The 122,019-nt window shown below is 30.5% G+C and overlaps 9 protein-coding genes and 1 non-coding gene across 20 annotated transcripts; 3 read left to right on the top strand and 7 right to left on the bottom strand.

The window, feature by feature from the left end:
- Positions 1 to 3,966: 3,966 nt before the first annotated feature.
- TRNAL-UAA (transfer RNA leucine (anticodon UAA)) lies at positions 3,967 to 4,049 on the top strand. The gene has a single exon. It is a non-coding gene; the product is annotated as a tRNA-Leu (tRNA).
- Positions 4,050 to 5,267: 1,218 nt separating this feature from the next.
- LOC111297136 (protein POLYCHOME-like) lies at positions 5,268 to 7,673 on the bottom strand. 3 transcript variants are annotated; one of them, XR_016326291.1, is made up of 4 exons: positions 7,478 to 7,673; positions 6,914 to 7,320; positions 5,658 to 6,173; positions 5,268 to 5,582 (listed from the first exon to the last, which is right to left on the bottom strand). XR_016326291.1 is itself a non-coding variant. In XM_022891762.2 (3 exons), exons 2-3 carry the CDS (start codon positions 7,316 to 7,318, stop codon positions 5,796 to 5,798), a joined length of 783 nt encoding a protein of 260 aa, XP_022747497.2. In that variant the 5' UTR covers positions 7,319 to 7,320; positions 7,478 to 7,673; the 3' UTR covers positions 5,268 to 5,795. The 3 variants fall into 3 exon arrangements, 2 of the variants coding, with proteins under 2 accessions (XP_022747497.2, XP_089597816.1); XM_022891762.2 differs by having other exon boundaries at positions 5,268 to 6,173; XM_089741690.1 differs by having other exon boundaries at positions 5,268 to 6,173; positions 6,914 to 7,673.
- Positions 7,674 to 9,604: 1,931 nt separating this feature from the next.
- LOC111297081 (ras-related protein RABA4d-like) lies at positions 9,605 to 14,554 on the bottom strand. Its single transcript, XM_022891676.2, has 2 exons — positions 14,013 to 14,554; positions 9,605 to 10,268 (listed from the first exon to the last, which is right to left on the bottom strand). The coding sequence occupies exons 1-2, from the start codon at positions 14,237 to 14,239 to the stop codon at positions 9,827 to 9,829; spliced, it is 669 nt and encodes a 222-aa protein (XP_022747411.1). The 5' UTR covers positions 14,240 to 14,554; the 3' UTR covers positions 9,605 to 9,826.
- A 2,860-nt stretch (positions 14,555 to 17,414) lies between these two features.
- Positions 17,415 to 22,008, bottom strand: LOC111296741 (transcription factor bHLH130-like). Its single transcript, XM_022891186.2, has 6 exons — positions 21,048 to 22,008; positions 18,685 to 19,022; positions 18,427 to 18,597; positions 17,964 to 18,029; positions 17,820 to 17,888; positions 17,415 to 17,727 (listed from the first exon to the last, which is right to left on the bottom strand). The coding sequence occupies exons 1-6, from the start codon at positions 21,496 to 21,498 to the stop codon at positions 17,656 to 17,658; spliced, it is 1,167 nt and encodes a 388-aa protein (XP_022746921.2). The 5' UTR covers positions 21,499 to 22,008; the 3' UTR covers positions 17,415 to 17,655.
- Positions 22,009 to 38,627: 16,619 nt separating this feature from the next.
- On the top strand, positions 38,628 to 45,012 carry LOC111297325 (uncharacterized). 2 transcript variants are annotated; one of them, XM_022892042.2, is made up of 9 exons: positions 38,628 to 38,847; positions 40,717 to 41,969; positions 42,066 to 42,192; positions 42,259 to 42,357; positions 42,500 to 42,709; positions 42,821 to 42,994; positions 43,704 to 43,904; positions 44,022 to 44,135; positions 44,544 to 45,012. In XM_022892042.2, exons 2-9 carry the CDS (start codon positions 40,888 to 40,890, stop codon positions 44,883 to 44,885), a joined length of 2,349 nt encoding a protein of 782 aa, XP_022747777.2. In that variant the 5' UTR covers positions 38,628 to 38,847; positions 40,717 to 40,887; the 3' UTR covers positions 44,886 to 45,012. The 2 variants fall into 2 exon arrangements, with proteins under 2 accessions (XP_022747777.2, XP_022747776.2); XM_022892041.2 differs by having other exon boundaries at positions 42,066 to 42,357.
- Positions 45,013 to 51,419: 6,407 nt separating this feature from the next.
- LOC111297774 (uncharacterized) lies at positions 51,420 to 52,916 on the bottom strand. Its single transcript, XM_089741689.1, has one exon. It carries the CDS (start codon positions 52,570 to 52,572, stop codon positions 51,694 to 51,696), a length of 879 nt encoding a protein of 292 aa, XP_089597815.1. The 5' UTR covers positions 52,573 to 52,916; the 3' UTR covers positions 51,420 to 51,693.
- Positions 52,917 to 66,680: 13,764 nt separating this feature from the next.
- LOC111296986 (zinc finger A20 and AN1 domain-containing stress-associated protein 8-like) lies at positions 66,681 to 69,284 on the bottom strand. 2 transcript variants are annotated; one of them, XM_089741232.1, is made up of 4 exons: positions 69,064 to 69,264; positions 68,882 to 68,932; positions 68,101 to 68,451; positions 66,681 to 67,558 (listed from the first exon to the last, which is right to left on the bottom strand). In XM_089741232.1, exons 3-4 carry the CDS (start codon positions 68,139 to 68,141, stop codon positions 67,027 to 67,029), a joined length of 573 nt encoding a protein of 190 aa, XP_089597358.1. In that variant the 5' UTR covers positions 68,142 to 68,451; positions 68,882 to 68,932; positions 69,064 to 69,264; the 3' UTR covers positions 66,681 to 67,026. The 2 variants fall into 2 exon arrangements, with proteins under 2 accessions (XP_089597358.1, XP_022747239.2); XM_022891504.2 differs by lacking the exon at positions 68,101 to 68,451 and having other exon boundaries at positions 69,064 to 69,284.
- Positions 69,285 to 78,407: 9,123 nt separating this feature from the next.
- Positions 78,408 to 84,192, top strand: LOC111296193 (serine/threonine-protein kinase Nek6-like). Of its 4 annotated transcripts, none has more exons than XM_022890331.2 (14): positions 78,408 to 78,559; positions 79,033 to 79,157; positions 79,508 to 79,574; positions 80,649 to 80,714; positions 80,839 to 80,885; positions 81,383 to 81,428; positions 81,516 to 81,596; positions 81,672 to 81,714; positions 81,823 to 81,872; positions 82,140 to 82,221; positions 82,298 to 82,347; positions 82,451 to 82,524; positions 82,693 to 82,744; positions 82,828 to 84,192. In XM_022890331.2, the coding sequence occupies exons 2-14, from the start codon at positions 79,039 to 79,041 to the stop codon at positions 84,004 to 84,006; spliced, it is 1,956 nt and encodes a 651-aa protein (XP_022746066.2). In that variant the 5' UTR covers positions 78,408 to 78,559; positions 79,033 to 79,038; the 3' UTR covers positions 84,007 to 84,192. The 4 variants fall into 4 exon arrangements, with proteins under 4 accessions (XP_022746066.2, XP_022746064.2, XP_022746065.2 ...); XM_022890329.2 differs by lacking the exon at positions 78,408 to 78,559 and adding an exon at positions 78,574 to 78,804; XM_022890330.2 differs by lacking the exon at positions 78,408 to 78,559 and adding an exon at positions 78,685 to 78,804 and having other exon boundaries at positions 79,003 to 79,157.
- Positions 84,193 to 84,811: 619 nt separating this feature from the next.
- LOC111296195 (arabinogalactan protein 23-like) lies at positions 84,812 to 85,311 on the bottom strand. The gene has a single exon (XM_022890332.2). The coding sequence runs from the start codon at positions 85,177 to 85,179 to the stop codon at positions 84,991 to 84,993; it is 189 nt and encodes a 62-aa protein (XP_022746067.1). The 5' UTR covers positions 85,180 to 85,311; the 3' UTR covers positions 84,812 to 84,990.
- Positions 85,312 to 100,583: 15,272 nt separating this feature from the next.
- On the bottom strand, positions 100,584 to 108,108 carry LOC111297046 (carboxyl-terminal-processing peptidase 3, chloroplastic-like). Of its 4 annotated transcripts, none has more exons than XM_089741229.1 (12): positions 107,673 to 108,108; positions 107,518 to 107,599; positions 106,786 to 106,973; positions 106,454 to 106,540; positions 105,876 to 105,954; positions 105,538 to 105,653; positions 104,928 to 104,963; positions 104,370 to 104,489; positions 104,194 to 104,280; positions 103,958 to 104,107; positions 103,652 to 103,759; positions 100,584 to 101,110 (listed from the first exon to the last, which is right to left on the bottom strand). In XM_089741229.1, the coding sequence occupies exons 1-12, from the start codon at positions 108,009 to 108,011 to the stop codon at positions 100,862 to 100,864; spliced, it is 1,641 nt and encodes a 546-aa protein (XP_089597355.1). In that variant the 5' UTR covers positions 108,012 to 108,108; the 3' UTR covers positions 100,584 to 100,861. The 4 variants fall into 4 exon arrangements, with proteins under 4 accessions (XP_089597355.1, XP_089597356.1, XP_022747365.2 ...); XM_089741230.1 differs by having other exon boundaries at positions 105,538 to 105,626; positions 107,673 to 108,106; XM_022891630.2 differs by having other exon boundaries at positions 106,786 to 106,916; positions 107,673 to 108,106.
- Positions 108,109 to 122,019: the final 13,911 nt, after the last annotated feature.

Here is a 122,019-nt window from a genome sequence, read left to right as displayed (position 1 = left end):
ATTTGCATTGCTCATTTCCCTGAATTTCCAAAATTGTGAACATGATTCATTGTAGTAATAATAAACACTTAAACAGTGCTATTTGATATTTGCAGAATAGAAATGAATGCTATTCGATATAATAAAAGCAGGATGTCTCTCCATTGTGACATATTTTGACAAATGTTTGAAGCAGGATTGAATTTGAAGGCCAGGTTTTTTCATTTGTTTTCTGGAAATTGCATATGACTTAAAATCTGTCTAGTGGGTGTTCGTCATTGCCAGCTTATGGAAGTTTCCACTGTCTAGTTGATAGCCATTGCTTGTTTAGATGGAAACCAGATAAAAGACTTTGGAAACTTTCTTTTTGGTATAGAGGATCAGGAACACAATTAGACATATCTGTTGACTGTTTGGTGTGTTTATTTTATATAAAATACTTGTTAGCATAATGAAGGCCTTTATGTTTTCTCTGGTTAGTTTACCTCTGAGCTCTCATCTTCATATTTATCAAGTAACATATCAAGCACAGACTTCATGGCTGCATCACCTTGCACAGCCATTTCCTTCCTCTTTTTCCTAGCATTTTAATGCTCCTTTATGATCGTCTCCATTATAATGTCATGCCTGTCACGGTCATCCTTAAGCCTTTTTCCGAAACCCTGCAAACTCTGTGTTTAATTCCCAAAATTAATAGGACAAATTAAACTTTGCTCCTGGCTCATTCAGTTCCTTCACCAATTTGTTATTAGATTTAATAATTGGATAATAAATCTATAAGATTTGAGAAGATAGAAACATTATCTTTCTGATGCATGCATATAGCAATTGAGACTCAAGTTCAGTCAGATTTGTCTAATTTCCTACCATACTTGTCATTGACACTGAATATATATTTTATCTAATAGGCATGGTGTCCTGTATCACACTGGAGAACATCACACGAAATAAAACTTTGATCAACTTGATATTTATTTAGTATTTGCAAGGTATCTTATTCACGACGAAGATGTTTGATCAGCAGTTACGATTAGTTTGTTTATTTGTGGTCTCGCCGGGAAAGTCAAAAACGGTTTAGCAGAATTTATAAATTAAAATTTTCAAATTAGTAACTTTTTCTGTCAAAATACATCTATGGCAATTCAAACCTGCTGCTCTCAATAGTGTTCAATAGTGTTCATTATGAGTTTACAGCTTGTAGTATCTAATTAACCTAAGGAACCAAAACTGTAATGTTTACAGCAATGACAGCTTACAACATTCATGTTTACTAATACATGAAAAAGCTTCACTTTGTACACAGCTGAGCAATAATGTATTTCTAAAATTCTGTATCTTTAGATTTTTGGGAAGACAGTCTTTAATCGAGCGGAATGGATAAAATGGATTGACATTGCTGATTAAGTTGGAATCAATGTGTGGTTAGGTTCAACTTTCCAATTCATCTCCTTACTGATCTGACTCAGGTTGCTCTAAATCAATACAATTATTGTAAGTGACCATAATATACATTATATATGGACTACATTATTTGCAAGTGACAATGATGTATATATATTTTTTTCTTGGATTATGATGAGACATGTTGGATTATACTGCAATATTTTTAAAATTGTTTTATGAAAGGGGGACCAAAATTGATGTGTACTTAGGACTTATGTTACTTATTTTTGTTGTATGATGCAAGTGGACTAATTTGGAGAATAATTAAGCCTTCCGGTCTCAATAATGGAAAATCTTGATGATGCATATATATAATTCCTGTTGAGGTCATTTTCTTCCTGCGTATCAGATACAGATGTTTGAAGGGAAGCAGTGGTCCATGAGTGGTCCATGAGATTGAAAACTACATATGAAAGAAGCTCCAATGTATGCTACAACTGTATTTTCCTGGATATTCATATCAGTTGTTTCATTTGAGTTGGTGTTTTTTGTTGATTTTATTCCATTCCCACATCATTTTCCAGGATTTATTTGCAATATTTGATTCATCTTGGAAAGTATTGAAGGGTTTATAATTTAATTTATTTTGCCTTATCTTCCTTTACTTACAGGTCATGGAATATGTCTATAGGTTGTTTTCTCATCTCCCTCGAAAATTTGTGCACATTGACTGAGAATTAAGAGACGGGTCAACTAATGGAGGCCAACTACTGTTTTTTTTTTTACTTGATGCGCCAGTATTTGAACCTTGATCATTGGAGCTAAGATTATAGCACTATACCAACAAGCCACACAGCCGTTGGCAGAGGCCAACTACTTCAGTTCTTGCATATGAACATGCTTGAATAACGATACATTGATAAAAAATTGTTATTATCTCGCCTTGTGAATGCCATGCAAGTGAACTGATATATTGAGAAATACTGCAATAGAAGGGACAAAGTGCACTTATGAAATCACGACACATGGTAAGGTAGTTGATTCTTTCAAGGGAAATATAATATTGACAGTATAGACTATAGTGATTGCTACATTTCCTAATAGGATCTCAATCAAATTGGATTCTCACATGGGAAAAAAAAAAAAAAGAAAAAAACCCTTTGAGATGTTGCAGCCTGCATGGTAGAATAGAAGAGGAAAATATGAGAGGTTGAAAAGCTCTTTTGTAATTGAAGACAACCTTGGTTACTCGAAGTTTACTAACAATTAGTGAAAGCTTCATGTCCGGATGTCCCTATGGTTATTTACTCTGAAATAGGTGAAGCATCAGAAGCAGAAAAAGCTACTCGTTTGAAAAAGGAAAAACAAATTCCTGCTTCTGTTGCAGGAGAAAAATATATATAAACAAACAAATATAAATTGAATCGATTGATGATCGAAATTTCAGGTTTAAGGACTTGCAGTGTAGTAAGTTAGAGCCAATATACCCCAATGACGACACAAAACATTAGAGACTGTATCCCATTAAATCTAATTGATTGGTGCTTTGACAACTCAAGGAGCAGGGCTATGCTCATGCTCCCTGGCAACAAAGCCGGCTGCCAAGGATGCAAACAAATTAAAAGCATCTGCTAGGAGAAAAAGAATGATCCATTTTGTCATTGAAAAGTTAAAAACAGAAGAGATAATACTACAAGCCAAGTCAAGCCTGAGCTCCATAAGATACGAGACAATGCTTCCACTCAAAAAGCACTGTTTCATAGAACCAGTGACAGTTGAGACAATGCTTAGGGCTAGTGAAGTTCCCGACAGCTTCTTCTTCCACCCCTAAATGGCAAAACATTAAAACCCATCCACTGGCTCTTCTCTTCCGTTGCCACTCTTCATTGCTAAGAAACCCCTCTGGCCACAACTCATGGATAAAGCCTAAGCAGAAAGGGGTATCTGCTGGGATTTCATAAATTCTGCAAGGTTCAAAGCATACAAATCAATAATAGTCTCCGGCTTATCATTTCACATGTATGGATTTTTTTTTTTTAATCCATATTTCTATATACGATGAAATTTCTTAAATGCACTTGCTTATGAGTTAATTAAGTCAGATTTTATGGCCTACGTGTTTTTTTTTTTTAATTTTTATTTCACTATTTCCTAAAGTTTCAGAAGCACATAAATTAGTTAAAACAATTATCACTACATAGTTAATTGGAGGTCTTAATAACGGTACAATTCTTTTAAAATTAATTTTCTTTTAAGTTAAAAAAAAAACTGAATTTGCCATTTATTTTGGACGAAAGAAAATAGAATTAGGCATTTGAAGGTGAAATGGAACAGCTTTGCACACAAAAATTAAAAAAATAAATAAATAAAGGTTTTTGCATTTTATACCTAAAAAGTATTCATACTTTGAATTTTATAACTAATATTAATTCACTGAATCTTCGTTTTATTTGGGGCATAATTTTCCTTAAAAAAAAATGATTTAAAGAATTTTTTATATCAAAATCTTGACAGTTTAAGACATCTTGATATTTAAGAGCATAAATCAGAATTTTATTTTATTTTATTATTATAAATAATTTTTGTATTTTTTTACACATAACAGCAAGTTTGCCCGAGTGGTTAAGGGGGAAGACTTAAGATCTTCTGTACAAAAGTACGCGTGGGTTCGAACCCCACAGCTTGCATAAAAATAAAACTTGTTTTTTCGGGCTTTTGAGTTTTCACCACAACCAATAAACCGAAGTCCATTAGCGACGATAACTTTGGTTAGCGGAAAGAAACTAACTTTGCTTACCATGTTAGCATGCACCAATATCATAATAAATTAATAATGCCTGATTCTTTACTTGTTTTAAATGTCCTTTTTTAGCTTTAACCTGATTTTAATATTTAGATATGAAAATTGGTAAATTGAGCTGGCTTTCTTTTAAATACATATATGATATTGAATTACACCCAAAAAAAAAATCTCATAAGTATGACTTCTTCAATCTTATCTCATAAAAATATTCAACAATTTAACATTCTATATATGTATCTGTTCATTTTCTATACAATAAGAGCTAAGACTTTATCACATACAAAATCCAAACGTTCGTAATACAGGCTTTACCTAAGGGACAGTATTGTTTGCACACTCCCCCTGTACTTATAGTTCATGCTCACCCCAAACACTGTAAGAGATGAATGTGTCCTAATCTCTCTCATATCATGCTTAGAATGGGCATGAAATGTACATTTGACTTAAGGGATCTCTAAATTAAAATTAAATAATCAATCAAATCTTTATCATTTTATTATAATTAATTGAACTTTTAAATATTTAATTTTATTTAATTAATTTTTTATTGAAGAATATTGATAACTGTCAGTATTCATTTTCATTCAATCAAAAGTTCAATTGAATACATATATATTTTAAAATTCAATTGATTGAATAATTATCATTTTTAATCAAAAAATTTGGATAATTATTTAATTTTCATTCTAATTCTAATTCAAGGGCTTGTCATATTTAAGCCTTAAAAAAAAAAAAAAAAAAATCGTATTTGAACGGTTGCATGTACGATACCACATCAATGCGTAAGAAACTGATGTCAAAATTTTAGAAAGGCTGCTTACCAGGGAAAACGGGAAATATGAAGAGATACAAAAAGATGATGAACTTTGAAATACAGCATCACTAAACAATGTTAAGATCATATTAGGCAAGGCAATAGCAGCTTGAATCGAGTGGTTTCGGACACAACAAAGTATCACCCATAGAACTATATATCCATAGCAGTAGACAATCTGCTAAGGCAAAAAAGAAATTCCATCTTAATGTGAAAAAAGTGTTAGGGGACAGGGCAAAAAAAAAAATCCATAACATTGCACCAATTAAAACCATAAAGCATGTTGAACAAAAATTGATTGAATCCATTCGAATTATACTTGAATAGTGAAGCAGTTCGAATGACAACATGAATAATGAAGCACCAATTCGAATTTGAATAGTGAAGCACCAATTCGAATGATACTTGAATGGTAACATGAATATAGAGCCCAAAAAAATGTGAAGCAAGTCCAAACAAGAAGTATTATCTGCATGGGTTGAAGCAAAATCCTCCTATTCCTATACTGGTCCCTTCAAAGAATGAAGGAGAGAAGAACGTGATTGCCTACCAATCTTATAGCAGGACCTTCAGTGAGGATTGAAGGAAAATTGCCTCCTGATCCTATAGGAAGACGTTTAGTAATATGTCGAAATGTTTTTAAAAAAAATAAAAAAAGATAGAAAGTATCTATGCAACCTGGTAATGTATCTAAAACATATCATCAGAGGATGATTAGCCAGCTTCCACTGCGGGGTGATTTGCAATCTCTAGCCTTCCAATTGCTCTCACTGATGCGGTCTTCCCAATCCTTGTGGTTGCATAATGCACTAGAGATCAACGCATTGACATCAGAGTACGGACTTTCTTTTGTCTTTCTGCTTTCTTGGCGCTGGGAGTCCTCGTCATTTTCTGTAATTCCTCCATGACAGCTTTCTCTACAATGTCAATTGAATTCAAGAGTTTCTTTTGGGGTGTAAGAAGCTCTGATTCCTCAGCATTCTGATTAGTGACATTAAGCAAAATCTTTGACACATTACGGACTGATGGAGGACAAGGCTTCAATCTGGAAGTTGAAGCTGGAGTAGAGAAATTGTGCTCGAGTTGAGTACCTGAAGATACATTTGAATTAAGAACCCTTTCATCCTGGGATATTGGGCTCTCAACTATAAGGCCTTCACCATCTCCTAAACGAGCTCTCCTCCTTTCAATGGCCTGGTTAAATCCTCATCAAATTTAATTAACTCAATAAACAAGTCAAAGAAAACATCCCAGTGAAAGAACAAAAGAAAAATATAGCATCAACTCTATTTCAGCTCAGATCCCATGACTCCAATGAACTTGAAGCTATTCAGGGCTCCACTCAAAATTGACAACCAAAAGAAATATGAGAAAATTTCCGATTTTGACAGACTCAGAAAGCAACGATTCTATCTGGTGCTCGAGTTGAGCACCCAATGTAATTTGCTATACAAAGCGCTCAATTGCGGTTGAAAGGATAGGACACCAGTGTGGCTACTTCATAGGATGACACTGTAGAAGGGCAGTTTAATGAATGGCCATTTCATTAACACAGATGAAGAAAGTCATTTAGAAAAAATTAGAACAAAATTAGAAAAAAGAAATTAAAACAATTGAGGCTAATATATCAGACTGAATTAAATAGCAAAAAGATCGACAGGCAGTATGAATCCATGAACATCAGGCAAATGGACTACGGGTGAATTAGAAATACTAAAGGAACCTAAAGACAAATAAAACACACTTGACAAAAATGAAAGAAAATTCGATGAACATCAACGGTTTAGGACTCCAATGAGGATTTTCACAAATGTAAATCAATGAATCAAAATCCGGACATGAGAAAGTTAAATCGAGTTCACTCTAGCCAGAGAAAGCAACTTGTATGGTAATACTAGATAAATAAATAAATGACGAAAAGAAGCGAACATTACCCTGGCAACAGCAGTAATATCCCGGAGAGGAGTTCTTGGGTACCAAGAAGGTAACACACTGTCGGTAGCTCGACCTCTTCCACGGCCCGTACTCTCTGTTACCGGAGCATTCTCTCTTCCCGGAGCATTTTCTCTTCCCGGAGCCGTCGATCGGTAAAGATTCCGTCCACGTCTAGTACCGGATCTTGGGGTCCGAAAAATGCTACCCCTGCGGATCCCTCCACCATGCGCCGTAGAAGTAGTAACACTAACGGCCATTGGCCTACGCATAACTGCTTGTTGACCAGGGGAGCCTAACAATTCCTGTGCTTCATCTGAGAGGATTCCCAAAGGCCCAGACCGTCTTCGAGCGAAGACTTCTGCTATATCAATGGCTCTCGTGATTCTATCTCTTGACTCTGCCATTGCTTATGAATTTCAACCGGGGAAAAAAGCAAAATAATAATAATAATAAAACAGAAGAAGAAAATGGGTATCAGAAACTTCCAAGAAAATGGGAAAGAAAGCAAGAAAGAAAGAAAGAAGAAAAAGATTGGGAAAATGGGATGGGTTAGTTTTACTTACCATGGATGAAATGGGGGTTTGCTTAATGGTGTTTGACGGTGATGAAGGGTCTGTTAGCAGAGGATAAAAGGGGAAAGAAAGAGAAAGCTTGGGTGTTTGGGAGAGGGCGAATTTGGCAAATTTTTCAAAATGAAAAATGGGCGGCATAGGTAGAGAAAGGTGTTCGAGGCCGGTGGTTTCGGAAAAATTTTCTGGCACGTGCAAGAGATATTCCATGGGAATTGTAATTTTCAAATTTTTGGCGTTAGCTGGGGCTAGTACAACGAAAGATATCAAAATATAAAAAATATATTTACTATAATATTTAAATTTTAAAAAAATTTTAATATGATATTTAAATTATAAATTTATTAATTAAAATGATATTTAATAATAATATGATTAATTTTAAGCGATAATATATTAAAAAATAAATATTTTTTTAAATATTATATTAATTAATATATTTGTAATTTGTTTGTGTTGGATGATCTGTGATGAATGGAGTACTAACTTTTGGCATGATAAATGGTTAGGAGGGGCTATCATCCGATCATTAATCCATGGACTGCTCAATAGGAATGAAGAAGTAGCCAAAGTTCTAGAAAGCCTTGAAGCTCTTCAATCGTAGAGTAATGGACTTCATCTCCTTTCCAGCTGCCAAACTCTATTACCAACTCCATTCGAGCCATCCCTATGCCGCTGTTTGAGCAGAGCAAAGATAAACCTTATTGGACTGTTTCTAAAAGTGGAAACTTCTCCACACAATCGGCCTACGATCTAATTAAAGGAAGAGATGGCAGGACGAGAGTTAAAGACTGGAGCTGGATTTGGAAACTAAAAACCCTACATAAACTGCAGTTCTTTGTGTGACAATGCACCTATGGTATACTGCCAACAGAGATGCTTCTTCTTCATAGATGTTTGAACGTCCAAAGGAGATGTACCTTTTGCGACCAAGAGTGCGAGGATATTCAGCATTTGTTTAAAGATTGTCAATGGACGCGCAGAATCTGATGGGGCCAACATGATGTTATTAACGTTAATCCCAGTAGTTATGTTAAGGACTGGATTCGTATCAATGCCATAGATAACAAACGATCCCAGTACCATGGTATTACTTGGGGTATGTTGTTTATCCATATTATTTTTTTCAAATAATATTAATATAACTATTAAAATATTAAAATTATTAATATAAAAAAATAATTTTATTTTAATAATAATTTTTAATATTAAAATATTATGTTAATATAAAAAAATACTTAAAATAAAACTATTTATTATTTTTATACTGTTTATTAATATATTATAATATTATTTATTAATAAATGATTTATTAACATAATACAATATTTTTTGTTAAGATAATATTATTTATTAATATAAATATATTATTATAATATTTATTAATTAATATAATAATATTTTAATATATTATTTATTAATATATTATATTAACAGTATATTATTTATTCATATAATATTATTTATTAATATATTTATTTATTATTTATTTATTAATATAATATTATTTATCAGTAAAATTATGCTCAAAAGCATTGATGAATAATTTTACTTATAAACAATTATTTTCTTAAAAATGTCTTCCAATTTTTAAATAATTTTCAAAAAAATAATCTTATTTTTCATTGACCATTAAATTATTTTTTGTTGATCAATTAATTTTCTGTTAAATATCTTTTGTTGATCAACTAATTTTCTGTTAAACAAATACCTTAAATATGAAAATTATTTTTTGAATGTTATTTTTCGTGAAATAAAAATTATAGGTAAAATATTCCCTTACTAACAAAATAGTCCAAATAATGACGTGACAAATACTGACAAATAAAAATGTGCCACATGTTATGATATTATTGGTTATTTTTTGCTTATGTCAACTTACCGTTAACAAAATTATTGTGCGGCACAAAATGCTTGATGAAAATATAATTAAAGTACCTAATCATTAATTTTTTTTTATAAATACCAAATCGTAAATAATGATATAGTTGAAGGACTAATTCCGACATTAACCTTTTTGATAAATATATTGATAAAATAGACAAAATTTCCATCTCATGCAAAGCCAATATGAAAGTAATAGTACTGTTAGTGTAGGCCTCATTTCATAATATTATATCATTCATCTCAATATCAATTTCACTAAAATTAAAGCAAAATATGCACACCAATCCATCATTACCTCATTCTGTCAACCAAGAATATGAATAAACTTTTCCTACAAAAATATGCCTTTCTTATGAACTAACAAAATTTACCTAAATCAAAAAGTTTGGCAAAATTAAATATTATCATAACCATGTTTGGCAAAAACAAAAGACGGACAAAGGTGGGCTGCTAGGATTATCCACAGCAGCCACCTTTCCTTCCTGTTTGCAGCTCCTGATTGGGAACAATAATCCGGGTTCCCATAAGAAGACCTGAATTGCCATTAGGATCTAACTCATCATTAGCAGCAAGGGTTTTCTTGCTGATTATTCGATATATCTCTGTTAGAACTGTAAAAAATGCAGTTTCAACATTGGTAGATTCTAGAGCCGATGTCTCCATGAAGAACAGGTTCTCTCTTTGAGCAAACTCTTGTGCATCTTCTGTTGGCACTGCTCTCAGACTTCTCAAGTCACACTTGTTACCAATGAGCATCATAACAATATTCTTATCAGCATGCCCCTTCAATTCCTCTAGCCACTTTGCCATGTTGTCAAATGATTGACGCTTGGTCATGTCATAAACTAACATCGCTCCTACTGCCCCTCGATAGTATGCACTTGTGACGGCCCTATACCTGATAGGTGAAAGCAAGATGGATACTTCAGCACACCATACAATATGAAGGAAACAAAATGCAATAGTTTGATGAAACAAAACACCTTCTCAAGTCATCAGCCATTGCCATGTTACTTTGGGGACCTAATCTATAAGTTAAAATGAATAAGGACCAAACGCAAAGTAATTAGACATAGGTCAGAGAAGATGGTTCGATTTTATATAGTTTCATAAAATAAGCTAGTACTAAGATTACCATGTCAGAAAGAAATAGCAACCTCTGCTCGGTGCTGCAGCAAGATGACCAGTTTTTTAAAGCAAAGTAATTGTCATCATCAATGTATAAGAAGAACAGGCAAAACAAACTGGTCAATCAAATTTCTTCCTTTCAGCTACGTGAATGCACTAATAAGTTGCATTTCATTATTAGATTGGATGAAACCATTTAGCCAGTATGCATACTGCATAGAGTAATGAATATGGGTTTATGTTATAGACTCAATCTAATTCCTGCAGAACTTGTGGACCTTTTGAGATAAAAACTCACTGTCTTTCACTTTATATAGTCATTAATCTATCATACAAACTCATTGATCTGCTTGAACTGCTCTGGGAATCTCAAAAAATGAACTAAATATGTTTGTCAATATAGCATGAATCTGCTTCAGTCTCGATAAGATTCATGAAAATTCGCTGAACACTAATTCTCTCATTCAGGCTACAACACCAAATTCAGTTTTCTATTACCTGACTTTTTTGTGCATTAGTGTTTGTTTGTCATTGCTATTCTCTTGTTTAATGACAGAATCTAGTGTAGTGTATATAAGAGCGAATAATTTGACATTGCTTACAGTATAATCTGTGGCATGCATACCTACTGATCGGACTTTGTGGTTTGCTCAGGCGAACTAAGAAGAAATTTTCACACGTGTCAAAACTATGGTAATGTAGGACACAATACTAAAACGCGTGATTGCAACATGACCAAGTGGAATCTTTTCTGCTAGAAACTGCTGAGAGGATTACTATAATCGGATCAGTTATCCTAAGGATAAAATGATGAGCAAATGTATTCTGGAGGGAAATAAGCTATATATCAAAACTACAAATGAGTTTACATCTGAAACGCAATACCATTTGGAGAAGATGGTACGCTCATGACCATGATAAAGAAGGAAAAGGGAGGAACTGAAAGCAGAATAAGGGTTGTCATAGACGAACAAGATGATATTCTAGTTAGAAACTTGACAATGCAAATGAACGAAAAGAACAATTTGTATCAATGAAATTCAGACAGTAAACCAGAGTCCCATAAAGGATTAAGGTAAAGAATAGATAGATGCAAGAAACAGAAATCATTATGCAATGGGTTCAAGATTGAGTAAAATGATACAGCGATAAGCCAAGAACCCAGGATAGTAAGATACAATGAGACAATCGACTTTTCTGTGCTTGCTTGATGAACAAATCCAGCCCAAGAATAAACCAAAAAGTTCCAAATAAGCAACCCATCAAGTCTGAAAATACTGAAGCCTAACTTTGATGTGCTCTTGAGAAAACTATAATACAGCTCCATCATAAATGAAAGAGAAGCAGTCTATTAAAAGCACAAATTACATGAAAAATGTTTTACTAGTACGTATGATGCTGGCATTGCAACATGTAAGAGTTCAAAACAATACTCTAAGGGGTGTTTGGTTTGCAAAATTTTGGATTACTAGGAAAAGTGTGTTACCCGAGAAAGTTTGATACCCAAGGTTTTGTTTGATTTTCAAGATATCTCATAATCGGATCCACTTGTTTGGTCCGGAGAATTTTGGTTTATTAATTCATGTGTAATTATCATAATCTTTTTGACAAGCTATAGGCAACTTTTCATTTTTTTTTAATAAAAAAAATTCAAACAACAAATAATACCTTGAGTAGTAAAAGAAAAAAAAAACATTTAATTTTTTAAAATTAAATATGTCCATTTAGGGCGTTTAATTAGACATCAAGCTGTAATTGTTGTATTAAAATATAAAAAAAAATTAATTGACGTTTGAAAGAGTTAAACACTTTATTTGCTTTTGTAAATATGTTGAAAAAAAATATCAAATAAAGTGTTTGTTCAAAAGAAATGTCTTATTTAAATTTATATCGTTTATCAAATAAGGTATTTGTAAAAAAGAAACACCTTATTTGATACTTTTGTAAAAATTATAAAAAAAATATCAAATAAGGCATTTGTTCAAAAGAAACACCTTAATTGATATTTGAAATGCCTTAATTGAGAAACGATGAAACACTTTAATTGATATCAATTAAGACATTTGTTTAAAAAATCGCCTTACTTGATGTTTTTGTTAAGATTTTGAAAAAAAATATCAAATAAAACGTTTGTTCAAAGAAAATGTCTTAATTGATAATTAATTAAGACGTTTATTCCTTGAAACATCTTAATAGCTACAAATTAAAACTAAATTAAAAATAAGGTAAATTAAAAAAAAAAAAACTAAAACTAAAACTAAAATTGAGTTCCAAACTTGCTTTTTAAAAATGCAACGGATATGTGACGTTTTTTTATTTATAAATTTGAAAATAAGACAAATTTTCTTTCGGAATCTTAAAATATTATAAGGAGCTTTTTAAACTATCGAGAGGTGAGTTTTTTATTTCGGGACTTTGGCATTGTTGAGAATATGACATTTTCTCCGGTAATTGGATTACCCTAAACCAAATATGAAAAACAAATACTCACCATCAAAATTCTGGAAGAAAATTTGTAGATTCTTCCAAACCAAACACATGCTAACAAGTTTATGAAAGGTCTTAACTCTCATTGTTTCTTGATGTTTTAACCGGTGGAAATGGAATAGTTCTCTGCTTCTTTCTTTTTCTTTTCTAATTTTATTTCTTTCCAGGAGGAAGAGAATCTTATGTCATAGAAGAGGCTAACAAACAAAAGCATAAGCGATGGGCTATCACATTTCATTATCTCTTCTCATTTGAAAAATTTTGGGATCCATAACCAGCATACCATGGCTCTCTATATTCAACAACAATGACACCAAAAATTTAAAGTCTTTATTGGAGGACTAAGAATTTTCCGCTGAATACCATCAATAACCATTTCTAGAAGACCCAGACAATAACAAAACCTGGGAAGTGATAATTGGCATAGCAGCTCAGATGCTATGACATTGCCATTTACCATTTCAAACCAGCATCACAATAGAGGCACTGATAGAATTTGTAAGACTTAAGACTTAAGTTCCACATTAAACAACCTTACCAGTGACATCACTCACTGAATTGAAAAAGAAGCAACTTAAAGATCTACATCACATTAACCAAATCAGAAACTCTCAAGCTACCCAATCCCTTGGCTTCAACTAAGTAGTCTGTCTTCGACCAACTAATATATCGCCATCTCTAGAATTCTGCCGTAAGCCTGAGCATCCCTTATACCTCCATATTATCATTATAGAACGTATAAAGGCATTATTTTCCTATCCGATTCTTGTTCAATCGCATGAAACATTGATGCAGTTCCACCTCAATTCTAATGTATATTATTTTCCTAATTTTCTTGGCTTGAAAAAATGTAACCAGTTCTCCCTATGGCAATTGTTCCTTGGATAGGTAAAAAGATATTACATAATTGTTCCTTTGACATTTTCTACTTTTTTTTCCCTCAAATCTAACAATTATTCAAATCCACTACAAATATTATGCAAATAAACTAATTGAAAAATTCAGGCATATAGAGGAAAAATCTTACCTTTCTTGACCAGCAGTATCCCAAATCTGCGCTTTAACAGTCTTGTGATCAATGGCAAGAGTTTTAGTCTGGAATTCAACACCAATTGTGGCTTTTGAATCCACATTGAATTGGTTCCTAGCGAAACGAGCCAGGAGCTGAGATTTCCCAACTGCTGAATCCCCAATCAAAACCACTTTGAATACATAATCAATCTTTTGATTGTAATCCCCATACAAGTTTGACATGGTCACCACCCAATTAAAAATTCCCCCTCAGATTGATCCACCGCTCAAAACCAAGAAATAATTTCGATCATAAAACACAGTAATTAAATCATATAAAACCGGTAGTTAAGATTAATCACGTGGATCGGGGGAATAAAAAAGAAATGAAGCTTTGCATGGCATAAATTATAGATCAAAATGAGAAATGTGGAGAGGGGCAAAATAGGAATGATGGTGAGTGGCCAGTGGTCGAGATGAGAATTGGCAATTAGGGTTAGGGTTAGGGTTGGGGGAAGAGGAAGAAGAAGAAGAAGATCGGAGAATCTTGGATTTATCGAAAAGCTTTTTTGTTGAGAGGTGAAGGAGGAAGCCAAACGCCAACGGTCAGTGCGGGACCCATTAACGGTTTTTTTTATTGCTACTTTAGAAGAAATCTTCTGGTGTGTTACATGGGCACCGAACTTTAGTGTGACTCATCATATATATATATATATATATTACAAAATACATAATTAATAGATAAAATTTATTGATATAAATGTTTACGTAAATAATTTTTTTTATATATAAACAATTTTTTAAAAGTACTCTATATAATGACCCATAAGATATTTATTAATTTTAAATTATTTATCAAAAATATATATTTAAAAATGATTGAATTATTTAAAATTTTTAAATTTTAAATAAAAAATCAATTAAAGAATATGAAAAGATAAATATTTTAAATTTAAAAAAAGTGAAGAATCAAATTCAAGATCAAATCATGTAATAAAAATTTCAAACTTTAAAATCTCAAAAAATATTTTTATCCTAATAATTTTCTTTATAATCTTTTTATTTTTAAAATTCTTTACAATTTGAAATCATAATATCACTTATTATTTTTTAAATTTGGAATATATTTATCAATTTAAAAAATATTTATACACTTTAATTTAAAAATTATTTATACATTCTAATTATCATTTAATAAGCCTATAAATATTGATTCATTTATTAGCAACCAAAATTTTTCATTCAAATTTTCAATCAAAGTTTTTTTGAACTATAATAGCAACTTTTTTATCCTTCCTTTAGCCTATCTTTTCTTTTATATTATATTATGTATTTTCAAGCGGAGTAATCGCGCCGAGTCGAGTCGATATAGCTCGAGCTCGACTCACAACTTACGATTCGATACTCGGTTCGAACTAGATCAAGTTTTATTTTTTAAGCTCGAATTCGATTCGTGATCGAATTCGACCTATTCAAGTTCGCTCGATTAAGTTTGATTAATATGTAAAAATAAGCTCGATTCGTAACTCGACAAGAGTTCGATTATTTATGCTCGAGCTCAAACTCGAATTCGAAATATTTTATTAATTAAAATAATAAAAATATATTTAAATATAAAAGCTCGATTAAGCTCGCGAGCTATTCAAATCGGATATAAAAATACTCAAATTCAACTCAATCGATAAGTTGAGTTACTCGAGTTCGAACTCGACTCGATAATAATCGAATCGAATTCGAATTTTCTTCAAATCGAACTCGAGTAACTTGTAAATACTAATATATCATTTACACCTCTAATCATCATTACGTATAATATCTTTTGTTAATTGGTAATATTTTTTTAATTAATTAAGTTTGTGTATTGAATGTTGAATTATTCTCATGACAAATAAAATTAGGCACATCTTTTAATATTTTAAAATTAATATTTAACCACATTATAACTTTTTTATCATTAGCTTTAAATTTTATTCAATCAAATAATCATTTTGTTTGCTCTCTTCCAAATCAACTTTAAAAAAAAAAAAAAATTCATTACAAATCTATTAAGAACTCATTTAAGGCTGCTCACAATTAATTTTATTCACATATATTTAAAATAGTTTTACTTGATAAGTACATGGACCAATTATTATTTCGATAATAATACATTTTTTAAACATCTAGATATCCATTTATATCTATTTATTAAATTTTCATTTTTTGCATTATTTAAAATTTGTTACCTTTTTAAATATCCATCTAAATCCAATATTTAAACTAATAAGAGCATGTTGAAAATCAAGAGTTTTTTAAATAACTTTATAAATATCTCTACTTGGTGACAAAAGTATATTGAAGATCATGAGTTTTTTAAACATCACATGTTTATAAAAATAATTACATAAGATGAAAATAATGCAAATTCAAAAAAAAAATTAGTGTTTATTTTAATATTTTATTGATGTACTTAATAATATTATTTACAATATCTTTTGAATTTTTTCCTCAAATATTATTTATAGTATGTTTTGAATTTTGTCAAATTTTTAATTAAAGATTTTAATTTTATTATGATTTGATAATTTTAATTATATTATATGTATTTTACATATAACTTAAATATGATTAAATAATTTTAATTTATATTTTTATATATTTAAATCAGTAAAAATAATTTGTGCATCGCACAGATAATAAATTAATTTTTATTAATATTTATGGAGTAAATACTAAAAAATAGTCTTTAAATTATTTCACTTTTCTTAAATAAATTCTTTTTTTTATTTTACCTAAATAAATCATTATTCTTTCATTTATATCAAAATAAGTATTTATTTTAAATAAAAAATTGATTTATATTAAGAGTTTATTTAAATACAAATTAAAATTTAAAAATTTATTTAAATATAAATTATTGTTTGAGAGTTTATTTAAATAAAATGATAAAATTCAAAAGTTTTTTTTTTTTTTTTGTTATTTGAGCCAATATTCTCTTTTACATATGAACAAATTTTACTTTTTTATGCATAGGGTTAGATTTAATTTTTGAAATTAATGATAAAATGAGAAGATGAAGAAAATATATATACATATATATATATATATATACTATGTGTCCATGTAATTAGATCAATATTAGTATAATTGTTATAAAAATTTCCGTTATAATTATTTTATAAAAAAAAACTGCAACCTAAAAATTAAAAACAAAATAAAATTTAGACCAAATGAAATTAGTCAGATGAGGCAGCTGACTTTTTTTTTCATCAAATTAGTCAGAAAGTGGATGAGGTTGGTTCAAGGGCTAAATAATGCCCTGATGAACAAATAGAAGCTAGCCAGCCACACTTGAAATAAAAATCAAAACTTATAAAAGCTAACCCAAAAAGGACATTTTAAAGTGAGAAACGATAATGAAGAATGCAACACAAGAACATGTCCTCTACAATTTTCTCTTTATTTCTTCAAATGGGAAGCTTTATTAGCTTACAGTATTGGAATCTTGTAATGGGAATGCAGCCAAACCTTCTACATCACAAAAGAAAAAAGAAGAAAAATCTAAAAGCTGCTTTATACTTGGTTCACCACATCAAAAAGAGCAACAATTCATTCAGATCAAAATACTGTTCCCTTCTCTCACATTACTTTCTTTATCTTTTGTACGGTAGCAAAGTGAATCATACGATCTGATTAGGGACTGGTTTCTGAATATTTAAGCACTTGCAGTTTGCACGCTTGTAGCTAAGAGTCTGCAAAACAATATGATTGCGAATGTAAGATGAAAAAACAAAAGTATCAGAAAAAGAAGGTTCCATTTGAAGTTTGGACTGTCATCCAGTACCTTGTACTGTTTTTGGAGGTCCTTGATGTACTCCACAGCCAAATCTAACATGTCTGCTGTGGTTGTTTGCTGCCGCGAAATGAAACCCCAAAACAGTTAGTTTCCAAATATAGAAATTTTGTGTCATGGAAAAGAAAATCATACCTTGTCCATGTTTGGGACAAGCTCTTGTAGCTTTCTTATCCGTTCACTGATCCGGGTTCTTCTCACCTGAAGGTAATTTAGCCGTCATAGTCTTCTTTATGAAATTGCCAAACATGAACAAACAACTTATGCTACAAAAATCTCCAAGTTGTATGTGCGGTAAGCATACTTCTATTGTTTTTTTTATTTTACAAATGAAGCTGCAGGACAAAGAAGTTCCAGGTGTTGGGATTTGATTCCCAGACTTGCAAAATGTCATTAAGAGTGGTTGCATAAACCGAGTTGTTTCTGGATTCATACTTCTGTATTTGTTTGCTTGTGTATGTATATATTAGAATAATTTGATAATTTTTAATTTGGTTTCTTTTCAAATAAATATGGTGAATTTGAAATTATGCTAGATATTTGATCAGTAGGTAGTAAGAGCAGGACTATAACAGCTTTGCGATGTAGGAATTTTTACCCTTTCTGCAATGCTTCGAGGATGAGTGGCACAACCACGCTTAGCTCTAATCTTACAAGGGACTGAATCTTGAAAATGTAGAAACTTCTCCACAGCAATCATCTCATTCGAAGTCTTTGGCAGACTCAAGTGGTGAGATAATACATGAACACGACTTCCATGATCTTCATTCTATTAACAAAGAATCACTAAAAATTTAAAACTGATGCAGCGACAAAGAATTAATAAGAAAGCTATTGTTGATATGCAAATTTATACCTGCTTAGTGGGAAAGAACTTCCGGTCATCATCTTGTGTCCCTTTCAAACCAGAAAAATTCTCTGTGAAGTGTGCAGAATCATTCCAAGAACCATATTGGTATCCAGTGCCATAGAATCCAGCATCATTATTGCTATTTCCAAGCTTGCCATCATCAGCGCCATTAGCCCCAATACTTTGATTGCCAATTTCAGAATTCTGCGACAACATACTCAAGGAAGAAGGTAGTCTTGACGAGAAGCTAATCTGATTCTTCAATCTGTTTGAAGCTGGACTTAATTCTACATTTGTACCCTTCACCCCGTAGTAGTTTCCCAAACCTTTCATGCTGGCATAGCCTGCAATTTACTGAAGACATTTTAAGTAGTTCATACCAGCCTGTAACTTCCTCAGTTCTAAGTTTGTTGGCTTCACATTACAATCAATGGATTCACCATAAAACCTCGAATGTCCAGGTTCCATACTTAGTTGCTGAGAAAATTTAGAAGAAATTTTAAAATTTCAGCACGTATTTAGCATTAATGGAATCTATGTCACCAATTCCATCCATGGTGGAACTAGAAATTTTAGTTAATGAGGCTTAGTTGAAATATACTAAATTAAAAAAAAAAAAACAATGATAACAACATAATATTACTAAAAATACTAAAAACTTCCATGGCTTCATACTTTGAAATGGTTGTAAAATATATTTTTTTCAATACTTTTAAATACATCTTTTTTAATGTACACAATTAAACTATTATTCAACTATTGATTTTTCATACAATTAAGCTATTATTCAACTATTGACTTTTCACTTGATTACGCAATCGGATCTTCACAATATTTATTATTAAAAATTATGAAAATCCATATCCAACTTATAAGGTATTATTCGTTTTGATTCGACAATCTAATAATTTTATCCTACATCACAGATTTGAGTTTAAGTTTCTACATTTATATCATATTATATTCACACCTTCTTCTAATGTAGGATTAGGAGCGTCACAATTTTTGAGTTTAAATCTATATATATATATATATATATATATTATATCATATTCATACATTATTTCAATATGAGATTGAGAGCGTCACAATCTTCCCCTTGAGTCTAACCACAATAGCAAGATTACACAAGAAGTTGAGATTCTAGAGCACTTAAAGCTTGATATCTTCATCAAGCCAAGTTCAACCACAATACCAAGATCATACCAGACGTTGAGATTCTAGAAGTGACTCCCCACCATATAGCACTTAGTGACTCTCAATATGGGATTGAGGCGTCACAATCTCCCCTCTTAAAGTTTGAGGTCTTCGATCTTATGATTTTATCTCATAAAAGAAAACTTACAAATTTGAGTTTAAATCTCTCTCTCTTTTATTTATATATATATATATATAATATCATATTCACATATTTTTTCAATATAAGATTAGAAACATTACAATTTCTCCCTTAATTTAATAACATGATCAAAATCACACCATACATTGAGATTTTAGAGGTGGGATTCCCCTTAAGGCTTAACGTCCTCATCAAGTCAAATTCAACCACAAAACCAAAATCACACTAGGCATTGGGATTTCATAGGTAGCTTTCTAACGTGTAGACTCTACCTTAAAGTTTGACGTCCTCGTTAAGCCAAGCCCAACTTCAAGATCAAAATCACACCAGGCATTAGAATTCTAAAGGTGACTCCCCACCATATAGCACTTAGTGACTCTCATGATATAATATTTAATTTCTGTCGAGTAGTGATCACTCTGATACCATTTGTGAAAATTCATATCTAATTTACAAGGTATTGTTTGCTTTAATCTCAAAATTTTTACGATTTTATTTTACAAAAAATGTCCCATAACTTTAAATTTAAATATATACATATATGTATATGTATATATATCATATTATATTTCTACATTTTTTTCAATAGGAGACCGGAGACTTGACAAAAATATTTTCGCAACGAGGATAACAACTAGTAAATAAATGCTAACCTCATCGATAAAGATATCGAATCAATAAAAGTTTTTTTAATTTTATCTAAACAATCATAATTCAGATTTTGTTTTTTTTTTTTTTGGTCTTAGCAGGGGCTTGAGCCCCATAAGCCCCATATAGCTCCACTCTAATCCCACCTACTCTAGTCTACATGACGTGTAAAATTTTAAATCAATTTTCTAGCAAGATTGAATTATAATTTCTTCTCTTTTGCCTCTGCTTCCTCCATACCAACTAGAAATTCAAAAACAATTTTTAAAGAGAAAAAAAAAAACTCTAAACTTCTAAAATACTAACCAAAAATGTTCCCGACAAAGCATTAAAAACATCAATAACATAAGCTGATAATAAAAAAGGAGAACAAGAAGCATACCATTTAGAATAGATAAGTTGGTAATAAGCCCTGGAGGCGAGCTACTTTGCCTCATTAGGCTAGAAGTGACTGGTTTCCCTGGACTGCGGTGATCCATTCCCAGCAACTCATACGAGCTATCCATAGCAGAGGAACTCGAAGCAGAGCTCTGCCTCGGATAATGAGGCGGTAATCCAGAACAACCCTGCCGCGAATTCCCATAGTTAACAGCCCCCTCTGTCCGGCTCCCAGATTTATCCTCGATTTTGCTGTCGCCGCCGCCGCTTGAATTCATGAATTTGGATATCAAGCTGCCTGAGTCGAAGCCTCCTTTGTTAACCATGCAATCAAGGCCATTGGTGAAATTGGTGAAATTAGTAAGAAGAGAGCTTGGAGCTGAACGAAAACATAACAACCCTGAATTGGGTTGATTGTTTTGGTTTTGATAGTTTTGATGGGTACTTGAATACATTGAGCCTTCCTCTATTCTTCCCTGTTTTACTCTGTTTCTTCTGCTGTGTTGCGCTGACTGCTGAGACCTTAAGCTAGAGAACCATTCTATGTAGCTCAAGTTATCGTCCTTTAAAACGAAAAGGAAATCCCTTAAGAGAATTTTAGCATCAATTTCCTGGAAGAAAATTCTCAGCTTAATTTCTAAGCGGAGTGAGATAAGATCTCGAAGAAGAAGCAACTAAAAGAAACACCTTTGTTTTAAATCCTTTAAAACCCAAGCTCCCAAAATAATAAGTCGTCAATGGAGGGAAGAAAAAGAACCCAATATAGAGAAAACGAAAGCGTAAATAATGGAACTTAAAGGTTTTTGAGGATTTCAATCAGATAAAAAAAAGACGGATTTTTCTTAAAGAAGAGAAAGCGTGAAGAGAAACGAGAGCCTGAGATTTGCTTTTCGCAGCACCAAAAGCGAGAAAGATCTAGTGGGAGAAAAAGAGCCGTGTTGATACTTGATCAGAAGTAGAAAAGCGAAAGAGAGAAAAGACAGGCGGCGATATTTATCTTCTTTGCTTTTGGGACCATCTGGGGTTAATGCAGACAACACAGGGAGAGCCATCACCTAAGTTTAGTTTTGTGTCTTTGCTTGTTGTACGATTGCCCTTTTCATTTTGCAAATTAATCTTTTTTTTTAAACATTTTTATGAGAAACCATCTTCGTAAAGTTATTAGACTTCACAAAATTAAAAAGATGATGCATAAAGTTTAAAATATATTAAAATAATTTTTAAAAGTAAATTGCCTGATAATCTTCTAATTTTATTAAAAATTTATATTGTTAAATATGTTTATAAATTATTCATAAAACATTTTATTTATTTACATCATCAAATATAAATGACTAAATTATAAAAAAAAAATAATCTACTACATTTATAATTTAAACTTAACAATCAAATACAAAAAGCGAAGTATTCACAAATTCCTCCCAAATTTTGTTCGATTACACGTGTAAGTGTTGGAGTGGTGGAACTGAATCCACGGGAATGAGGCGGAAATCAGACGAGAATGGAAAACAAACGGTCCACGATGACGCCTTGACGTCACCCTTGACTGGACCAGATTTGTGCAGTATCTGATTCCCCCGCCGCCCATGACATCCTCTAAACAAGCGCCGTCTTTCCAAAATTTCATCTTCCATCATCACCACCCATTTTCTCTTCAATTTACTAACTTGCCATTTTTATATAAATATTTTTGTTCTTGTTGCATTTTCCACTTTTTATTTTTCTTTCCATTTTTTAATTATGAGACGGAACCTATCCCTTTCAGCTACATGAAAAGTGTAATAAATAAATTATGCAAAAAGAAAAAAAAAAAAAAAGGAAGAAAAGGTTTAATTTAGAAATCCAAAGCAAGAGATAACATTGACAAAGATAGTGGAAAAATTAGATAAAAAAAGTAAAGTGAAAAATAGATTTAATTAAAAAAATAGATAGTGGAGATTAAATAAATTTTTTATTTTATTATTTAAAAAAAAAAACCAAAAGTTAATTTTTCCTGATTTGGCGAAACCAATTGGATGATTGTTGATATTGGTATAAATAGTTCAGGCAATGACATCTAAAAGTGTAAATTTAAAAATTTTTATTTCATCCACAATTATAAATGAATGGACAAAATTATATTTGTTTGCATAGTAAAAAAATTATTAATAAAATAAGACAAAATCAAGCATTTTTATACTAAAAATATTAATGACAGCCATTTCGAATATTATAAAGAAAGATTGTTAACCTCGTTTCAATACCCACCATATTTCAATTATGTCAAAATATGACATATTTAAAAAAAAAAAATTGTCAAATTAAATATTAAATAATATTGATTGTTTTTATTGATTTTGATTTATTTTGATAAATTTTGATGAGTTAATTATTTTTATTCAATACGTAAATATAAAACATATTTTAAATTTTTTTATTTTTTTTTTACTATTAAGATATAGAAACTTGGGTCGTATCTTTTTATTTTTTAGAGTAACTCTTATTTTCTTTCTTATCTATTGGATAAAGAATGATAGAGTTTAAACTCTCACATTATATGTCTTTCTAAGCTTTCTTAACCATTAAGCCTAGAAGCTAAAGACAATAGCTCTTTTCTTTTAGTACTTTATTTTTTTCAAACTTAAGATTCATATCTATTTCAGTCCCCTTCAAAAGAGCAACCATACTCCTCTAAGCAAAGGTTAATATTTTTTTATGTCTTTGTTTTTATTTTAAAATATGTTTTCATAAAAATATTCATTTAAAAATATTATGACAAATTAATGATATTATTTCTTATAATTTTAAACTTATTTATTTGATATTTAAAGGTATTACATATTAATTTTGTATATTATTAGTAATATTATTATATAAAAGTTCATACATATTTATAAATATTTTTATACTAAATCAAAAAATTTGAAATAATATGTCTAAATAACTAATACTAACATATATCATTTTTTTCAAAAAATTGAAACGTTGCCTGTTATTATATTTATAACCTTGGTATAGAGAGTAGATAGGTCTTAATCTTCTTTTATAGTTGCCTTATTGTTTTTGGCTAAAATTTGAGGGTCAAAGATACCAATGTTGCAAATTTTCTCTTAAAGAAATACAAATATTTCCCATAGGGGAAAAAAATCTAAAAGATAATTACTTGTGAAATTAAAAAAAAAAATTTATAAAGTGTTTGGGCTAAGTTGTCTTAGAAGGCTAAAACCTTGCAAATACAGGAGGGAGAAAAGATAGTGGTTAACAACAAAAACTAAGGATTATTTTAACATTTATGCTCTGACGTTCAAGTTAAAAATTGATTTAAGTGAAAAACATTAAAATAAATTTCCATGCAAAGAATTATTAAATCACCTCATTTTGCAGGTTTTGTGGGTATATGTGTATTTACGTGATTACATTATTTAATTGTATATCCCTTGAATTTTTTTTAATTTTTTAAAAGGTAAAGTTATAAAGGAAATTGCAACATAAGTTCTTTCACTTTTATTTCAAATTTAGTATGATTATACAAACGAAAAAATAACAAATTAACACACACACACACACATATATATATATATATAATCAAAGATAGGAACAATAAAAAAGTAAAAGTCTAAAAAAGGTGACAATTCATTTGTTGAAAATATGATTAAGTAAATAACTTAATCGAAGAAAAATAATGTTAAGTTATTAAAATAACTTAAGGTTTTGTTCTTAAGATCAATAATATGATTCTAAACTTGAAAGAATCATATTGAGAAAGCTTTATATGAAAGTAGTCTACTGATATCCTCAGAAGAGTCAACTGCTTTTTAGGAATCTAGGGAGAGTAGTCGACTATCAAGGCAGTGGCAGATTTTAACATATAGACTTGAGAGGGCCAATTAATAATATATTATATTTTTTTATTAGAATTATATATATATATATATATGCATACACATATAATACACAAATAATATATTAATAATAAGTAATCAATTTATAAAATTATAACATAAAAATATTAGTATGATAGCATTAAACTTTTAAGGATAAATTAATAGTAGAATTACTAATTACACTTATCTTTCAATGAATTATTAGAATTTTGTATTTTATATAAATTTAAAATTGAAATAAAAGAATATAAATAAATCAATCATTAAACAATATATTTTTTTTATCAAAACAAAAAAATAAACATAATTTTAGAAGAACAAAGTTAAAACTTTGAGACTAGAAGTTATGATTTTTTTTAACCTTCTATAAAGTGGTTCCAATCTTTTTTTTTTTTGAAAAAATATTTTAAGATAGCATGAGATAAAGATCTAGAGTGAAATTAAAAATAAAAATTAAATGTAAAGAGATGTTGTAATAAGCTAGAAAGAGATGTTCAAACCTTAATGGAATCGATTGCTATTGATTAATCGTCTTCTAATAATTGATCTATGTTATAGCAATCAGCTGTTATAGAAGATGAATCGACTGCTCTATAGGAAACCGAATATGGAACATGTTTGAAAATTGAAATGAGTGGACTACTATACGAAGTAGTCAGCTGCTCAAGTGTTGAATGTATTATGCAAGATGAAAATGAGTCGACTACTTTATAGAAAAGCTAACTGACCTGTTAAAGAAAGTATTCTAAAAATTAGAATTCAAAGAGGCAATCGATGACCTTCTTGGAGCAGTTGGCCATTTTGCATAAAAAGTTAAAATTTCTAGATACATGAAAAATTATTTTTCTTTGTACAAAAGTTTGACTATTCAAATAAATAAATATGTATATAATCTTTCAAAGAGATATTTATAATAAAAAAAAGTAATCTTTGATTAAAATAATATAATTAAAAAGTTACAATTTAAGATTTAATCTATAAATAGAGACTGTGAATGGTAATCTAATAGTTTAAGAAGTTGAATGGAATTGATATTTTAGAAACTCTATTTCTTCTCTCTTATTCTTGCCAATAAGTGGTTAGTTATTTTAATATAATTTCTGCAGAAATTAATGTTCAAACTTAGATGTTATTGTTTTCGTTTAGAGATGTTTAATAGTTTGATATTACAAGTGACAATTGACATCAAATAAGGTTTTATTGTATCTTTAAGACATTTTGATTATATTTCTTTTGCATGCCATAATTGGTTGAGATGAAATAAGATTTAAGGAAAGTCGCATTTGTAGTACGTCTTGAAATCATTTTTTTGTTGTTTGATGGTGCGTGAATTTCAAAATTTTGAAGAATTTCGGAACCATTTTGAAACACATTAATTAAAAATAATAGAATTTGTAATTGCATTGTTTGAATAATTACTTTTTAGAAATAAATTTAAATATTGAAATTTGATAAGATAAAAAATAATTATAATAGATAAATAATGATATTAGATATAGAAAAGGCAAAATATTAAAAAAAATATGTAACATGGGTGTCATTAGATTTGTAAAAATTTGTAGATGTTACTAATAATATAAAGAATTAAAAAAATAAAATTTATGATGAGTTATGTAGTTAAAATTGAAGAAAATAAAAGTTGTGTAAAGAAAGGAAACATAGTAAATGTTGACTTCTTACCCTCAAACAAGGAATTTCATAATTTCCACTTTCGTAGGTAAAATTTGAAAAGAAAAATTGAATCCTTTAAAATTTTTCATTCAAATTTAAAAAATTTTGACAATTCCTATTTTTATTTTGCTAAACTAAGAAATTCCACTTTAGAATTTTAAGTCTTTCTAAAAATGAAATCTATTTTCCAAATTCACCTTGAAAGTTTCATCTTAGATCCAACCAAAACTTAAAAGAAAAGATTACAACTAAAGATACAAGTGAACAAGTCTTGAATCTAATATCAACTGTTACATTTTTATAATAAATATCTTCAAGTTTTGTTTAAATTTAACATTTTAAATAATTTTAAAAACAAAGTTTTATATAGAATAATTTTAAAGACATATGTTTGCATGTAAATATGTACATTTAAAATTTTATTTTAAAAAAATTCTTCACGTATTACCCTTTTAAAAAAGGTAGAATCGATGTGCTAAATCTAAATTACTAAAAAATAGTAATTTTAAAAATTAATACTAAGTCATCATCCTAATCAATTAATTAATTATATCACTTGACTTTTCTTAGAATTTATGCATAAAAAATCTCTCTCATCACTTATGATTAGTTTTATGACCGAATCAAATCTTAAAATAAATTTATAAAAATGTTAGTAGCAAGTTTATTATAGTAAAAGAAATAACCATTTGTATCGAATCAGATTTGTTTTGATTTTTTTTATAATATATAATATTATAAAATTTTAAAATTTAATTAAAAATTGAATATTTTTTTTAAATTAATTCAAATTAAATTTTATTGATTTAATTCATTGATTTTTTAAATTTAAATTTATTTTTATATATTATTTTTATATAATTTTTAATATATTTAAATAAATTTAGATATAAAACAATTATTTTGTTTTATAAAATTTAAAATATTTAAAAATTAATAAAAATATATAATTTGATACAATCCTTTTAAAATTTTGATTTAAAATTCAATCTAAATTTAATATACAATTTATATTCAAATTTAATTTGAATCAAATAAAAAAATTAATATGAATAAAATCAAATATTATAATTTCAAATTTATTTTTGATTTCTTCATTTTTTTTCTCACCTTGAATTGTGGTATCAAATAAAAATTACTATTGTGATTTTTTTTATTAAAAAAAATAAACTTTTTAAAAGTCAATAAAAATGATGGTGAGAGAAACAAGACAAGGAATATTTAGTTAACCGTAGTGTGTGTTGTGTGGAGGGAAACCAAGACACGTGAGACGGCACTTGCTTCAATGGCTTTTCTGCTCACACTTCATTTTCATGGCGTTTTGGTTTTTTTTTTTTATTTTTTTTATTAATACTTCTTCTATTTTATTTTAACATTTTTTTAATATTCTAAATTTATATATTTTTTTAACATCAAATACTCTTTTTTTTTATTTTAAGATTATATTTATAAATTTTTATTTTTTAATATTAAAAATTATGAAATTTTAATTTTACAAAAAATTTTAAAATTTAATATTAAATGCATTAAAATTAAAATTTTTTTTAAAAATTTATAAATATCAATTCATCACAAATATTTTTACTCGTAGAGAATATTAGTTATTTCTAGTTATGGGATCAAATCTCCGAAAAGGACTGTAAAAAGTGCTTCGAAGTTACGCAAAGATCTCTTGGTTTCGTGGTGTTTGTTTCCACTTTCATTTTCATTTTCATTTAGAAAGGGTATGAGAAAAAGAGAGACATGGGGCCCAACTGAACAACAAACCAATGGCAAGTAACTCTTTTGATTCTCTTGTTTTTTTTTTTTTTATATCATTTAACATATTTAGTATTGTAGTAATTTTATTTTGATTAAAATATGTCATAAGATTTTGTAATTTTTGAATTTAGAAAATTTAGTATTTCTACTATAATTCAAAAAAAATTAATCTTTTTACTTTTTAGATTTAATAATTTTAATTTAATTATTAATTTTGTTAAATTTTATCTATTAAATTGATTGATGTGATTATTAATTCACTTCCGTGTTAATTGACATTGCTAATATGATATTTTTATTAGTTGATATTAAATTTTGATGATGATGTAAATTAAAATATTGGCTACATGATTTATATAAATTCGTGTTAGCTCATTAAAATTTATTTTATTTTTAAATATTATTTATGCTTAATATTTTTCTTATATCATTAACAAAATATTAAGCATAAATAATTATATTAGTTACTTGAATTTTAAAGTGTTTTTTTGGTTAATGATATTAGAAAAAAATTAAATATAAATAATATTTATAAATAAAATAAAATTTAATGAGCTGACATAGATTTATGTAAGCCATGTGACTAAGATTTTAATCCATATCATCATTAAAATTTAACATCGATCAATCAAAATGCCACATTAGTAATGTCAACTAACACACTAGCAAAGTAATAATCATGTCAGTTAATTTAATGGATAAAATTTAACATTGTTAATAATTAGATTGAAATTATTAAATCTAAAAAGTATAAGGACTAATTTCCTTTGAATAACAATAGAATGACTAAATTTTCAAAATTAAAAAAATACAAGGATCTAAGACAAATTTTGACCTTTTATTTTTCTCTTAGGAAATTTTTGGTATTATTTTTAATTATCATGATAATAAGATTATCGAGCTAATTAGATCATCAATGATCCTAAATTATTATATTTAGTACAATAGTATAAATTACTAGTAATTTAAATCGTTGTATTTGGTATTATATAAAAAAATCATATAGAACAAAATATTCAAAACAAATTTACAAAATAGCAAAATATTTAATAATTGAATCAACAATTTATAAAATAATTAAATGTTATTTTATAAAAAAAATACAAAATATAAATCAATTTTAACAAAAATAATTTTTTTAAAAAAATTATTAAATAAATTTATTATTTTTTCTAGCCAATATAAATTTATAACATAAAACTTTCTTAGAATTAATGATTAAAAAAATTAGTTTTTAAAAATTTTTAGTGGTCATTTTCTAGGCGTAATATTAACTATAATTTTCATGAGGGTAAATTAATCAAAAAATAATATTATAAATTATTTTTTCATGGTGATAAAATTTGTTCATCTTTTAGATTAAGAATCAAATCCCCTATTAAGGTATAATCTTATCATGATGATGATTTAAGATTACTGTCATATAAAATTTTTAAATTACTATCAAATAAAATGATATAATTACTAATGCAAATCATCGTAATTTTTAGACAAATTTCCTTATATTAAATACTTTCTTAAAAAAAAATTTCATTTCAAACTTTAAATATTGTTTTAATTAAACTTTTATTTTGCATGAACATTAATACAATTTGTTATTTTTGTCATGTTAGCTTTTACATTATCTTTATTTTTATCAAATCAGCATACATGGTCGACACTTTTTGCTCTCTGTGGGGTTTGCAGTTAACGCATGCCAGTTATTACGTCTTCTCTTTTCAAGAACTAACTCATCCCTCGTAAGAGAAGTGCTTATCGAACATTCCCAGACGTCCTATAAAGGCATCACTAAAGAATTAAACACTTGACTTTCAACTTATCTAAGATCATTAAATGCGAATTACATTTGCCTATGATTATTAAATGCAACTCTTTGTCATCCACGTGAACCTTTCTCGAGCTTCATTATACTTACTATTAACTGTCAACTGTCTCAGTAAATCACTGCCTTTCATCTCATATGTAATGTAAAAATGAAGACAAGGTACATAAAAAGACCGTAAGACCTGAACATCTAAACTTTCCTTCCGTTGAAGCTTCTTACACACACCTCACTTTCTTTTTCATTCTTAAACCTTAAATATTTCACTAAATTGAGCGTCAGAACACGTCTTGGAAAATCAACTCCAACACCCCTTAACTTTGCTTTCTGGTTGTAAGCTCAAGCCACTTCACCTTTAACCTCTCATTAGCTCCTTCCACCTACGACACCTAAGAAAAACCATCAACAATTGATGTCAATTGTGGGAAACGACAACCATGTCTCACCATCCCTAATCTTTTAAAACAATAATACCTATCATAAATGCAATAATCCAACTTGTAACTATCTCTGATGTGACAACCATACTACCAACCCACAATGTATAAAGGGATTAAAGTTCTTTTAAGGGTTCAAAGTTCAAAGGAGAGGAAGACTCAAAGGCGAGAAGGAAAGAGGAAGTACTTGAGGCAGCCACCACTAATGGTAGTAGAGATGGCGACTCACGTCGGTAAGTGGATTTTAGGAATTTTGAAATTGAGGAAGTGGATCACAAGAGGTGTTTCAGGCCTTTTAGGCCATGGGTTGTATTTACAGATCTAACCTGTTGTAGGGATCTTCGTAGGAAAATAATCTAAAAATAGTGAAGAGGACGTCAAGAGGAGAACGACGGTAAAATTTTGGGTATAAAAGGACTCCGGCTGGTGACAGCGACGATAATGGTTGGTCACTTGTTTCTGGGGAGAGCTTGAAGGCTATCCTATTTGCAGAGAAAGAAGTTAAAGAATTTTATTTTTCAGAGAGGGAAGAAAGAAGTGAAGGAAAGGAAAGGAAAATAATCGGGACGCTTATACAAGATCAAAACTACACCATTTTGAGAACAAAAAGTTGGGTCATATGACCTGCTAAAATTCACGACTCGACCCTAGTCCAACCCAGATTTGCAGACCCACTTCACATTTGTGTAATTCATCCTTTCCTTTGTGGGTTAAAATTCAAGGCCCAAGGTACACCTCTTCTATATTTTTGTTTAGCCTATTACATGCATGCTTATATTTCTTTAAATTAGATATATGTTGAGCTATTCTTAACTAGTTTTGTCAAAAAAGTCCATTAAATTAAAATGTAAATTTAATTATCTTTGTATTACTTAGAAAATTCAAAATTTGTAGCAAGTAAATGGAAATTATTTCAATGATGAAAGTCCAAAAATCAAGAATAGTTAATTTTTAAGAAATTTTTAGTTGAGAAATTTATTTCTAAATTTTATTAGAATGGTGGCAAAATTAGGTTAAATTTGATAATGATAATTAACACTTATATTCAAAGCATAGTAAAAATAAGAATACAGATAAAAATTTTAGAAATAATAAAATAAAAAAATAAAAAAATAAATCTAATTTTGGAATTGTAAGAAATCAAGAAAGGTTGATTTTTTAAAAAATTTATAGGTGAAAATTTTATTTCTAAATTTTGCCAGAATAATGGTAAAATTAGGTAAAATTTTAATAACTATATCAATGATGAAAGAAAAGATAGAGAAATGAGTTTGTTTTGATGGTATGATTTCTTAAATGTATTTCTATTGCCTGTTTGTTATCAGGCAGAAGAAAATTTGAGACTGATTCCATCATCCTTGCCTGAGGCTGTTGAAGCCTGCATTGATGCTGCTGGTCATGAATTTGATGTTTCACGTCAAAGAACGCTATTAAGAGCTGCAAGCTAAGGACAAGCCTTTTGCAGGTTAGTTGTAATTCCTGTTAGAGTGATATATGATGCTAGAACAAGCTGCTTGTTTTGAAAATGAAAGCATCTTGAAATTTGATTTCAGTTTCTTTGCTTGCACGTTTGGCACTAAACTAGACAGTTGTCACCCTTTTACAACTAATAAATTCTAGATGTAAGTTTCAGTGAATTATAAAAAAGGAAAAAAGAGGTTCAGATAAGATGAATCTGGAAGCAGATTTAAATGAAATCCAGTTACTTAACTTTTGTAGTTGCATAGAGTTCTGATCAAGATCATTAAACAGATCCTGTTCGTTTTTATAGATTTAAATATCATATGCAGACAATAAATTTGTTGGTAAGTTGGTAGTCAGCACCAGGCATGTCTACACTCGGGCAGGTGCCACAAATGAGGGGGGATCTTGGATTTGGGCTGCTCCGACTCTTTGACGGCCTGTTTATGCGGCTTATTTGCCCAGTTTAGGTACCTTGCTTGCCGTGGTCATAATTATTGGTTTCTTCAGTTTTTCTTAATTTGGGTCTTAGAAGGCAAAGTGAAGGGAGAAATTGGGTTATCCGAGAATCCGTAGGTGCAGTTTGTGAAGCCCAAAAATTGGTTGATCCATAAGGGTGAGTAAACGGTCGATTCGATCAGTTTGATTTGAAAAAATTAATAACTGATTTAATCGATTTTCATTTAACAAATAATCGAACCGATCGAATATTATTAAATAATCGATCATAACCGAATAGACTAAAATCGGTTCGGTTCGATCGATTTGGTTAAATAATCGATTTTTTTTATCATTTTTCTTTATATTATTAATAATTATTTAATTACAAATTCAATTCAATAAAATTCAAACTTTAGTATCATTCAAACTAAATTACTAAAGAATTTAATAATTTCAATAATATTTTAAAAAAAATAAAAAATAAAAATATTTATCTCAAATTTTTTTATTTTTAATTATTAAAAAGTCGGTTAATTCGGTTAATACGATTATCAATTTTAAAAATCGAAAATCGATCGAATTAACCAATTTAACCAATTTAAAAAATTGATTATAACTAAAATCGAATAAATCAAATCGATTCAATCGAATTCGTTCGATTTCGATCGATTTAATTGATTTAAACCGATTTTTACTCACCCTTATTGATCCAAGCAATTCTTCAAACATCCATTTGGACTAATTGAAGACCTTCCACGTGACAACTTCGACAACTAGTGTGATTTTCTAAGCATGAAGAATTTTCAATTTTCGTTTCATTTGCTTTTTTTCTTTTAGGGAGTATGGAAATTCCAACTTAATCTTTGAATAGATAAATATATGTATTTAGTATTATTAAGTCAAATGTTTGAGTGCATTTATTTTTTTTATACCCAAAAAGTTATTAAATTTTGAATTAATCTAATAGTTCTTCATTCTACAAATCTTATCTCTTTTCTTCAAGAATGCTAAACTAAGCCCAAGTAAGATATGTATAGTCTAGTATACTAGGCAAAATAATACACATTTGTTCATCTCTTCAACTAATTCTACGAACCCCATTAGAATTAAAAATTGAAAAAAAGAAAAGTAAATTATTATACAAATTCATCGCATATTTTTCATATATATATATGTTTGGGGTAAGGAGCGACGTACATTGAAGAGTGGTTGGGTGATGCTAATATGGGGTGATGCCACAGCAATATTTTAAATGAAATTATTAGCCAATTAATAGTAGAAATCAAGAATGGTATAATTAATTAAGACAAAAACCTCTTGATTTTGTCTGAACCACATCATTTGGGCACAGCTAGTAGCTGGAATTATCTTAGGTGGTTCCATTAAACAAACTGAATTTTCATTTTTAAAATGAGTTGCTGGTAAATTTTAAGATTTAAGTTTTCAATTTGAATTAACTCAAGCTTTTTTTTAAAAATCTATTAGCATGGGTTAATTTATTATTATTATCTTAATTGATTGATACATACACACATATATATATATGTTGATTTTACTGTAAAACTTTAATTTGTGTAATGTTCGCATTTCAAAAGTTGATTTTAATCTATTTATATTTAAAGATAATATCGGGTTTAATTTTTTTCAATGTATTATATTTATTTTAAAAATATTTAAAGTAATATTTATATTATCAAATCATGATACTTCGAAATTTTCATACCAAGAAAAATATATAAAACTGTTAACCTTTTAACATACCTTAAAATTATTTCAAAGCTTTCCTAATTAAGATAATATAATGTTTATCATATGGGTGGCTCCTGATGTAGTGAACGTGCTCCATATTTAGGAAAAAAAAAAGTGATCATATGGTCATACACTTAATAGTAAAGGCATTTAGATATAATATTTTGACATATTATAGATGGTTTTTTTTAGTAATTTTTTGTCAATTAGTTTTTTTTTTTAGAAAAAGAAGCCTAAAATCTTTTGTGTGATATTTCATGACAAGATTTGAGAGCGTCAATCAGTCAATCTTCCATGAACGTATGATTGAGAGGAAAATGTTATTGTCGGTGGTGGAAAAAAGTAGTGGGGTCACCTCTCTCATTTGCATAATGTCATTTCCCATGATTCAACTTTATAAAGCAAAACATTTAATAATACCATATTCTTAAAGTACATATAAACTAAGCAAATTAAAATTAGCTTTGCCTAAAATAATGCATATGCTTGGCTGTCGAATGCAACTGTTGGTTGGCCAAAATTATAATTAGAGTTGATAATGGATTGAGTTAAAACAAATTTTTATTCGTTTTAAATTTGATTCGATTTTATAATTATAAAATTTAAATTTAATTTGATCTAATTTTTTTTAATTTTTTATATTTGAATTTGATCTGATTAAATTCGATCTAAAATTAATAAAATATTTTATTTTAAAATATAAATAATAAATTAAAAATTAAAAATAATTTTTTATATAATATCAAATAAGAATTGTCTAAAATTTAAACTCAATCTAAACTCACTTCTTTTTTTTAATAATATTCGATCTAATTTAATTTAATATCTGATTTAAAAAAATTAATCTTATAAAATTAGATTGAATCAAAATTCATTATTTATGAATTGAATTGTGACACCAAAATCCCAAGCGTGTGGAGGAAAGCATGACTGTCGACCTATAAAAGTCAACAAATTCGCATGAATCTCTTTCATAAGTAGCACGATCTTACATTCACCTGTCTTGGGACCAGTCAATCTATCTGAACTTTTAATTAAATAAATAAACAAATATATCCCCTTCGTACTTAAATTAATTGCTAATCTTTATTAATAATATAGCATTGCTCCATTCAGAAAACTTACATTTAATAGTTGGTAGCTTGGGATAAAATTCAATGCAAGCAATCTTGTACAAAGATTTGTTTTTGCTTTTTCAGACATCCAGTTACTGAGTGGCCACCATTTCTGGTTTCTTCAATTAATTAAGAGTAAATGGTATGCATGCTCCGGAATTTTTGTGTTGAATACCGTTTTAATTCTTAATCTTCAAACGTAATTTGCTGGTATCGATTGTTATAACGTGAATTATTTTGATTCTTTCTATTTGCTGAAATCTTCAATTCGTGCCACCGATTAACAAGTACGCACTTGAATCATTTTACTTTTTTTTAAAGAAATATTATTTTTTGAAAAAGAAAAAAGAAGAAAGTTTTACAGTGATAATCTTTGTTTAGCCTTTGTTGTTTCTTTCCTGCCTACAATGAGCGAGGAGAAAGAAACAAAAATTCCAATGTTTACAATTACAAAGAACGGAGCAATTCTCAAGAACATTTTTTTCATCAACAAACCCAATAAATTTCGATTGTTGGTAAACACCCATACTGCAACATCTCCTAGCATCAACAAATTCCACCTCCAAATTCACTCCAAGCTCTCTTCCCAAACGCTCGACTTATCATTTAGTGGTAAATTCCCTTCTTTTTCTTTCAATTTTCTCATGCTTCTTTTAATCAAAAAACATTTTTTTTTTGTTTTATTCAAGTTTCATTGGTTTTTTTTTTTTTTTTTTGTGTTGATTATCTTGTTGTTTACGAGGAGTACAATTAAAGGTGTAATCGAGTCGAGTTGAGCTAATACAGTGAGAAGCTCGAGCTCGACTCACAACTCGCAGTTCGATACTTAACTCGAATTCAATCGAGTGTTATTTTTTAAGTTCGAGTTCGATTCGTGATCGAATTTGAACTATTTGAGCTCGCTCGATTAAGCTCGATTAATATGTAAAATAAGTTTGATTCGTAATTCGACATAAGTTCGATTATTTATGCTCGAATTTGAAATATTTTATTAATTAAAATAATAAATATATATTTAAATATAAAAATTCGATTAAGCTCGTGAGCTATTTGAATCGGATATAAGAATACTCGAATTCGATTCGATCGATAAATCAAGCTACTCGAGCTCAAATTCGATTCGATAATAATCGAATCGAATTCGAATTTTCTTCGAATTGAACTCGAGTAATTTTCGAGTGCTAATGTATCATTTATACCTTTAGGTGCAACATAAGATACTTAAGTTTTAGGAAAGAAGATTGACCCGGGAATTGTGATGGAACTGAATGAAGGTAACTTGTTTCGTCGTCATCTTCATTGCCATCCTTGTTTTTTTGTTCATATAGATTGTAAGAATTAGGCCCTAACTCCTAATCTTGTGAATTCAGGGTTTCTTTCAGATTTTAGAGGTGTAAAAATGTTTTCTTTAGGAGTATCTACCATTTTCTAATTAGTTTTTGAAAAGCTAATTGGGTAACAGTAGCCGATGTTGACACTTAAGCTAAATATATTATATTCTATTTTTTATAAAATGTATTATATTATATAAATATAAAAATAATATATTAATAATAAAAAGTAACAAACTCATAAAATTATAAAATAAAAATATTATTATGATAACAATAAATTTAAAAAAAAATCAATAATTTCAAATTAATGATGTAATTAATAATTACGTAAATTTTCAGTGAATTATGAAAAATTTTTATTCTTTTGATAATTTAAAATTAAAAATATAAATAAATCAATTGTAAGCAATAATTTTTTTATCAAAATAAATATATTTTTTAAAATAATGAAGTTGGAATTTAGGAATTCAAAGTTATGTTCAAATTTTTTATAACGTGATTTTATTTATTTTATTTTTTAAATTTGTAAGACAGCATAAAATAAAGATCTGGAGTAAAATTAAAATTAAAAAATTATACGGAGAGGAAAAATTATAATAAGTTATAAAGAAAAGAAAAAAATAATTTGATATTTGGTTAAAAATTTAAAATATTGTTAAGGAAATTAAAAAATTAATTTGATTTTGTTCAATTTGCATGATTATAAGTTAAAATTTGTGATAAATCTCTTTATTTTAGAGATTTATAATTAGTAATTAACAGGTATAATAATAAATAAAGAAATAGTAATATAATTTCAATCCTCTTAAATTATAATATATAAAATTAAATTATAAATAAATAAATAAAATTAACAATAACAAAAACTTACCAAAATTTGAATTAATGATATGTTTTTTAATTTATTTTTTTTAAAAAATAAAATGTCAGTTCATTCATTACATATAACTTCATATGTTCCCTTGATTAAAAGAAAGGGTGAGAATTGAACTTCACTATCTTTGGTGATGGATGAGTAATTGAGAAAGAAGCTTCCCAAACATGATTGATTAAAAAAAAATGATTTACTATAATTTCTATTATAAAATTATTAAAAAAAAAATTGAATGAGTTGTTTGATTGTTTCCCTTCTATATTATTTTTCCACATTATGGGAACATAGTATATGGAAGAGATCAATAGTACAGGATCCTAGGATTTAATTTAAGCCTACATTTTGGAAAATACATGCATACAACAAGTTAGGACATCAAATCTATGATGTCACATGCCATTAACTTTCAACTATTATTTTGTACTAGTAATTGAAGAAAACTTTGGATTCTTTCATGTCTCATCAGCAATGAATCGGATAAATAGAATACCATATTATAAAATAGTTGATTATTGGGTGAAAAAAAATCGATTGTTGCCTAAATTATTTTTTTAGCAATCGATTGTTACAAACCAAACAATCGGTTGCAATTTTGATGAAATTTGTAAAAAGGAGTTATTAATTCAGTAAATTTAGTTATTAATTTTAAACAAAAAATGGATTAAATTAGTTGATAAATATTTTTTAAGTGATCATTATTCAATACTATATAAACAAATGATTTATTTAATTAATTAAAATTTATTTTCTTCAATAAAAAAATTTAAGTTTAAATTTCGTCAATAATTATTTATTAAAATCATTTTAAATAACAATTTATAATTATTTATATTAAATTATTAAATACAATATATATTATTTTAATATAAAAAATTAAATAATTTATCTATCTTTAAATTTTTCGCAACTAGCTTAATATGGCAGCTTAGATATTCTAATATATCTTACTAGAATTATATGTGAATGTGACTTAATTTTATAATATTTTAATATGATTATAATTTTTAATTTTAAAAATAATAAAAATAAATTCGTCAAAACCGTGAACCGGCAACTGATCACTCTTCCCCACCGACAACTCCCCTTGCTTCTTCTTCCTCTTCCGTACAATATAAACAGAGCGGGCACTCACTCCACTCGGTCTCGACTCAGCGCCCGAGAGAAAAAAGCGCAAAGTAACTTCATTTCATTGCAAGAAACTTAAAACCAAAAGTTTCATAGATTGTCTGAAACTTACTTTTCATTCGGTCATCGAAGAACCCAAAACAAAGCTTTGGTAAGTTCGAAGCTGTTTTATTTTGTTTTTTTGCTGTTATTTTCCTTCGTTTTTAATGGTCTTTCTCGTTGCCTTTTTTGCATTACAGTTTTTTTTGTCGTTTTGTCGTTACTTCTTCTTCTCCTTCTTCAACGTCTTTCTTCTGTTAGTAGCTGAGAACATTGGCAACACGTAAAAGTCGAAAACTGCATTTTCTCTGTTTTCTTTGCATTGAGAAATGGTCTGAATACTTTTATCTTGTCTTTCTGTGTTTGAATTTTCATTGTCCAAATAAATATTTCTCTTTCTAATCTCTTCGTTTATTTTGTCTGCTCTGTTTCGCTTCCAATTTCAAGGTTTTTTTTTGTTTTTTCCCGTAGTATATGTTTGAATTATTTGTTGATCTTTAGATGTTTGAAGTTTTTCAAATGGTGGCTGCTTAGCTGCAATTATCAAATGTTTGCTCTGTTTTTTGTTAAACAAAGAAAAAACAAGTCTGAGGAGATGAATTTCGATCAACTTTGGTGTGGTTTGGGTTCTATATTCGTAGTTGATTAAGATCTATGATAGTAAGAGAAAACTATGTCGTTTTAATCATGTATATTGACGATTTTGAATAGTAAAAAAAAAAAAAAGAGCTATGTCCATTTCAATCATGAAATCTTGAAAGCCTCCGCCATGGGTCAGACAAGAGAGATTGCGACTGAAGAGTAAAGTTAGCTTAGTTGCTCATCTGCGTTTGTTCGTCCACTTTGTTGCGTATATGTTTTTTTTTTTTTCCTTTATTGGATTATAGTTCCAGTGTCATGTACAACACTGTCTTTTTATGATTCCTTTTGTAGGCTATCTTTTACTTAGTTGATAATATTATATACCAAGGAAATTTCTTTTGAAAAATGCTTCATTAACCTTTATGAATTCCTTTTGGGTCATTTCAAATCGTGGTTTTGATGAAGAAAAAACGTTTAACTTTTTTGTACTGCTGGAAATAGATGGCAAGAACGTCTTGGTGTTTTTTCTTCTCTGATTTGAATTTTGGGTTTGATGCATCATTATCTTGGAATAGAAGAATATGGGTATCATAGTAAAGAGGTATTGGAAAATGCATAATTTTTTCTGATTTAGACATTTTTTGAGTGCCACAGAGCAGGGGATATTACCTTTTAGAATTGTTTTAACACTTAACTTTATGGGCCGATGTTATTTATCCCTTATTTTTATCTACAGTTATGCAATGGTGAATTTAACCATTAATTTTGAGCTGTAAGTTTTTATCATTAATATTAGTTGTGAAAAACACATCTTTAAAAGGTTTTAAAAAGGAAATTTAAACGAATTTTCCTTTGCTTGAGGTTGATAAAATCTAACTTATAATTTTTCTGGTTGTTTCCCTTGAGGTTAGTCTGTAAATTCTTCTGCCTAAAATTTTACTAGTTTCTTTATTGCTATAATTTGTGTGGCTGATGTTTCATGGTTGACAAGAAGCTTGTGGAATTTGAACTTTACAGAATCTATAACTCTAATAATTTGGCCCATGCTGTAGGCATCATATTGTTGAATGGATTGCATGTTCTGCGCATTGTTATTGGTTTCCTCTCTGTTGCCTGCTTTTCATCTTCCTGCTCTTGCTGCCTGTGTTTTTAAACTTAAACTCTGATTGGATGCAGGGCTGGGTAAGTGAGACGATGTTGAATTAATATTCTTAGTTTCATAAGATTATTATCTGTTACTTTCTATGTGCTCTTAGAGCAGTCCGCCATTTTTTGGTGTCCAATACCATGAATAAATAAAGCACATGTATGTTTTTTGCTTGGTGAAGTGCAGCTGATTTAGCTAATATCAAGTGACAGATAAGTCCATAGTGATGACCCTGGCTACTCTTTTATGCAGAGGCACTCAAGTGAGAAAAGGGATAGAAGAAGATTGTTCTGCCCCTTGAATGAGGAGTAGGTCACTTCATGACATTCAATTAACGAGTTTTGGTAGGAATATCAGTTGCTGTTTTCTCCCTTATCACAGCTTCTTCATTAATTGTAGTTAAAAAGTGAATTGACTTCAAGTATGAAAGAGACTGGCAAGAGGAAAAATTTAGCTAATGTCCAATCAAAGCGCTCTGGAATAAGTGAAAGGAGAAACAATAAACCACAAAAAGAGAATGGTGGAAAAACTTTGAGGGCTAAAGAAACTGAATCCAAAGCTTTAAAAGCTAGATCAGACACTACTTCTTTAGTATGTGATTCAAATGCGGGCTCTGAGCCCACTGAAGTTTATGAAAACGTGGTTTTACATTATGTGGATGATGTTAACAGGTCTGAAGAAACATATCAAGATCCAAAAGTTAATGCAATGACAACTAAAGTAAAAAAGGATGAAATTTTAGATGATCACTCCGGTGATCTGGAGGGAGAAACAAGTCAGGGAAAGGAAGAAGAATCAGATTCTGAGACGATAAAAGATTCAGCATCATCTCAAGGAGATTCCTTGACAGCTGAGGATGAGAAACAAGAGAGTGTTTCCGGAGTTTCCAATAACAACCTCTCAGATAGCTTTTCCCATGGTTCCAGAATGGGATCTGAGCGTGAAACTAATAAATTGCACTCAAAGGTATTGAATAGTACTCCTCAGAAATCTACAAAATCTAATGGAGGGCTTCCTAAGGATGCTACCAGTAGTTCCTTAGAAAAAAATTCCAAAACCTTGAAAGTTTCTCCTAAACCTCCATCTGAGTCTTTAGAAGGATCTAATGACAAGCATGCTGAAGAGGTAAAAGAAATTGCTGTTTTGGATGAGACATCAAATGGCACTCAAATTTTTGGAAGTGACAATGAGCCTGTTGATGCCGAAGACAAATTTCAAGTTGCAGATGAGGCTGCTTTAAGTGAAAAGATAGAAGAGATGGAGACAAGAATTGAGAAACTTGAAGCAGAGTTGAGAGAAGTAGCTGCCTTGGAAATTTCTCTTTATTCTGTTGTTCCAGAGCATGGGAGTTCAGCACATAAAGTGCACACACCTGCTCGACGCCTTTCTAGACTCTATATACATGCTTGCAAACATTGGACACAAAACAGGCGATCCACAATTGCTAAAAACACAGTCTCTGGGCTCATTTTGATTGCGAAATCTTGTGGTAATGACGTTTCAAGGTACGTAAATTATAATCAGATGTTATTTTGAGAGTGCTTCAGAATGTTGCCATTTACAGTTGACAGCTGAATAATTTTCTGCTTTTGTATTTTAAGGTTAACCTTCTGGTTATCAAACATCATAGTGCTGAGGGACATCATTTCTCAAGCATTTGGCAATTCATGCAACTCAAGTCCACATACACGGCTTGCTGAGTTCAATGGCAGTAACAAAAGCAGTGAAGTAAAGTCTACAACTCTAAAATGGAAAGGTGGTGGTGGTATTAAACAAGTTAATGGTTTTGTGCAGCTTGTTGATGATTGGCAAGAGACAGGAACCTTCACATCTGCACTAGAAAAAGTGGAATCTTGGATATTCTTTCGAATAGTTGAGTCAGTATGGTGGCAGGTGAATGGTTGAACTTGTCAAATTTATTAATAAAGGAACAGTGTTATTCAAAACATGGTGGCGATCTAATTGATACATTTCGGTTTTGTGGTCTCTAAATTACAAATAAGAGAAGGAATTTCATGTATGTTCCTCATTTCAGGCTCTTACTCCTTATATGCAACCTCCTCTTGAGGGTTCATCTGTCAGCAAAACAAGTGGAAAGATGTTGGGGCCAGCCTTGGGTGACCAACAGCAGGGAAGTTTTTCTATCGACCTATGGAAAAATGCTTTCCAAGATGCTTTGCAACGAATTTGTCCTGTTAGAGCAGGAGGTCATGCGTGTGGTTGCTTGCCAATTATAACAAGAATGGTATGTACTTATACGTGTTTGCCCTCTGCAAATTTTAAACAGTAGGACAGTGAATCTTGATTTTTTTTTCTTCTCTTTTTTCTGGAGAGCTAATTAATGTATCTTCTTTAGGTTATGGAACAGTGTGTTGCAAGGTTAGATGTAGCAATGTTCAATGCTATTCTTCGGGAGTCAGCCCATGAGATCCCAACAGATCCTGTATCTGATCCTATTGTAGATTCAAAGGTTCTGCCAATACCAGCTGGAGATCTTAGCTTTGGATCTGGTGCTCAGTTAAAAAATTCTGTATGTATTATGTTAGTAAACTTGTTTTCTTGATTTCCATGGTATATCCAGTTGGGTGCCAGTTCTTTCGCCAAGCTTCTTATGTTACAAGAGGCAATTAATGTTGTAAATCTAAATAATTCATGCACTCTTTATATTGATTCTGTGGTTCTCATTTTTCACTGAAACATTGCCTCGGAGAGATTTGCATTACCCAGTTGGTAGCTGGTCCTGTGGTATACTGCTATGGTTTACATATAGCGGTAGCTGTGATAAAGTATGCTTCATTCTCTGGAAAAGTATGGTGTAGAAAATGTCAAAATATTTTCAGGTAGATGTTTAGCTAGTTTGATTAAACGGGACATGATATGGCAGATGCATTACCAATGGAAAGATCTAAGCAGCTGAGAAAATGTATATAAAAGGGCATTTTATGTATGCTGAGAAATATTTTGCCAATTAAAATATCTAAAGATGCTGCATGACATGACTTCTTACATTCTTTTTAGGAAGTCCTCAATTTATGCTATATATGATACTTCTATGTATTTTTTTGGTGAAGCAATACTAACTGTTGGAATGGTTTCCGTCTGCTCCCTGATTGCAATCAAAGATGGATAAAATAATTGGGGATTTCAGTATCTCCCCCAATCGACGTAACACATTTCATATTAGTTTTTATATGGAAAAATTATATGCCAGTTCTTATAGAGGGATGCTTATTTTGCAGGTTGGTAATTGGTCTAGTTGGCTGACTGATATGTTTGGCATGGATAGCGATGATGTTTTAAAAGAAGACCAGCACAACAGTCAAGATGATTTCAGACAAAACGGAGATGACAAATGTAAATCCTTCCTTTTTCTTAATGCCCTGAGTGATCTTCTAATGCTTCCGAAGGACATGTTAATGGACTGTTCAATCAGAAAGGAGGTTGATTTCTAATTAAAGCCTTGCCATATTATGAACCTATTAGTAACTTATTTTTCTGGTGTCTTTGATGGTGGTTCCTCCCTAACTTTTTTGACTATTTTATTTTCATGGCCTTAGGTGTGCCAACCAATAGGTCTTCCGTTGGTTAAGCGCATTCTCTGCAACTTCACTCCTGACGAATTTTGTCCTGATCCTATTCCAGGAGCAATACTGGAAGCCCTGAATGCTGAGGTATGACTGGTTCAGGGTTTTCTTGTTCAACACATTTATTCATCAGACTTTTTAGTAACTATTTGGTAACCTTTTCTGGAAATGCTAGTTGCTGAAACTGCTTTAAACCTTATCTGTGGTCCATCTCACAACTTGCTCCTTACTTGTTTTTTGGCTTTGGGGTTTACCTTGCTAGTAAGTCCATAAAGTTGATGATAACTGTTAAACTTTATAGGTGGGGGGGGGGGGGGGGGATGGAGGTAAGTCGATCTATCTGAATAATAATTAAATGCCATGTGACTCAATTCTCAATCTTGGCTTTGCATATGCTATTTGTGTGTCATGTGTTGTTAGACTTAATCTTGCCTTTAACCGGCAAAACAGAGAAAAGTTGCCTGGTTTTTAATTTATGGTTCTTTCATTTATTAGAGTATTGTTGAGCGGAGATTATCAGGGGAGTCGGCTAGAAGTTTCCCTTATACAGCTGCCCCTGTTGTCTATAGTCCATTCTCAGCAGATGTCACAGAAAAAATTGGGGAGGCAAGAGGGAAGCCGAAGCTATGTAGGAAAGCATCAGTGGTACAGAGGAAAGGATATACCAGTGATGAGGAACTGGAGGAATTGAATTCCCCACTAACATCAATAATGGAGAAATTGCCATTATCTCCAACAATTGTTGAGAATGGATGTCTAAATGGAAAACATGAGCATCAAGGCTATAGTGTCGTAAACGCAAGATACGAACTCCTCCGGGAGGTATGGTCTGCGTGAGTGTTTTAAGTTAGTTCTTTGTGTATATTCTTGTATGGTTAATTCAGTTATTGGAATTATAAACCCAGAAGTTTAATATTTTCTCCCATTTTTGCATTCAATAAAACTCGTTCCTTTTGCTGTTTTATCTCTTATGTTGGTTCACCTATCAAACTGGATTCTTCATCAATGTAGTGCAAAGATTCAACGAACGAGTTTGCGAGCATGTTCTCTTAAAAAGGGCACTGGATTCTCTGAAAAACAGAAAAGAAACATACACTCCTAAACATGATTAACATTTCAATAAGCATAATCTCATCCATCAGTTCTTTTCCTCTTTCAAGCTTAATACTGCAATTATTTGCCGGACATGGCATCGCAATTGCATAAGATAAAAGTCAGCTATTTGGAGTTCATTATTAGGTTTACAAAAACTTTATAATCGAAGACCCCATTTGTATTTTGGTTCAGCCATAAACCTTACTATACAACTAGAGGCACAAGGGTCAGAGTTCATGAAGTACTTGCAAGCAACTGGAAAGAAGATCCTGTTCACCATTTTCAGTATCTCCTGGGACTGGGTTTTCCACCACAGCAGCTCCCTTATCTGCGAATTTGTCACCATGGCCTCCTGTAGCATTATTCTTAATCTCCATTGGGCTTGTTGTTTGAAAATTATTACGGTTCTGATGCAGGTTCTGGGTGGTAACATCGTCAGTCGGGTTCAAGTTAAAAGAATCCTGTTCCAGAAAGCCTAACAGGCTCTGAAAGGTCTCACACTGCTGCATTTCTTGGATTCCGTCTGATAATTCATTATTGAAATTATCGTATGCTGATGCCACTGCTGAACAACCTTCCATAGCCCCATTAGCTGGAAATAATCCTCCCTTGTAGTTACCAGTAAACTCTCTGTCAGTTTCCAAACAATTTCCCAAGCCAATCACCGCATGATTTTCCCGAAACTCTAGAGGGTTTTGATCATAACCTTGCATAAAGGGGAAGCTGGAATTTTGATGCTGGTTCTCGGGGGCAGGTAAGTCCCGTGGGAATCCAAAAGGCTGCGTTGCTTGAATCCCCTTCTCTAATCGACCAGTGTAATTATTCTCACCACTCCCTGAAATTGTAAACTGTCCATCCGGATCCACATTACAAGGAAAGTCCTCATTGAAGTTAAAGTTTCGATTTCCATCAGTGCTCATATCAATTCCAAAGCTGTTGGATCCCTGAATTAGAGTGGGATTAATCTGAAACCCTTCAGGATTCTGGAAGCCAAGGAGAAGAGAGGAGTTAACAATTCGGTTCAGGTCCTGGTTGGAATGGTCTAAATTCTGCTGATGCTGCAAGTTAGGATGATCTTCTGGAGCGAGTAGGTTTTGAAACTCTTCAGAGGACATTGATAGTAGGTCCAGATCAGGGCTGCCTGAATCATCTTCTTCAAGATATACAAAAGAAATTTTCCCATTGGCATTTGTTTTCTTTCTAATAACATCGTCCACCGAAGACTCCGGCAATTGCTTAGAAGCTCCCTTGCCAATTGGTAGTTTTGCACTTTGAAGAATGCTTATCAGATCATACTCATATATATCAAAATTGGTAATAGCGTTTGTACCTTTGAGCCTAATGGCTGCAACATCATAAGCCCTAGCTGCTTCCTCTTCAGTGTCTGTTTAAATATTGAAAAAAAATAAGTACAAGACATTTGAACCTTAAAAATTGAAACCACTAACAAAAAATTTCTAGCTAGATTTAGTTTCACAATTGTTTAATTTATAAAGTAATTTTCTACAAGTAATTCACTTTCAGAATGCCATATCTAAAGTTCTATTCTCAGGGATTTGTTCCCTTCTTTTATTCCAACTTATAAGCAATTAATTGTTTGTTAAAGTATCTTAATCTGTTTTGGTAATTGAAATTATTAGGATTTGAATCCTAACCATAGGAACTAAGAACCTAGCACTCTACCCAACAAACTGACCTGTTGGCCAAAGGTGTCTTAATAATTATAATCATTATATCATTTTTTTTATCAAATAATGAAATGAGTTAATTCGTTCCATAAGAAAAGAAATAATTAAGTTGGGATTAGTCCTTACCAAATGTTCCTAGGTAAATTCCTCTAATCTCTTTCCCTTTTCCAATTCTTGCTTGCCATTTCTTCAAATCTGAGTTCCTGCTGAGTGATTTCTCATGAGAGAGGAAAAAAGAAGAATAGAATAGGTGAGGAGGAGGAGGGGATATATATATATATATATATGTATATATATATTTATATATTATTACCTGGAGACTCCACGATAATTCGAAACACCCTTTGCAAAGCCTTTGCTTTTTCTGAAATTAGGTGAAGTTTAAAGCCATGACACAAAAACCAAAAAGAGTTTCAAGTCACAATGAATTCCAGAATATGATGAATCAATTCATTTTTAGTAATGGATCATTGAGCACAAAGGAAAATGAGCAAACCTTTCGATTCACTTCCAAGAATATAATGCCAATTGAAATAATTTCAAGTAACTTGAAACTTACCTTCTTATGTTGCGAAAATATTCTTCTTTCGAATAAAACTGCATCTCTTCCAAATCCTTCTTATAGTCACTCATCTAGAGATACATGAAGAAATTTTAGTTTCTAATTAAGCATTCATTAATCGATCAAACCTGTAAAATAGATGCTGTGAAAGGAAGCATACTGGGAAATTTAGCATCGCGAATTTGCCCCATAACTTGAGAGCAGCTAAATCATAAGCCCTTGCTGCAGACTCTTCATTATCATATCCACCTGTCAAACCAAATGAAGTTTCAAAAATCTTGTCTCCAAAAACAATAGTACTTCTTCCATTGGGAAAGAAGATCTTTTCATGCTAGCATAATACTCCAATTGTCCTTCATTTTTGCAGGAAGTGCATAAGCTTTGAAAGGAAAACATGTTTGAACACCAGTGACTGATGCAGGATTTTTTTTTTTAATATATATAAAAACTGCCTACGAATTTATCAGTTTTGTCGATGAAAAGGGTTTTTGTGGAAAATTTTTGGAGTTTTCATGGAAAAATTTTACTTCAAAATTTCTTATTTTCTAATCTTTGGATGTCCGTGGACACCCTACTTCAAAGCATGGATCCGCCTTTGTTGCACTCATGCTTTTGAGTAGGGTACTCAACATATCTTCCCCTCACACCTCAGAACTTTTTTCCTTCATTTGTGCATGCCGGATTGGAGATGTAGGAAGATTAAAAGCCTGAATAAGGCGTAGATGAATTGTTTCAAGAAGAAGCTGAGGAACCACCTTTTTTTGTTGGGATTTACATGTTAAATAAGTTAAAAAGTGGCATTGAATGATCGATCACTCACCTATATAAACTGCAAAGTATAGAAGGACGAGGAAAAAGAACAAAAGGGTCAGTAATTAATTAGATGGTGATAACCAGGAAAAAAAAAATACAAACCAGAAAAACAGAACAGAAAACTAGATAATTTGAGTGACCTGTCTTTGGTTTTAGTCTTGGATCACTGTTATCCCACAAATATGTCTCATATCGACCAGTGTATCTGCATCAAATTCGATGTCATCCTTCGATTTCAATCATATATAAAATACTTGAATACGTATGCATTAACTTAAATAACATGGATTGAATGAGACCTGCTTACTCCCCGGTAAGTTGAGAGGCTAGAAGTCCGCTGCTCCGGCCTTGGCTGACGCCTTCTCTTACATTCGTTACTCGTATTTTCATTATTTCCACCAGATTTCTGAGTACCGTTATCCTTATCACTGCCAAGGAATTTGTTCAGTTGATGATCAAATACACACAAAACTTAAATACATCATTAAGAAGATTGAATAATGTGATATCTAACCTTGTTTCTTCTGCTTGTTTTTGCTTCTTTGTTCTATTTCTAGGCTTCCTTTTGACACTGCTGGATTTGATATTGCTTGCTTCACCACTTCCAATACTCATTTCCTTGGCATTTTGCTCCACAGGAGTGAAAGAGTTTGTCATCTCTTGAGACATACTACAAGGGAATTGATGGGGATTTTGAAGTAGCAATGCAGTTCCATGCTGCAAACGATACTGATCAGGCAATGTGGCTGGAATTTGGTTCACTTGAAGAAGATTGCTAAGCAAACCAGAGCTTTCATGAGCATCAGGAGAGTAATTTGGCTGGGCCATATTTGGGAACAGACCATGGTTTTGGAGCAATAAGTTATCCAAAGTACCATTCATGGATATTGTATTAGAATCTTCAAACTGTGGAACTAACTGAGTTTTCAGAGGAATGGACATTGGGCTGAAGCTGGGAAGATGCAGGTTTTCATCAAAGTTTGGTGAACTCATGTTAATAGATGGGAGAATTATCCTGCAAAATATGAAAATCAACAATAATCAGAGAAATTTTGAATAATTGAAAAATAAAAAAATGTAACAAATAAGAAGTATTATCATCCCTAGAGGATACAATTGATTAACCCCTCAGCCATCCTTGCATAAATTAAACATGTTTGGGATCTTTACTCATTAGTAACAATTTTCCCTTTCTATGTTTAAAAATAAGAAATATATGCATGTAGTTTTAAATTTGATCATAAGACTCAAAATTTTTATTTAAAGATTATTTATCTATGTTCAAATTTCTAGCACCTACAATCACTCTTGTATCCCATGTTATTGCAAAAAAAAAAAAAAGTATTAAAAAAGAAAAGAGTCAAACTTACAGATTAATAGATGACAACACACCATGTAGTATTAAAGAGGAGGCAAACAGTTCAATAAATTTCACTACATAAAATTTTTTATCTATAATAAACAAAAAAAATCTAATAAAATCTACGTGGCATTCAAAATTTATATAATTACTATCATAACGGTTTGCTAAAATACCATCTTAAAGATTGTCATGTAACGAACATTCTAAAATGATAATTAAGCAATATTTAAATTGTTTTACGGCGTGAAATATGTTTAAAATATATACATACAAACATTTTTACTATCACTATATAACGATTATACTTGATATTTTCATCCACAAGAATACAATGATTAAAAATATTCTACAACTCACCAAATGAATATACATAGAGATATAGATTTGGGCATCAAGAAAATTTACAACTAACCAAGGAAGAAATATATAGTTTTTGACCATCACTATATCACGATTATACTTTGGTATTTTCATCTACAAGAATATAATGATTAAAAATATTCTACAACTCACTCACATGAATATTCGTAGAGATATAGATTTGGGCATCAAGAAAATTTACAACTAACCGAGGAAGAAATATAATATGTCAAACGCCAACGCTTGAAGGCAATGAAACATGCATGGCCAACTCTCTTTAAATAATGAAAATAATTAAACAACCCTGGAAATTATTTGACCTCAAAGCATGATATACAAATAGTTGAAAATTGAAATGTTTTCCCCATCTAAATGTGATTTTTAAGCAATTTGGTCACTCGAATTTAAAACTCGAATGTTGAAGAATCATGTCATAGTGATTATCACCAGCACTGGTTTCTTCGATGAAGAAACAAGAAAAACTAGAATTAAATTAAAAAAAAAAGACGAATAGGGCCTTGAAAACAAAACGTTAGAAAACATGAAAATGAAATTCCAAGAGAGAGAGAGGGAGAGAGAGTCAATAGTAAAAAGTAAAGAATAAATCACTTTCTTATAAATGGGACAAGGAACCGATGATCCTTATTCAAACTGACCTGATTATATCTCAATGGAACTAACTTTAAATCCAAATTAAAAATCCCAAAATCTAAGAATTGTTTTTGCATGATTTTGCTTCACCAATAGCAACCTGAGAAAAATCTTTTCCTTTCCACATTTGAGTGAACAAAAAAAGTAAAAACAGGAAATTTGGTGAATGAAATGGCAAATTTATGATGATAATATTTAGGGTTTTACTAGCCATATATAGTTGTATGCAATAAATTCAGCAATGTTCAACTTATTTTGGCCATGTGAATGGAAGTATGGGTTCCACGGTATTGTAAACTTACGTTTTAATTTACGTCAAATCATGTATTACTACGTATAAAATTAAAGCTGCCCAATTTCATTGCATTTGAGATTTTTGTATCCACGTTTTTTTTTTTTTTCCAGGAAAGGTTTCTTACCTTATTATGCCAAATTTTGTAGCTAATGTCCTGTTTATCAGTTGCATGCTTACATTTGCTGTGCCATTTACCTAATTCCTTAGTTGGAAAAAATGTATTGCCCTTATGGGGTTGCTGCACTATGACGCCATTTTAATTCCTAAAACTCTGGTTCGATGGAATTCAGAAAATCTAATTTATATATTTGTATTATGTAAAATATTAACTATTCATATATTTATATAATAATTTATACGAAAATTATTATATTATAATTTGTATCGATATAAAAATATAAAATATTTTTTTTGAGTTTATCAAATCCACATATGATTTTTTCAAAAATTTTAAATTATGTTACTTTTTTTTTGTATTGTATTGTTCTTGTGTAATATTTTAAATTCTCAAATTTAGAATTTTGTGAAAAAAGTAGCTTTCAATTGTAATGTGAGGTGTATTTGGATAGTAACATATAGTGCAGATGAAGTCACTGCCCTTTTTTTTTTTTAAAGTGAAATATAACTTCATTACTGAAGTAACAGTTTTATCATAATCAACAAGTGCATATAAGCTTTCTAGTAGCTCATCTACAAATTATACTGCCCCATTTCGTCGTAACGCCATCTTTGCAAGATGATGGGACACAGCATTCGCTTCACGTCTAGCAAACATACACTTTCACTTAGTAAAGTTTTGCAAAGAGGATTTGACTTCGTCAATGATGTGTCCAACTAAAGCTGTTATTATCTATCTGAACTTGCTCCAACTGAGCAGCCATTGATATCGAATCTTGCAATACCCCAAAGAACCTATTGGTTTCAGCTCTGACGGGCATAACTTTTGGCAAAGACCATAATCCATTAGGGAAATCACCAGAAAATCCGTTGTTTTGAACTTGAAAAATCTCAAGGTTCAAGCACTCAGAAATGGAATTTAGTTTTGAACCATTGAAGAAATTTGTATGGAGACTGAGGAATTTAAGGCCTTTTCCATCGCAACTAACACTTGGAAATGACCCAAAGAGCTTGTTCTCTGAGATGTCAAAAGACACCAAGTTCTTGAGAGAAGAGCCTAGCATTTGTGGAAGCTTACCAGTCAGATTGTTCTGAGAAAGGTCCAAAGTGGTCATACTTTGTAAACTCACAAAAGATACAGTGATTTCGCCAAGAAAACCAGACCTTTGCAAAAAGAGCTGCTCAAGCTTCTCGAGCTTCCCAATGTCACTAGGAATATCACTCACCAAGTAAGCATTTTGAGACAAATCAAGTACAACAAGCTCAATAAAATTGCCAAAAACAAAAGGAACACTACCTGAGAGCAAGTTGCTTCCTAAGTTGAGCACCTGAAGATGTACCAATGACCCAATAGAATCAGGCACCTCCCCTTCGATATGATTTTTGCTCAAGTCAAGAACTTTCAAGGCATCAAACTGAGAAATTTGATCTGGGATAGTACCCCAAATGAGATTGTTACTAAGATTCAAAGTCTCCAAAGAACTACACTGAGAAAGGTGTAGTGGGATAGGCTGATTAAAAAGGCTATCAGCAAGGTCAAAATGAGACAAATATGGTAGTTCACATATTGAAGATGACATTTCACCAGAAAGATTCAAGCTTTGAAGATTATGGAAGATACATAGAGTGAAGGAGTAGGAATGCAAGTAATACCAGTCCAGTTACAGTAATGAACAGCCTAAGAATTTGACCAACTAGAAAGAGAGTACTTTGGGTCATGAACGAAAGCCTTAAAATTAAGAAAGGCATCAGCTTCAGTTGAAGTTGAACAAAACATGAAGAATGTAAAGCTGAGGGAAAGAAGAAAAGAGTATATGCAGGCTGTAGCCGTTGAAGGGGGGCTGAAGGAGCTTGGTTTGGTTGTTTTCAGTGAGTTCTGTATAATCTGTGAAGTGAGACAGAGTATAACTCAGAGAAATGGATTGCGAAGATGTTGATTGGCTCGCGGATAACTATTTAACCTTGAAAAAAGGTCGTACTTTTTTTCTTTTGATGAAGCTGAAAAGGAAAAACAAAAGATCTTTTTGAAACTTTTTCCAATTTTATGCAAAGTTTTTGAGTAAGCATAAATGCTAGTAATGTTAAATAATTGCATTACATATTGTGCCACAAGTGTTGATTCATCGGAGAGGAGGCGATTAAAATATTGAGAAAATTGTGTAACTTTACAGGCATTTTAGCATATTTTGGCACATGAACCTTTAGTTGTGTTTGAATAGATATTAGTATTTAGCGGAAAAAAAAAAGAAAGTAAAAAAAATAATAGTGGAAATGAAAAAGATCTATGAATATTTAATTTGGATAAGTAAAATTAATAAATAAAAGAAAATTAGTAAATATTGTTTGATTAAAGAATGTAAAAGCAAAGGAAAGATTTATTATTTTTGTAATGTGCAGGTTTAAGAATTTGGCTGTTTAAATGAAGTTTAAATCAAAATAGTGAGTGGTTATCAATTTTTTTATTAAGTGTAATTATTCACTTAAATTTTTTTTTTAATAAAACCTAAAATTAATTCAAAGTTTATCAAAAGATAACTTAGTCTTTGAAATCAGATATAGGATTAGCAATTCAATTATGTATGAAAAAACATTAACATTTTTATAACATCCGTTAAAAGATAATACTAATTAATCGCATACGATATTTGAGTTTTGATAAAAACAATATTGACTTTAATCTTTTAAATTAATTCTTTGAACTTCATTTATTTGTATTTTCCTAAAAATGTTAATTATTTTATTTTGAATAAAAATAGAAATCTTTCGTATCGAAATATTTTTTAGTCTTTTGAATATCTAGGTGAAATTTTAAAAATATTTTTCTACTTTCAAAATTTTTATGATAATTTATCAAAACGAAGATACCATATTTTTATAAAAGAGAATTGTTGAGAATCTTTTCAATATTTAGGTAAGATCTTAATAATTATTTTTACTTAAAATATTGTCTTATTTTATTTCTAAAATATTTCTCTTTATTTTTTTAAAATCATTATTAAAAAAATTCATATGAATGCAACAAACTAAATAATGTGGAAGTAAAGTAAAATGCATGAATGCAATAAATTAAAATATACATATGATAATTAAAAATGCAAGTGTATACAACAAAATATATTATGTAAATAAAATGCAAATGCATGGAGATCCAAAATTACCACGTGAAAGGACAAATTTACCCCTTTTAGGCAATTTAGATCGTATTGCTTCTCGCTTTCATATTTCTTGCTCTCATATTGACTCCGTGACTTTATTATGTCTAACATTAAAAATAGGGTGTTTAAATCTAAATTTGTACTTGCACTCAAAATCTGACTTTATTTTGATGAAATTTACTAGAATTTCCATAACACGCTTGTTTTTTAACTTTTGTGGTGCTTTTGTAGTTAAATTTTGATTTTTAAAATCTCAAATTATATTTTTATTAATTTTAAGTCTTAATAATCCTAATCAATACAATTTTTGAGATTTGACCCAAGTTTAATTAAGTGGAATTTTGGTCAAAATGCAAGCTTTGTTCAAATCCAAATGTTTCCTAGTTAATTTCTTTCAAAACTCCGTTGACAAAGTTTGACCAAATGGCTTTGGATTTAACCACGTTTGAGCCAAGTTTTACCAAAAAAAAAAAAAAAAATGATTGAATTACTTTTAAAGATTTAACACATGAATTAACCAACAATCTTGGTTTCAAAAGATTTCAAAATTTCCCTTCGATTTTTTGTCTCAGAAGTATAAATTTGACCAAATTTAATTAAGTTGATTTTTTAGTTTACTTTAACTTTCATCTTCTTTTTTTTTATTATCAAATATAAAATGAACTTATTCCAAAGATTTAGAATATTCATAGAGTTCAAAACTTTTGAAGAAGATCCAGATCTTAACTTTTAAATATCAAATTTGATTGAATATATTCGGATAAAATTAAGTGTTTATAATTATTATATTTTTTAATTATATATTGAAATGTTTCTTTATCATGTGAATAGTTTAGAATTTAAATGTTTAAAGTAAAAAAGAAAGAAAGAAATTCAATAAAAGAGATGAAATTTTGTTAATCTATAAAATAAGATAGGTTTGGAATTACTTCTACACACTTATATATATATATATATATATTTTTTTTTTCAGAACTAATTTCAATGAGAAAATTTAAAAATCTTAACATGTCTTAGTAAATAAAATTAATTATAAACTTTTATTAATAATTTCTTATAAGTTTAATGAGCTCCATTAATTTAGGTTTTTTTTTTTCCAATTGTATATAATTTTTCATGTACATATTTTTATTTTTTTCTTTTTCATTTTTTCCAAATTTATGAAATAATAACAAAAAAATAGAAAATTATATAAAATCTAGCATATATTAAAAACAATAAAGGATATGATTAATTTTTCGTTGTGGATAATGTTAAGTTACCTAAACCAATAATAACTTAAAAGTTTATTTTTATTAAAATAAAAAATATACTAAAAAAAAAAAACAAAATAATAAAAAATAAACTTAGATAAAATTCATAAAAATAAATTTGAAGACCATAATATAAAAAGTTGAAGTTGATGAAATCTACAAAAAAAAAAAAGCAAAATAAATAAGGATACCGGTTAGGATTGATAAAAATTAAATATTAACGCAACTTGTTAAGCTTAAAATATATTTTTGAAAATTGAAGAAAATAATAAATATATAAATGTCATTTTATATTTAAATCTTTTTTCTCCTTTCCTTTCTTTAACTTCCTTCCAATTTGGAGTGATTTAAAAATGAAACCTTTGAAGGAAAAAGAGGGATGCTCAACTTCCATTCATTTCCTTTATTTTAATTTTAAATAAAAATTAAACAAGAAATAGATTTTTTATTTCCCTTACTTTTCATTTCTTTCCTTAATCTCCAATTCTCCACTCACCACTAAATTCAAACATAGGTTTAAGTAATGCCCATAACTTTTGAATCCATTGTGGCAAATGGCAATGTTCATGATTTTTTTTTTTTCAAAATTATTAACAGCAGTGCCACTAGCTTTGAAAATATTATGACCGCTAGAGTGTAATATTACTATCATTAGTGCAGGCAACGCGGCTTTGCCCAGTTTGTTAAACACCGTGTCATTTCCAATCATCTTAAGCATCAAATATCTATTCTTTCATCCTATGTGCATGATAAAAGTTTCCACCAAGCTAATTTGTGCATGACTAAAGTAAAAGTTGGTGGATGAAACTAAAAGATTTAAAGACATTCTTACTAAAGTGGTGAACTGGAAGTAATATTATCAAGATTTACCCTGAAAATCAAAGCCACATATAATGTCCAGAAATCAAATAAATAATACTATAATTATATTAAAAGTAACCTTGAAGAAAGCATCAAGAAAAGTAACTATAAAGAAATATACATGAAAATATTGTATTGACATAAAAAAAACTAAAACAGAGCATTAGTTGTATTCACATTCATATTGGACATTAGAAAATAAAATAAAGTAAGCTGCCGAAGGAGACCTCTGAATCAGTTTCTAATTAATGGATATCAACAATCGTTACTGCACTCTCAAAGATATGTCGATATAGGTTAAGCACATTTAATTTTGATGTACCAACAAATCTAATGCCTTAGTTTATTTAAAAATCTCAAAGATATATAACAATAATAATAATAAAAGAGGAAAAGAGATGATTTAACTGAAAAAAGTATAAGTTAATGAACCAAGATCCAATTTTCAACATGTATGATAGCATTGATAAAGTAATTCTTAAATTATCACTAAACTCATAAAGGTTATTTCAGTTAGTAAGAGTAGTTTTTTTTTTTTTTTTTTGAATTAGTTGTTCGTAATGAAATAAAAGTATAAAAAAGATTCGTGTGGAAAAACAATTAGATTCTAATAAAAACTTGGATATTACAAAAATCTTTTAAACAAATATATTTGTATAATAATACATATTCATATTTTGATACTAGAAATGCATCAAACATATATAGGGGATAATTCAAAAAAACAAAATAATAGTGTTGTACAAATGGAACACATATATGGAAGAACAAAAGGACCAAATTGCAGTAATTACTAATTTGTCATAAAACCTTATGAAATTGTATATGGTCCTCAAAATAAGTCCCATGGAACTAATACCTGGCTTTCAGAAATAAAAGGAAAGAAAGGAAATATAAACAGAAATGCCTTAGATAAAGAAACAATCAGCATCAATGAAATGAGCAGTTAGCATTAAAAATTGCAAATTCACAAAACGCTCTTTTAGTTTGAATAAAAAATGCAATCCATCACCCAGAAAATTAAACTCCCATCTTAAAAAACCAGATTAATCAGCAAAACTCAAGTGGTTATCAATCATACAAACAAAGACTAAGACTTGGGATTATCAAATCAATGCAAAAACTGCACAAACCACCAAAATAGAAGAAACTCAGATCACAAAATCCAATAGTTCAATGGTCAATAAATAAAAGAGATTGGCCTTTTTATATCCAGAAACTACAACTCAAGAAAACCCACATCTTGGAATTTTATATAAATGAAAAGATTGGAAAAGAAACAAAGAAAAAAAGCAGAGTTTATACAACTTTATTACACATCAAATAATAAAACTACAAAAAAAAACAAAAAAACAAAAACAAACCCACTTCACTGGAAGGAATGAACCATGTCACCTGTATTTTTTACACTGTTCTTTAAAGCAATCTAGCTCTTACTAACTGAAATGAAACCATGCACAAAAAAAATGAAACAATCCTAAAATTTTGTTTCATCTCCATTCTAATATTATTAAAGCAATTCTTAAATTATTACAGGGGAACTGAAATTTCAGTTTTGTAAGAATTAAAATCTATAACCCTAAAATCATGTAAAAAAAAATTAAAACACAAAAACAAACCCAGAAACCAAAAAACCAACAAAACACCCACTAACTTTTCTTGGGTCCTGAAAAATAAGAAACTGACCATTTTAAGTTCAATCCTTTAAGTTGAGTTAATAGCTTAACAGCAATCAATTGTCCTTTTTTTGTGCATTTTCTTATTTCATGAAAGTCATAATTTGGTAGTTCTTAGCATAACATAGTAATGCATTTAAGTTAGTGGTAGAATCTGATTCTTGAAACAATCATGTGATAAGGAATATCAAGTATACGATTTAACCTTTCAAAATAATATTTAACCCACTAAAACAACTGAAGAGCTCACAATTCAATGACTGGAGCCTTAGAAGAAACTGATCAGCTAGGTCATTAGAATTAGCTGTTGTTGTAAAAAAAAAACAGGAATAACATTCATGATCGAATAATAGCATGAATGAAGACAAATAAGGACAAAAAAACACTTTGTAATTAAGACAATTACATAGAAATGAGCATCTGACATAGTTGCAATGAATGATACCTATCAGTACACATCTAGAGAATTGAAAAGTTGTAAGCATGAAAAGATCATAAAGTACTGCCCTGTCTTTCGTAATCAGATAATATAATTCATCGACAATAATTAACCTACAAAAATTCATAATTTTGGTTAAGGCAAAAGGAAAAGGGAAATAAAGATGCTTCAAGCTAGTTGAGGTAATTTCTCACATCATCTTCGAACTGGATGGTGCCTACTTATTAGAATAGAGGTTCTGTAGATATTGTAAATTTAATGTTGAGCCCAAAGTTTTCTTCTTTGATTGGTGTTTGCCAAGAATCCACCAAGGTAATCATCAGGCAAACATTTGCAGAATTCAAGATTTTAATGTTGATGAAATCTTAATAACAATACCTTACTAAAAATCTCATATGTGTTTGCTAAAGAAAAACAATTCATTGCCAATACTTCAGGAGGCTGCAACCCTTTCTACTATAAACAGGAGATGATTGGAAATGATAATATATTTCAATAATATCCAAAGCAAAGGGATAAAAAGCAATGAACCTACCATTTTTGCCCAATCAATAACTTGTTGTTTTACTTTCTCCATTGATAATGATTTCTCAGTCCTAGGACATCCATATAGAGATAAACTTTCAGCTTTATCTTATTTTACACATGCCTTGTAAAACTCCAAAACCTTTTTCTGTTCATCTTCTCTGCACACAACAGCTGATGAAGCTATTGAAATGTGCAATGCCTCTTTCACTACCCTAATGTGCTTAAAATCTTAAAACAAACCAAAAACAACTCAATATCAACATTGATTGCTCAAAATCAAAACGCAAATATTTGTCGCTAAGTCACAATTGTCATTTCTTATGCATATTTGTCCCTCCTATTCAAGATGTACATTATTACACCCCACATATTAAAACAGACATTTTATGGAAAAACATGAAACAGTCTCCTCCTGATGATAAGTGACATAAGCATACCTTATGAGCATAACAAAAACCGAATAGAAGAGAAATAATGATCAAAATTGTAATCAAATGCAAATGAATATATTCAATTAGTTTTCCTTTGATGACAGAAGAGAATGAGACAATTAAAACTTGCCTTCTGAGCATTTAAACATGAATAATATACAAATAGGGGAAAAAGAGTAAAAAAAAAACATTGTACCTTAGCTCTTGAAATGATCTTAACAACAACGGGTTGATCCTTGAGCTCACTCGTTTCACCTTTAACAAAGCAAGTGTGACCAAAATGTCCTAGTCCTACTTCTTTTCCAAGCTCATACTTAGCTCCAAAATTCTTGCCATAACTACAGCTCTTATCCAGCGTTTGTGCTAGCTCAGTTCCGTGATACTCGAGGATCGATCCTTCCTCTGGTTTCCTACCAAACCGCTTCACCTGTTATGCTTCATCGGCGAAAATGATCGCTTGAAGAACTTTTTTGGCGTCGAACCCCTTGAAGCCCTCGCCGGATAAGGTAATACTTCCAGAGTAAGCAGATTTGCAGACACCCCGTGCGGGTATAGACTGGGCCATGGACTATGGTTCGAAGATCTAGCTGAAGTATTCTTCACTGACGGAATATTAATAGCATTGTTACCTGACTGTACTGACATTTGTTCCGAATCGACTGAAACCACCACTATCATTGTGGTAACATTTGAAATTGTCGTTTCATTTACTCCCGTTTGATTAACTTTGCCGTAACACTGCCCCATCCTAAATTCCCCTGATCACAACAAATTCAAAAGTGTACACATCGGACGATTCCAACAATCTTCCTCCCTTCTCTATTTGATCTAATAATAAAAGAAATCTTCCTAAATTCAAACATGGATGCCCTGTTAAACTAACCCAGAAAAGCGCATGAAACACTTTCAGTTTTTTCACTCTGTTTGTCTGCTTTTGTGCCCTTCGGAATATATAAATATATATATATATATATTTTTTTTGCATTTTAAAATTTTATCCAAAACAAAAACTAAATGTGGCCGCATGTCAAGCCAATATTAAAAAAAAAACAGACACAACTCGTGTTAATACCAGAATGCTAACTAGCAGAACTTAAACTTTAAGAGGCCGTTAGATAGTCATCCAGGCGAGGGTTCAATCCCCCATCCCCCTCCCCATTGTACGGGTATTAGTCTCCTTTGAAACCAAAAAACAAAAAACTTTAAGCAAAAGAACCTTTAAAAGTAATTGGCGAAAAAACTTTAAAAAAATAAATAAAAGAATAAAAGACAGTTGTCATAGCTAGGATCCTTAAGGGATCCTTTTTACACGTACACTAGTATTGATAATTTTTAAATAATAAAAATTTTTTAACTTTATTGTTTACTTAGATAAGTTTTCATTTTTTTTATATTTAAATAAATATTTAACATTTAATTTACATTCAAATAAACTTTTAACCTTTAATTTATACATAAATAAATCCTTCAATTTAGATATAAAACTTATTTTAAAAAGTTAAATAGTTTAAAATTTTTTAATACTTTAATCTTTTTTTGTGAATGAAATTTTAAATTCAAAATTTTAAAAGGCATATTTATTTGTCATTAAATTAATTGTTTGAATGTTAAAAAAACTCAACCTTTTAAAGAATAGAAGTGTGTGGATATATGTATAAATATATATATATATATATATATTTCATTGGATCACGAATATTAAAAAACATCATTGTTATGAAAGATGATTATCATGTTTCAACGGGTAAAGATGTTATTGTAATTTAAGATTATTTTTTAAATCAAAGTTATAGTTTTTCAAGAATTTTATCATTATTTAGGTATTATATAATTTTTTTTAGACAAATATAAATTCATTAACCATTAACAGTTCTCACCGTCCTTTACAACTACAGCACTGATACAATCTGGATAGCCCTCTACCCAATATCTGGTTTCAAGTGTTCCTACTGCTATTGCTGCTAAGGTGTAGGCTGCTTCATTTGCATCTCTTGTAATGTGGAAACAATATGAATATACCATCTGCTTCAGCTTAAACTGTGCCTCTTTCATGATATTTCCAACAGGAGACAGATCCACTCTCTCGTGCTTCAGTAGCTTGATAATGCTCAGGGCGTCAACCTCCACCCTTATTCTATTGATTCCCATTTCAGTAGCAAAGTCGATGGCGTGCACCGCTACTAATCCCTCTATGCGCATGGCACTAACCGGTTTAGACAGGGCACCTAGGACAGCCCCTTTGTGGTCTCTGATTATCACCCCGATGCCACCTTCCTTTGTTTCAGCTCTAAAAGCACCATCAAAGTTCTCTTGTAATGGTCATCCCTTGATGCCTTCCAGACCTCCTTCTCACTTCCTGGCTTGTATGTCTGTCATTTTTTAGCCTCATAGCAATCTGTCACAAATTTCACTGCAAAGGAAACTGTGGAATATTGAGGTCTGTTTATGTTGCTTTTGATCTCATCATTTCTACCCTTCCAGTTTGCCTAACAAAGGGTGAGCCAAAGATCAAACTTATGGTTATCCAAAGAGCGTGCCACATGGGCAATCCATTCCATGGTGTTTTGAAAGTTTTCTCTCGACCGCTCACGTGCTAGATTAGCAAGCTTCCAGGTGTTCTCTATTTTTGTGCACGCCTTCATTGCATGCAGAGCTGTCTCTTCGCCTGTATGGCATCTTAAGCAGTCTGCATTATTCATGATTCGTTTTCTTTTCAGAGTTCCATACACTGGTAGCAGTCCAAGAGCCAGTCTCCATCCAAATATTTTGATTTTGTTTGGAAGCGGGGCCTTCCATAATTTATTCCACACCTCCTTATTCTCCCTTGTTTTGGCTTTACCTGTTGTTCTTTGATCAGTTCCACTGTTCCTACCTTACATACCTAGAAGATGGTACCCACTCCTATCCGTGTACTGTCCGTCTTTGGTGTAGCTCCATATTTGTACATCAGGGCAGTCGACCGAACTGATCGGGATCAAAGTGATTTCATTTCTTGTTTCTGTGGAGAAAAGGTCCTTCAGTATTCCTTCATTCCATTGGCGCGTGTGTCCCAATTTATGAGTTCATGAACCATCATGTAATCTCCACAGCTCTATTTCAGGGTGTTGGTTTGAAGTCATGAATGTTCGGCACACATTTGTCACTCCAAATCCTGATTTGCTGGCCATTCCCAACCCTCCACCTCATACCCAACTGTAGAACATCTCTCCCCATACATATACTGCGCCATGAGAAAGATGGTTGTCGCACCATCTCTGCCTCCAATAATGATTTCCTTGCAAAGTGTTTTGCTTCTAAAACCTTGTAAACCAGAGAGGATTTGTTGTTTAGTAGTCTCCATCCCTGCTTCGCAATTAGCGCCTTATTTAAAAGTTAGAAGACTCTGAATCCCAGCCCGCCCTCCAGCTTGCTAAAACACATGTCCTTCCAACGCACCCAATGTATTCCTTTGCTTCCCACCTTCTGTTTCCACCAATAGTCACACACTACTCTATTGAGATCATTGCATAGGCTTTGTGGGAACAAAAAACATGACATTGCATAAGTTGGGAGAGCTTGTAGGATAGACTTTATGAATACTTCCTTACCTTCTTGCGACATCCATTAGTTGCTCCAACAATGGATTCTCTTTCCATTTTCTCCACTATCTCCCGAAAAGCTTTTTTCTTATTTCTCTCTACTATCATAGGCAGCCCTAAGTACTTTTCAGGATTACTTGTACTCTTGATCCCAAACAGCTGCTTTATGATCTCCACTTTGTCGTTACTAGTGCTGCGACTAAAAAACAAACCCGACTTCTCATAGTTTATTTTCTGCCTCGACCATTCCTCATAAATCTTTAACAAGTGTTTGACCCTCTCATATTCTTTTTGGTTTGCCTTCATGAATAGCAGACTGTTATCCGCGAAAAAGAGAAGAGTGATCCGTAGGCCATTTACACTAGCTCGGACTCTTTTTAGCTTGCCTTCCAGTTGATCATTTTGAAGAAGTGCGAATAATCCCTTCGTGCAAAGAATAAACAAATAGGGTGATAGGGGATCACCTTGCCTAAGTCCCCTTTTTGGAATAATCATATCAGTTAAAGTGCCATTTACAATCACATTGTAAGAGACAGAAGAAATACAATGCATAAGGACAGACACCCACTTCTCATTAAGGCCCATCCTCTTCATAATAGCTTCTAGAAAACCCCATTTCACCCTATCATATGTTTTGCTCATATCTAATTTAACAACACTCCATCCTTCCTTACCCTTTCGTTTGGATTTTAGTGTATGCAGGATTTCATAGGCAATGAAAACATTATAAGTTATCAATCTACCTGGTACGAAGGCACTCTGGTTTTCATTTATATGAAAAGGAAGGATCTGTTTAAGCCTCTTAGCTTTCAAGGATACCAGGACAGGACAATGAGCAGAGTGGGTTCTTGGTAAGTGCCTCACAACAGCTCTAGAGAACCTTAAGAACCAGGCAGTGTTGGCAAAAGCACGATCAATTCTTTCTTGTAAGAGGTCAGTGATTTTCCTATTATTTGTCCAAGTGAAACGGGTTCCAATAAAGCCTAAGTCTACAAGCTGGCAATGGTCAAGACATTCATGAAATAACCTTGACCTAGCAAAAGAGATGGGGGCACCTCCTTTTTTATCCTCAGATGAAAGAATTTCATTAAAATCACCTACTCCTAACCACGGGAGATTATGATGATCAGCAACAGTTTTTAAATTCTCCCATAACAACTTACGTTCATGTAACCTAGGACTAGCATAAATGGCAGACAAAAACCCAAGCGATATTAGAGGATCTTACCCTTACAGTGGCATGGATCTCTTGTTCTGTTGCACAGATATCACTCACATTCACCAAGTCTGACCTCCATAATAGCCATATGCCTCCTTTAAAGCCAATGGTGACGGTATGCTTCCAAGCATCAAAAGGAAGATTGTCAATGATATGCCGCACGTCCGCTCTACGAGCACGAGTCTCGGTAATCACCATAAGTTCTTGTACATGCATGCTTACAAGCTCTCTGGCTGTACGGACAAAGTCATGGTGTCTCGCCCCCTACAATTCCATAGTAGAACTGACATTGATTGTGTGGATAATTGGCTCATAGTTCTCCTTTGGAACTGTTGCATGAATTGCTCCTCCAATGGGGTCCTTCCTGACCCCACTATGTTCATTTTTGGGTAGATTTTTGTCTTGTGAACGAGGGTCTCTTCCACTAGCAGAATGGAGGAACTTACGCAAATGCGAAATTGTTGGACCATCGGGTTGACTCTGATCTTCATTACCATTACTTTTGTCCTGTTCATCATCACCTCTACGGGTTGTTTTGCTAGCTGCATCTCCTGGATTGTCAGCATCCATATTGGGGGTTTCATCTTTCCTAGTATCCAAGAAGGATCCTGATATTGTGTGGAGTTTGATGCTTCTAAGTTCAACACTGGCTTTGGAAAAATCAAGAGGGGCAGTGTTGGTTCTTTCCTCATTTCTATCTCGTTCTTTGCTCTTGTCACTGGTCGATCTCCTTCCTTTGTCACGTGGTGAAATCGACCTTCTGAGTCTGCCTTCAGTGAACGAATGAGAGGTTTGCTTCTCAAGGCCGAACGAGAATTCTGTGGTGGTTGTTGTTGTACGTGGTTGCTCCCTTGAGATGCTACTGGCTCCCATGTTCTTTGTTGCCCATAGGTTTGGGCAGCTTAGGCCCATAGCCAATCTGCTTGATTTATCCCTCGTTCCCTGCAAAATCGAGTTCTCTCGCTCCCTATCATCTTGTTGGTTGCAGGTCCCCAGATTGGTTGGTTGCAGGTCCCCAGATTGGTTGGTGGGGGGGGAGGATCATGGTTAGTATTTTCTTTTTGGATGCTTGAGTTAGGCGAGTGATTATTTTGCTTTGCACTGGTTTCTTTATTTTTCAATTTTAATTTGACATAAATAGATCATTCAATTTTTGACAAATCGGATCACTAGTGCTAATTCATTTTTTGGTATAGGTAGATTATTTCAATTTTCAACTATTTGAATCCCTAGTTCTAATTCATATTTTATTCCCACATCCTGATTACTATATATATGGTAGTATTTTTTTTCTTGCATAATAAATTTCATTTATTAGTATTTTTTTCATTAAAACTGCTACAATAATCAAGATGCAAAATAATTTAAACAAAGTGGAAAGATCATTGTAACAAATTAACTTGATAACTTTATAGAATGTAAACTTCCGAATCATTTCCTTTCTTTTTATATATGCGGGCAAATGAAATTTTTTGGGCGCATATGATGCAAAAAAAAAAAAACAAACTTTTGTATTTACTAATTTGTTTATATTTGTAGTAATCTATAACTTTTAATATTAATTTTTTTTTTACACATGACGATTAATCCAACTAAGAAAGGAAGAACCTCAATTTTTGTTGATTAGGATTTGACTCGTTTGTGAAATATTTTAAAAAATAAAATCACGAATGAACCAATTAATATGAAAAAATGCGTCCTTAAAATCATTTTAAAAAAATAGATTCTGATAAAATTTGAGAATGCCTGCAACTTGTTTTATCAAAATTTTTTATTTTTGTTCTTATAAACACTTAAAGTAATGTAAACTAGATGAATAAATGTTAAAAGCACTCAAATACTTCGTTGAATAAAAGATGCATGTGTCTCACATTTAAAGAGTTCTCTTCAAATAAAATTTTTTTTTTCCCGCTAATCAAATCAAATGGCTTATATGGATTCTGGCCCTTCCAGCCCAGCTAATTCAAATTGACCCCAATGTTGAGTCTTGACTCTTGACTGCCTTCATGCCTTATTGTTTGTGTCTTTGTCATTTTAAATCATTTTTTTTATTTAGTACAATTTATATTGCAGTTTAAAAATCTTTTTATATAAACTTTAAAAAGCAAAGCATAGTAAAAAAAAAAATTGAAAAGCTTATGAAAACTTAATTTAAAATATAAAAATAAGAATATCACATGTTCAAAAATAAAAAGATAATTTTAAAATATTTCAAAAAGTTTATCAAGTTGAGATTAGTTACCCGTATAATCACTTTTAAAAGTAATATCTAATAAATCTAAAATTTAAATTTCAACATTTATAATCTTACCCTTACCTTTTTGTAAAAAGAAAAAAAAAATTATAAACCTGTAACAACCTTAATTTATTCAATTATTTTGTAATTTTCTTTGATATTCAAAAATTTCCCAATGAACTTCAATAGTTTTCAAAGTTTTCATTTTAAAGGGAAAAGAAAGATTAGCAAGTTTTACAGTGAAAGAGCACTTTCACCAGAGCAATGAAAGTTCTTGTTATGGAAGTTGAGAAAGGAGAAAGACCAAGTATCTTAAGTAACGCAAACACACCATTTATCCCTGCTACTAGAAGGCAATACATACCACAAAGAAGCATTACAAGGTGATCATATCGACGTCCATCAAACCAGCACAAATAAACACTTGCAAATAGGGGCGAACGTAATGCCAACCAATCAACAAGGAATATATTCCTCAAACTGCAATGATCTCCTCCCTAACATGGACTTCGAACATGTTTATCAATCAAGGGGACACCTAATGAGACAAGCAGCCAACTTACATAAAACTTCACTATGATGTGCTTAAGACACAAAGGGGTAGAGGGAGAAGCATCATATTTCATTACACAAATCTTCACTTTGATCCTGGACTCTTTTAGATTTTATCCAGCTTCTCAGCCTTGACCACAGGGTTGGCTTTAGCAATAGCATCACGAGCAGCAGTCCGATAATCAAAAGGACAGTCATGTTTGTCAGAGTAACGATGAGCTGCACAGAAGAGGTTTCCACACCTGCAATTAAATCCTGTCAAACCAACACGCTTACAGCATGTGGGACACCTATTGGGACCCTCCTTTGTCTTCATCCCGCTGAAAGTCATTCTGGATGGATCAATGGATGGTTCTACTGAGATGATCTTTGACTCGACATTTTCAGATTGTACATCCAAAACAGCAGCCACAGGTGGCTCCTTACCATTCCCAGTAGAGCTGCCATTCACAATGCTTCCAATGGAAGATGCTGCAAGTTGCGCCTGTTCCTGCTTCAGGATCATTGCCTTGTGACACTTGGAGCACATATTCAATGTAGCTGCACTTCCAAAGAAGCCACAGTTGTTGACACACAGGATAGGGCCTTCTGGAGCTTGGCACCCTGTCTCATCATGAGACTCCATCTTCTCTAATCTCCTGTACGAAAACAACCTTACTATCAACGATTCAAAATAAAGGAGGAACCCTAAATAATAAGAAAAGAAAAAAGAAGAGTGGCAGAACCAGAAGTGATTCGACTCCACAGGATGGATATGAATAAATATCAGACGGAAACAAGCAGGCCACTTTATATACCTAGAGGACATGTGCACATACTAAGCATGTAGATGATCAATTTGCTCAATAAGAATTAGTAACTAAGACTGATTATCTCCATCATGATTCATGAATCAACATTATATCAGACACCAGGCATAAATTCATTGCTAATTGTAGGGATCTTAGGTGATGCAGATAACTAGTTTACTTACAATGGAGCCCTTAAATAGACAATACTGAGTCAGCTGACAATATTATCAATCAAGGGAAAAAATGATGAAAATAACAGGCATGGGCAACAAAGGAGGATGTGTGAACATCAATATTCCAAGGAGCTAAGGGAGCTGGAGCAAGAAAGAACGTCATGAGGCTGCAAATACCAATAACACATACATATGTCTAATATGCAGCAACCTTACATCAGTTTAGCAGGATAGCATGCTGGTGTTGCTGGGAACATAGGTTTCCCATTGACCACAAGTTCCAAAATAAATTCTCATAACCCACATGCTCATAACCATGTCCATTGTATCTAGGTTATACTGTGCACATGCTGGTGTTGCTGGGAACATAGGTTTCCCATTGACCCCAAGTTCCAAGATAAATTCTCACAACCCACATGCTCATAACCATGTCCATTGTATCTATGTTATGCTGTGCACATGCTGAACAGTGAACAATCAGTAGATTGGGTGCAGATTGGTTCTCAGTCCCGTCCAATCATAGAGTAAAAGCATCCTTGTCATTGTTAAAAGGCAATAACTGCCCAACTGCAATAGAGAAAATTAGTTCACTTCATGCAGAATTAAACTAGGGCTCTTTCCCTATATCCTCCCTAGTAAACATTTCTCAGAAAATTTTTCATTTTTATAAATACCATTAGTCTCAGAAGGAAGCATGCAATCCGCACTGCCTTCTAGCTCATAATTAAAAGATATAAAATGATCTTAATTGACATTAAAAATTCTTAACAAGCCAACACTAACAGCATACAATTTTATGGTTTCACATTAAAAATAAAAAAAAGAAAAAAAATATGGGTTCAAATATTTAGCAAAACCCTAAAAACCCAAATGACACAAAACTTTCGTAGCGCAAATCATTACAATTAAATCAAAAGAAACCTAAATTATCAAAATAAAAAGAAAACTAATCGAAGAAATAACTTTAAAAAGAAAAAAGTGGGAGAAAACCCCTTACCTGAAATTTCAATTTGGCCGATCTTGTCTGAAAAATTGAACCCGGTGATTCCTGTCTCATGCAAATCAAATACACATTTAAAATTCAATTTTAACTTGAAAATTAAAAAAAAAAAATTAATAAAAGAAGTAAAAATTAATATCATCAGAAGACACAAAAAGCAGAAAAAAAGAAAGCCTTACCTTAATCTAATTTATGTATGATAATCGGAGAAATCGATACGAGAAGGAGAGAGAAATTTTAGGTGGTATAATATTTTTTTTCGAACTTAATTTTGTTCTCTCTCCTTTTTCCTCCTGTTTAAAAGACTACTACTTTTTCGCTGCCAACCAACGCTTTCCACTCAGTCGGTGATGCTCGACTCACTGCCCTTGGAAAAGCTTATGTTTAGAATTCTACCCTTGATTGTGTATTACGTGGTTATTATTTATTGGGTTAGTAAGAAACGGAGTTCTGAGATTAATCCGGCCTGTTGGGCCTACCTGAGCCCAAATAGCTTTCTAGTTTAGGTTGATCATGATTTTATGAGACTTTTATACTTGCTATACATAGTGAATTATAAATTATTATATGCTAATTTTAAATATTATACGAAAATAAAAAAAAGTATGATTTAAAATTTGATAAAAATTAAAAAATAAATCTTTTATTTGATGTATAAACATGCATTTATAATATGATAATTTTTTTCATGTGTTTTATACAAAATAAATATGATTAAAATATACTAAAATTTAATTTAAAAAATTTCTTAAAAAATAAGGGCAACATGAATAAGTAAGAGAGGCTATGTGGTTTTCTTTTCTTCAGACTTTTTAGATTAATTCTAATTTTTTTTGCCCCCTCCATAGGCACTTCTGTTTTATGCTTGATTCAGATGATAACTTAAGTTGCACTATTTCATGGATATACTTGATGAGGCAATAGCTTTTCTGAGGCTTTCTTACAGCTTTAATTTACACAAGGTGGCTTAGAAATTTTATGTTCTATAAGCACAATTAAAGTTTTGTATCCACTGCCAACAATTGTGATATGTTATTAAAGTATTAAATTTTTAATTTTAATAAACAAAATTTGATTCTGATAACTTTGATTAAAAAAAAAAATCTAGCATCTAGTTCCTAGCTGGTTTTCAATTTAAAAATGGATGACCAAAAGCCAATTAAATAAGTTATGGATCCTCTATGGTGAAACCTTTTAGTGCCTATTCCTTTCGGTGTTTATAATGATGCTGCTAAGGAAGGGTTTTTTTCTTCCTAGAAATGTTAATCAAAACATAGATTCCATTTCATCGTGATTTTGCAGTTTAAGAATGAGTGAGCTACATTGATTATTCCACTAGTGTTTCAAATTACCAAAATTAGGATTGTGGGTAATTTTGAAGCTTATTGAATTCTTGTTAGGAAGAGTGGGGTTCAACCCCATTGAGTTTTACTAATTAAAAGGGAGAGCCTTACTTTATATAAAGCCTTAAACAATAAAAAGAGGCTGTAATAGAGAAATAGAAGGTGGTGGCATCGAAACCAAGACAAAGAAAAAAAGTCAAAAAAATAGAGAGAAAATAAAGAAGAAAAAATTAGTTGAACGGAAGTCGATCTGTGGTTCGATTGAGTTAAAATTTTGTCAGTAGATTTATGATTCAGAGTTTTACATTCTGAATGGTGAAGATCGGGTTTGAAGTTGTCTAAGAACAAATCGAGAGTATATTTATTGAGTTACCTATTTGGTGAGATTTCTTTAATTATCTCTCTAGTTGTTGATTAGCTCTAGTTTTAGCTAGAGAAAAACTTTGTATAACCATTGTTTGATAGTGAAGATTTTTTTGGTAGTCCGTGATTTTTTTTCTTTACACTAAAGGGGTTTTTCACGTAAATCTTGCTGTGGTTTATTTTTTTTGCATTGTTGATTATTGATTATTATCTATTACTGTGGGTTTATTACAATATATTACTTATACGTTATTGTATTTATTGCTTTAGACCCAATAAGTGGTATCAGAGCAAGGATTATTTTGAGACATCAATATAGAAGTAGCTTAAGATAGAAGTAAATTTTATTTGAGATCACGGAGAGTGATACAAGTTTCATGATAAAATTGACAACATCAAATTATTCAATTTGAAAAACCTATGATGGAATATCATTTATATTGCAAAGATCTTTATGAATCGGTATTTAATGATTCGGCTAAATCAGTAAATATGAAAGATGAAAGCTAGAATAAGTTAGACAAAAAAATGCTAGCCACAATTAGAAAAATAGGTTAATATTAGCGTATTCCATCATGTAACGTAAGAGATAGATACTCACACTATTTAAAAAAATTGACATCATTGTATGAGAGAAAAATAGGTATGAATAAAATTATGCTAGTTAAAAAACTTACAATTTTACAGTACAAGGATAGACGATTAATTACAAAATACTTGAGTAATTTTCAAAATATATTAATCGGATGCTACCATAGAGCTTAAGATGGATGATGAAATGAAGGCATGATATTTTTTAGGTTCATTGTCAGATAGTTAGAATATTCTAGTTGTGACTATTTTTAATTCAGCTCTTAATTATAAGGTGACATTGGAGATGGTAAAAGATAATATACTTAATGAAGAAGCATAACGAAAAGATTTAGACCCTAAAAATTAAGCTCTGGTCACAGAGAATAAGGGTAGAAATATCAATAGAAGTCAAAACTTAAAATGTCATAGTAAGTCTAAATATAGATCCAAGTCCAGAGATAAAATGAAATGCTTTCATTATGGTAAAGTAGGTCATATAAAGTGATACTACAAAATTTTAAAGTAAGAGCGAAAACTAAAAAAGATAAGACTTTAGATGATGGTAATGTTGCAATAGTGAATTCAGATAGTGATTCGGTTACTTTGATTTGTACCCATAATTATTATAATAATGTTGGTGATCTCAGTATTGAGTAGATAGTTGACATAAGAGCGACACATCATTATGTTCTTAAGAAAGTTATTTATAATTTACAAAATATGAGGCTTTGATTGTACTAAGATGAGAAATAAGAGTGTGTCACAGATTGTTGAGATTGATAATATTATTGTACAAACTAGTCAAGGCTTTATGTTATTTTGATAGATGTTAAATACATTTAGGATATGAGAATGAACTTACTTATTATTAGTGTCATTAATAAGGAAGAATATAAGAGTCGACAAAAGAAAGGACAGTGAAAGCTTCTCAAAAGATCTATAATAGTTACAAAGAAAAAAACTATACTGCACAATATATAAGACATAGATGTAATTGAATGACAATCAAATAAATGTCGATGAGGATGATGTTTCAACAAACTTGTGGCATAAAAAATTGGCACATATGAGTGAGAAAGTTTTCAAGTTTTGGCAAGACAATATCTCATTACCTTAACTAAAAGTATGTCTCTCAATTCATGTGATTATTATTTATTTGATAAGTATCGTAGAGTTCTTTTTTGTAAGAGTTCTAAAAAAAAAAGATTAAAATTGATTTATTCTGACGTATGTGATCCCATTGATGTTGATCATTTGGTGGTAATAGGTATTTTTTTACTTTTATTAATGATCCTTCACGTAACACTTAGGTGTATATATTAAAAAACAAAAGCTAAGTATTGTAATATTTTTAAAAATTTCATGCTATGATGAAAAAAATGACAGAATTACCCTTAAAATGTATTCAGATTGATAATGGTAGAAAATACATATATAAAGACTTTGAAAAATACTATTCAAATCATGAGAGCAGGCATGAAATGATAAAATTTTGAACACCGTAGTATAATGGTGTAGCTGAAAGGATGAATCGCACTATTATGAAAAAAGTTAGATGTATGTTAAGGATGACAAAATCATCAATGTCATTCTAAGGTGAAGCAGTCAACACAATTTATTATTTGCTTAATAGATCATCATCAGTTCTTTTGAGCTTTGACATTTCAAAAAAGTGTAGACATGGATATAAAAAGATGCTTTATACTCTCACTTGAAAGTTTTTAAGTGTAAAGTATTCATACATGTGCTGAAAGAGCAGAGGTCAAAGCTTGACAGTAAAGCCACACAGTGTATGTTTATAGGATATAGTGATGAAAAATTTGATTACAAAGTATGGGATCTAGTGAAGAAAAAGACGTCTAGAAGTAAAAATGTAGTCTTTCATTAAAAAAAACTATAATGACTTTGAGAAAAATGAAAAAATTACACAAATTATTGTTGAGTGTGATATTTCAACACTGATAGGGGTTTTACAAAAAAGTGCCATAGATAGTGAAAATGAGTAAGAAAAAAAACTTGAAGATATGAATGAGCCAGTCACAGTTAGTGATAAGCTAGATGCAATAAGTTTTGAACAAAAAAAGTAATCTTCTCTACTCGAGAGTGTTAAACAGGGTGAGTAATCTTTTTCATCAGAGAGTGTTGAGCAAGAAAAGTTATCTTCGGCATCAGGTAGTGTAGAGTCTCAGTGTAAGAGATATACTAGAGTGCATAAGCCATCTACCAGGTATCCAAGTTTAGATTTTATTTTAGTTATTAGTGATAATGAGCTAGAGAGTTTTTAATATGTGTAGACTACTCCGGATAGAGAGCACTAATTAAAAGTAATGAAAGCAAAGATAGAGTTATTGTAAAAAAATGGTACATATGATTTTGTTAAACTTTTGAAAAATAGGAGACCGTTAAAGAATGAATGGGCGTTCAATTTGAAAAAAGATGGTGATAAACTAGTGAGGTACAAAGTTTAATTTATGGTAAAAAGTTTTTCTTAAAAATCAGACATCGATTTTGATGAGATCTTTAGTTTTGAAAATGAGTTTTATTTGAATGATACTAGAATTAGCAGTTAGTTTGAATCTTGAGCTTGAGCAACTTGATGTCAAGACTGTATACTTGCATGGTGACTTATAAGAGGACATTTATATGAATCATCCAGAGGGTTTTGAAATGAAAGAAAAATAACACTTAGTTTGTGAACTGAAAAAAAAAACTTGTATAGCTTGAAACAAACTCCACGATAGTGGTACAAAAAGTTAAATTCTTTTATGGTGAGCCATAGCTATAAAAAAATAGTAACGGATCCTTGTGTGTATGTCAAAAAAATTTTTTATGATACTTCATTATTTTCTTATTATATGTTGATGATATGTTGATTATAGGACAAGATGCTAGTATGGTTCATAGGTTGAAAGAATAATTGTCTAAGTTTTTTGACATGAAAGATTTAAATCCAGCAAAGCACATTCTCGGTATAGATATTATACGAGATAAAAAAGTTAAAAAGCTGTGATTATCATAGTAAAAGTATGTTGAACGAATACTTAATAGATTCAACATGTAACATGCTAAATCAGTTAGCAGTCCACTTACCAACCATTTTCATCTGAGTAAAAAATCTGATCCGATGACTAAGAAAAAGTAACTAGTTTTGTCTAGTAGTCATTATTCTTCTGCAGTTGATTCTTTAATATATCTTATGGTTTGTATACGACTTGACATTGCCTATACAATTGGTGTAGTAGGCAAATTTCTTTATAATCCAAGAAATATTCATAGGGAAGTAGTGAAATAAATTTTCAGATATTTGAAGGACACCTTAAAAATGTGCTTAAGTTATAGAGTTTCACAATCAGTTCTAGAAGGATTTACTAATATTGATATGATAGATGATCTTGATGATAGAAAATCTACTTCAGGGTATTTGTTTACTTTTGCAAGAAAAGCTGTTTCTTAACAATTTAAGTTGCAGAATGTGTTGCTTTATCAACTATAGAGACTGAGTATATTATAGCAACCGAAACAAGTAAATAAATGCTTTGGATGAAATGTTTTCTTCTTAATTATGGTTGAATCAGAAAGAGTATGTGATATTTTGTGCCAGATTACTTTAGATTTAAGTAAGAATATCATGTACCATATTAGAATGAAGCACATTAATGTTAGATATCATTGGTTATGTTCGGTGATTGAGGAACAATAGATGCTGTTGAAGAAAATTCATACTGATAAAAATGTAGCAAATACGTTAACTAAGGTAAGTATTAAATAAAACTGCTATAGTGATAAATCTTCTTCTAATAGGATTAGAAGGAAAGATTGTTAGAAAAAGTGAGGTCCAGCCCTATTGGTTTTGGCCAATTAAAAAGCCTAAAATTTTTTGTCTTTAACTTAAGAGAGCCTTACTTATATAAAGCCTTAAACAATAAAAAAAAGACTGTGTAATAGAGAAATAGAAGGTGGTGGCGTCGAAACCAAGAGAAAGAAGAAAAGCCAGAAAAGATAAAGAAAAAAAGGGAGAAGAAAGAGTTAGTTGAACAGAAGTTGATTCTTGATCCGATTGAGCTGAAATTTTATTAGCAAGTTTATGATTCAGAATTCTACATTCTAAACGATAAAAATCTAGTTTGAAACTTTCTAGAAATAAATTTAAGATGTATTTATTAAGTCACCTATTTGGTGAGATTTCTTCAATTATTTCTCTAGTTGTTGATTAGCTTTAGTTTTAGATAGAGAAGAACTTTGTATATTCATTATTTGATAGTAAAAATTTTTCTTGTGGTCTGTGATTTTTTCTCTCTACATTGGAGGGTTTTTCACTTAAATCTTGGTGTATTCTATTTTTTTTACGTTGTTGATAGTTGATTGTTGTCTATTACTGTGAGTTTATTGTGATATATTGTTTTTACATTTTGTGTTTATTGCTTCAAGCCCGACAATTCTTGTATCAACTAGAATGTCCTATATAAAGAAAATTAGGATGTGGATAATTTTGATGCCTATTAAATTCTTACAGGTTTTTGTTGCTTTATAATTTTATAGACATGATAATTCGTATATTTATATTGTGTATAATATTAATAATTTGTATCTTCATATTATATTTTATACTTTTTTTCTTTGCTACCTAGTAGAACTTAAAGACCAAAGTCGAATTTAAGACTTAATTAGTTAGTTTAAGATAACATCTAGCAAGATGGATTGAAATCTGAACATACGTAACCTTTTTCCTTATTTTGGACCGCGGCCTCCCTTATGAAAAAAACTAAAGCCTACCAGAAATGGTCAACGAAAGCATCTCAAATCAAGCCACCAGCCAGTCCCTTCAGGAGGAAGTGGAAGTGAGTCTTGTATTGGGTATTTTCTATACGTTTTCAAGATAGTTACCTTAGCCAATTATGATGTAAAAATATTTGCCTTTTTTTCTTCTGGTCATTTAACAGATCAAATAAACAGTCAGAATCAGATCTATTTGCAATTATATCTCAGCACCGAATTGGGAGGAAAGAACAGTTTGATTCCATGCTTTCATCACCGGTGTCCAAATAAGGAGGTAATGCAGATTCTGAACCCACTGAAGTAGAATTTGAAGCTGCGCATAGGAAAGTTGAAAACCAAAAGGCCTCCAGCAAATTAAAACAGAAGTGATATTAGGTCTTATCTAGATTTTATTCCAGGATTGTTCCTGTAAAAATTTGGATTTGGTGAGAATTCCAGAAATTGCCCTCTCTGCTCCGAAAAAGGAACATTGAAAGTTGCCTTTGTCATTTGCATTTGTCTTGAGTTATCTGCTATTTGATGAAAGGTTTTGGATGAAGTTATATTATGCCTACTGCGACTATAAAATACAGTCAGGTTGTTAAGTAACCTATCTGGTATCCAGTAGGTGAGTTATGATAAAGTCTATCCCCACCACCATTATGATGTGCTATAACCGCAATGAATGGTTGGGTGATGATGCTTAATAAGTAGCTACTTGAAGTTGGATTTGAAGAAAGCTGGTGGTTAGGAAATGTCTTTCTTAGAAGGATAGAAGCGGTTTGAACTCATCAAAAGGAGAGGATACAAATTATATCAATTTTTTCATAAAAAAAAAGTCGTAGATTGAGAATAGATAATATGATTGGACATGTTGGGATTTAAATTTCAGATCTACTAAATTTCTGCATGCATGAACGTTAAATTCTGAATTCACAATTTATATCATTTTGAGTTTTTTGACTTAAAAACTTAGGAAGGTTTATGACTTTCTGTTAATCTAGATAGAACAAGTTGCTAAAGAGTGCTATTTTGAAAGTAAATTAAAGATTTACTTCAAGGCTGGTAGAAGGGGCAACTTGAAGATTCTTCAACGGCCAAACATGGGCACCATGAATTTGAAACGTTTGATTGCCAAATACTGAAAGATCTGTCTGTTGCCCCAAGTTCAAAACGCGTGAATAAGGGCTTTTTTCAAAAATGGTTCCAAGTTGTTTATCCTAAGGACTGAGGAATGAGGCTAATCAACTGCTTGGTCCCCCCCGCCAGCTGTGGCAACGAATGAATGAAAACGTTGATCCAGAAAAAGACAAAGTTTTTAGGTTTGATAGCGTAGGTGCCGGAGAAACTGCTTGGCTTAGAATGGAAAAAATGCGTCTTTGAAAGTAGTAGAGAGATGGGGCCCCTCTTGTCTCTTCCCAAAATTTGTAGGTTTTCCAGAGTGGATTAAGCGACCCCCTTTGGTGTCTTTTCATGCTGCTCAATTTTAGGGTCCAAAATTTTGCCTTTGTTGTTCAATTGGGATCTGAGAATAGTACAATGTCTAATTTCACCTTGTTAAAACTGTTAATGACCATACTGCTTGTTACTTCTTTAACATAGGTTTGGATGTATGGGTTATGTCAAGCTCATGTGTTTAATATTTTATTTTATTTGAACTTTGAGATGATTCTATATATATATAATGTTTCATTACCATATTGGAATACTGCAAGGTCTATTATCATATTAGTAAAAGTTTAAATTTATATTTGGGAGATCCTCATAATAAAATTATTAGATTGATTAAAACAAAAAAAATCTTTCAAATTAGTGTGAATTTTTATAAAATAGTAGGAGAATTTTTATATTAAAAAAAAAAAGAAAGAGAAATAAGATTGTGTTCTGGATGTCATAATGAGCCATAGCCCTAATCTATAGCGACATAATACCTCATTGTTTTGACACAAAAGCTAATTCAGATGGGGGCATTTGTTAGTCTGGATTTGTACTCTCTTAAATAAAGCAACAAAATAACTGGTGTATAAGCCCCAAAAAAGGAGAAGCTTGACTGGATTGGTGATTCCATTTTTATATTACCATCAAAAGACTCGGAAACAAAATGATTATACCCAATTAATGATTCACATTTCATATGTTAAAGGTGCACATTATGAAAATTTTTTTTAATCTTTAAAAAAAAGTTTAAGCCAACCAAAAACACCTGAAATCCAGTGGTGCCCAACACAAGCATATAAAAAGCGAAAACCCAAAAAACCAAAACACCCCTTGATTGACACGTTTTGGAACATTAAAAAATTCTATTAAAACTTTTTAATTTTATAAATTTTAAAGTTTGGTTTTTATAATTTTTCAGATGGTGACATCACAACTGGATGCTAGGAAACATTCCCTGGTTTTATTTTTGTTATGTAAGTGATCTCCCATGAATCTGCAAATGCAGGCAATACCTTTACCTTGTACTTCGGTCTTTCTCTCTGTCTTTCCATGTCCTTTCCGCTTGGTAGAACTCTTTTGAATGAAATAATCAAGTTTCCGACCAAGTTATTACAAGTTTTATTTGGATTCCTGTATTGGCTAATGCTTGACTTTGTCCTTCCACCTCTTTAGTCTTTTCTTTCCCATTTCATTAATTAATTTGGTCAGTAAGTTATCAACCTTCTATTTTTTTAAATTATATTTTAAGGGTTGGATGTTGCTTTTACGGGAGTTTGTCCTTCCACTTCTATCTCTATCTCTATTTCTATCTCTTTCTCTTTCTCTTTCACTTCTATTCCACTGTGCTACCATCATTGTCAAATTTAGCTTTACTCAACTTTGTGTGTTTCATTTTTACCTTTAAGATCATAACATTTTTGCTTTCGGAGAGCTGCAATAGTCTCAAAGGTTTAATCTTTTTCAGCAGTTTTACTCTACGGGTTTCTGGGTTTCTTTTTTTTTTTTTTTGGCCTTTTCATCAAATCTTATTTCTGTTCCGTCTTTGCCTTTGCATCAAATTTTGGAGCTTGTCTTTTTCTTGCTTATTAACTCGCTTTAGCTGAGAGTTCTGAAATGGGTTTTTTGTTTTTTGTTGACGAATAATAGATTGGATCTTTCATCTTTGGTCTTTTGAAGGTCTCCATGGAGAGTGATAATGGTGATGGCAAGTCCAAGATGGAAGATTACGAAGTTTTAGAACAGATTGGAAGAGGAGCTTTTGGAGCTGCTTTTCTTGTTCTCCATAAACTTGAGAAAAAGAAGTAAGTATTTTCTCCTCATTTTATTTCTTGTTGCAATTTGTTTTTCCCTTAATTACCTCGAGGCTTGATCTTAGAGGAGCATAAATAGAAAAGTTTGAGGAAATGATATGAAGTTTCATTTTTTCCCCAAAGAAATGATAGTTCCAAGCAATAAATTTCCATGAACTTGTTAATGTTTAGGTTGTTCTTTGTTTTGATATCTTACTAATGAATTTCTGGAATGCAAAAATCAAGATTTCTGTGATTGGTTTTATACCAAAGACTATATTCTGCATATGTGGCCTTAATTTCATTATTGTAGCTACCGGCACCATTTATTATGATATCTTTTATTTTTGTTGTTCTGTTAGGTATGTGTTGAAGAGGATTCGCCTGGCCAAGCAAACAGAGAAGTTTAAGCGTACAGCGCACCAAGAGGTCACCTTCTTAAGAAATTTCTTTATGTTTGTTTTAATTAATTAACATGGGAATTGGGGTGAAAGCTGCATAGATTATTCCCTGCTGGATTAGGATTTAAATATTTTAATTTTTAATGTTGATTATCTGCATATCTTTATTGTCTTTTCTGTTCTTCTGGTCATAAAATTAGCTAGAGTAGTTAAATTTCTTTTTCAATATCTTTGTTAGTGTTCAATATCTTATGGTTTAGCGAAACCCTGATCTTAAAATCTTGATTTAAGAAAAAATTTGGTTATGGGGTATCTGTGTTTTGTTCAACAATCAAACCTTTTATTTATGTATGGCTGTTATGTGGCACATCTTTATCTACCCAATGGGATGCTCTATACCCTGAGTTCGCCTCTTTTGCCATTTTCCATCCTTCATTGCCTCTGAAGGTTGTGACCTTTATTTTTTTTTCTTTAATGGCGAGCTGTACTTTTATTTACAAAAAGTTTATAGATATATCTCACATATTCTACTGTTAGATGTAACTTTTTTTATCTTTCCTATAACAAATAATGCACACATGCAAACATAGACCCTATCAAAACACACTTGAAAACTGAATAGAAGCAATGAGATCATAAAAACAAGGCAGTTGGAAACAGACTGATGCTGCTATGATCATCCACCTATACCATCCCCCCCCCCCTCCAAAAAAAAAAAACTATCTATCCATTGAGGAAAATCTGTGGGTATCTTCTCTGACTTCATTTGGTTTGAATGTTAGTCTCAGATAGCCAGTAATCTCATATTCTAAAATTGGGAATAGCCTTCTCACCTGAAGATTTTGGGTTTGAAGACTGTTAGTTGATTGAGAAAAGGTTTATTGTAGTGAGGGACAAAAATACCTTCACTTATCCAAAAATAAAAAAGAACCTCAAATTACTTGTAAAATTGATGCCAAATAAGATCCAAAGTTGTCTAGATAGCTCATCTTTGATATCTAGTAATTTTTTTCATGTCATAAACCAAGAACATCCTTAATTCATCTCTAGGCAGTCCATGTTTGAGAACATGTCTCACACTATGTGCTTTGTTGCATTGCAGATGGAATTGATTGCAAAATTGAATAATCCATATATTGTTGACTACAAAGATGCTTGGGTTGACAAGGTGAAAGGCTTATACCTGTATTAGATTTACATTGGATATGATAGAGTTGCTACATAATATTATATATTATTGAGACCATGACCGACACTTCAGTAATTTGTTAATTTGTCTTCATGCTTCTTAGGGAAACAGCATATACATTGTAACTGGCTACTGTGAGGGAGGGGACATGTAAGTTACTACCATAAAATAATTGTCATTTTTTTTTAATATTTTAATGGAATATTCAAGTGAATTTTTATTCTCATAGACTACAATTTTATAAATTTCGATCTTTTTACATGAGTGGAAAATCTTCCTTAAGTTACAAGAAGTGACATAATTTCTCATCACTAAAGTTAACAAGAAGGATTTTGTGGTCAGCTGGAGATGTAAGTAACATAATTTATCTGGCCAGTTTGGTTAAGAAGTCATTACAAAACTGCATATTTTTATCTTCAACTTTTTAATTTTTCAACCAAACAGTCAATGATGAAAAGAATTGATTTTTCACCTCTAATGATTTTGATTTCATAGTCAACTGTATTGTATGTACTATTCGTCATCAGCTTTAATTGGATTACAACGTAACTAAATAGCAATTGGAAGTCCATCAAGGAAAAAAAAGCAGATTCTGCCTGATGCTTATGAATGACTAATCGGGGCACTAAATTTTTTGTTGGAATCAGGGCTGAGCATATTAAGAAGGCCAGAGGTATGCACTTTCCAGAGGAGGTAATACAATATTACTGCAGTTGAACTACTTATATGCACCTGCTAGAGATGGTATTCACCCGCTTATTGTTCTCTTTGGCTCCTTAGAAAATCTGCAAATGGATGACTCAGTTGTTGTTGGCTGTGGACTACCTGCACTCAAACCGTGTTCTTCATAGGGATCTGAAGGTACTGCTTCTATCCCTATAGTGAAGAAAAGCTCATAATTGGTGATGCTATGGTCTAACTTCTATTTAATCTCAGTGTTCCAACATATTCCTTACGAAGGACAATGACATCCGGCTTGGTATGAAGGCAAAAGGATTACTGTAAAAAGGACTCATGTTCTTTTTCAGGTTTGGCCTCCTTTTTTAATTGTCTTCTAAGATATGTATGTCTTATATGGACTGTACAGGTGACTTTGGACTTGCAAAATTACTCAACACAGAAGACCTTGCTTCTTCGGTATGGACTTGTGCTAATCTCTTCCTTTTTACGAAATTTACTTAGAAAGTTTTCCTTAAAAAACCTCTGACTCCTCAAACTTAGATTGTCTTAGAATTCCTTCATTGCAACAAGCTTTTATTTGCAAGTACTTCTAATGTATTTCTGATTGGAATAAAAACAGTTATTGTTATCAAATGTCTTAGTACTTTTGGTTATAGAATTTGTTAAAACCAGTTTTTAGGGATTCACTCCAATTATTTTCTATGCTGTGCGAATTCTCAATAGGTTGTTGGCACACCCAACTATATGTGTCCTGAGCTCCTGGCAGATATACCTTATGGCTATAAATCTGATATATGGTCACTTGGTAAGAAGTTAAAAGCATGATTCTGAGATACAAAACCTGTTGTACTTTTAACTAGGAGTGACATTTATTATTCTAGGTTGCTGTATGTTTGAGATCGCTGCACATCAACCAGCGTTTAGAGCTCCTGTGAGTTTTTTAACACGAACTATTGTTTAACTATCATAAAGTTGTCTGTAATTTGCTTTGCTATAGATTCAATGGTAAACTAAAGTCATTGACAACTCAACAGGATATGGCTGGATTAATTAACAAAATCAACAGATCCTCCATTTCTCCTCTCCCAATTTTGTATTCCTCCACACTGTAAGCTTTTTATTCCAACTGATTATAAATATCAGCTGTTTCTTGATGATCAGTGTAATGCATATGGTCATTCTTCGATGTGTTTACTTAACATTGCTAATCAATGTTATTTCGGTTCTTTCAAAAATGTCTAACGTACGTAGAAAATGGAATGACTACATGTTGCAGGAAACAAATAATCAAGAGTATGCTAAGGAAGAACCCAGAACATAGACCAACTGTGAGTGCAAGTGACCCTGTGTTTAGCTTTCTAGTTTTAAACACTACTATCAATACTGATTCCACAGCATTCTAATAATTTAGGCTGCTGAACTCTTAAGGCACACCCATTTGCAGCCTCATCTCCTTCGCTGCAGAAACCCATCTTCTGTTTATCTACCAGTAAAGGCCTCAAACAGCCCAAAGGAGAAGACACCTAGAAAATCATTGTCCGGCAAACCTGGCATTCAGAAGGACGGGGGGGTTAAAGATGCTGGAGTATCAAATGGACAAGAAAATATACATGCATTTCAGAGAATGGCTGATGTACACCTAACCAGTTCTAGTTGTGAGAAGCCAACATCCACAGCTAGTACAGAAGACAACCTTGTCACTAAGAGGGTTGATCCTACTAGCTGCGCTGTCGAAATATCTAATTCTACCAGCGATTCCAAAGACATGTCCACTGATTCTGAAGTGAGTATTAACAATGGAGACAAAAAGACTAAGTTTAACAGCATTCCTCAAAAGGATGCTGATGTGGAGTCAACATCAGAGATAGCATTCAATTGTCAGCATGATGAACAAGAAAAACCCATTTCTGAGCACGCTCAAAACTTGCCTGAAGCTGATATCGAGTCTATAAGTCGAAAAGATGAGGAGACTTTTTGTGGCATGCAGGTTCTTGAAGAAACAGCAAAAGAGGTTCTTGACACGCAGGTTCTTGGTAGATCAGGGGATTCCAGTAAACCGACAATCTCCGGTATAAGCTGTGATGATAAAATTGGGTTACCTGATGATGGAAATTCATCTTCTACTTTTTATGAAACTGATGTAGAACGACGATGCTCTTCAAATAAAACAAGTAGTCCTAATGCAAAAACAGAAGGTGCTGACACTAGCTACTTATCATCAGAAAGTAATATTGTACTTCAATGTAAAGATGAAGCAGGAGCAACATCAGAGAATAATACTTGCACTGTTCTAACAGAGAAAGATGGTGCCCGGATCCAGTTGACACCAAGTGATGTGTCGTTACTGAGTAGACTTACAGCCTTGAGTGGTGATGAAATTAAGAGTGTGTGGGAGAATCCAAGTCAGCAAAGAGCTGATGCTCTGGAGTCTCTGCTTGAGCTATGTGCCCGGCTTCTTAAGCAAGACAAAATCGATGAGCTTGCCGGTGTGCTACGACCATTTGGGGAAGAAGTTGTCTCATCTAGAGAAACAGCAATTTGGTTAACAAAGAGCCTCATGTCTGCCCAAAAGTTCACGGGAGGAACCTAATTTTCGTGATGCGCTTGGCATTAATTTATTCATCATTGTGAGAAAATGTTTTTTTTTTTAATATGTTTGACATAGTGTTTATTTCGAGTGGTGTGGTTGAATTGAAGAAACTCAAGAATCAAACTTATTTTGTATATTGTTGACTCACGGATGGATTTGATGGAAATAATGAAGAAATTCTTGTTACTCTTCGGTGTTCCAAATCAAACTTGTGCATTTGATTGGAAGGCAACTAAAACTTCAAGGGATGAACGGGCGATGTTTAACTTCAAATTTTTGTTAGATGTGCTGCGATGACACAATATCAAAATCGAAATCCAGAAACTATAATGAATTCAGAAGCAACAGTCTCCATCCAATATGTAGTGACAAGCTCATGATTTTGAATTTCTTTCCACTCGAAGGTATGGCATCAGTTTTTTTTTTTTTTTAATATGACTAAAGCTACCCATCAAATAACAGACGAGTCCAGGGTAACTATATACGTGTATAACATGGTTTTCTTTTACGTCTATCCTACATAAAATTCGTTCCTTCTTTCTTTATTATCGGGTGTTGCTGAATTATGTTTCTCATCTCTTAATTTACGAAACATTGAGCCCCATTCATAGCAGTTCCTGATAGCGGATGCTCCCTACATTGAACCCTTCATTTTAACAGAACATGTAATTGATCGAGTTAGACCTAGCAAAGCTGATTTGAATCCGATAACCTAAACCGACCTCTAATGGCCTCACCTCATATATTTTTTTAGACATTGTGTAGCATCATTTAAGTCCAATAATTTGCTCGATAGTCGGAAGTATACGACATACAAATAACTTTTTATTGCCAAGTATCACAAGGAATTCAAATTGTCATCATTTACAAATGAAGTGAAGAAGATTCTTCAATAAATTGAACCCAAGTAATCAAATTTGAGCCTACTAATTAATCCTCCATTTTCTTGATCTTCAATACGTGTGTTTTCATAGATTTATGGGCTTACTGCAGATGGTAAGCAAAGAAAGAAACAAGGGAGGCCCCAACCAAGGACCCAAGAACAGGCAAGGTTGCGGATGCGGCGCTGGAGGCTGGACCTGGGGCAGCAGCTGGGGCGTCAGTGGAGGCCATGACTGCACTCATGGAGGCGGCAGCGACAATGACAGCGCAGGAGATCTTCTTCATGTCCATGGCGAAGATGAATAAGCTCACAGAGAGACCTGCCTTATTTGGTGATGAAGATTTTATTATTGATTTTGTGGGTGTTTTTATTTTTTACTTTATTTTTTTCTTGCAGGTCTGAAGGGGAAGGAGGGTGCTAAGGGGATTTTAAAGGTAAGATCCATGGCTATTTTTAGGAAGAAGCAGTTTTCGTCAGCTTAAAAAACGGTTTTACATGTTTGGTTTTGCATGGTTTGAGGATTGAGATTCGCATACTAAATTTGGAATGCTTTGAAAAGATGAATTTGTGGTATAAACTTTTGTCAAAACCTACATAACATCTTGCTCCTTAAATTTTGCATTTTCCATTAAAATGTAGACACAATATTCATTCACGAAACCTAAGTTGATACGGACTAATTATTTGCCAATTTTTTTACAAGTAATTTAAAAAAAAAAAAAATTCTTGTTGCACAATTTCCCTTAAAAAACTGTGTACTTCTATTCATTTTGAGATTTGACAAAGAAAAATGAACAATCCAGACAATGGTTGGTCCACAGGAAGTGACAGGTTTTCTAACTTCAAAGTAAAACAGATGGGACTCAACAGCTAGACTATGTCCCCAACATTTTTCCAGCCCGTTGCTCTTCAACAATGGCAGCTTACCTACTTTTTTGGGTACACATACCTAATTTCATAATTAACGCAATTAAAGCAAAGACGTCACACCTTATTACTTTCCAACAATTATTAATCATTATTAATTATAACTGGATGACTGTGATTATAATAATAATAATCATCTATCAAAGATTCAAAGACACCATTGCTATGAAAAGGACACTTCATGTTCCTTAAGTAGAAGAGATTGATTATATTCGGGGCATTAACCATTTTGATGAAGGAAACTTGAAGAAAAGTCAATTTTTCTTAACAGTTTAATTGAGATCATTAAATCCTTGTATAAATTATTCAAATTAAATGATTACATTACAAATTCAATGATTTTGGATATTGACATATTGTTCATACACAAGGTGAAATTTCTCTTTGAGATTTAAAAAAAATGATAATGTGAGAATAAAAAAATTACGGATAAATTTTAAATTTTTTTAATTTTAGTTTTTAAATATGATACATTAATTAATTAAATTAAAATTTAAATACATATTTGAAAATTTAAAAATCTAGATTTTACACAATTCAATTAGTATTTTAGATATAACAACGGAATTTCTTTTAATAAACCAAAATTTTGGTTATAGATTTGATGTTAATTTCCCATCGATGTAGGGAAAAGAAAGAAAGAAAACAACGGTTAAAAGAAAAAAAAAAAGGATTGGGGGTCCAAAAACTTGTTGTGTCCCACGTATCAATGTGAAAGCCCAGCAAAATTTTACTCCACGGCAAGTGCAGCTGGCCAAAAGGGAATTCTCACCAGTTAGAAAACATAAATAAAAAATAGAATCCCAAAGGCACACTGAACACCTGTATTCCTCCAATTGCTTTAGTCCTCGGATCAAGTTTAGAATGCTACAGAAAAATTCAACAAAAGGCTAAAAAAAATCTCCAAATTTTTCAGTCAAATAAAACGTTTTGTGGGTCTACACAAGCCGTATCCTAAAAGGCATGGAAAGGAAATTGTTAGTACAATTTCACATTTGTGCATCCGAAATCTGAAGGAAATTTCACATACCAACGGGACACCTATAAATTCCAACCTTGTTACATTTTCACAATTCATACAAAAGCCAAACAATTCTAACCTCAATCTCTCTCTCTCTCTCTCTCGTCTCTATATTTTGTTAGTGAATTTAGAGTAATTAGCGTCAATGGCACGGTTTGGGACTTTTGCAGCTCACATTGTTATGGCAATGTTTGTTGTGGCATTATCTTACGTATCCGGGAACATGGCACAGGATATCGCTCCTTCTCCGGCAATGGACACCGGCGCAGGGTTTACTTTACCAGTTTCCGGTGTGTTGTTATGTTCATCCATATTGGTATCTTTAATTTCTTTCTTGTTGCAGTGAATTCAAAGTTTGAAGACAATGACTTGCCACCCTTTCACTCACTGGTGATTTCATGAGGGAGGCCTCTATTCTGCTCAGGGATTATTGGGTGCTATCAATTGTTTGATCTGTTTCAAGTTTTTAGATTTCTTTGTTGTGCTACTACATATATTTGATTTTGTAATGTAATTGAGTGATTGGTTATCATACATGAATAAAAGGGAGTGATCCTATTTCTTTTGCATCATATTATGTGCTTTGGTTTTGTTTCTATGCTTAGTAGTAAGAATTCTCATAGACAAATAAAAATAAAAAAATTTCATAGAAGTCATGTGGTCGCCAAATGGCTAAATCTTAGCCTGTGTTATTGTCCACGAGGATGAAACTCCTGATGTGTTTTTTTTTTTTTTACTCTTTTTTTTCCTCGTTCAAATTTGGCCCCTGCCAAAGTTGCTCGAGCCTACGAGCTCGGTCGGCCCCAAAACATTGTCGCTCCGAGGTGTAGGAGGATCGATTAGCCCATTGTGCCAAACGAGGTGACCTTCTCGTGCCATTAATATTATAAGATTAATTTGAATCGAAAATTAAATTTATTACATCATTAATTAAATTTAAATATTAATTAATAAAATTAATTTAATATTAATTTTTATTAAAAATTTTTTATTTATAATTATAACAATAATAATTATTATTTTTAATTGTCTCACAACCAATTTCATTATTCATTCGAATAGAATTTCACCAACAGCATCGATGACCAGGATATGGCTTGGGAGCAGATTGAAAAGCGAGTTGAGAGAGAGAGAGAGAACTTTAGATAAAAAGTAGATTGAAAACGAAAAAAGGAAAACAGTGTGAGACAATTGATATTTAAGGTCAAAATTAACGTTTTGGAAGGATTGTTTCCTTATAATCATGAAAATGTAAGAATCAACAAATTACTTTTAAAACTTTAAACATCAAAGCGAATTATGATCTAAAATTTAAAAATCATAAGTGTAATTTATTTAAAAATTAAAGATTAAAAGGTTCTAGATAATATTCGTGAAAAATATATACTAAACTTATAGTACCCAAAAAAAAAAAAAAAACCTTGCTGAAAAGTTCAAGATCCATATTTATTCCCCGTATTGTAGCAAAGAGATTGCAATTTCAAGAAAAAAAATTGATTGCTACAGCATTAACGCGACACAATCCTAAATTCTCGATTTGTTGGCTAGTAAGTAGGCAATGCATTTTTTAAGTGCAAGATTTGGGTTGCTTCCCACTCATAAACTTCAATCTTTGAATGGGTAATAAGTGCATGAAATAATTAGGATTTAAATCTTCAAGATTTGGGTGCATGAACTTGAAAGAGCCACCTAGGTTTAGTTCATAATTTCGTGGTACTAACTATATGTAAAGACATAAAGAAGAGGAAAAAAATGTATATTATCTTAATTATCCTTGTGCCCTTTACATTGGAAAAAGTAAACATGTTCTATTGAAACCAAGCGATTCAGACCAAAAAAACAAAACAAGTAAATCAAAATATTTTTGTTAATATTTTAATAATAACTTGATCTTGAATTTTTAAAATATCTTCTTAATTTGATTTGATCATTGATGCTTTTAAGTTTAGATAGACAAATTGAGTCAATAAAATATTAAATTCAAACTCAAAACTAGTTAAACTTGATTTTAATTGGACTTTATCACATTTTTTAAGGAAGTCTGAATGATTTTTTGTACAAAAAAAGTGAATGCAAAACGCTGTTTTGTATTTATCTTGTGGATGTATACTTAATTATCAAAATCCTGCTATGAGGTCAAATACAGAGGATCCATAATATTATGACAACTGCAGAGCATACTTAACTTATATCACTGTAAACTATGAAATAGCTTGAAGAAAAATATGAAGTTAAAGCTTTAACTATGGAAGAAGGAATATGGAATTACCAAAAGAGAATAAAGGTTTTTAGCCAAACATATTTTATAAAGAAAGGTTTGTTACAAGGGATCTTGATTTTTTATTTTCAAAATTGGCCAGAGCTCCAAAATGAAGTTTCATGAGGAAACTATCTTTCGGAATATAATTACCAGCTTAAAATTGATAAAAAGATTTATGAGACCAGACTTGATGATGCTTGGACAGAACCTCTTTCTTAAACTACCAGATTTGAACTTGACCATGCTAGACCAGTAGAATGGAATCCTTACTGGAAACTTTATGAAGTTCTACCACAACGTAGGTAGTACGACCAAGGCTCTGGCAACTGACGGCTTCAGTTTTGAGCTTTTCGGGTAGTAGAGTCATGACTAGGGGTGTAATCGAGCCGAGTCGAGCCGAGTAGTGAGAAGCTCGAGCTCGAGCTTGACTCACAATTCGGGGCTCGATACTCGGCTCAAGCTCGATCGAGTTTTATTTTTCAAGCTCGAACTCGATTCGGAATCGAATTCGAGCTACTAGAGCTCGCTCGATTAAGCTCGATTAATATATAAAAATAAGCTCGATTCATATACTCGACAAGAGTTCAATTATTCATGCTCGAACTCAAACTCGAACTCAGACTCGAAATATTTTATTAATTAAAATAATAAAAATATATTTAAATATAAAAGCTTGATTAGGCTCGCGAGCTACTTGAGTCGGATATAAGAATACTCGAATTCGGCTCGATCGATAAGTCGAGCTACTCGAGCTCGAGCTCGACTCGACAATAATCGAACCGAATTCTAATTTTTTTCGAATTGAACCCGAGTAGCTTACGAGTACTAATGTATCATTTACACCCCTAGTCATGACAATACTATTTAGTACTATTTCAACAGCGTGTAGATCGATCAATTTGTCAAGATAATACCAACCATAAGCATTCCATAGATTAGACATACAACCAAGATATTCTAGCCGATGTTCAAGACTCTGACGCCTTCCTACAAAGAGGTTAAGCTGATCTCTTTGATGTTCCAGTCACACATTTTCAATCCAATGAAAATCTCGTGTATGCATATAAATCTCCACAAAGACATTGTTATTGGGACATAAATTGTCAATGCAAAGAATAGCAGATAGACGTATATAAAAGCTTCCTGCATGATGATGATGTTCTAAAGAAGCAAAAGAAAAAAAAGTCTTCCCAACAAAAGCTCAAAGAAAGATATGAGAATGAAAACCCTGAAGTTGATCTCCTTGGTGAACCCTCAGGAAAGTTTGACTACTATGTCTTCTATCATAAGAAAGAAAAACCACTCCCTCAAACCTACTCAAATCAAACCACACAAAAATCAGATTTCACCTAAGATTCCACCCAACCTTTATCACAAAATTTCATGATGCAACCAACTTACCCAAGCTTAGATTTCCCTCTTTTTCAAGAGTTTCACAAAGACCAGTACAAACACATTTAAAAAATCTCCACTCCCACTGACAGAGATGAATATAGGAACCAAAAAAGTGTTTCTCGTGCTGAAGCAGTTTTAAACTGGCAAATTAAAAATTCTCTCCAGCAGAATGCATATTTGCACAGAATTGAACACAAGTTGGACCAAGTCAGTCATCATTTTGATTGGAGCCTTGTCAATCTTCAAAATATTATTTTTGAAATTTAGTCAAGAATAATAATCCTTGATCAAGAACTCAGATATATTGCTGAAACCAACACTGGATTCACTTATGCTTTCATTGAACGAGAGAAAGAAATGAAGAACTTAAAGATTCAACTTGCAGACCTTTAAAACCAATTTCGTCAGAAACAACAAGAACATGCGGCCTCTAGTTACAACATCTTCACACCACTTCACACTAGCATGCATGACACTCCTTACTAAGCCTATACTCCTCCTCCATTTCAACCATACAATCCTCCAACCTCACATCCAAAACTTTTTTTCACACCTTTTCAGTACAAACCTCCCTCAACATCTATCCCAACATCCTCACAACCAACACAATACTTCACTCCTATCTCAGACCAACCAAAACAACCCTCCTTTGGTACAACTGAAAAATGAATTCACAGATTTCGAGAAAAACAATCAGTTGATCCAAAACTAAAAAGAGTTATAGAACAACTATTTTCTCAACCTTCAAAACCAAAACCAAGCTCAAGTTCCACACCTCAAAACCCTACACCACATCTAGACAAATGTGAACATGTCTAGGAGTCTTGTTTACTGCTTTTATTTTGACAAAAACAACATCACTAAAGTGTGAAAGAGGCAAGTTAATGGCATGATCTTGAACTCTATATGTCATCTGGTAGTGAAGGGTTGCTTGGAGTCCTTTCATTTCTGTGCCTACAATCTAGACTTGAACTTTTAAAGCATCTAACAGGATTGGATAATGAAGAGATATATTATAATTTGAGAAGACTGTGAAGAAGACAGTTCTTGCATTGGGCGTTGTCTTAACTATGCCAAGGATTGCATGCTTGTATTCTTTAAATCTTGTGTCCAATAAAGTCATTCTGGTACAATAATTTCTCGATATAATAAATTACATGAGTAAATTTCTCTCAGATCTTATCCAGTTAACTCATCTTCTTAGATAAATGCTCAAGAAAAAATCAATCACGTGATCTCAAAAATAAAAAAATACAATACAGACCTTAAAGATAAAAGCAAAGTCACTTTCAACTTTAAATAAAATTTAAAAACATGCATATATATTATTTTATTTTTAATTTTTAAAATATTAAAAAATACAAAAAGATAAAAATATTTGATTTAAATCTAAAATCAGTTTGAGTCTGATATTAAAAAACTTTAAAACTCAATTCATTATTAAAAATTTTTTTGAAATGATTACTCAAATTTTTAATTGACTATAATCGAACACTATATTAATCCTACCAAGAAAAATCATTATAAGAATGATAACATGAATTAATTGTGACCTTTTTCACCTTCATCCAACCCAACTTTACATGCAGCCCATTGGGCTTACAAACATGGTTTACCCACAAGATTCGTACGACTTATTTTTGAATTGAACGTGTCAAACTCCAATTGGTTTCCGCCCACAGACAGCAGAACCTTTCCACTTTACACCGCACAGATCACAAATTCACAGTCTCTCCTGTTCTGTTCACTCACCTTATTATAAATGTGAACGTTACCCAGCTGTCACTCTCCCCTCCGTAGGCCCACGCGCCGCCCCGTCCCCTATAAATTCTCGTCTTTCCCTCACCAACCCAATTCAAAAATCACCAAAAACCAACGTTCTCACAATTTCCAAAAGGAAAAGAGTTTCTCATACCTTCTCTCTTTTAGAAATGGCTCACGTTAGCGTCTTGAAGGTTTTATTGGTTACTTTAGTCATGACATTCTTAACCACCGCCTCGGCGCAGGTTAGCGAGGCGCCGTCTCCAGCTCCAGACGCTGGTGCTGGATTTTCTGTGGGCGTATCTAGCGCTGCTGTTGGCTTCTCTTTGATTGTTTCTCTTCTTTCTTTCTTGAAACATTAAATTTAAGGGCTTTTTGGGCTTTTCCCAATGGGTCATTTTTTTAAATATTTTCTGATTTCATTCGCTGTTATTGGACCACTGTAATGAAGTTGATTTTTTTAATATAAAAATTTTAGTGCGATTTTCTTTGTGAAATTATCTTTCCTTTTAGCAATTCTTATTGAGCTTAACTCACTAATATTAATCAGAGCAATACTCCTTAAAAAAAAAATTCAAAGCAATATTCCAGTATGAACTTTGAGTAATTACCAAAAAATTTGAGCAGTGTTGACAAATAATTCGATTATAACCAAATGTCCATGCCTAGCTATGAATAGAGGGAGAAAAAGTTTGACATTTTAAAAAATAAATTTAAGTTGGGATCTCCTAAAAACTATGGGAACCAATGTCATGTTCTCCGTAGAAGTCCACGGCAGAGTAAATTCCACTTTATACGCGATCACCGTAAATCATTTGGGGTTTTTATTGAGTGGTAGTTTTAAACTTGGTGATGTAATTTTTGGTCTTAAAGAGAAGAAAGTTAATGAGGGGATGTACGGTGCATTTGACATTCAAATCAATCAAATATATAAAAAAAAAAGTAAATTGGAGAAAATGACGAAATAGAAAGCAAAGAGAATATACAGAAGAGAATGTTGCATGATTGATATGATATATATATTTTATGAATGATGACATACGTTATTGAATAATCATATGCAAGTACTAATGGTGTAAAAGCTGGAATGCTACTAAAGTAAAGTATAACATATGACGATCTAATAATGCTTTGAACACAATACTTACATATCTTAAAAAAAAAGTTCCCTTCATTTATATTTGCTTAGGGTTAGAGCTAGTACAAAGCAAGCAAAAAATGAAAGTATTTCTTTATTCGGCATTAATTCATTGACTATTAGCAAAATTATAATGACTTTGACTACTTATTTTATCCTTAATTTCCAAGGAAAATAAGACAAAGCTATAACAATCAAAATTTCTAGATGCATTCTGATTTTCAGTCAGTTTTCCTTTTATTTCCTTATGATTTTGTAATTCAGACTTTTCTATTGTGATTAACCTATGGAAAAGTTTTAGAAAGTTGGGTTACATTTCTCATATTTCTTCTTTTAAGGATGTTTAGTTTATGAGGGATGCGTTCAAGAATGATAAACCACAATGAAAAGAAGAAAAATGAAAATGGAAACAATGATTGTTAGGAGGTCTAGCCACCTTGGCTTAGCTGCACACGGCACATGGTGTTGGGTAAAGTTTCCCATTCTTGCATGAGAACATGTCAACCGACATCACCTTCAAACCGTGAAACAACAACTAACATTCGCAACGTGTCTTGTTCCAACTGGCCGCCGTCCATTCTTTGAACCAATCAATCACCAACCATTCACAATTTGATACGTTCAAAGGTCCGCCTGTGATCAAAAAGTCTACAGGCTGGTTCCACTTCATTTCTCAGGTTACCAAATTAGCCCCACATACCTATATATAATACATTGTGTTGCTACAATATTTTCTAACAAACAGCGAAGAAATTCGAGTAATTTTCTCACTTCTTTCCTAAACAAATTTATCATTTCTTTGTTGAAAATGGAAAAAGTTTGCTTCTCCAAGGCCATTATGATCATATTTGTTGCCGTTGTCCTCTCAGTATCCACCAATGTATCCGCTCAGGACAGTGCAATGGCGCCTTCCCCATCAATGGACACCGGAGCCGCCTTCTCTCAGCCGGTTTCGGCTGTTGCTGTTACATTCTCTCTTATTATTTCTCTTCTTGCTCTTATGAAGCAGTGAGTTACTTAGGTTTTGATCAATTTTTTTTTTTGGGTGATTGTGGTTTGTATATTTGTATTGAATAGTTGATTTGTAATGAATAATGTTATTGGTACATATGAACGGTGTTCAACTTTTGTGTTGTTAGTACAAAAATAATGTGTTCAATTATGTTATATTAAGATTCTACTTTTCGTTCCACCTCGAGTCCTAATCTTATTTTACTTCATATTTTTTTATTTTATAAAAGCGGCTCTCTAAGTTCTAAGAAATTGCATACTTCTTTTGAAAGTTTGACTTTGCTTTAGGTAAAGTTACCGTGACCGTAAGTTAATTGTTCTTATGAGACTTTTTCCTTTTTGGCCAAACTTGTTTGTCTAGCGTTTTTTTTTGTGGGTTTGAAAAGCATTAAGAGATATTTTATTGTATTTTAATTTTTTAATTAGAAATTTTGTTGCATGAGCACGTATTCTTTATTAAAATGAGTAAATATTTCTTCCAAACCTTAGAAATAATTTATATTTTTTATGCTTTAAAATATATTAATATCAAAGTTAAATACACTTGTAATTCTTAAAATTTGCTCCTTAATCTTTAAAAAAATTATAATTGGATCTCTAATTATTCATATTTATTCTTTGATTATTTCATCTATGAAAGCATCTAAAATAATAATAAATGCTAGCTGACATAACGTAAAAGGTGCAATTTCCATCTCATGTGATAGATGAAGGGATCAAAATAAAATTTCAATTAAAGTTCAAGAACCAAAGATACTATTATCTTAAAATTTTTAAATTTCAAATATATTTTATAAAATATTAATTTTAAAATAATATTTTTATATTTTTTCATTATAATATTTTTTTTTCATTAAATATTTTTGTTTTTAATAGAAAATAAATTTTCAAAACTTAAAATTTATTTAAAATTTTCAAAATCTTAGTGAAAAAAAAGATCATTTTAAAAAATTAAACAAAAATTCTTATATGGGTTTAAAAAATTAAATAAAAAACTTCATATCTTTTTAAAATAGTAAGTAAAATTTTTCAAATTATTTTAAACAATTGATTTATTAATCTATTCATAACATTTTTCCTCCTGATAAATTATTTTGAATCTATTCTTTATTAAAAATTTATATTTATAGAGAATTAAAAATAAGACAATAAAACGATCCTTATCGTCCTTGATCTTGCAAGGAGAAGAAATCGAGTTATTGAAATATTATTTTTTTATTTCATATAAATATAAAATTTTTAATAAAAATATATTCAAAAAAGAATTTTTAAATAGAAAATAGATTTTTGAATAGATTAATAAATTCATTTTTTTTACATGATATGAAATTTTTTACATAATATTTTAAAATGAAATGGAGTTTTTTTATTTAATTTTTAACTGATGTAGAAATTTTTATTTAAAATTTTTAAAATATTAAAGAATTTTTTCAAAAGGATTTTCAATTTTCAATTACAATATTTTATAAAATATATATGAAATGTAAAAAATCAATTTTTTCTTTAATTATTTCTATTATTCTTTTTTATCCTTTTTTCTTCATTATAATATATATATATATTAGAAAAAGGAAAAGAAAAAGTTATTTAATATTTTTTAATATAATTTATTAGCAAAATAATATTTTTAATATAAAATTGGTTTTTAGTTTTAAAATGATATGGAATTTTTTTTAATTTAAAATTTTTAGCAAAATAATATTTTTAATATAAAATTGGTTTTTAGTTTTAAAATGATATGGAATTTTTTAAAAAATATTTAAAATTTTTAACTTAATTTTAATTTTTGAATATCTATGTTTTATTAAAAAATATATATTTAAATAATAAATTATATAACCATAAAACAATAAAATTATTATTTTAATTTAATATTTTATAAAAATATATTTGAAATAAAAAATTGAGAATTTTTAAAAAATTTTAGAATTTTCTTTTAATGTGGCCATGATGTTGATAATGTGTTATTGACTGAACTTTTATAAAAATATATTTTAAATTTAATATTTTCTAAAAATATATTTGAAATAAAAAATTGAGAGTTTTTAAAAATTTTTGAAAATTTTCTTTTAATGTTGATGTGGTATTGATAATGTGTTGCTGATTGAATTTTTTAATACATATTAACATCTTATTAGGTGTCATGTCAAATTAGCATTTTAGACTAACACTATTAATTCAAGGTACTAACGTTATAACAAAATGAAAATTGAAATACCAAATTGATAGATTTATTTTTTTAGGTATTAAATTGATATAAAGTGTATAGTTTAGGAGTTAATTTATATTTAATCCAATTAAAATAGAGCTTGATTTAAAATTTAGGAATCACGAGTACTATTATCTTTAATATTGATGTAATCAAATTTGGTTAACAATAATCATAATTTTCATTTAGAACGGAAATTACTATCAAAGACATAATAATGAAAAAATAATAACTTGAAAATTACACAAATTGACTATCCTTAAAAAAAAAAAAATTTACTATAGCAATCACTATAAGAAAACAAACTTTTAGCAATGAAAAATTTCGTTGCTAATACTCTCTTTTGAAATAGTTTTAGTGACATAATTTCCATTGCTAATAATTTTTTTGTAGATAATGAGTGGACTATTAGCGAAAGAAAATCTCATTGCTAATAATCTAATTCTATCGCTAGAAGTAATAATTATTTTAACTAAATTTCAAAAATAAAAATAAAATTCCATTACTAAAAATAATTTGCTTCAAAAATTCTATTGTTAAAAGTTCTTTTAAAATTTTTTTAAAGAGTAAAATATATAATTCTATCGATAAAATCAATTAGCGACGAAAATTATGTTGCTAAAGGTTGGATATTTTACAAATTAAAATTTATAAATCCATTAGTAAAACATATTAGCAATAAATATCTGCCGCTAAAACATTCATTTTTGGGAATTTAGGAATCAATCTTGTATTACAATTTAGAATTGATCCCTTTTAAATTTTCATTGCTAGAACTCATCGTTAAATATTTTCTACGATTTTGGAGATTGATCCCTTTTCATAGAAGATCAATCCCTATTCAATGAGGGTCAATCATTCCCTTAAAATGATTGAAACTTTTTATATTTTTGCCAACTTTTCAATTATAATCCCTCAAAAACCATCCATATAAATCTTAAATCTAGTAAAAAAATCATAATTCCACATTTAATTTATTTTCATGTAAATTCAACATTCAATTATATACATAAAGTTTTCAATAGTGTTAAGGACATACAACACACCTAAATGTTCAATCAAGATCTATTTACAAGACCTTCAACCACTATACATGAAACTTGTATTACAATTTACAATATATATGGCAGCAAATGTTTAACTTGCATTATATAAACATAATTGTATAAGATATTTATTCCACTCATCAAAAGTAATGTAAAGAGAGTTGAAAGCTATTCCTTTGAATCATCATCCTCATGACTTCCAAGTTAAAGTGTACAATATCAAAAAACATTTTTCTTCAATTTATGAAAGAACTCATAATTGTAGGAAAAAAATTCAATAAATTACACATAATCCACATAAATAACACAAATTTTACATAAATATATAAAATTCTCTATAAATTACACAAATTCAACATCAATTCCACAAAAATTTTAACTCTTTCAACCGCAACAAATTACTCAAATAACCTTAAGTTTTTGTTTAACAATCAAAATTTAAAAAATTTAATAAAAAAAGAAATTAACTATTATTGTTGAATCGTAAGACGAAATAGTCAAGTTGTTAAATGTTAAACCTTGCAAAATAAAAATTACAAAAAATAATATTAATCCTAAAACATAAATTAAAATTAAAATTTTAACATAAATATATTTATATTAAAAAAACCAAAATAATAAAAAATAAACAAAACCTAAATTAAACTCATAACCTAAAATTTAAAATTAAAAAATAAATTAGAAATAAAAAAACAAAAAAATAGGGGTTTAGTAAGGAGGATTTGGAGGAGAGAAGTTGAGGGATTTGGGGGGATTTAGTTTGGGGTGGAACAAACCAGTAAGGTGCCTGCAGTTCATCGAAAAATGAAAAAGAAGAGTGAGAGAGGCTTGGGTTGGTTTTGTACAGTTTGGGAGTGATTTGGGGTCAAATTTTGGTACAATTCGGTTCGATTAAGTTCGAGGATGATGTTGGCAATCGGATGTGATCGGAGTTGGCATGGGCAACATCTATACGGTGAAAGGTCAAAAGGTTAGGAGGGAAGAGAAAAGCAAAAAGAAAAAAAAAGGAGAAAAAAGAAAAAGGAAAAATTTTAAATGATTAGGCATTAGTAACGAAATTTAACGACGAAACTTTTGTTCCTAATGTCATATCATTTTTAAAAAAATTATATTTTAATGAAAAATTAGATAATTAGTGATGAAATTTCGTCACTAATAGATCAAAAGTCCATCTCTGAAAGGTCTTACTGATACTTGGCGAATGAATTTTGGCGTCTTAGTAGCCAAATCTCGTCACTAATATTCAAAAACAAAACAAATCGATTGGAGACTACTAATGAAAGAATTCTGTGTTGCTAATGAAAAATTTTCTTGAAAAATTGGATTTTTTAAGTAAAATTGATTTTTAAAGAAATTAGTCCTGAGTTTGGTTGCTAATAAAAAATAAAAAATTCAAAAATAATTTTATTTTTATTAAAATAAAAGGTATAAAAGACTTAGTGATGGAATGTCCATAGCTAATTTCATCATTAAGAAAATAAAAATTCAAAAAATAAATTTATTTTTCTTAAAATAAAAATAGTTAAGGGCATTAACTATGAAATTTTTGTTGTTAATTTTCGCTCCATTCTCAAAATTTTAGCACATCCTAATTAGAGAAGGAATGTAATTTCCTTTGGTGATATAATATTTTTAGCGATGGAAAATCATCGCTAAAAGTAAAACACTATTTCATTTAAATACATCATTATTCCATCAAAAAGATATAGTTATTGATACCTTTTAGCAATGAAAAAATTGCTGTTTTTCATCGATATTATCATGTTTTGTTTTAGTGAATTCTAATATAATAATTTGAAAAGAGAAATTGAATATATAATTATAATTTTTTAAATGTCTAGTGTAAAAGTTATTTTTTAAATTTATCATGCAACATTTATAAATGATTATTTATTTATTTTTTGTATGTCTCATACAACTTTTGTAAATGCTTTTCTTCTAATTTTTTACAACAATAAATATTTATTATTAATTTTACCTTTCTCTTTCATGGCTACCTTAAGCTTCTATTATATCTCTTGCATTCTTTTAAATTGTAAGAAAAAACTCTAAAATAATAATAAAAAAAAGCAGGAAAAGTCAAAATGCCAACTGAAAGATCCCAAAAAAAAAAAAAAAAAAAAAAAAAAAACCCCAACACAAGTCAATCAAAGGATTAAATCAAATGTCAATCATTTACGTAATGGTATTTAGATTTCTTAAGTGACAAATAAATAGGGAAAGAACTATTTAGTCTATGAACATAGGTAAGTTGTAAATTTTTCTGTTTTTTTTAATTTAATTGATTTTTTTTTAATTTCGAGCAATTTCACAACATGCATATTTAGTAATACTAAAAAAATTATACCACTGAATTTCTTCTCTCTGGAAGGATAAATCTCTTATGCATAAAAGTAACAATGAAAAAATAGAAATTGGAAACAAAAAATTTATACACAATTGTCTCAAAATTCAAATAAAAAACATATACAAAAATAATAAATAGTGCAGAGAACATATATACTGATAGTATAATAATGAGCGTTTCAACCAGTTTTTACTGCATCATCAATTTTTGGATACCCATCATAAAAGTTTAGAGTTCTCTTGAATCCAGTTGTTTGGCTTTGACGATCGAAGGCCATGAGTACATCTGCCTACAACCAATAGGAACTAGTTGTTGTATTTCAACATAAAAATTAAAAAATTTCTTCGTAAAAGTTTTATCCATATCATAAATTTTAATATCATGCCGTTGATAGATGGAATTTACAATTATCTTAAAGTGTGATAAATTATCGAAAAGTTGCAGTGCCTTCAAAATCACTCTATTCCAACAATATTTATCAAAATGATCGGAACTACCTGTCAATGATTCTCCCATTAATAAAGACATTCAAAGCACTTTCGTATAAATACCATTAGAATTGAAAGAACATCCTGCGAGTTAAATATAATGAATAATGACTAAATGCATTCGACTTGTTTGAGTATTTCCCTATAAATAAATGATGAATTATTCATACAAATCATCTTTTGTTACTTTTCCAGCATATGGTACTAGAAGGAGCAGTGCAATGCTTAGTCTAATTCCTATTAATATACAAGTTACAATTAAATGTACAAGTTGATAGTTGACTACAATATAAAGTTTATATTCTTGCTCTGGATAAATACATCTTGTTTCTAGGATCTAAATGTTTGATCCTTTCAAAATCATGCATTTCAAGAAGCTGTCCCTTTGGACTCTTGAATGTCCAACTCATGCTCTGCTACCATGATGCAAGAATCAGCTTCTAGAGACGAAACGAAGCTTTTATCCTTCATCAATGTTTCCTTGGGTGAATTGAGCATGTCAGTTGTGCATTGTACATCAGGCGCTATGCCAACCTGATCTATGTCATGAAGAGCAGGTGATAGATACTTTGCAACAGTTACAAAAAGAGCAGATCCGTCATGTAGCTCTGTGACACTCTGCAGCAAAAATCATTCAGCAACTATCTCAAATAAGCTTGAACAATTAAGGCTTCATTTAAAGTTGACAGAATAAGTGGCCAAGTTCAGTATTGAAAGACATTCTAGTACTCTCAGAAAACTTAATTGGAATGTGTTTTATCACTTCTATGATTAAAGCAAAGTTAGATGTTATTCAATACTTCTACAAAAAGCATAGATCATGTACGTCATCCAAGCAGACAGGTTTTATGATGCCAAAATGAATTTCATCACCGGCACTAGCGGTGCTCAGGCTATTGTTTTGGGATAGCTATCCCCCAATTTTAACCTATCCCTTGAGATGAGCAACGCCAAGATGAATTACCCTAAAATAATTGTAGACACCCTATTTGATTCAAGTCCAAATCAATTAGGTTTGGCTCAATAGAATCCAATTATTAGCCATTTTCATTATTTTGTTTGATATTTTATTATTTTATTTTATTGGTTTTATCTTTGGTTGATCATTCATTTATTTGTTTTGTTTATCTTTGATTTTCTCTTTTTTTTTTTATTTGATTTATCTTTAATTTTTTTTGTATTTTAGATGTTAAGATAATGATAAAATAATAGTAAAAAAAAAGAAAAAATAAAATTAATAAAGATTTTGCTGTGTGAATGGTTGTTGGCAGAATTATAAAGGGATTAAATTTGTATAAGATAAATCTAATGGTTTTGATAATATGAAAATCCTATAAAAAATGGAGTCATGGTTAATCAGAAAATTTTCTGATTATCCCCTATAAATACAAGACCTAAATCACACAAAAAGACACAGAAATATAAAAACACAGATAAAAAAAATAGAGAGAGAAAATACACACAAAAAGGTAGGAAAATATATACGACAAAAGGTAAAGAGATTTGCAAAATCAAAGAAAAATTTTGAAGATTTTTTTCTGGAAAATTTTCTAAAAATTCCTAGATTCTGGTGAATTTTTTCAGTTTTCGATGAATTTTTCGATGCTATTTAAATTTTTCGACGAGTATTTCAAAATCCGATAGAAGATTCCAATGAATATTGAATTTTTTGATGACTTCCCAGCAAATCAATCTAGATTTTGACATAAATTTTCAAAATCTAGTGAATATTCAATCGAAGTTCTTCGGGTGGTAGAGAGAAAGGGAGAGAAAAGAAAAGAGAAGAGAGAAAGAAAAATCTAAGGAAAAAAAGAGAATTCGATTTTTTATACTTTGGGCGTTTAAGAAACCAAAGATCCACGTGTTTTTCTAGCGAGTGACCCGACCCGTAGCATTTGACCCATTTTCGACTCGCGTCCCTATCCTTGGCTCCAACTAAGCAGAGCAGCAAGTCGTGCCGTTTCAGCCACTTCCCTTGCTTGCAGCCGAGCCGAGTTTTTCAACCAAGTCAAGCCGTTTTCTTATTTTGATAATTTTTTTTTCTATTTTTTATATTTTAAAGTATTTTTGTATGATTAAATTTTGAGAAAAAAATAAAATATTTGAGAATAAATAATAATTGTCTAATGATGAAATTTTTAGAAATTTCAAATGGTAAATTTTTATAAATTTCTAGGTGAGAAATTTTTTCTAAATTTATCCCAAATGGTGAAATAATTTAGATAAAGTTTCAATAATAATAATTAATATTTATTTTCAAATAAAAAAAATTTAATAAAAATTTTAGTTAAAAATATTTGATAATTATCCAAGAATGAGAATATTAGAAATTTTAAATGATAAATTTTTAATAAATTTTTAATAAATTTTTAAGTGAAAAATTTCTTTAAATTTGTTCCAAATGGTGGAAGAATTTAAATAAAACTTCAAAAAATAATTGTTATATTATTTTTTTTCAAAGAAAAAAAATAAAAATAGACCCAAATAGTGAAAAAAGTTTTTAAAAAAAAATTCTTTAGATTGATCCAAATGGTAAAAAATTTAGAAATAAAAATAAAAAAAAATAAATTTTGATGATGAAATTCTTAGTAATCGCAAATGATTGATTATTTAAGAAATTTCAATGTGAGAAAATACTTTTAATTTTGGCCTAAATGATGGATGGATTAGATATATTTTTAATAAAAAAAAAACCAAAATAAAAATGATGATTAAATCTTTTTTCAACGTTGGAACACTTTCAAGAAAATAAATGAGATTTTTGAATATTCTTGATGTAAGAAAATATTTTTAAGAATTTTACCAGATTGATAAAAAATCTTAAAAGTTATTTTTACTATTCAACATTAAAACTTAAAACCGTTAGAATCAAGATCTTAGGATAATTTAAAATAAAATGATACTATCTTTTGGATGGGCATGTAAGGATATTATAACTTTTTTCATATGTAATCGAATTATTAAATCATGTTCTGATTAATAGATCAAAACCTATTCTCTAGAGACTCTTAATCAAACTTAAGAGCTCCTTAAAAGAACAGATTCATTAGGTGACAGATCACACCTAATTAAAAAAAATTAGTGACGACTTCATTTGTTAAATCTAACTATAAATTTACAGATTTATATGTTATGATAACAACTGAACAATAAACGTACCTGAATTTTCCCTTTACCAAAAGTTTTGTGGCCTACAAGGATGGCTCGACCATTGTCATGCAGTGCACCTGCCAAAATCTCACTTGCACTTGCACTTCCTTCATTCACCTATTACAAATAATAAAATGATTTGTTGTTAAGAACTTTAAAGATATAATGGAAAGTTAAATTAAACTGCTGCAAAAGATATTCAGAATTTTCCAACAAAATTTCAAAGATTCAGCAGGAAGTTTCAAGGAAAGGGCAAGAAGGAATTAATTAGGGGTTCATGTCAGGAAAATTTTGAATGTAAGTGTTGACACTCACAAGAATAACAAGAGGATCATGCGTTACAGCATGGCCATTGATCATGTTGATGGGCGACATATGCCCATCACGATCAACTGTGTTCACGAGAGTCTCAGTCCCATCTAGCCATATCTGGGCAACATCAAGTCCAGCTTTCACTAAACCTCCCTGCACAATATTTGAGAGAACAAATTTAACGACAGAAATTTCATCAAAAAGATCATTAATGGACAAAAATAGGAGCGGAAAATCACTGGGTTGTTCCGCAAATCCAATATGTATGACTGTACACCCTGGTTCTCCATTTCATGAATTGTATTCTCCATATCAGTAGCAGCTGTCTATCAAAGAAGAAAAGAAATATTTTTGTCAAACCATCTGCTACTAATCACTTTGGCATGAAAAAGAAAATTATTTAATTGGTTACTACCTGTGAGAATGTTGACAGCTTCACATAACCAGTCTTTGATAGGCGGCCATCTGCGGTTCTATGAGGGATGACAGTACTGGATAGTGGTGAAAGCCTAATTAATTCACGTGGTAGTTTGACCTTCAAGCAGAAGAGCCATGTTTCAAGATTAACGGATAAAAAATATATAAAAAAATTTCCATTATACCTAAAATCTGGTGCTGTATGCATAATTTTGTGACTAATATTGATAATTTTTAACTTTCCTTTCTAAAGTTTGGAAAGCAAATCAATAGCAGTATAATTCAAAACAAAAGGTGAGAGGCTCCGTGTGGTTGGCACTTTGGCCTCTAGAAACAAAAAACAAAAAAGGCATTTGAACACAAAAGAAAACAATATTGTTGAAGAATTAGCCATTTTTCATCATATATGATCTTGGTTTTTACTACTTGCTTTTGCTTTATCGCCACTTTTATGAAAATAAAAAGAAAATATAAAAAAAAGGAAAAGCAATAAACACAGGAAACCTTAATAAACACCGTAGCATCGCCTGCGTAATGAACATTGATGGTTTGTTACCTCTTTGATGCTAGAACCACTTCCTGAATCATTTCCCTGTAGAATAAAACATTATTTTTATTATGTTAAGAATGCTTGACGTTATGAGAAATCAATAATGCTTTTAGACACTCTAGCCTCATCCTCTTTGGCTAGCAAAAGCAATACAAAAATAGAAACACTGACAAGATGAAATGAAACATAATACTGTCACAAAAGAAAGATGCAAACACTTATGGCATTTTGACAATGCTTGCTTTTGGGACATAGGTAATGCAGTCAGGTTCATCCAAGAAAAGTTGTGGTAAATTTTCATCTTCCACATGCTGAGGACATTCTTTAGGACCAGATTTCTGAAGCAGGATACATTAGATTCACTATGAATGCAAAGAGATTATAAATACTAGTACATGACAAAGGGAGGGTAGAACATTGCAACTCTCTTTATTTTTTAAAAATGGATGCACAAGTTAGACATGTCTTTATTTGATCTTAATGCCATCAATATAAAGAAAGCTTGATCTCAAATCACTACATGTCCTGTCAAGATAAGAAAGATCATACTTTATGCAGGTTAGTCAAGAGAACTTAATCTTCATTTACATTGCAGAGAATGAGAAAGGATAATTACCGCATGGAGCTTTACTGTAACTGATGTTCCAGCTTGGCCTCTAAGCCTCTGGGCTGCTGCTTCACTATCAATACCATCAAGTCTCTGCCCTGAAGTCTCAAAAACAGCATGCAAAACTAAGCAGAGTTCAGTTTGAATAGAAGAACAACATTTGGAAGGAAGAGACTTTGAACTCATGAATCATATCTTAAAGAAAGACATATGGACCGGATGGAATTCCAGATTTGAAATAACAAAGAAAAAACAGTTCCCAAATAAATTCAATCGCAATTTATTAGTTAAAATTATAGTTTTTAACCCTGGAAAGGGAAAGGTCAAAAGCTTAATAACATATGTACCGTTAATCTCAATCAACTCATCTCCCTCATGTATACCAGCACGAGCAGCTGGGCTACCCTCTACACAAGACAAAACAACCTGCATAGTTTAAATAAAATTATCATTGCAATGCATGAACTTATGATTAATGCCAAAAATGAAACATCTCAGAGACATAATGTTGAATACCAAATTTAAGCAGAAGGATAAAAATCAAGAAGCAAAGAAGGGTGGGGGGGGGGGGGGGAACGATATTGCAAAAGAAATCTTTCATTGTTTGGCTGGATGAATAGTGGGAATGAAAATTGAAAACTTGCTGGGAAGAAATTTATACTAATACAGTTTTCAATAATCCTGAAGCAAAGTTCCTCATCTCCAATTTATCATTAACGAACTAAACAAATTTAAATTGCTTGTGACTGGAAGGCCTCATATTTCCAGAGCTCCACCAACAGGAGAGCAGTGTAAGCTTTTATATAACATAGGTAAAGAAGACAAACCTTTTAGGAAAGGAAAAGTTATATATCTAAGGAGTGTCAATAAGTCAATCTAGCACAGGTCATAAAAATGATGAAAAAAAATAAAATTTTGCACTCACCAAATGACCAGTTTTTGGTTCAACACTTATGAACAGACCAACTCCTTGCAAATTTCCATCACTTCCAATTCTAAAACTCTGGTACTCCTGAAAGTGAAAAAATCATCGTTAGATAGAGCAATATAGTAATCTTTGGACATAGATTCATCAACTGAAAAAATACTATCATCACAAGATTGAGTAACCCTAAGAGCAACTAGTAAGGCTGTGATGACGGCACAAATGAGTAGCCACATCATAATTCATCATATTTTTGTGTATCAATATTGTGAAATTATGCTAGCTAAGCTGAAGTACCATTCACATAAGTCAAAGAAAGCTGATTGTGATACCTTTGGACTGATAATCCGAGTGAAGGGATCCCCAAGTGTTGAAAGCATTCCTCTGATTTTACCATATGCTGCTTCAGCTGACTTCAAGGGAAAAATTTCCACCATTGTTTGCTGCAACTTCAAATCCCAGTCTGCAACAGGATAACTCTCAAGAATTTGTTTACTATCTATACGTAGTTCCTTAGTTCCTACTTAATGAAAAAAGGGACAAAATGAACATAATACTAATTTGACATATCCCTCCCCTTCCCCAACCCTTTGTGACAACCTACTTATCCATAAGCAAGTTGCAGGCCTAAGAATTCAATCTCCAGGAACTCTTCAAGGAACTTGAACCACTTTGACAGAGACAGACGCAAAGGCAGGTGATGTGATTAGATTTAAACTTCAAGGGAATTTTCTTTTCGCATTTAAGTCTAATACAACTCGGACTCTAAAGCATTTCTAAAAGCATAATTGATTAAACATAAACAACTGACTAACATATAGCGTCAATTCTAACATAAATTTTCACATAAAGTAATCATCAATTTTGCTATTTAAAGGCTACATCTTTTGTGCATAATTCTTCAAAAGACAACTGCTTGCTTCTTCAATCTCCATCCAAAACGTACTTTTTTCTTTTTATTTTTGGAAACAAAAAGCAAGCAGTGCAAGGGGATTGTAGATATAACTTCATGTCAATGCCTCATTTAGAATAAAAGAATGGAGGACGGGAAACACTTCAATCACCTTGATGATTAAATGTTGGGTCAACAAATGTTTCTCTTATCAATCCCCAAGCTTCCACAAGAGTTCGTTGCACTGTATTCACCTACCACAAAACCTTTAATCACTCAATTCAATGTTTAAAATATTTTGAACAATAAAACTAGAAAATGAATCACCTCTTGAGACCGAGAAACTGGAAAAGCGACGGTCAGGGACTCCGCAAAAGCCGGAGAATCAGCACAAATGGAGGCGAGAGCCATGGTTGCAGCAGAAAAACCAATAAACCCTTTTGCTATTGACCTGATCAGATCATGTCCACTGGATTGTTGCCTAGAAGCTTCTCCTTTAACCGCTTGGTGATAATTATTGTTATGATTATATGAAGCACAGGGCAACGACACACTCGACTTTTTTCTAATGCCACGATTTAGGCACGAAAATCGATGTGAAAAGAGTGGAATGGAAGTGAGTCTTGAGGATTTTAGGAGATCAAAGTTTGGGCAGAGAGGCTCCATTTTTTTTTTCTTTTCAGGGACTAGAATGAAAGAAATAAAAAAAAAATAGTTCGGATTCTCAAAAAATAATCAAGTTATTGAGAAGCTGAAGAAGACCAAGAGAAAAGGGGGAAATTTCTTTTTTTTTTTTTGGTTAAATTGCTGTTGACCGTTATTCTTTTTACTGGCGGGATTCTGTGGAGATGGGCCCACATGAATCTTATTGAGGTTTTTTTGTGGCGATGAGATCTGTTGCGTTGCGTGTTTGAGTACACGTGAAAGGAAGACTTCAACGCTGTATTCACAATATATAAAAGAAATAAAAAAAAAAAATTCTACTACCAGAGAAATCTTTAACAAAGGAAAAAGGAAAAAGGAAAAATAAAAATAAAAATAGGTTCTGCAAAAGTAGGACACGTATGTGCGCGTTTTCATTTTCAATTTGAGATTCTTGAAAATGAAATGTCTTTTTGTCTTATTAAAATATCTCAAAATCATCCACAAAATAATCAACTTGAATTTTCTATTTAAAAATTTCACATTTTCCGGAGGATTTTAACTTTGAGTTATTTCCAACTGAGGAATAATTTAAAATCCTTATTCCTTTATAGAGATACTTTTAAGTTTATTTTCTTTAATGGGACTACTCAAAGCTAAATTAATGCATGTTATGTTTTTTTTTTTTTTTTTAATTCTTCTAATATATATTTCCCTCAAACACAAATCCCCGAAGTCTCACTCCCACTATCCTCTTCTCAACAGTTAATTTTCAATAATATAAAACAGTTTTTATATTATAAATTCAGTATTTAAATTTTTTAAAATTAAAATTTTCAAAGCTAAAAATTTGACACTTTTTTTCGTTTACAACCCAACCCAACCCAGCCAATGGGCTATTGAGGAAAATGTACAAGACCGACAAATCGATCCCAGTAATCAGTGCTGCAAATTTGAGGCCCAATTTGTTTGATAAGGCTTGTGGCCCAATTTTTATTTACCCTATAAATGTAGGCTGGTGGAAAAATGAACAAAGTGAAGCCCTTCTGGTTAAATATTCCTGCCATAACACAAAGTCGTGTCAAAAATGCATTTTAAGTTTCAAATTTTTTTTTGGCTGTTTTATTCTAAATCTTGAGATTGACGAAAGATTTACGATATGAGAGAAGATTTCTTATCGTGTAATCAAAAAGCCTTGTGAAAGAAAAAAAATGCCATGAAATGGTATTTGTACGATAGCTCCTGGTAATTTTTAGTATTTTTCCCTCCTAAAAATACATCCATGGTGCTATTAATCAAGCGCATGATACAATTAATTTGTCTAGGTATTGATGAACAATATCAAAGGCACGTGTCAATAGTAAGGTGAAAGAAATTATTTATAAAATTCAAGATTTAATTCAGATTCATATATTTATTTTTAAAAAATAATATTAAATAAGTATTGAATTCAAATTTAAATATTTATAATCTATTCCTTCATTCTCAAATTATGATTTCTTTTATAAAAAATTATTTATTACTTGCAATTGCATGACATTGGACATCAATCATCATTTATCAACTAAGAAAAAAAAATTTTTAATATGTAAGTTTGACTTGCAGAAGAAAAATTTTAAGAAGAAAGAGATTCTTAATAGATAAGTTTACATGCTTATAAATAGGTGAAGTCTCTATAACAATAAGTATGAGAAAAAGATTAAATTTTTATGAGATAAATACCTCATAGGAGTATTGGAGATTTACGTTTTATGGGCGTGTATATTTGTATGTTTATGAGTGTACTATAAGAGACTGAGAGAGTTTACATAGGTATAATACATAATACATAGGAGTACAAAGGTCTGTGTTTGTTTGATTTGAGAATATTCAATAAAACTAGAGGAGATTGAGAATGTCTATGAGTATTGATTATAGTTGATATGATTTTATGTATGTGTATAATTCTTTATAACTAATGGATATTATTTTTCATTCGTGGATGTAGGTCGATTAGGTTAAATTACATTAAATTATTATTTTTGTGTGATTATTTGATTATTTGATTTTGCTTTCACTAGTTTGATTGGATTGGAGCTTTTTAGCCTAACAAGTGATATCAAAGCTATGATGATCTCTAATAAGTGATATCAGAGCTAAAGGTTTGAGACGTGGGAAAAACTAAAGATTTGAGTCATGGGAAGAGGTAATCTTAAAAGAACTCGATTCAAGAGAAGAGTTCAAATTTAAGTTTTAAGGATTGAAGATAGATTTGTATAAAGTGTGAAGACATATAAGAGAAGATAATTATGAGACTTTCATTGCAGGTGGAGCCAAACATATCTAGCATGAAGATAGTTGATTTGATGAAATTTAAGTCAAGAGGGAGATTGTTCGAAATAGTGACTGAAATCTCATAACAGATTTATTTAGAATTGGTTAGATATTACTTGATAGATAAAAAGATTTGTAGAAGAAGAATTTTATGAAAAAAGATATTTTTAATAGGTAAGTTTGACTTGCAGAAAAAGAATTCTAAGAGAAAAGAGATTATTAATAGGCAAGTTTATATACTTATAAATATGTGAAGTCTCAAGTTAGGTATAGCAAAAAGATGTAAGAGAATTATAAGATTTTATGAGATAAATATCGCATAGGAGTATTAGAGATTTACGTTTTATGAATGTGTATGTTTATATGTTTGTGTATGTTTATATGTTTGTGAGTAGATTAGAGAAGATTGAAATGGTCTACATAAGTATAATCCATGGATGTACAATAATATGTGTTTGTTTGATTTGAGAATACTTTATAAGACTAAAAGTGATTTAGAAGGTCTATGAGTATTGGTTATGGTTGATATAATTTGATGTATGTTTGTAATTCTCTACAACTAATAGCTCTTATTTTTTTCTGTGAACGTAAACCGGTTAGGTTAAACCACGATAAATTATTATCTCTTAAAATTGTTTAATCGTTTGATTTTGCTTTCATTAACTTGATTGGATTAAAGCTTTTTAGCCTAATAAACATTGCTTTACATAATGGTTGGATTGACAATTTAAAAATTTATTTTACTCCCTTTGTTCTTTTTTTTTTTTATCTATCTTTTTTCGGGGATATCTCAAATTACATCTTTTTTTTTAACATATAAAATTCTTATTTTTTTAATATTTTCAAATTAATTTTTATGATTTTTTTTTATCTTTTGACATTAAAAGTGATAAAACTTTAATTTTATAAAAAAATTTAATTTTAATATTAAATAAATTAAAATCAAAATTTTTTTTAAACTCTGTAAAAGTCAATATCATCCAATCAATATGGGACGGAGAGAATATTAGATACTACCAAGTATATTAATTTAATGTAACGTATAAACATGGCACATCATAATTTCAATACCTTTTTCTTCTCTTGAAGTAAGTTTTTTCTTTTTTTGTCGGGGGTGTAGCTAATTTTTGTTCTTTATTTTCCATTAGAAACCATTAAATTTCAATGTCAAGCACTAGTATTTGTTTTGCTTAGCCATATTACTTCAAAAGTTCAAAGTCAAATATATAAACTATGTTCATAATCAGAGGAATGGCACACCTGATTTGCTTAATAAAGTCTAGTACTAGAAAATTTTCCTTTCAAGAAACTGGAAACCTCTCTTTTTTTTCTCCACATGCATGTGCACATGATGAGTTTCCCTACATTTCATGTGACATCTAAAAAGCTTTCAAAATGTAATTGAAATTTAGGAGAGGACCATATTTTTCCATTGCTAGAAAAAAGAAGACTAGCAAAACATACCCTCAGTGACTGCCTGCCTTCCCTCACAAGGCTAGAAAAATACAATAATTTTCTTTTCTAAGGCATCTACAATTGATAAGAAAAATGCCATAAATTCAGTTATGTTAGATTATGATTGAAACAAGAGTCCCATTCTCATAAATAATTACAGAACCTTTCAACAGAAAAAAAAAAAAGGAAAAAATGCCATTAGACTTTGAAGTTTTTACAATCTCTAAAAATGTCATGTTGGATCGTGAACTTGACAAAGATTCTGTTGTTGGAACTAAAGCCTGTCTGGTGAGATTTTCATTGGATGTCCCAAAGTCAAGTTGAAGGAAAAAGGGGATATGGGAAAAAGGTAGATAAAGATGTCATCACCTAAAGCAGAGAGAAAAAGGAAGTGATTGTTTCAATTTCAATCTTCCACTCACTGAAGAAGAGAAAAAAAAAAAAAAAAAGAAGAGAAGAAAATGGAAGAGGAAAATATTGTCCTTCTCAAATAGCTGCTTGGTGAGATGAAGAAAACAGTACAAACAAGGGAGAATTTTGGCTTCCTAATCACAATTTTACGTGCCCCATGACGGTCCTTGCGTGGCTGACCTAAAACCATTTGGTAGAAAGATACATCATTTAATGATTTCATGGCTTGCTTTATTGGGAAGAGAAGCCGTTTGTTAGATACATCATCAGACCTATTCAAGTATTGATTAATATACACTGAAAAAGCTATCTGAAAATACCACAACATAGCACTCGCAGTGAAGAACAAATCAACCAGATTTTAACCAAAAGAAATAAGAAAAAGGAAAAATCTATCAAGCAGATTTAGGCCTCACAATGAATAAAGCATGGGCCTTGCTGATGACTTTTTAAGGTAAGTCTTAAAGGGATGGTAGTTCCCCTATGTCCATACTGCAGTCCCTTTTATATGTTAAAAATATAATATATATATATATATGTTCTCTTAGTTAAAAATAAAGTAAAAAATGATAAATATTAAACTTTATATTTATATACAGACCAGTAACTATTTATATTGATGTTCCAACGAGAGATATTTCACTTTATTAATGAGTAAATCTAAAAATTTATAAGTCTTTGAAAATAATTATCATAAAGTGAAATATTTTTAACTTTTGAGTATTTATTTTTAAGTACTTTTCAAATTTTAAGTTTACTCTTTAACGAATTAACAATATGTCATTCAACTCATATGGAGTAGATCAATTGGTAAGATTGCAGCTTCCTTATCAATTTGGGTTCAATTTTTGTAAAAAGTATTCTAAGAATAAAATTTTGAATGCATCTTAGTCATGCTGGAAGTACATTTTTAAAATCCTTTTGAAAGGAAATAAGACTGTAAAAAGATTAAAAAGCTCTCGAATAAAAATTACGTTCACTGACTTAAGGAACTCCACTCCATTTTATTCACTATACTAATTTCTTAATTTTAATTTAATGAATCGTTAATAATAAAATAAAATTCACAAATTTCACTTAAAAATATTACTTAATTCTTTTTTTTTTTTATATACAAAATGTCACTTAATTCTTATCTACGTCTTAAACAATTCAGCTTATCATTCATTTTTTGTTGGTTGCAGGATACAAATTCATCCACAGATGTGATGAGACACATGCTACATCTTTTATCTTTTCAATCATCTTTGCTAAGCAATCTAATCAATAGATTCATCACTAAAACATGTCTAAATTGATTCTCTGGATTCAACAAGTTGTCCTCACCAACATCTGCTATGACATTGGTGCATATTTATACACTTCTTTTAAGGTGATGTTTGCCTTTGCTCATCAACTGAGCTAAATAATCCTTCGAAAAAAAAAAAAAAAACCAAAAGATATGTGGCAACTAGCAAATCATATCTCCAGAATACAATAACATGACCCATAATTAGGAGCATTTACAATTCAGTTAAAATCAAATTAATTAATCGATCCAATCGAATTAATTCGATTAATTAATTAACAAGTAAATTAATTTTGATTGATTATTAAAAATATTATAAAAAAATTTCGTTTTTGATTAATTTGATTTGATCATTGAATTAATTGAATTTTTAATTGAAATATAACTAAACCTAATATAAAATTAAAAATATATAAAATGGATCAATTCATTTTATAAGTTGTTAGAGTTTTTAACTTATTTTTAAAAATATAAAATGCTCATGAGGAAACCAACTTAGTTACCCATTGATTTTAGCATGTACAAATTTTGTTGTTAACAAGCAAATAAACCATAGAAGTTTCCTAAACCGAAATTAAAAAAAAAAAAAAAAACCACTGAAGATAGTCTACATACAATTGCTTCGGGTCGACAAGCCTAGCTAGTTCGGATTGAGTCTGGAAAATAATACCCAAACCCAACCAAGGCCCAACTTTTGATTATTAAATTAATAAAATAATTTTATGGCACTAATTGCTATATTTTGTATTAAATTTTCAATTACTACTATAATATTTAAATAAAAATATCTTAATAATATACATTATTTAACAAAATATATCTTAGTAGTCGAAGTCATAATGACAAGGTTAGAATTTGATTTAACAATTATTGTACTCATATCAAGTAAAATATTAAAATTTATATATTTATATAATATTTTATATCAAAATTATGTGTCAAAATTTGTATCGACATAAAAATATGAAGTATTTATTTTTTTAACTTATATATACCTATTATTAAAATTTTAAATTGTGTTTTTTTTTTATATTTTTTGTATCGTTTAATTACCAAATCTAGTTAGACCAATAGATTTGAACATGTCATAATGATTTTTTGCACAAGGGGACTTGATCGTTAAAGTTGATGAATGGTTTTTGGAGTCGCTATTAATATTTTTTTTATAAGGTGTGATTAGTTATTCGATATATCATTTTTTGATAAAACTTTAAAGTTAATTAAAATTTACTAAAAAAATGTTTTGGTCTACAAAATCAAAATTTAGATTCGAAAATACAGTTACAAATGAGAAAAGCATTAGCATCCTTACATCGTTTATTCGAAAAATGATATCAATTAAATATGTGTTATCCTTTAATTTTGATGATATAAACTTTTTAAATATTTGAAGTTAATTCCTTTAAAATTTATTTATGAAAATATTTTTATTATTTTAAAAAATTATTATTTAAACATTTTATAAATTATTTTACGCTTTGACGAAATTTATAGAAAATATCTTCATTTATAAAATTTTTGAAAAAATTAACTATTCAAAAAATTCTCAGAATTCTATCATGAGATACTTTTTATTTATCTATTTTATTAATTAATTAATTATTATTATTATTATTTCTCTAAAAACTGATTTTAGGGTTATCTCAACCCTTTAACGAAATCCAAAAATCATATCTCTTGGTACTAATTAAGAAAGATAAGACTCTTCTAATTTCTTAAACATTCTTACTCAAGAGATTTAATTGAATTAAATATTTAATTTAATTTAATTTATTATTTATTAAATTATTTATTATTTATTTATTTTTTTTTATCATTATTTAGTAAAAATCATTTTCTAAATTATTCTAACTCTTTGGTGAAATTTAAAAATATTTTTATTTGTAATAATTAAAGAAAACTAAATTTTTTCATTTTTTAAAAATATTACATTTTAAAATATTTACTTAAACAATCCATTATTTTTTATTTTTATTTTTATTTTTATAAAAAAATAATTTCTTAAATTATCCCAACACTTTAGTGAAATTTAAGAAATATTTTACTTGAAAAAATTAAGGAAAAATAAAACCCTTTTCACTTTCCTTAATATTATTATTATTATTATTATTATAGATTAAAAGTTACTATTTATTTTTTGTTTTATATTTTTTATTGAAATTATTACTCATAACTATCATTAATTTTTTAAAAAATTTCTTTTAAAAAATAATTATGAAAATAATTTATAAAATCCTAACAAAAAAAATAATAATAATAAAAAAAACTAAAATGGAATAAGGAAAACTTACCAAACGGGTTAGGTTAGCATACGAGTTGGCGCGCAAGTCTTGTGGGTTGGCCCGAATTCTTTAGTCCCAAAATGACATCATTTTGGGTCTTTATAAAAGGCCCATTTTTTGTTTTTTGTTTTTTTTTTTTTTAATTTTCTCCTTTGCTTTCTCTCTTTACAAATTGAGAGCTTTTCTTTTTATAAACTAACCCTCCGTCGGCGGCCACTGTGACAACCCAATTTTCGGTTGATTGCCAAAAACTTCAAGCGGCATTGGAATATTCAACCAAATCCCAAATTTGGCATATTTTTCAGATTTTAGTGGTCGAAAAATTCAACTATCGCTAAAAAATTAAAAAAATTTCAGACTTCGACCAACCTTAAAAAATTTTCCAAAAAATTCCAAAATAATCCCTTTGATCTCTTAAACATGATTCCTCAAAATCCCAACTTTCCTAAATCAAGGATTTTAGTTTTGATTTTTTTTTGTTCCCCTTAGGATATGGATTTTGAAATTTCTTGTTTATGTTTGTGGGTGATTTTGATAGAGTGGCAACATGGTTTTTTTGTTTGATTTTTTTACTCTATTAAAATTGATGTTCTATGCGTGTTCTCTGTGAATTGGCTCTCAATTGATAGAGCCATTTCATCCAAAAAATCTAAAATTTGAAGGGATTATGGAAGAAAAACAATTGAATCTGTTGAATTTGTTGCTGAAATCTCATTTACAAAGTTAGGCAAGGATGTTGATGTAGGTGGCTAGTTTTGTTGCATTTAATACACAGAGACTTTGAGGGATAAGAGGAAGAAAAATGGGGTGATGACAGAAGGAACATAGAAAACAAGGAAAAGACAAAAGAAATAAAGAGTAATAATAATAATAATAATAATAATAATAATAATAATAATAATAATAATAATAATAAAACGAAAATGAAAGTAAAAATTAATAAATAAAAATTTAAAAGTTTAATTAAATTTAAAATGATCTCGTGAAAAAACTCAATACATTTGATTAAGGTGTTTCATCCAACTCGAATAAGATCGAAATGGTTTAGATTTATTGTAACCCAATATCATATTTTTCGGATAAAATAAATGTTTATAAATTGCCTGTCTTTGCTCATTGTTGAGAATTAGGAATAAGATAAAGACCAAAAGATGACAATTTTGTTTAGGCCCACACATACTGAACATGAAAATTTTTTTTTATTAGCAAAAATAATTTCTTGAATTGTCCCTACACTTAGGTAAAATTTAAGAAATATTTTTACCTGTAAAAATTAAGGATCAATATATTTATTTATTTTTTTAGGATTTTATCATTAAATTTTATTATATCTAATTAGAGGTAATTAAGCTTTAAGAAACTCTTCCAACCAGAGACTATGATATTAAAAAAGAACTCCTTTAATTAGAGATTATGACGCTTTAACAAAAATCCTCTAACTAGAGGCAATAAAACTTTAAAATAACTCCTTTAACCAAATGCTATGAGATTTTAAAAAATTCCTCCAACTAAAGGCTATGATGTTAAAAAAGAACTCTTTTAACCAGAGGTTATGGCACTTTAAAAAACTTTTCTAACCAAAGGTTATTACATTTTAAAAAAACTTTTTAACCAAAGGCTATGGTACTTTAAAAAACTCCTCTAACCAGAGGTTATGATACTTGTTTAAAACTCCTTTGACTAGAGGCTATGGCACTTGAAAAAAAAATTTGAAAGGTGTTATAGATTATATACATTGGTTTACAAATCATACTTAATTTTGAAAGAGTCCTTTATCTATAGGCTCTTAAAATTAAAAAACTACTCTAACCAAAGGCTATGATACTTGAAAAATGTTTCTAACTAAAAGCAATAAAACTTTTAAAAAGACTCCTCTAACTAAAGGCTATGAAGGTTTGAAAAAACTCTTTTAACTAGAGATTTTGAGATTTTAAATAACTCATTTAACCAAATATTATGATATTTGAAATAAAAAATATAGGAGGTCTTATAGATTATGTCATTTGGTTTTACAAATCATGCTTAATTTTGAAAGTCTTCTATCCAAAGGTTTTTAAAATTAAAAAGCTTATCTAACCAGATATTATAATACTTGAAAAACTCATTAACTAGAAGCTATGAAGCTTTGAAAAAACTCCTCTAAACAAAGGCTATGTAACTTAAAAAGAACACTTTTAGTCAAAGATGATGATTATTGAAAGATTCTTTTAACCAGAGGTAATGGTATTTGAAAGGTTCCTCTAACCTTAGGTAATGGTATTTGAAATATTCCTCTAACCAAAAGTGATGGCATTTAAAGGATTCCTATATATAGAGGCAATGGTATTTGAAAGATTCATCTAATTAGAAGCAATGATATTTAAAGGATTCATTTAAACAAAGGCCTTACATTTTTTTCTTGATTTTGACTTGCTTCTTTTTTATGGTCTTGAATTATTCTAGACTCATACATTTTTTATGTCACACATATGCATGCATGATGGCATTTTTATGCTCTTGTAGTGTCATGCAATGAGTGATGATCATGATGCAAATGCAGCTATAATGTAAATAAAGAGACTATCTTCTTTCTTTTTCATTTTATGTCATTTTTAGTTCTCAAAATTTCTTAATATTTGTTTCCCATTTTGTACTATAACATCTAACACAATCCCGGTAAAGTTCTTTTTAACCGATGATCATGATTTCTCACGTTCAAGGTTTTATTCCCTTTTATGACCTTATAAGCCACTTTTTACATTGACCCTTGCCCGTCATTATTTTGCTCATCATTAAATTTTTTTTTTTCAAAATAATGTATGTCTTTCATGGTCATTATCACTTACTCATCATCTTTTAAATTTCATGATAATTACAATACATTGCACATTTTTTTTAATGAGAGGGATAAAAGAAAAGGATAAATAAAGATGTATTTCATTTTAATAAGGGATAAACATTTCACATATCATTCACAAAGATGTAACAAGAAAACTAAGTAATTGCCTAATGAATATTTAGATCATCATGAACCAATTCATTAGGGATTCATCCATCTCTAAAAACCCTTGATTGATGCCTTTGACTTTTTGAAAATGCAGCAAACTAAGCTTGTCCAAAACCAATGAGATCTTTTGACAAATATTAAGAATTGTCTTACTCCATTCAATACTTCTTTATCCAAGTTACCTTTTCAAAATTTTAACTCAGATACCTCTTTGGTTTATGTTATTTTTTTTTTAAGTTTTCAAGATAGGCCTTTTCTTATTTTTTTAAGTATAATATTTTTTTACTACTTTCAAATTGATTGGATTTGGCAAATTGTCCTCATCCATTCTTGCTAAGATCAGTGCTTTACCAGAGAAGGCTTTTTTCACCATATATAGGCTTTCGTAGTTAAGACTTCATTTTTCACAATGATTCTATTGGTTGGGAAAAATCTTTTTAAAACTAATTTTCTTTCTCAAAATTATCAAAGGTAAACTTTTTTATCATGAGCTTGCATCATTTTTTTTTTATACAATTGACCATGACAAAGTGCTGCTAGTCTCTTCTCTTAAATGAGACTCAATTGTTCATATCAAGTGTGAACTCACTTGACTTCTTCTAACTCAATTTTCATGAGAACATGTAAGCAAGAAATTTCAACCTCAATAGACAACATTGTCTTCATACAATAAACCGATGAAAATAGTATAGCTCTTATAGATATATGAATCGAAGTTCGATAAGCATGTAATGCAAATGGCATCTTTTCATGCCAATTTTTATACATGTTTGTCATCTTTTAAACAATTTTCTTTAATTTTTTATTGGCTGCCTCGATTGCTTTATTCATTTTTAGACGATAAGGCATCGATTTGTGGTGTTTGATTTTGAACTGAGCACTGACTTCATTCATTATTTTGTTATTTAAATTAAGAGCATTATTTAAAATGATCTTTTAAGAAGTTCATATAAGCATATGACTCTTTCTTGATGAACTTACAGATAATCATTCTTGTCACATTAGCATATGAAGCTGTCTCTACCCACTTTATGAAGTAGTAATTTACTACCAAAATGAATTGATATCCATTTGAAGCTTTTGGTGTACTAGGCCCTATCAAATCCATTATCCACTAGAGAAAAGGCCAAGGTGTAAACATAACACGCAAGGATATTAGAGGAACTTGCATCTTATCTACATAAATTTAATATTTATGGCATTTTCTAATATAGTTGATGTAATTTTTTTTCATTGTCAACCAATAATATCCTACTTTCATGATTTATTTAATCATCATGTAGCCATTTGTCTGAGTTCCACAAACACCTTCATGGATTTCTTCAAGTAACTTTTTAGCTTCAGCGACATCCACATATCTCATGAGTGTTTGGTCTAGACTTTTTTTATATAAAATTCTTCCATCCAAAAAGAAACCTATTACCAATCTTCTCAAAGTTCTCTTATCATTCTGTGATATGTGCTTTAGGTATTGTTAATACTTGACATATTGTAATATATCAAAATACCATGGTTTCCTATCCATTTTTTCCTTGATGTTTGAATAATAAGCTGGTGATTCATGAAAGCTCAATGTAATGGGTTGGATTTTGACATTTTCATTTAACTTGAATAACGTTGCCAATGTAACCAAAGCATTAGCCAACTAATTCTCTTATTGGGAAAAATGTTGAAACCAAATATTCTCAAATTGTTTGATTAATCCTGAAATATATTTTTGGTATAGAACTAGTTTTGAATATCTGGTTTCCAATTCTCCTTGCAATTGATATATGATCAAGGTAGAGTATTTATAAATTTTCAATGAATAGGTTTTCTTTTCAAGAGTAGCTTGAAAACCCATAACACACGTTTTATATTCTATTAGTGCAATCAAAACGTAATCTTACAGTGATTAGGTAGTAATCTCCTTTAGTGATATCAAAACTACTCCTATACCATGCCCAAAGCATTTGATACACTATCCAAATACATTTTCCACACATTTTCATTAGGCTCTTCTTTATCTATGTGCAAGATGGTATTAAGTCTTTATTTGAAAAATCGAATGTCAAAGACACATAATCTTCATGAGTGCATTTTACAAGAAATTTGACAATAGCACTCCCTTTGATTGCCTTTTAAGACATATACACAATGTTATATTTAGAAAGTAGAATTTGCCATCTTGCTATTCTTCCTTATAATTAAAGCTTTTCAAAGATGTACTTGATTGCATCCAACTTCGCAATGAGTCAAGTGCTATGGTACAACATATGTTGTCTGAGCCAACGACCTGTCCAAGATAATACACAACACATTTTTTCTAGTGATGAATATTTGGACTCGTAGTTAATGAACTTTTTGCTTAAATGACGAATGGCTTGTTCTTTCCTTCTTGTTTCATTATGTTGCCCCAACACGCATCTCATGGATTTTTCATGTATTGTCCATACAAAATAAGAGGTATTTTGGAGACAAACGACATTAATATTGATAGGTTTGATGAGTATTCTTTAACTTTTTCAAATGCCATTGGATAATCTTCATCCCATTCCTCTATTTCATGTTTTCGCATGATCTTGAATATGGGATCACATTTTGTAGTAAGTTAATAAATGAATCAAGCAAAGTAATTCAACTTTCCTAAGAATCTCTTCACTTTTTTGTGTGTGTGTGGAGTTGGTAGTTCTTGAATGGTGCGTATATTATTTGGATCCACCTCAATTTCTTTTTTGCTGACAAAAAATCCTAGTAATTTTCCTGAGGTTATGCCAAAAGTTTATTTAGTCGGGTGTCATAACATGTTAATTCAAGGACTTGATCATTAGATGTAAAATTAAAGAGTAACCATCAATCTTTTTTGTTATGTGTGATTGGCCATCAAGTTAAAACTATCCCTTTTAAAGAAATCCTCAATTCAATTAAGGCTTTGTAAAAAGGATAGCTTTTGGTCTACATAGCGAAGTTGAGTTCGGGAGTACAGTTACGTATGGGGAAGGATTAGCACCTTCATAGCGCTTGTTCGAAAATAATATCATTTAATTTTGAAATATTTATTTATTGTTTATATTATTATAGAGTTAAGTAAAAATTTTATTGGTTAAATTCCTAAAATATTTTGAATAATTTTGGACTATTTTAAGAAAATCTCTTATCTAGGAATTTCGATAAAATCACCACTTATGACTTTATCTTTATTTTATTAACAATATTTTTGGTGTTTGAAAAATTATAAAATATTTCTAACATTTTTAGAATATTTTAGAAAATTTATTTGCATGAATATTTTCAAAAAAATTACCATTTGTGACTTTA

This window comes from Durio zibethinus, chromosome 12 (assembly GCF_047325235.1).
Source record: "Durio zibethinus cultivar Kanyao isolate XHJ-2024 chromosome 12, ASM4732523v1, whole genome shotgun sequence".
In the NCBI taxonomy this organism is placed as follows: Eukaryota; Viridiplantae; Streptophyta; class Magnoliopsida; order Malvales; family Malvaceae; genus Durio; species Durio zibethinus.
The sequence above is the reverse complement of the archived record's forward strand: the minus strand, read 5'-3'. Positions and strand labels throughout refer to the sequence as shown.

Bases quoted from the DNA above. Each gene is read 5' to 3' on its own strand.
- LOC111296741 (XM_022891186.2), bottom strand. From the start codon at position 21,498: ATGTATTCAAGTACCCATCAAAACTATCAAAACCAAAACAATCAACCC. The intron at 18,598-18,684 runs GTATAAATTTGC...CTTTGTTAATAG, and splicing joins AGTTCTTTCCCACTAAGCAG to AATGAAGATCATGGAAGTCG. The intron at 17,728-17,819 runs GTACTGGATGAC...ATTGTTTTGCAG, and splicing joins ACCTCCAAAAACAGTACAAG to ACTCTTAGCTACAAGCGTGC.
- LOC111296986 (XM_089741232.1), bottom strand. From the start codon at position 68,141: ATGTTCCCAGCAACACCAGCATGCTATCCTGCTAAACTGAT. The intron at 67,559-68,100 runs GTAAGGTTGCTG...GTTTTCGTACAG, and splicing joins TGCTATCCTGCTAAACTGAT to GAGATTAGAGAAGATGGAGT.
- LOC111296195 (XM_022890332.2), bottom strand. From the start codon at position 85,179: ATGGACATGAAGAAGATCTCCTGCGCTGTCATTGTCGCTGCCGCCTCC.
- LOC111296193 (XM_022890331.2), top strand. From the start codon at position 79,039: ATGGAGAGTGATAATGGTGATGGCAAGTCCAAGATGGAAGATTACGAA. The intron at 79,158-79,507 runs GTAAGTATTTTC...TTGTTCTGTTAG, and splicing joins CATAAACTTGAGAAAAAGAA to GTATGTGTTGAAGAGGATTC. The intron at 81,597-81,671 runs GTACTGCTTCTA...ATTTAATCTCAG, and splicing joins TTCTTCATAGGGATCTGAAG to TGTTCCAACATATTCCTTAC.
- LOC111297046 (XM_089741229.1), bottom strand. From the start codon at position 108,011: ATGGAGCCTCTCTGCCCAAACTTTGATCTCCTAAAATCCTCAAGACTC. The intron at 106,541-106,785 runs GTATCACAATCA...TTTCACTTTCAG, and splicing joins CTCGGATTATCAGTCCAAAG to GAGTACCAGAGTTTTAGAAT. The intron at 105,955-106,453 runs GTGAGTGCAAAA...TAAACTATGCAG, and splicing joins AACCAAAAACTGGTCATTTG to GTTGTTTTGTCTTGTGTAGA.
- LOC111297081 (XM_022891676.2), bottom strand. From the start codon at position 14,239: ATGTCAAACTTGTATGGGGATTACAATCAAAAGATTGATTATGTATTC. The intron at 10,269-14,012 runs GTAAGATTTTTC...TTCACCTATCAG, and splicing joins GATACTGCTGGTCAAGAAAG to GTATAGGGCCGTCACAAGTG.
- LOC111297774 (XM_089741689.1), bottom strand. From the start codon at position 52,572: ATGTCATCTTCAATATGTGAACTACCATATTTGTCTCATTTTGACCTT.
- LOC111297325 (XM_022892041.2), top strand. From the start codon at position 40,888: ATGAAAGAGACTGGCAAGAGGAAAAATTTAGCTAATGTCCAATCAAAG. The intron at 41,970-42,065 runs GTACGTAAATTA...TTGTATTTTAAG, and splicing joins TGTGGTAATGACGTTTCAAG to GTTAACCTTCTGGTTATCAA. The intron at 44,136-44,543 runs GTATGACTGGTT...TTCATTTATTAG, and splicing joins TGGAAGCCCTGAATGCTGAG to AGTATTGTTGAGCGGAGATT.
- LOC111297136 (XM_089741690.1), bottom strand. From the start codon at position 7,318: ATGGCAGAGTCAAGAGATAGAATCACGAGAGCCATTGATATAGCAGAA. The intron at 6,174-6,913 runs GTAATGTTCGCT...GGATTTAACCAG, and splicing joins ATATTACTGCTGTTGCCAGG to GCCATTGAAAGGAGGAGAGC.